This window comes from Notolabrus celidotus, chromosome 20 (assembly GCF_009762535.1).
Source record: "Notolabrus celidotus isolate fNotCel1 chromosome 20, fNotCel1.pri, whole genome shotgun sequence".
Classification (NCBI taxonomy): domain Eukaryota; kingdom Metazoa; phylum Chordata; class Actinopteri; order Labriformes; family Labridae; genus Notolabrus; species Notolabrus celidotus.
The window spans coordinates 28219812-28343628 of record NC_048291.1 but is presented as its reverse complement, the minus strand read 5'-3'; the positions used below and the strand labels follow the sequence as shown (position 1 = coordinate 28343628).

Here is a 123817-nt window from a genome sequence, read left to right as displayed (position 1 = left end):
TGTGTCTCTTATCTTCCTTCACAGTTTCTGTCATTTCCTCCTCTCTTTCTTTCGTCTTTGTGAGTGGTCAGAGAAAACTAAAAATGCTCTCCATGTTGTTTCCTGATGCCATCAGGAATTACTGTTTTTGCCACAGTGCCAACAGGAAGTGGTGGAATGTGCCAGTTGGGATCAGGTTGTTAAATTTCTGATGAGATTCAATCACCCTTATTACAAAGTGCTGACCAATCAGAATCAAGTATTTGACACAGCTGGGAGACAGACGTTAGACATTTAACTTATTAACAAAATTAAAGTCATAATACAAAATCAACTTCCTTATATTTTGTGTGTGTGTGTGTGTGTGTCCTCGTGTGTACTTTGCCACACACTCATAGTTCCTACAGGGTTCACTAGAAAACACATGTGAAACTGCATCTGCATCCTGCTGGCAGACAAACAACGGCACCCACGCCAGGCGACGGTTTGCTCTCTCATGTATAACACTGAAGGTTCCACATGTTTATTTAAAGATGGCTGAAGTGTGTTGGTGTGTGATGGTGTAACATGTACCAGACTGCAGGAACAGAGTCTGTGTTTAGATGCAAATACAGCCAAGTCCAAAGACCTTAATGAGTATAGTGGGTGCTATGATCATTGATGGCAGAGAGCCTCATTCATATTGGGATCACAACATTTTTATGCTGCTTTAATTTTCTCTCCTAACCTCAATTTGTTTGTTTCCACCTTTAACTCTGCTGATAACCGGCGCTGTAGTGATGCTAAGCGAGTGCATCATTGTAAGTATGAAGGTCAGTTAGATGCACAATGTTTGCAGAACCATTTCAATCCTCAAGATGTTTTTGTGTAACACAATAAACCCATCCATCTATCATCCTCTGCTTATCCGGGTGCAGCAGTCTCAGCAGACTCAGCAGACAAGCCCAGACACTCCTCAGTCACTTCCACCAGCTCCTCTGGGAGGATACTGAGGCGTTCCCAGGCCCAGCTGAGAGATATAATCTCTCCAGCGTGTCCTGGGTCTCCCCCGTGGCCTGCTCCCAGACGGACATGCCTGAAACACCTCCCAGGGAGACGTCCAGGAGGCATCCTGACCAGATACCCGAACCACTTCTTCTGGCTCCTCTGGATGAGGAGGAGCAGCGGCTCTACTTTGAGTCTGAGCTCCTGACCCTCTCTCTAAGACTGAGCCCAGACACCCTGCAGAGGAAGCTCATTTCAGCCGCTTGTATTCTCAATCTTGTTCTTTCGGTCACTACCCACAGCTCGTGACCACAGGTGAGGGTTGGAACATAGATTGACCAGTACATTGAGAGCTTTGCCTTCTGGTTCAGCTCTCTCTTCACCAAGACAGACCAGTACAGCGTCCCCATCACTGCAGACGCCGCCCAGATCCATCTGCCAATCTTGCGCTCCCTCTTCCCTTCACTCGTGAACAAGACCCTGAGATACTTAAACTCCTCCCCTTGGAGTGAAGACTCTCCTCCGATTCAAATTGGGCAAGCCACCCTTTTCCAACACAACAAACATACTTAAGGTTTTAGGTATGAGAAGGCAGTTTTTAAAGCTACTTATTTCTTTGTTGTTTTAAAAAGAATTTGAGTTACGACTGACCGACTAGTCTAAAGGTTAGAAAGCACCCAGTAAAGAGTCAGAACTGGGTGATATCCATTTAACACAGCTGAGTCCATGATCACAGAGTCTGTGGTCAGACAATGTCACAGTGGTTTGCAGAGTGTGGCTAACACTTGCAGAGCTAGCACCACCATCAGGTTAGCGTCCTCATGCCTGTGCTGGTTCCTCATCGCTCTGGTGGAGTGGTTACATGTCAGTTTAACCAGACACAGCCTACATATCAACATGCTGACAAACCACGCCATGCTACCAGATGACATCATCACCTGTGCTCTTTTACATCCAGGTAGTAGAGCTTTAGAGCGTTATGGCAGCAGACATTCACTGGAGCTGCATCCTCGGCTTGTGGTATCACGCTCACATCCTAACAAGGACTATTTTGAAGTGAAAGGACTGACTTTATGTCAGACATTCACTGATTTTGTGTACTCTGATCATCCAGAATGTGTCTTAAAACAGGAGATCTGCAATCAGCATGTACTGTGGGGAACAGTGCTTTTCATTTGGTCATCTTTTTTTCTATGAAAACGTAAGAAACGCCAAATTTTCCATCAAAGAGAGAGAGAAAAGTCAGCAAACTCTTCATGATGGAGAATGTTATCTAAGGTCTTCTAATGAAGTCAAATCACAGGTCATGTCAGGCATGTTTTAATCTTCTTAATGAGGCCTAGCTGCAGATATTACACCATAGTTCATACCTTTAGCTTTTTGAACACAGACTGTGTGCTGGGTTTGATCTTGGGTATAAAACCTAAACCTCTCCTCCTCCTGTGTTGTTTGTGTTTCACAGAAAAAGCCTCATTCAGCCTGTTTTTGTCACATTCACACGCGATCAAATAAAAACTGATGAGCAAGCAGCAGCAGAGACTTTTAGGAATATTGATGTAAGAAATCAGCCACTTCTTAGAAATAATAAAAAAAAATGCATTCAGTCTTGTCGTCTTGCGTAAGCATTGTTCATGCATCCTCACTTCCTAATAATGACATCCCTGCAAAACCAGTCCGCCTCACATCCATCCCACATGAACAACTGAAACACCTATTTGATACAGAACTCCCCTCCAATGATACAAACACCTCCCTCTTCACATGAGAACTCCTCCTTAATACAAAACAATCATGTGAGTGTCAGGAGACAGCCATCAGAGAGTCAGTCATCTCAACAGGGGGTCGTCTCAGCAGCATCGATGCCCAGGATCAGCAGCGGTCACCATGGCCCGGTTTGAGAAGGTATTAGACCGAGTGCAGCTGGCTCTGTCATGGGCGTCTCCTGCAGAGATCACAGCTCTGATCGACGGTCTGGTGAAGGAGCAGATCCTCTCAGAGGGCTACGCCAAGAGCTTAAGTCTGAACCAGCTTACAGCGAACATCGCAAACATGCAGATCCACAGCAGACCAGGATCTGATTATTACGCCCAAGGATGTACGGCCCACTACCAGAACCAAGGTCAACCCAACCAGGGGAGGACATATGGGTCATCACGGTGTGGAGGAGCTGGTTACAACCAAACAAGATCAGAGTCATGGATCATGGATGGACCAGACTGCATCACCTCTGAGTCAAGACTTCATCCACTGAACGATGAAGTCCACTTCAATCACACGCTCTTTTCTGCACAAGACTTCCAATACAGCTCGAATGATGAAGTGACAGAACTGCTGAGAAGTGCACAATCAGAGCAGGATAGAGAGAGTGATAGTGAAAGAATGATGGAGGGGAATTCTGCAGATGAAAAGGAGTGGTCAGAGCAGGTAGAGCAGGCCGCCCGGAGGATAGCCATGCCTCTGTGGCAGCACTGGGAACGAGGACAGAGCATGTTGCTGCCGCTGGTTCCTCATACGACTACTGACTCTGAAACAAGAGAGGACACAGACAGCGGAGCACCGTATCCTTTCATGACTACTGAAGAGGAAACAGAGCTCGCAGTAGCATGCAGGACACTGGACGAGTATGGTGCTGAGTCTTTCAGCACAGAGACAGACATCACAAAGTTTGTGGAAGACTTATCTTTGCACGAAACAGTTGGATTTTACACGGATCAGTCTGACATCTCTGGGACAATGAGACATGCATCACCTGTGGAAACACCTGCAAACACAAACTACATCACACACAGGCCAGAGGAGGTCCTGGATGTGTGGATGGGAGCTGACAGGACCACAGAAGACCTGCTTTGTTCGGCAGCACACGGACAATGTGCCGTTGCACGACTGTTTTCTCTGTGTGCAGGCGAGGAGACATGTACTGACACACCAAACAGAAACACAAGCGGGACATTAGATGCTGCTTATAATGCAGGATATGTTTCTATGAGTCCTTACAGTTCAGACATGTGCAGCACTGATGGAAGAACAGATGAGGATGAGAATATAGGAGACACAGATCTGTTGGAGTCAAGCTGGGGTAAGTTTGCACTCGTCACATCATGCCCACTTTTGCTTTCAGTTCTTTAAATGTATTTACTGTTGTGTGTGTTTTCCTTAACGTGCTCCGTCAGGAGGGGGTGCTTGAATGTCAGCCGAATGCTTGATGTCTTGGCAGCATCACTGCGGCTCTGAATGAAACTGTTCTTCCATCTAGAACCCTGAGGTGCTTCTCATTCCCCCTTCCTTCTCCCCCCCAGAAAGGCAGAAAGGCAGCTCTGTCACCTGTACCAATCAAAATAAAAAGACTGGCCTATCCTGTGATTATTTTGGACAGGTTTTGGTGGGTAGGGTGTGCCATGCTTTCAGTTTCATTTTGAGTTGTGGCTCCAGGATACAGAGGGAAACAAAGCGGGCACAACAGGATACTGTTCACTCTTTGTCTGCCTAGCTGAAGCCTAAAATGTTTGAGCTGTGAACTAAAAGCACAGAACCTTTGAATAGCTGGCACTGGTTAGGTCAGTTGTAGGCGTTGGCCTTGGTGTTACACACACAGTTTGAGCTGTGCACAGAAAGAATGAACACTGGGGGGGGGGGGGGGGGGGGGGGTGCAAAATCAGCTCCCTTATCTCTCCAGGATCGGGAGTTTAAAGCTCCTGTGAGGAACTCTTGGACACTCCACCTCTTTGCTCAGCGTATTTTTTATTCCAAATATTTATGCACCGATCAGCTTTCCTTAATCTTGAGCTTCACATTTTTTGAAAAGCTGTTTTTTGTTCCCAATGCTGAAAGAGCTATCCTTACATTCACACTGCTTTTGGGATATTTTGGCTGTGTTTCCATTAGCTGGTCTAGCTCAGTTTGGTTAGGTGCCTTTGGATGGTTAAAAATCAGAAAAGGTGCCGAAATAATTGATCCGTACCCTCCTACTTTTTAGCACCCTCCTGTTGAGGTACAAGCGCGCCTATCCGACCTTAATGGGTGGAGCTTAAGACACACAGGTTGCTAGGGAAGGACAGATCATACTCAATTGTATCTCTCCTTACCTTGTGTGCCTGAAAGATTTATGGCTCAATTGTATGTACGTTTCAGGGGATGCTTTCAGGTGTCGGGGGTTTGGGGTTAGGTTTGATCAGGAAACGGTCACAGTTTGCAGAAAACAAAAGAGGAGGCCCCAACATGCAGACTAAAAGAAAGGTTCAATTAACAAAAGTCAAGAGATAAGACTAAACTTACTCAGAGGACCCAGGGAAGACTCGAAGGTACGATGCAATAATGATCTGACACGGGAAAGAGGAAACGGTGGGACTGAACCCACACAGGGTGATCAACACAGAGTGATCAACACAGGGTGATCAACACAGGGTGATCCCCACAGGGCGATCAACCCAGGGTGATCCCCACAGGGTGATCAACCCAGGGTGATCAACCCAGGGTGATCAACACAGGGTGATCCCCACAGGGTGATCAACCCAGGGTGATCAACACAGGGTGATCCCCACAGGGTGATCAACCCAGGGTGATCAACACAGGTGTGACACAAGACACAGGTGAAACTAATGAGTGCAATCAGAACTGGAGGGAAACACAAGGGCAGGAAGTAGAACTGAAGCGGACACAGAAGGAGCAAGTAATCCAAAACAGGAGACTGAACTGAGAAGCACACGAGAGAAAACATCCACAGGGAACACAATATGAAACACAGGATAAAGATGACAAATAACACAGGAAGGATAATAAACTCATCTTAACAAAGGCAGCTCATGGCAGAAACGATGATGTTTAAAAATGAGTGTTTAATTTCACACACAGACACCAGCTGAGCAGAGAGAGGGCACAGAGGTGGATGCAAAGGGAGAGGGAGATTACAGAAGAAGACAATGTCACACAATGACATTGTAACACAAAGTGCTGCACATAAAAACAACTTAATATAGAATAAATTAAGAAAAAATATATATATATAAAAATAAAAAAGACCCCCCCATCCTAATCCTAACCCCAGCCCGGACTCCAAACCCACCTCACAATCCTAAGGTTAAGAACAAAATATATGCAACAATAATAATAAAATAAATAAATAAATGAAAAATAAAAAAGAAGTTTAAAAAGAGGAAACGCTCTCATGATATCTTAATGAGGAAACACTGGAGGTAAAATAAAATGTTTAAACTCAACACAGGAAATTAAAATCACCAAAATAAAATACCTTTCTTTTTTTTTGAAATTCTTTTTTTTTTATTATTATGCATATCCAGGTCCGTACAAACAATGAAAGTACATATCGTATTTCTCATTTAGCCGTCTGTAATTGTACAATTGTAGCCCAGACTTAGTAAGCAGTACCAAATTGTACAAGGACCCATTATGTATTCACACATCCAGTAATATTTACATATAACTATTTTTTAAATGTAATAAAATAAGAACAAGAACTTAAGAAAATAAAACATGTTGGGGTAAACCACAATGACACATAAAGCCTTCTACAGAGAGAATATAAAAGAAAACAAGAAAATGGACACCCAAATTCCCTTCAGATAAAAGATGGTCGTATTGGCGTGACATACGTTAACCATCTTTCCCATCTTCTCGAAAAAGTTCCTTGTTGCAGTCTTAAAGCAAAGGTAATCCTTTCCATCTTAAACATATCATAGATTATGTCAATCCATTCCTCCACAGTAGGTTTTCCTGGTTTTGACCACCTTCTAGTTATAGCTTTTCTACTAGCAGCGCTTAGGATCCGAAATAAGTATTTGACATCAGAAGAAACAGTTACTGATGTAATGGCACCCAAATATAATGTCTCAAATTTAAATTGAATGTCTGTCTCAAAAACACTTTGCAAAACTTTATATACCTCCTGCCAAAAAGGGATCAATGCTGCACAGGACCAAAATATGTGAAAATGGTTTGCCTCGAGGCACCCACACTGTCGCCAACATGCAGAAGAATTTGTATAGTGCCTCTTTTGAGCTGGAGTGATGAAATAAAATACCTTTCTAAGATAATAAAACACTAAAATATTAAACCAGTGAAATAAAATAAAATAAATTAATTAAAATTAAAAAATAAAGAATAAATAAAAAGTGTCTAAAATTTGAACTAAATAAATAAAGTAAGTAAGGTGAAATAAAACTGTTATAAGAATAAAACTCAGTTAAAAGAGTATATAACTGTCCTGGACACAACTTCAGAATAAAAGCATTGTGTGAAAACAGGGGGAGTCTCTCCTCAGATAAACAAACCAGGCTTTTACTTTGAAAAGCTTTCTGGAATCATTACTGTTTTATATTATTCTTGCTTGGGACAGAAACCTAGCTGATACAGATCAAACACAGCCCTCAGTTTAACATTTTTCTGTGTGCCAAAATTAAAATCAATCATTTCTAAAGGCTTCAATCAGCCGACACACTTCCTGGTTGAAGAGCCAGGGTACAGTTGGCTGAATTCCACAGACTGATTTGACAACTTTGATCATTTTATCCCTAACAACATCTGTCATTGAGAACTAATAACCTTTGTTATGTCGTTTTGACCAATCAGAAACAAGTATTAAGAAATCTAAAGGGTATAATAACTCTGACTAAGACCCATAAATGGGCACAGCCTTGGTTTGAGGTTGTTATTTGTTGCGTTGTGAACTGGACTTTAAACAGCTGTGTTGAACTTGGCTGTGGGAAACTTTTTGTCACTGTGAATTAATTGATGTTTTGGCAGAAGGCAAGAATGTTTCAGAGAAAAAGATAAGTGGTGAGGAGGAAACTGCTGTTGTTATTGATTGTCCTCCCACTCAAAGCATGTCAATTACACACAGAATCAGAAACACACCTGTTTCTTCAGACAGTTCTTCAGTAGTGTCGTCTGAGAAGTGAACCAACAGGTATCGGTGGTTCATGAGCGTGTGATGTAAGTTTCTGGCACAAGTTATCTGATTGGCAACGGCGAACAGGTAGAACAGGTACTTTCCACCGCTGCCAAAACTCCCCTAGCTTCCGCGTCCTTGGCGAGTTTGTGTCATTAATCCTTACCAAGTCTTCTTGATTAAAGACGCTGTGCTGGGAAAATGTGCTCAAAAAGAAGAAGATGAACACAGGGCAGAGAAAGCTTGGATAAAGGATAAAATGATGGAAAAGAACCACTTATCATAAACTCATCAGATAGCTGAACTTCAACCCTGCATTAAACAAAAGCACTAAAAAATGAAGATAAGGAGCTGATTACCAGAAGGGTTATGAGAAAGATTAATGAACAGGTGATAATAGAAAGGTGTTGGCCGTTCTCGGACAGAGAGGAGGATGTTTTCAAGGTTCCAGGTTCTTTTTGTTGTATTTCAATCATGTTAAAAACAGGAAGGAATGAAAAGTGTTACTCAGGTTCAGCAGCGTATAAGATAAATAACAAGCTAAAAACAAAATAGAGCCTATAAAGAAATAGAATACATAAATACATAACCTAAAAGCCTACAGTGAATGAGTCAGTCCATGTAGAGTCCTCGTGTTCAGAGGTGAGAGTTAAATAGAAAATGCCCCCCAGCATTCTGGAAGCCTCCTTCACTGTTGCCATGCAACAAATCTGTATTATGAGCTCTTTCAAGTAGATTCATCAACCAGTGATGTCACGACTTTCTCAAATCTCGTGTTGATCTCGCTGAACTCTCGCTTGACTTTTTGAACAAGCTGCTCGGAGCAGACTGCGGTCTCATCCTGAGGTCTCATCCTGAGGTCTCATCCTGAGGTCTCATCCTAAGGTCTCATCCTGAGGTCTCATCCTGAGGTCTCATCCTGAGGTCTCATCCTGAGGTCTCATCATGAGGTCTCATCATGAGGTCTCATCCTGCAGTCTCATCATGAGGTTTCACCCTGAGGTCTCATCCTGAGGTCTCATCCTGAGGTCTCATCATGAGGTCTCATCCTGAGGTCTCATCATGAGGTCTCATCCTGCAGTCTCATCATGAGGTTTCACCCTGAGGTCTCATCCTGAGGTCTCATCCTGAGGTCTCATCCTGAGGTCTCATCCTGAGGTCTCATCATAAGGTCTCATCCTGAGGTCTCATCCTGAGGTCTCATCCTGAGGTCTCATCATGAGGTCTCATCCTGAGGTCTTATCATGAGGTTTCACCCTGAGGTCTCATCCTGAGGTCTCATCCTGAGGTCTCATCCTGCAGTCTCATCCTGAGGTCTCATCCTGAGGTCTCATCATGAGGTCTCATCCTGCGGTCTCATCCTGAGGCCTCATCCTGAGGTCTCATACTGAGGTCTCATCCTGAGGTCTCATCCTGAGGTCTCATCATGAGGTCTCATCATGAGGCCTCATCCTGCAGTCTCATCATGAGGTTTCACCCTGAGGTCTCATCCTGAGGTCTCATCCTGAGGTCTCACCCTGAGGTCTCATCCTGAGGTCTCATCCTGAGGTCTCATCATGAGGTCTCATCCTGCGGTCTCATCCTGAGGCCTCATCCTGAGGCCTCATCCTGAGGTCTCATACTGAGGTCTCATCCTGAGGTCTCATCCTGAGGTCTCATCATGAGGTCTCATCCTGCAGTCTCATCATGAGGTTTCACCCTGAGGTCTCATCCTGAGGTCTCATCCTGAGGTCTCATCCTGAGGTCTCATCCTGAGGTCTCATCCTGAGGTCTCATCATGAGGTCTCATCCTGCAGTCTCATCATGAGGTTTCACCCTGAGGTCTCATCCTGAGGTCTCATCCTGAGGTCTCATCATAAGGTCTCATCCTGAGGTCTCATCCTGAGGTCTCATCATGAGGTCTCATCCTGAGGTCTCATCATGAGGTCTCATCCTGAGGTTTCATCCTGAGGCCTCATCCTGAAGTCTCATCCTGAGGTCTCATCCTGAGGTCTCATCCTGAGGTCTCATCCTGAGGTCTCATCCTGAGGTCTCATCCTGAGGTCCAACACACGTTTACCTCACAATCTGAAACTCTGCCCAGGTTTAGTTCTGACATCCAACATTTAAACAACACAATCTTTGTTTTTAAACTATGAAATAATAATACCACCTCTGTGAGATCTTCCGTTCCAGTCAGACACACTTTCATAAACAGCTTTGGGTTTCTTTTATTCTGATATGTGATGTTTTAACAGATGCTCCTTCTATCCCTGACTGGTGTGTGATCAGCTGTACCTGTAGAGCTCACATACATCATTTTATTTTATTTGTTTAATACTCGTTTATTGAGGTTGTACGGTTGTTTTATGGAAAGAACTCTGTAAACTTTGACTCATAGAATAGAATAGATCTTTATTGTAAAAGCAGTTCAGCACCTCTTCACATAGCAGCACATAATTTAACATTTAAAATACCACAATATGACAATAGAAATAAAAACAAGGCATCTTAAAATGATGAAATAGTTTAGAGAATAAAATAGAATAAGTTAAATTGCACTGTTTATAGTACTGATTGCCTTGTTTATATGCCAGTCATATCAAAGGTTACCTTTCCAAAGTGCAAATACTGCTGTGAAAGGGATTGAGGTTGATGTTGATTTTAGGGGGCACACTATCTTAACAGCTTGTGGGAAGAAGCTGTTTTTCAGTCTGTTTGTGTGTGCTGTGAGTCTCCGGTATCTCTTTCCAGAGGGGAGGGGGGAAAAAAGGTAATGACCAGAGTGTGTGGGGTCCTAGCTGATGCTGCTGGCTTTCCTGAGTAGTCAGCCAGCATAAATGTCATTGAGGTTAGGTAGTGTGGTCCCGACGACGCACTCTGCAGCCCTCGCCACCCTTTGGAGGTCTCTCCTGGTCTCTGCCGTGCTGCTGCTGAACCACACCGTGCAGCAGGAGGTCAGGAGGCTCTCTACTGTTGACCAATAGGGAGTTGGGCCTGCTTTAAAGATGCTATCAATATAAAATATATCTTTATTATCATAACCAGAGATACATGAGGAATGGGAGGTCTAGAAAAGACACATTTTAGCTTTTCATAAAGACATGAAAACATCATTTACTACAGGTGAATTATATGCAGGGGTGTCCAAATCCTGAGCTATGATTGGCTGTTTGCCTTGTCAGAGGACTTTTGTTAAACCAACTAATTGGGACATGCAAACAGGTCTGCAGTGGCTTCTTTAGCATGTTTTCTTTTGTTAGTGTCTGGACACACCCTGATGATCAGCATGAAGACCTCTGAGGATGAAGAACAGACTGTTGAGACTCTGACAGAAAGGTTATCTGACACAGAGCATGTAAATCATGATGTGAAATATGAAGATAAGAACATTTATGGATTAAACTTTGGTTGATGAGAGTCCAAATATCCCTGAGTAATCCAGCTCGAGCTCTTATTTGTAGGAGTGATGATGAGGCATTTTCAAAACTTTTCAGTGTTTGATATGTTGACTGAAACTTACTCTGTGGTTCAGATTTGAGTTTCTGCCGTTGCCCCGACTCGCTCTTCATCAAACAGTTTGGTACAGCCGCTGTGGCAAAGTGAAAGTAAAAGATGCGGTTATGTAAGCTGCAGGTTTGTTCTCAGAGTGGAGGCAGACTGCAGGTCATTTCAGGACGCAGTGGCTGATGCTCACAGTGGGTTTAACGCGCAGGGACACCTGATACCTGATAAAGGGGGTTCTTCTTCTCCTGGACTTCTTTCAGTGAGGCAGGCCCGGCAGGTAATGTGGATCTGATTTTGATGGGAGTAATGATGGGCAGGTTTTTCCAAAGCGCGGACATGGGTACAGGGAATGATGTCGGGGTTTTCCCTTTTGTTTACATTTGTTTTCTTTATTGGAGCAGGTTTGGGATTATTCCACATTGATGAGGAGAAGTGATGAGCTTTTATTTATTTGTTTTTATGATCTACATAATCCTGCGTAATCTGTAAAACTTCACTTTAACTCCTAAAACATCTTTTTGCTTTTTAATTTATGATTAGACTTTACTTTTTAAAATAAAACACTTTATTCCAAACAGAAATGAAAAAGAATTTAAAGATTTCAGGCTTTTTTTTTTTGTCTGAACGACTATGCGCTCCAGAACTGCGACAACAGCCCCCACGCACATGTCCAAGGTTGCTAATGCGGGTGTAACCATCAACATAACCTTTCTGTTTATGATTGTGCATGACAACTTGAGACTTGAGGGCGTTGTGAGGGGTGAGTGTTAAGTGAAAGTGGGGATTTGAGGGGACTTCCAGCCAGAGAATGAAAAGAAAAGTGATTATTTCTGTGCGCGCTTTGCTGCTCCAGGCGCGCACAATCAGGGGTGTGTCAGATCCTAGGAGCACATGTAGCAGCAACAAAGAGATTCAATCATGGAGCTAAACCTTTGTGTTTTCACCTCTTTCTGATCGTGTTGATGCATCATACATGAATATATGTGTGTGTGCAACAAAGGGGCTGCATCAGGCTACATGTCCTGAGTCCTCCTCCTTTTGTTTTGCATGTTTTCTAATGATCATCTGAAGGATAAAACTATGAGAAATTGGTTCATTATCTTCAAAAATATTGATTGGTTGTCATATCTTGGAGGGAAAACTGTCCTGAGTGGATCTTTGGTTTTGTTTTTTCCTTGTGTTTCATGCTTTGGTTCCTCCCCTTGTTTATTCTGTTGTGTTAGTCTCTCTTCCTTGTGTGTAGTGATCCATGTCTCCTGTTGTAGTCATTTGTGTGGTTCTTAGTTTAGTCCTGTTTTATTTTGTAGTTCTTGATCCTTGTGTTTACAGTTTGGTTTTCCTGACCTTGTGTTGTTCCCTCCTTTTGATTAACCTGATAGTTTCACCTGTGTTGATTTCTCTGTATCTAGTTGCTCTGTTTTGGATCTGTGTCTGTCTTTCCTGTGTTTTCTCTGTGTCAGTCTTCCTTGTGTTATTTGGGACTCTTTGGATTTAGTATATTCATCATTTCAGTAGATTTGTTTGCACCTTTTGTTTATTAGAACCTTTTATTTTAAAATCTGCACTTGGGTCCTCCCTCAGATTGTACATCAAAGAAAACACAGAGCCCAACATGTGCCTCAAATCCTTCCCTCTTGAATCTTCACAAGTACAGACGTTAGTTTTGGTGTGAAGAAACATGGCGTAACGTCTTCGGGTGAGGCGCACTGTGTGAGTAATTACACGTTTAGATCTGAGTTGAAAGTCCACGGTCGACAGCAGGTCTTTGTTCTGTCTGTTATCGCTCTGACTCTTCTTCGGTGAGGGTACGTGGTGTTTGTTTGGCATGTGGTATAGTATGGGCATAGTGTTATTTTAGGCTCCTCCATCTGAGCAACTGCTGGGCTAACCACAAAACCATGCCGCCGTAATGAGAGACCAAATACATCCTACCTGACTGGATTCTTTCTGTAATGTTTTGTCTTGAATGAATTATGTCAACAGACAAATTAGTGTTTTATTGTCCCAAAAGCAGTGAGTCATCTGGACAATGGGGCGTTGGTAGCAGATTGAATTCAGTTTGTACTGGTATAGTAATGTGGGTGTATTATACAGAACAATAACAGAGCTACCTCTTCAGGGGTTTTAAGGTGTTCAAGTCTCAATCTCTACCTCGGATTCACTATTCATCCTGTAAAGGGAGCTAACAATTAGCCTTAGCACTATAATTTCACAGCTGCTTGATGAATACATATTTAAAGAACAAACAGCTCTAGTTTAAAACTCATTATACTCATAATTAGCTTCATTGTATCCAACATATCTCCGGGTCGGAGGGGAGTCTTTGCCCCAGGCGGAGGAGTTCAAGTATCTCGGGGTCTTGTTCACGAGTGAGGGGAAAAGGGAGCGGGAGATTGACAGACGGATCGGGGCGGCGTCTGCAGTGATGCGGGCGCTGTACCGGTCTGTCGTGGTGAAGAGAGAGCTGAGCCAGGAGGCAAGGCTCTCAATTTACCGGTCAATCTACGTTCCGACCCTCACCTATGGTCACGAGCTGTGGGTAGTGACCGAAAGAACAAGATCGCGAATACAAGCGGCCGAAATGAGCTTTCTCCGCAGGGTGGCTGGGCTCAGCCTCAGAGATAGGGTCAGGAGCTCAGACATCCGGGAGAGGCTCAAAGTAGAGCCGATGCTCCTCCGGATCGAGAGGAGCCAGATGAGGTGGTTCGGGCATCTGGTTAGGATGCCTCCCGGGCGTCTCCCTGGGGAGGTGTTTCGGGCATGTCCGACTGGGAGGAGGCCACGGGGAAGGCCCAAGACACGCTGGCGAGACTATGTCTCTCAGCTGGCCTGGGAGCGCCTCGGTATCCTCCCAGAAGAGCTGGTGGAAGTGGCCGGGGAGAGGAGTGTCTGGGCTTCCCTGCTGAGACTGCTGCCCCCGCGACCCGGACCCGGATAAGCGGAAGAAGATGGATGGATGGATGGTATCTAACATATCATAAAACCCACCTTTAGACAAAAGCTAATAGCAACCACCGTCCCTCTAAAGCAGGGGTTCCCTAAGTGTGGGTCGGGACCATAGACTGTGTGAAATATGGACGTAGTATCCGTGGCGTCACCCATCTGTTTCTGAAGAGCTGTTTTGAGACCAATCGGCTGCGGCAGCCATATTGCTTCTGTCGAGCCAGTAAAGAGGCGGGCTTTGAGCCTCCTAGCCAACAGCTGCAGTGTTCCCACAGTCAGCTGTGCCTCTCATTGGAAGACTGGTAATCTCAATATCTTCGAAATTGCCGAATTAGAAAAAAATGCACCCCCCTCACAGTGAGAGGACATCAAGAAATGAGCTATCCAGACTACACTCATCTTTTGAACCAGGCTGTAAACATGTTTATTAATGCTGCAAAGATCGTCTTTTCCCAATTCATGTGTATGTGACTTCCTGTACTTCTGGAGCCGGCCTCAAGTGGATCCTCCATGAACTGCAGCTTTTAACACTTCTGCATTGACTCGGATTTTTAGACCGGAGGTTGCCGCTTGGTCGGGACCCCCTGAGGGGTTGCGAGACACAAATGGTGGCTCTTGAGATGTCTTCCAGAATTATTTTTTTTAAAGTTATCTTAAAATAGTACAATTTACCAATTATACACTGCAAAAACTCAAAACAAAGTGTCTTATTTCTAGTATAAAATGTCTTTTTAGACTTAATAAGCCACATTTGTGGTGGGAAAAATACAGACATGATAGTATGTTGTTCTTGCTTTGATCAGAAGCTAGAAACATTCACACATACCAAACCTCCTGTGATTTGCTTATTGTTATCTGTTCCCATGGCTGAGGAGCAGACCATAAGGTGAGAAGTCAGGAAGGTGACCAGGAAGCAAGAGGTGATAAGAAACTCTCTTGTTTGTCTCACAGTTCTTTGAAGATGCTCAATGATGTGTTAATATTATTCTCTGAAGAGGATAAGTAACGTGTTGTATCTTCACTCTGGGTCAGTTGAGCAGACCTTGTCTCGGTTGTTAGATCACTCTGCCATCTGACCGCTTTGCAAAGCTTACTGAAGGCCGGAATAAAGCTCACAAAGACAAACCGTTGTTGTTTGAGTCTATCATTTCCAGAGTTCCACCACACATTCTCCAAACAAGTCCAGAAAAATGTCTTATTTTAAGATACTAAAAGCCATAAATAAGACCTGAATTGCTTGTAATGAGCAAATAAATCTGCCAATGGAATCAGAAAAATGTACCATTAAAGTTTCTTGAAATAAGGATAAAGTGTTAATTCAAGACACTTCACATGTACACTTGTCTTATTCCATTGGCAGAATTCTTTTTACCCATTAGATGCAATTCAGGCCTTAATTATGGCTTGTGTCATCTTCAAATAAGACATTTCTCTTGACTTCTCAGATGAATGTGGCTTAAGAAGGTATTTTTTTACCTGAAATGAGACAAAAACACTTGCTTGGTTTTGAGTTCTTCAGAATCAGAATCAGCTTTATTCGCCCAGTATGCTTGAACACACAAGGAATTTGACTTTAGTAAACTGTGCTCTCTTTGTACAAGGCATAAGAATAGGAATAAGAATAAGAACTACAATAAAAAATTAAATAAAAATATAATAACAATAACCTTAGCTATAAATACAAAGAAACAACAAATAGGCATGACTAATATGTACAGGCTGAAATAATATGAAAAGTGCAGTGGTGAGTTGCAGAGGTAGTTTTACATTATAAAATAGAAGTTAAATAATACAAAAAATAGAAATATGGAATTCTGCTTGAGAATTGTTGCATTGTGTATCTACATGTATATTTACAGAGAGTATTTATCTGACAGGTATGACACTGTTATGGTTTAGTGTTCATCAGAGTGACAGCCTGGGGGAAGAAACTGTTCTTATGGCGGGTTGTTTTGGCGCACAGTGATCTGTAGAGGGGAGGAGTTTGAAGAATTTGTGTCCAGGGTGTGAGGGGTCAGCGGTGATGCTACCTGCCCGTTTCCTGGCCCGGGACCGGTACAAGTCCTGGATGGGGGGCAGGTTGACACCGATGATTTTTTCTGCAGTCCTTATAGTCCGTTGCAGTCTGTGTTTGTCTAGTTTGGTTGCAGAGCCAAACCAGACAGTGATGGAGGTGCACAGAACAGACTGGATGATGGAGGTGTAGAACATGATCAGCAGCTCCTGGGGCAGGTTGAACTTCCTGAGCTGACGCAGGAAGTACATCCTCTGCTGGGCCTTTTTTCTGATTGTGTCTATGTGGGAGGTCCACCTCAGGTCCCGGGAAATAGTGGATCCCAGGAACCTGAAAGAGTCCACAGAAGACACAGTGCTGTTCAGGATGGTGAGGGGGGGGAGTGGGGGGTGGGGGGGGGCTTCTCCTGAAGTCCACTGTCATCTCTACCGTCTTGAGCGGGTTCAGCTCCAGATGGTTCTGACTACACCAGAGAGCCAGCTGTTCCCTGCAGTGTAGTACAAAATATGGACAAAAATAGAAGCTAAACTAGAAATAAAACCTTGAAAATAGAACATGTAATGAGTTTTCTGCCTTTCTTTTTGTCAGATGACTCCTAAGTTTAGTGAACAGTTAATTAACTAAAGCATCAGTAGCAGCAGGTTCATTCATAACAGCACAGGAAACACAGACACATGCTCATATAGGGAGGGTCATTACCTGCAGACCAGCTAAATGAAGACACATTTGAGGGACAGTGGGGGTCGTGAGTCTTTGGCACCTTTATTTTTGGGGTCACCGGCTGAAATGTTTGTGAACCCCTTCTCTAAAGGATCCTGTATCCTTTTTATTACCTGTACTAAATGTGAAGAGTTAATGTTTGTTGTTTACTTCTATCTGATGCTGTGTGTTTGTATTCAAGTACAAGTCTACCGATCTGTCTCTTGTTTTGCAGCCTCTCATGTGCGTGCTTGATTTGCAAACCAAATTTAGCCTTTAGTATCTTGATGCTCCTCTGTATGACGCGTCAGTTCCACTTTTAAACAGAACTCTATTGTGATAAGTGTGTAAATAAATATATAAAGAGTTATAAAAAATAATAACAGCAGCCAAACAGAAAGTAACACAGAGAGCACTCAACTGAGGTGCTAAAAATATGTCACGTACACCAAGGCGATATAAAAGTGCACACAGAAACAAGGCAAAGTAAATTCAGGTCATGCACAGAACAGAAAGCAGTGCTGCAGATTTGGGTTAGTGAGCACACATGCTTCAAACTGTTTGTTGTGACTCTCTATCCAGAGCTCATTCTGAAAGTTTTGACCCCTTAAGCAGGATTCTGTTTGTGTCCTATGACTAATTAATATCTGTGTCATTGATCAGCTCAGTCTGCTGTGATTGCTGCTGATCTAGGAGATATTATAATGTTTGCAACCATTTTCTTACAACACAAACATTCAGCAACTCAGCAACTTAATTGCATTGCAGGCAGCACAGAATAGTATCACCACTTTGAGCACCATCTGTGATATGTAAACAGTGGGATTGAAGAATGAGGAAATTCAGAAAGCCAGTGTGAGAACATGCAAAGTTTGATAGCAGGAAACCAATAACTCTCTGTATGCAGCTTGACACTTGCAGCCCTCACGAGTCAGTGTGCTGAATTCTCTTTCACTCTCTATGTTTGCTCTCAGGTGTCATGATGCAGGAGGGGGAGCACGACCCGTTCTTTGGTCTCAACCCGGAGGATCTCCCAGGTAAGAGGTTGTCTTTCTTTCTGTGTCAGAGCTACAGGAGCTCTATGAGATGCTCTCCTCTGAAAAACCTCTGGATGTTAAATACAGTAGCTGAGGATGACTGCTGGTACAGATGTGTTTATATGTTCACTGTTTGAGCTCAGGGAAAAGTAAAAGGAGATAATTTGGGTGAGGACATTTGTTATTAAAGAAAAGATGACAAGCCTACAACTCTGTTACCACTCCTCCCCTGATGAAGAAATTCTTCCTCTTTATAACAATGGGTCACAACAGTAAGCTGTGGCAAGTCAAGGTTGAATAATAGACCAGATATCCTGTATAACTGAAGGCTGGTGCAGATGTTGCTTCATAAGATAACATGCACTGTAGTGTCAGTTGCAGCTTTGTCATATCTGATGAATACTTCTTTTTAAAGCTCCTGTCAGGAGTTTTTGGTGATTATGAATCAGGCTAAGAATTAACAATGATGCTTCTCTGTGACCTTCATAACAAACAACACCATCAGTGTCATGACTTATGATTTGTATAGAGTTATTTTTAATGCAGGAAGATGTTGGCTGTGGTTGGTGTCAGACAGAGAGGTTATCTTCACACTGCAATGAAAGATTTGTTTTCAACAGAGGCTGTTAATAAGCCAGGGAGATATTGAGACCTTCAAAAGTAAATTATAAACTTATATTTTCAGTCTGGATTTTATGAAAAGTTTCATTATTTTACCTTTAATGTTGTTTTATTATTTAGTTTATTTTTAACTATTTGTTTTTTTTATTATTTGCCTAATCAGTTTTATTGCATTTATTTCATCTTCAACTTTTATCCTTACCCACTATTTATATTCTTATTGTTATTTTGATGCTTCAACTTATTTTAATTATATATATTTTATTGTTATTGATGTTTATTAGTCTCTTCTTAAAAATCTATTTTTGTTTTTTTAATTTGGAGTATGTTTTGGCAACATTTTATTTCTGCTTTTGTCATGTTTTCAATCATAGTTAAATTAAGCTTGATGGATGGATGGATGGGTGGATGGATGGATGGATGGATGGATGGATGGATGGATGGATGGATGGATGAGTGGATGGATGGATGGATGGATGGATGGATGGATGGATGGATGGATGGATGGATGGATGGATGGATGGATGGATGGATGAGTGGATGGATGGATGAGTGGATGGATGGATGGATGGATGGATGGATGGATGGATGGATGGATGGATGATTGAGTGGATGGATGGATGGATGGATGGATGGATGGATGGATGGATGGATGGATGGATGGATGGATGGATGGATGGATGGATGGATGGATGGATGGATGAGTGGATGGATGGATGAGTGGATGGATGGATGAGTGGATGGATGGATGAGTGGATGGATGGATGTATGGATGATTGAGTGGATGGATGGATGGATGGATGGATGGATGGATGGATGGATGGATGGATGGATGGATGGGTGGGTGGATGGATGGATGGATGGATGGATGGATGGATGGATGGATGGATGGATGGATGGATGAGTGGATGGATGGATGGATGGATGGATGGATGGATGGATGGATGGATGGATGGATGGATGGATGGGTGGGCGGGTGGATGTATGGACAGATTGATTGATTGATTGATTGATTGATTGATTGATTGATTGATTGATTGATTGATTGATTGATTGATTGATTGATTGATTGATACATTTGACTTTTAAAAGAAAGCAAGATGAGATTTCTGTTTTGAAACTCCTACATGTGTACAGGACAAGAGATTAGAGATACTTCTTTATCCACAGGGGGCTGAAAGTTACTGACTGAAGCTTTAAAGCTCCTGTTCAGAGTTTTTTTACTTGTTATGACACAGATTGTTATTGACATTAATGCCTCATCCATGACAGGATTGAGAACTTCTTCACTGTCATTTTTAATGCCTGTAACCACTATGAGAAAACATAACTATCAGAAAAGCAGCAAAAAGAGGCACCGCCTTGTCCACAGGGGGCGCTAAACTGGATACAAACCAAAACTCACTTACAGCTTTAAGAAAAGAAAAAACATTCAGATAAATGTGAACATTTATGTCTCCTTTTCATGGTAAGAGAATATTAGTGACAGGAAAAGAAGCTGTTGTGTGATCACGCTCTTCTTCTTTGTTTTAGATGATTTATCTGAGTTCTTGAACGAGGATTACTTGAGGACGATAGGTAAGATACAACAAACCTCATAGTCCATGAAACTTCACCTCAGAACACTTGATTAGGTTTTACAGTGTCTGTATGTGATCACACTGTATGCTTCCTCTTCCACAGACACTGATGACTTCTTTGGGGGTCCGTGGCTGAGCTGTGGGGATGAACTTAACAGCTTCAGTAAGGATTTCTTCTTTTCAGTATCAAGAGAAGAGTTATGATTTAATCCTCACATGTTTGGAGAAACATACATCACTGTCAGGATTTTCACTTCAGTGCTTAAAGTCACGAGAATACCGGTGACATTTTAAGAAGCTGTGTTTGCTGATCGCTTCACTGACTCTTTGTTTCCTCTTTCTTACTTTTCAGGTGACGCAGGAAAGCCAACAGAGCCGCCCAACCAGGACCGACCCCAGCAGAGACAGAGTGATGAACTGAAAGACAAAACAAATCAAAGGAGGAAAAGACCGAGAGGTAGATAACATACTCAAACCTCAAACTAAACACAATCCCTCAACATCCTGCAGGTCTGAACACATGCACAGATTTATTTGCAGCTGCAGCAGGTTCATGTTTACTTTATATCGTTCTTTTATAGCTCCCAGGTCACAGCGATGCTCTGATGAAAACACTCCATCCAGGCCCAAACGACAGAGAGCAGCAGGTGACTAAACACACACCATCATGGGAAATCATTAAGCAAGATACGGCTGTAAAATCCACCACAGTGAAAATGAAGTTTGAGTTAAATATCCGCCTGTATGATATGGGAAAGATATGCAATGTGGGGTTAACGTCAGGTTTTCATGTTACTAACTGAGGACCAGGATCTAATAATGGTTCTTCGGTTCTTGCAGGACGACAGAAAACCAAAGAGGCACAGGCTGAGGCCCCTGTGAGGACAGGTACGTTCTGTGATCTCTGCAGCACATTAGCCAAATCATGAGGTGGACAATGTTGTTTACCAGGGACAAACTATAGCCACAGTTTGGAGGGTTACTGTAGGTCATGTGTGAATTCACGTCATACTTAAAATCAGTGGGGAACTACAACATCGCCTTAAATATGCAAAATAAAACAGGAAGTACGTAAAGTTTAATTTAACACCGTGCTTCACCGTCAGACTGAAACAGCTCACTTTATAAATATCTGAACACCACAGTAACGGTGGACTCAGGGGTTGAATGGATGTTTGGTTGAAAATGACTGATTGTATCGAGGACTTGAATACGGAGCTTGAAACAGGAAGTTGATTTCTAAATTTGTCTGATAAAAAGGTCAGATTGATGAATCGAAAGAAGAACTCTCACCTTAACCGACTTCCTCAGATCAGTTTGCTGCTTTTAGACATTTTCTGCTGATGAAAACTTGTGACAGAGGAGGTGTGACACGTATGAAGAGTCAGTGATAACACAAAGAGAACCTTATGACCCTGAAGACTCTTTCCAAACAGAGTCTATGTTCTACTATTAACAAAAACCCAACATCAAGACCGGATCAGATCCAGTCCCATCTTCCAGACAGGACTCAGTCTGATCTCATCTTAATCCACCATGAGCAGAGCACTTTGCAGCATTTAGCAAGTTACAGTGGCAAGGACAAACTTCCTTTAACAGGCAGAAACCTCCAGCAGGACCAGACTCATGTTAGACACACATCTGCAGAGACCGTGTTGGAGAGAGGGATAGAGGGAGATGAAGAGAGAGAGATGATAGTGGGGAGACGGATAGTAGTAGTTGTATAGATCCAGAGGAACCTACGGGACAAGGGAGCTCAGGGACTATGGTTAGTAACTTTAATGGGACAGGAAGAGTTAAAGGAAGAGACAGGCAGAGAGAGGAGAGAGAGGGAAAAACAAGACCCCAGTGTGTCAGTCTAAGCCTAGAGCAGCATAACTAAGAGCCAGTTCAGCAGCAAGGACAAACTTCCTTTAACAGGCAGAAACCTCCAGCAGGACCAGACTCAATTTAGACACGCATCTGCTGAGACCGAGTTGGAGAGAGGGATAGAGGGAGATGAAGAGAGAGAGATGATAGTGGGGAGACGGATAGTAGTAGTTGTAGATATCCTACGGGACAAGGGAGCTCAGGGACTCCAGAAAGGTCTATGGTTAGTAACTTTAATGGGACAGGAAGAGTTAAAGGAAGAGACACTCAGAGAGAGGAGAGAGAGGGAAAGACAGGACCCCAGTGTGTCAGTCTAAGCCTAGAGCAGCATAACTAAGAGCCAGTTCAGCAGCAAGGACAAACTTCCTTTAACAGGCAGAAACCTCCAGCAGGACCAGACTCATGTCAGACACACCATCAATATCTTGTTCCTGTTCTCTTCCAGGCACTGATGCAGGATCAGAGCAAAGTCCTACAGAGGTGTCCGGCCTCGCCACCACTCCACCAAGAATCCTTCACCTCCATCCCTCCATCAAGTTCATCACAATCCCAGAGGCTGGGGGTTATCACGTGGTTCAGGCGCTGAGACTCTCTCCTCCGGTTATACGGCTTCCTCTCCCTAACACAGCTGCTGCTCCTACGTACATCCTCGGTGAGTGAACACATGAAGTGAGTCTCTGGTTTTATAAGGTATCATGTCCACTCTGCTCAAAGTATCTGATCCTTGTTTCCATGCAGTGCCTGCTTCATCGCCGCCACCTTGCAGACGCCAACTGCCCCCCCTCTCACCAGGTGAGTGGTAGTTTTGTAGATTTTGGTTCCATATTTGAATCAAAATAAGGAAACATCTCTTCACGCTCAAACCTCTTCTTCTTTTGTGTGGTAGTTGGCGGTGCAGTAGCGCCCGTCCAGATGAGCTCATCCCCGCCTGGATCTCAGTCAGACACGGCGAGCAGAGCCATGTGTCCCCCTGCTGCTCCCCCCCTCTCTCCCAGCATTGGTGTGTATCAGTATCAGCTCTTTATCTCTTAGTTTGTAAACTAAGTTGATGCTGTGTCACTCATATCATGACGTGTTGCATTTCAGAGTCGTCCCCCTGCAAGGAGCCGGTTCTCCCTCAGTCCCCCCCAGTCCTCGATGTCCCAGGTAAGTCCCCCCTCCTTTGTTGTGATCTGTCTCAGAGCACAAACTGTGAAGACAGTTTTTCAGTGTGTGGTTGTTTTTCATTCCAGGCGTTGTAAAGGACTACATCCAGGAAGCCAAAGCCCACATGAGTCAGGCCTGCCAGGATATGGAGGCGGGGCTTAACCTGACCTCTCATTATGTGGAGGTGAGAGTGAGTCAGAGAGAGAGTGCCTGCTCTGGAAAAAACACAAACAAGTTCCTGGACAAGGAGATGCTCGCCATGGGGAGCACGGCGCGTGAGAAGAGCCTGATGAAGAGGGATCAGGTGAGAGTTCTGCCTTTCAGGGTCTCCTGGTGCTGGTCTTACTGAGCAGTAAAGGTTTCTAGAGTCTCTGATGTGTTCTCTTTCCCTCTCAGATCTTCGGAGGCTTGAACGGAAACAAACCCAGACGCTACATCTTGCTGCTCGGCAGTGCCGGCATTGGAAAAACCACCCTGATCAAGAAGCTGTGCCTGGACTGGTCCAGAGACCGCATCCCTCAGTTTGACTTTGTCTTCTTGTTGGACGGCAAAGCTCTTACTTCAAGGGAACCGAACCTCAGCCTTCAAACTCTCTTATTGAATGACTCCTCGTTCGCCTCTCCCTGCACGGACCCGGAGGAAGTCTACGCTCAGATCCTTGCTGCTCCTAAGAGAGTCCTCGTCGTGTTTGACGGGTTCGACGAGGTACGGGACTACGAAAGTCTGCTCCAGACTCAGGAAAGAGACTTGGTAACATCACTGCAGAAAGACAGCAAAGCGCAGATCTTCACTGTGAGACAATTGTACTCTGCGGTCCTGCAGAGGGTCCTCCTTCCAGACTGCACCCTCCTGCTGTCCACCAGACCACGAGGAAGTGCAAACCAGCTACTGCGACGGACAGACAGCCTCCTGGAGATGAGTGGCTTCACCCCTGGGGATGTGGAAACGTATTTGTCTCAGTACTTCACTGACGCTGCTCTCAGAGACTCTGTGTTGGACTACTTAAAAGACTGCAGCTATCTACGTCTCCTCTGCTGGATCCCCGGACTCTGTCGGCTGGTCTGCTTGGTGTTAGAACAGGCCAAATGTTTGGAGGATCTACCCAAGACCTTCACAGGACTCTGCCATCAGGTGCTTCATCTAAAACTGGAAAAGGACAGGAGGAGCTCGCACTCAGAGGACGAGGATCAAACAGAAGAACCACAGGCACACATCACCCAACAAAGAAGTACCCACACAAAGTCTGGATCCAAAGCCTGCGTTCCGTCTCGCCCCCAACGAGCAAGAAGAACAAAGAAACAAGAGAAAAGAAGTGAGAGGGAGGAGGGAGAGGAGGGGAAGAATGTTGATGGAGAAGAAGATAGAACAAAGGAGAGAGAGCTGCTGACTCAGCTGAGCTCTTTAGCTTGGGAGGGAGTCAAAGCGAGTTCCTCCATCCTCCCTGCAGGACGCATAGCCAAGAAACTGAGGGCGTTCGGCCAGAGGACCGGGCTCTTCCTCTCCTCCCACCTGAGGAGAAAGGAAGTGATCTCAAGTGAAGGAATAGAGGGAGGAGAAGAAACTGGAAATGGGGAAAAGACTGCAAACAAAGGGAGTCCTGAATCCAATGGTGACCTCTTTCTGTCGTGGGCGAACCCTTTCCTTCAGAGTTACCTGGCGGGGGTCCACCTGTCTCTGTCCAGGTAAACACATCCAACATATCCTCAATACACATAGATAAACTCGTTGCCTCCTCCTCCCTCACCTCTCTCTCCCTCTCTCTGTTCCAGGACTGTATCAGACCGGTCTTTTCTCCAGACCCTCCCGTTCCAATCCGGTCCAAAGGGGCGCCGACGACCTCAGAGAGAGGAGCTTGAGCTCACTCAGCGTTTCGCCGTCGGGCTCTTGTTCCACCAACGCACAGAGCTGCAGAGACTTCACTCCTACACGCAGCCGGCTTTCAGAGACATGCTGGACAACAAGCAGGCTCTGCTACGTAAACACCTCGAGGGTCTCTCTCACGCGGACCTGACCCCTGCTCAGGTCCTGGAGGCCTGTCACTGTGTGTACGAAGCGAGTAACGGCAGCACGGACAGCGGCGGCTCGGCGTTAGTCTCTCACCTCGCTGCGAATCTTCCAGAAGTCCTGACTTTTCACGGGGTTCCTCTGACGCCCCCCGACGTGTTCACCATGCAGAGCGTTCTGGAGAGGGGACGGTCTGAGGGGAGACGGTTCTGTTTGGATCTGGAGAACTCTGGGATTCAGATCTCGGGGCTGAGAGCTCTGGTGGGGCTGGACAACATCAACACATACAGGTACAGGTCACAACAGAGCTCCTTAGAATCATGAGTCAGGGTTTCAACATGGACCTGAGTGTCCGGGTTATGATCCTTATCCAGGTTTTGATCAGACATACATGATGGAGATTTGTTTCCTGGTGTTTGATCTCTGCATCTTATTGATGCAGGCTCCTGTCATGTTTATTTTTACATCACAAACCTGAGAAAAATGAGATCCCTGTGACTTACTGCAGGCTTGGTGTTTTAAAAACATGTGCACCATGTAGGACGAGGGACCACAGGTCAACATCTGCAGCCGTGACTGGTGGCTTTCCCTCGTCTAAGCTCTCAGTTACACTCTTTCCTCCAGCAAAAAACAAACTCAACTCCTTCCTCACTCCAGAGAAAGACTCTCTTGTTGCCACCATGTTTGTTTTGCTGACACATCACTTGGTGAGGCCGTGCATGCTCAGGTAGTCCGCAGAGAAACAGAGAGGGAGGTGTATGCATGCCACAGTTTCCTGTTTTCTGTCAGAGTTCTCCAGGCAGCAAAATCAGGTCTCTCAAAACCAGAATGAGGGCTTATTACGGTCTCTGATATTGGGATATGATGTTTACATTCACAACCATAAAAACAGGATGCTTATCAAACCAACATGATGATGATGTTGACGAATATGATGTTAAGTCGGTGAGTCAGGCTGCAAATTCTTCCTCAAGTTTCTGAGGTGTTGTTCCAACTTGAGCAGACGTTCACGTGCGTTTTCCACCTTGGAAACTCATTTTTCCGATGTGTCCGACTGCACTTGAATGCAGCAAAACATACGATATTAGGCTTAGCTGGCTCTAGCCAGTGGTGGACTTTACTTGAGTACATTTTTTGGTGGTACTTATTACTTTTACTCCATTTAAAGACAAACATCATCCTTCTGACTCCTCTACATTTCTATCAGTGCTCTAGTTACTCTCTACTTTATCTTTGAAGTCAGCTGATGAATCTTCTTTTCTGAAATCAGATCCAAAGACTGTAAACTGTTCCTGTCCTTGTGTTTGGTTTGTCTCAGTGGTGTAGCCGTACCTGGGTTGAGCGTAGATCAGACGTTCTTCAGATCAGTGCGTTCATTTAGTCGTGGTGATGATGGCTATGACTGAGAAGGATGATGATTCTCTACCTGAGCACCACGGCCATATTTCAAACCCACGTTTGAGGTTTTTGAAATAAAGAATGATTGTAAATCTTCATCACAGCCTCCAAAACATCAGCGTCTAACCTGAGAGAGCATGAGGAGGTCTGGAGCTCACACACTGCTTTGATTCCAGAGGAACATTATAAACTTGTCTGTGCTTGTAGTAACTTAGTTTAGATTTCATGGTAGACTTTGTAGAGATGAAATCATGTTTTCTAGCAGAATGTTCACCCATGCATTCTTGACTGACCTCATGCTTTGTGAAAATACGTTTAGAGATATTTTAAAAAGTACTTTGAATACTTCAGTATTTTTAAAATCAAGTACTCCAGGATTTTAACTCAAGTCAGAATCTGAAGGAACAACTTTCTCTTGTATTGGAGGAATGTTTGACCAGGAGGATCTATACTCTGACTTAAGTCATGAAGACGTCTACTTTGTACCACTTAGTCTAGCCAATCACCTGCTAGAAATGAGCCGTACACCTGCTTACTGTTTTGACCAGTTGTTTAAAAATTAGTAGGAACTTGTGGTGCTTGCTCTGCTCTCAGTAACACGATAACTTGAGTATAAGTTAGTGTGATGTGATGTTTTATTCATGCAAACCTTCCTGTCTCGTAGAGCGTGCATCGCTGATGTCATCACGTTTTGGGAGCAGCTGGCGCAGAGCGGCGAAGAGGAGCTCCTACGAGGGGCCGTCTCCAGATTCAAGATCCATCCTCTGAAAGCCACCCAGGTGTGCCACATAGAGCAGCTGGCTTCTCTGGTGAACATACACAGGCATGGGAGGCTGTCAGACAGGTAACACACCTCACACACACACACTGGCACACACACATGTGGAAACACAGAGTTATACTTTACAACTGTATGTATATTTTCTGGATGCTGAAGGGAATGTTTGTCTGTAGTTTCAGCCAATCAGATTCCATCTTAGCCGAGGGAGTTCCAGCCGTCAAAGAGCTGCACAAGCTGGAGTTTGAGTGAGTAGCTCCTCAGAGGAACTTTTGATGATGACTATGATGATGATGATGATGATTATGATGATGATGATGTCTCTTTATTCAGTCTTGGCCCTGAAAACGGTCCGCTGGCTCTCCCCAAGCTGTGGGAGCTCCTGCCCGGTCTAGAGAACCTGCAGCACTTGGAGTAAATACACACTTCCTGTTCTCTCTCTGTTACAGCGTCTGTATCTCTGTGTTTAAACATCATCTGACTGTTTCCTCTCTGTCACTCTTCAGTCTAGAGAACAGTAAAGTGGGGGACAAAGGAGCAGAGAAGCTGGCTGATGCTTTAGTCTCACTCAGTCACCTGGAGAAACTCAAGTGAGTACATGTTGTCCAACAATAAGTCTGGTTCTGCCCGAGCTCTCTGCCTGTTGCTTGCTTAGTAGTGGATCAATGTTTTGTCAGTCTGCATTGTAATCTAAAGAGAACGATCTTCACTGACCTGATGTTATCAAACATTTTAATTGAACCCACAATCGATCGTAAATGCATTGTCTGTTCTTTGCGGCAGACGGCTGTTCAGCAATGCATCAGGTTCTGCTCAAGCTCTCTGCCTGTCTAAATTCAGTTTTACCTCTGCACTTTTTCACATGCTTGCTCATTAGCTTAGCTTGGTCTTGGCTGGCTCCAACATAAGAGGTGTTGTACTTGAACACACCGTCCAAAATGAGTCACATTATCTAGATTCTGGTCCTGCTGAAACTCTCTGTCTGTAAATGTTACCCTGGCCACTCTTCCAAGCACTTCCTCGTTTGTGAGATAGTGTTTGGCCGCTGTAAATGATAGTACATAGTTTGGTCTTGACTGGGTCTATATGTGTCATAAAGAAGTGTAACATTTGAACTCAGAATCACTTTTCTTCCTCATGACAGTTGACTGTCCATCAATGAGTCTGGTTCTGCCCGAGCTCTCTGCCTGTTTTTAAAGGACGCTTTTCCTCACCTGTGTTCCAAATGCTTCCTCACTGGTGGATCAATGTTTTGTCAGTCTGCATCTTTAATCTAAAGATAACTGCTTTTTTTGGGCAGACGGCTGTTTGGCAATGCATCAGGTTCTGCTCGAGCTCTCTGCCTGTCTAAATTCAGTTTTACCTCTGCACTTTTTCACATGCTTGCTCATTAGCTTAGCTTGGTCTTGGCTGGCTCCAACATAAGAGGTGTTGTACTTGAACACACCGTCCAAAATGAGTCACATTATCTAGATTCTGGTCCTGCTGAAACTCTCTGTCTGTAAATGTTACCCTCGCCACTCTTCCAAGCACTTCCTCGTTTGTGAGATAGTGTTTGACCGCTGTAAATGATAATACATAGTTTGGTCTTGCAGGGTCTATATGTGTCATAAAGAAGTTTAACATTTGAACTCACTTTTCTTCCTCATAACAGTTGACTGTCCATCAATGAGTCTGGTTCTGCCCGAGCTCTCTGCCTGTTTTTAAAGGACGCTTTTCCTCACCTGTGCTCCAAATGCTTCCTCACTGGTGGATCAATGTTTTGTCAGTCTGCATCTTTTGGGCAGACGGCTGTTTGGCGATGCGTCAGGTTCTGCTCGAGCTCTCTGCCTTTTTAAATTCAGTTTTAACTCAACACTTTTTCCACTTGCTTGCTTGTTGGCTTGTTTTGGTCTTGGCTGGCTCCGACATAAGAGGTGTTGTACTTGAACACAGCGTCAAAAATGAGTCACATTATCTAGATTCTGGTCCTGCTCAGACTCTCTGTCTGTAAATGTTACCCTGGCCACTCTTCCAAGCACTTCTTCATTAGTGGAATAATGTTTGGCCTCTGTAAATGGTAATACATAGTTTGGTCTTGACTGGGTTTGTGTCATAACAAAGTGTAATATTTGAACTCAGAATCACTTTTCTTCCTCATGGCAGCTGACTGTCCACCAATGAGTCTGGTCTTGCTTGAGCTATCTTCCGGTTAAAGAGAGATTTTCCTTGTTGCTCTTCCAAATTCAAGATTCAACGGTTTTTATTGTCAACTTTCACTATATATATGAAGACATACAGGAAAAACGAGATGCTGTTTCTCTCTTCCAGCTCTGATATAGCAAAAATTTAAATATAAAATACAGTTAAAAAACAGCCTATGTGCAAATGATATTAAGGTGCAGACAGTATTTGTGATAAGTAAATGGTTTAATGTGCAAAAGCAGCTGAGGTAGAGTCCTTGTATGTAGTGGGTATGTTACAGTCCAGGGGGCAGAGGGGGGAGGTAGTGAGTGGAGTTCAGCATCCTGACAGTCTGGTGGAGCGGGCCAGAAGGCTCTGGTACCTTTTCCCTGAAGGCAGGAGAGTGGTAGGGGTGGGAGGTATCACCAGCGATGCTGATGGCCCTGCTGGTGTGGAAAATGTCTGTGAGGGGGGGCAGAGGAGCACCAATGATCTTGCTGGCTGTGTTCACTATGCGCTGCAGAGTCTTTTGGCAGGAGGCAGTGCAGCCACCATACATGTGTCAGATAACTGATTGATAGATGTTTAACACTGTAAGATGTCTGAGTAATGACCTCTGTCATGTGTTCTCTTATTTTCTTGATTCCAGTCTTTCACAAAACTGCATAGGGGACCACGGAGTGACTAAACTAGCGACCGCTCTGAGGGACCTGCCCAAGCTGCACTGTTTAAGGTATATAATGGAAACATCCGCTCACAGAGACATAAATATCTACCCTACAACACCCAACATGTCACTTTTAAACTGCTCATTCTCACTTCCCTCTTCCTTCCTCTTGTTGTTTTCCAGCCTCTACAGTAATGTGATCTCTGATGAAGGGGCAGAGAGTTTAGCGTCCGTCCTCCCACACATGGCCTCCCTCACAGAGCTCGAGTAAGAACATATATATAGTTAGACTTTCTTGATTCACAAGTTCCTCGTGTGAATGAGAGCACTGGTGTGACGTGGATGTGTGATGAGCAGTCGATACAGCAGGACATTAAAGAGACATTAAAGTGTGATCTGTTTGTTTTGACAGTGTGAAGTACAACAAGCTCACAGATGTCGGAGCTCAGAGTCTTGCGGCGCGTCTGAAGAGCTGTAAGAACATGAAAACCTTAAGGTGAGAAAACACCATTTGTGCATCTATGTTTGCTTCAATCATTGCGAAAGTAACTCACTCTGAATCTCAATCTTCAGACAAATAACTTTATCTCTCCTCACTTCTTGTTTTCTCTTCCTGTAAACCCAGGATGTGGAACCAGTGCATTCCATACGGGGTGTTTGAGCGGCTCCAGCAGCAGGACAGCAGAATCGAATGGCATTAGAGCCGCGTGAACATCACCTGCATCCTCTCCTGCTGATCACACTACATGATGTAGAGTTACCAGAGCATGCATGCTTATGACTCAAACACCACAAAACAAACACCAAACACTCCTCTGCTGCTACATTCATCAATCGTCTCACCTGATTCCTGTACATATTGCTCTCAGTGCTGCAGGACCAAACTACGTCTGTGCTCCCAGGAGGACACAGAGATAATTACAGATGTGTATGAATTTACTTTACTGGTTGGTACATATTCAAAAGCAACATTTGCACTATAAGATTTGACCCAATGTTGTCTCTTTGCGCCATTTACAGATCTGTGCACTCCTGTCTGAACTTACATGTCTTTTGATTTGCACCTTTTTAGACATCTTAACAAAGACGGCACTTTAATATAATAAATATGTTTTACTTTCTTACGACGCACTCTTTTATTTCAGTGTTAATTCAACATGTTTAATGTCTCATCAGTTTATTAATAACGTCTTTTCACTTCCTTCTGAAGAGGTTTCTGTTCTCTGTTTAGATTACATTTGACCTTTGATAGTTAAAAAGCGTCTGCACCTCTTTATTATTCAAACATTTTAACACTATGTCGAGTACAGGAAGACTTTACTCAGTTTGTATATAAGGTACACTACTGTGTTTGTCTTATTTCTAGTAAAAATGTCTAAATTTCAATCAGTCAATCTTTATTTGTACAGCACAAAATCACAACAAACGTTTTCTCAAGACGCTTTTACAAACAGAGCAGGTCTAGACCACTCTATGTCAAATTAAGAACAGTAACACAACACCAAGACAGGATCAATCTGACCCCACCTTAATCCACCATGAGCATTGCACCTTGCAGTATTTAGCTAGTTACAGTGGAGAGGACAAACTTCCTTTAACAGGCAGAAACCTCCAGCAGGACCAGACTCATGTTAGACACACATCTGCTGAGACCGTGTTGGGTCAGGGAAGAGGGATAGAGAGAGATGAAAAGAGACAGGGAGCGGTGATAGTGATGAGACAAGTAGTAGAAGCTGTTGCTGCTGGAGTCTGGAACGTCCACAGCAGGAGGACGTCTACGGCAGCTCAGAGGAACCAACGAGACAAAGGAGCTCAGGGACTCCAGAAAGGTCTATGGTTAGTAACTTTAATGGGACAGGAAGAGTTAAAGTGAGAGACAGGCAGAGAGAGGAGAGAGAGGGAAAGACAGGATCCCAGTGTGTCAGTCTAAGCCTATAGCAGCATAACTAAGACCTGGTCCAAGCCTGATCCAGCTCTAACTATAAGCTTTATCAAAAAGGAAAGTTTGAAGCCTACTCTTAAAAGTAGAGAGGGTGTCTGCCTCCCGGACCCTGACTGGTAGATGATTCCAAAGCATAACTGGAGGCTCTACCTCCCATACTACTTTTAGAGACTTTAGGTGCGAGGAGCAGGCCTGCATGTTGGGAGCCTAGCATTCTATAACCTCATTCACCTGAACAGAGAAAAATAAGGCCTGAATTGCCCAAAAGTAGAAACAAAAATCTGCAAACCTTTAAGAAAAATTCAAGACATTATTTCTCTTTCAAGAAAGCAGACGGGTAAGTTTGTTTTTTATTCCATTGGCAGATATTTTTTAAGTCTGCTTCATTTATTCTGCAGGTCCTATAAATCTGACCTTCACAAGATCAGCATCTGCAGCAACATCAGCATCAGTGTTTCATTTAGCTACTATCTGATGCACTGGCGCCCTCTAGTGGACAAAGTGTAGAACGACAGCAAAGAAAGTGCAAATCTAAAAGTCACAAACCACAAAGAGTAAGACAGACAGAAGAGTTGCGTTGGCTAAAAGTTTATTAAGTACATGTTTGAAAATAAAACTCTGTTGGATCCAAAGCTTATTGCAGCAGGTCTGCAGTGAAGCAGGGGTGGAGGGATGACACAAGCAGTCAGTCGATAACCGTCACAGTCTCCTCCAGTCTCATTAGGTACTTCTGAGCGTGGCGTCGCGCCTGGAGAACGGCACAAATACAAAAACCAGCATCCCTTCTCATCACAGCTGATTCATAATACAATCACGGCCTCCGGTCATACATCAGATAGCACCCTGAACCCCGTCCTGACTCTGATTCACCTCCACACCAAAATGTTTGACGTACTTTTTGTATACAAGGATCCTGAGCGTCAGTGTCGTGATCTAAATGCTGTTTTAGATTTTTCAATGCCAAAAATAGATTTCTTGAAGAACACTGATTCACACAAATGCAAAAACTATCAAAACATTGCAAGTGTCCTCAGATATTATTGCTTCCTGGAAAAAGAAATCATAAAATTTGGTTTCAGCCATCATTACACGTCGAACTCTTTGAAACAGTCGTGGTCTCGTAGTTCTAACTCTCCTCACATCCCTGCTCTCCAGTTAGCCTCTCCTCTTGAACCCTGACCCTGACCTCCAGCGTGCAGAAGGCGTTACTTTGTTCCATACGACATCTGAAGTGAGTGCAGCACCGCAGATCCCTCTCTGTGGAAGGATGTCACGCAGGATGTGATTTTAAATACTGTCAGGCAAAGAAACCCTGGACTGATGCTTGTTTGGAGTTTCAAACGTGCAAGTGCAAAATGTTTCAGGATGGTTTTAGTCTCTACAGCTTCTAGGATGCGATGAATACGATGCACAGTGTGTGTGTTCAGATACTAAAAGTCTGCTATAAGAAAATATCCCTCCTCTGTGCTGCTTCTGAAAATGAACATCTCTGAAACCAGCTGGGCTCTGAATGCTCCCCAAACCTGGAACAGTACTTTCAATGCTAAGAGAACCTTCACTTTAATCAGGCTCATCTAAACCAGACCTGACACATGGATGGAAGACGTGTTCAGTGGCTCTCACACTCTCATTCATTTAAATCCACATCGTTAAAGTCCGCTCGTTATTGCTGTCAAGAATAAAAATATAAGAGTGTTTAAAAGTGGACTGATTGTTTTTAAACACACACACAAAGGATGAGTCTCTGCTTTAACTCCAACAATGAAATTAAAATAAAATGCAACAAATAAAAGTAAAAAAGTTAAATATTTTCAGCATTTCTTCATCTTCTGTGAGTCTTCAGTCTTTGTAACTACACAGACTGTTAAGTTTGACACACGTGCTGCTCAACAAACTGTTACTGTTGATTTGGCGCCCCCTGTGGACAGAGCTGTGCCTTGATCATCAACAGAGGCTTCATAATACAGCAGCGTCTGTTGAATAATGAAGCTACAGATGGTTCAAAAATAATTTAGGGTTATTCCTTCAGACTGTGCAGGAGTGATTTCTTTACAATGCATCCTTTAAGACAATTTAAAGGGTAAGAGTTGAACTTAAATTTGCATGACTGGGGGCACAGCTGAGTCGACAGGCAGGTCAACCTATAGAATAACTTTAAAGGAGCATTCTGTCTTTGTGTGGTTCACTTTTGCAGATCATAAAGAGTCGTTATTATTATTTCAGTCTGTTTCTAACCAGCTAAAGTGTCCGGCAGAAACTTTCTGCAGAGAAAAAGTAAATGTGCATGAAACTACAAAACTTCTACTTTCATATTTCTACTCCTCTAAATACTTCAATACTGTTTGATAAGAGTGCAGCGTGTAGCATGGTGATCCTGATTTAAAGGAGAGCTTGTAAGTCCTACAGTTTTCGGCCTGTCCAGCGTTAGTGTCAAGTCTCGTAACAGTACTCCTGAGAGTGTGTACATCCCTGAAGCAGACATAAACATCAGCCAGCCTCAAAGGACACATTTTAAATTCAGTCCACTCAGGTGACTTCGTCTGCAAAGACAGCTTCAGAAGGAGCAGCTGTTTGAAATGTGGCATTATTTTCCTTCTCTTTAACAGTTCGTCTGAGATGTCACACTGCGTAGGACTCAAGTGTGAGAGTTTGGGTCACTTCATTCAGCAGCCAGCTCTGCACAGCCTCAGTTCAGTCCCATCAGATGCACCGAGCCTGACCCGGCCTGAGTCATGCTCCTCATCTATCGCAGCGTTCACTTGACATCCGCAGGAACCAGCTGTCTCTTTCTGTTTGCATCACACCGTTGCTTCCTTTTTCATCTGTCATTGTGTCTAAAGCGAGGGTGCACTGGATGCCGTTATTGATTGCTTTTTAGAGAGGCGGCAGACTGACAGCTTATCCAGTGCAGAGTGCTCTTCCCGGGGGGCCGTCGCTGAACATTTGGCTGCTGAATCTCCTCCGTGGGTTACCTCGTTTTCAGCCGGGACAACCTAGAGATGAGCGAGACAGAATGCAATCAACAAAACATTTTTATAACTTCATCTGTTGTTACAAAAAAAGTTGGATTTAAGAGCAGAAATTGCTTTGAATCAAGTATTAATTGGTTGAAACTGTTGCACTGTGCTGCAGGATAAGAAGGTAACCACTGAGTGTTATCAAACACAATCTAGTGTGTGTCATGCTTACTTTTTTGCTGATTTGTCCGCTCTATAAAAAGGCAGCATCCACTTCTGGGCACTTTCCATCACTGCCCAAGGAAGGCTCATTCTCCCCCAGGCCACCACCTCTTCATCCCCCTCTTCCTCCTCTAGGACCGTCCTGTCACTCGAGATACCCCTCAAACACATCCAGCTCCGTGTCAGTGTCATAAGGGACAGAGGCTGGGTCGGACAACACCCCGAGGTCCACCAGCGCCTGGTCCATGTCCTCAGGCAGGAACACTATCCCCACATTCAGGACGATGTACTCCATGAGGAAGGCATAGTAGAGGATCAGGACGTTCACAAAGAACAGGCCCAAATAAAACATATATGGTAGTTCGTCCAACAGCGATTCCACCGAATCCAGCTGGGCATAGATTGGGAGTGTCATAGAAAAGAAAGAGAGCCACGGTTTGGGTTGTTAAAGCTGCTGTGAGGAACTTTTGTTTTGTATCGATTCTGGCGCCCCCTTGTGGACAAAGTGATACCTCTTATCTCTTGTCCTATACATGAAAAAATAGTGTTGTCAACAAAAATCTCATCCTGTTGTCTTTTAACAGTCAATGTGATTATTTTCCATGAAAACAGTCAAATAAAGTCTGTTTCTGAAGATGTCCATCAGCTGGTCTGACACCTACCCCCTCAGGGCAGTTTCAGGCATTAAAAATGACAACAGAGAAGGCGTCAGTGTTGTTGCTGATGGTCTTGTTTGCTAATGAAGTTCATAAAGAGGCATCAGTATCATTTTCAGTCTGTTTCTCAGCCACTTCAAAACTCCTCACAGGGCCTTTAAAAGGCTGCTGGGGCTCCCATGCTGTCTCGACCCGTCCTGCAAACAAAGACTGAGAGGGTCTCTACCTTATCTGGAGGGTCCAGTAGAGAACGACACAGGTGGGCTGGAAGGAGTAGCATTCATATCTAATAATAACCTGCGGGCAGGATCAGAATCCAGCCTTAGCTAGCTCGACGCGGTCCTGACATTGGTTCTTTGAGGTTGCAGAATCCTCTCCATGCCAGCTGGCCGAGGCTAAAAACAGTAGCATGCTATGCTAGCAGAAACAAAGGGTCACTTCGAAGATAAAAACAGTCAGAAGTTTCTTTAAAAGAAGGTCCTGCAGTGGTTACAGGAGGGTTAAAGTACACGTGTCGACAGATGTCTCAATCTAAACGTCCCTGCTGAAATCTTAATCGACTGCATCAAAACAGTCCCGACGTCACAAAGCGACACATGAAGCCTCGGCGTTTGATTGGCTCACAGCTCAACAGGCTGTGATGTGATTGGTCAACAGGATGTCGATCATCATAACGGACCTAACGGACCCGCTGCTCGTGCGTGTCTCATGGTTTAAACGTCACTGCGTTCATTGAAGGGGAGAGTTTTTGTAGTTTTTAAAAGACATATTTGTAGGCTTTACTATGAGGCTTGATCAACTGTTTACAGCAAAAGAACTGCATCTCCCAACCTTTTAACAAACACTGTTATGTTTACTATTTACTTCACTTCTATCATAATAATAATAATAATAATAATAATAATAATAATAATAATAATAATAATGATATAGCACAAAAATAATAACAATAATATAATAACATAAATAGTAATACAATAATAATAACCATGATGATAATAACAATAATAATAATACTAATAATAATAATAATAATGATAATAATAATAACAACTATAACTATGTAAATATATAATAACATAAATAGTTAGAAAATTATGATAACCACGATAATAACAATGATACCTATAATGATAATAATAATAAAAAAATATATAATATAAAATAAATAGTTATACCATCATAATAACCAAGATGATAATAACAATAATAACAATAATTATATTAATATCTAATAACATAGTTAGAAAATTCTGCTAACCATGATAATATAAATAATAATAATAATAATAATAATAATAATAATAATAATAATAACTACGATACTTATGATTATAATAATAATAATTAATATAATATATATATATATATTTTATTATTATTATTATTCATTTATCTGTCAATGTACTGTAACTTTGTCGTAGCATAAATCAGGATCTAACTTATCTCTTTTCCAGTTAAACACATGAAATAAATTATTTTAAACAATCTTTAAAATTATTGAAAAATTGACTTTATTCAATCATAAACTTGTCAAAATAACACGAAATTGATTGTAGGCTTGTTATTACTATGTAGTCAATTTTATATTAAAATAACAATAATAAACTCTTTAATGTAGAGGCTTAAGTGAAGCATGTATATTAGATTATAATGTGCAGGGAATAATGGAGGATATATTACATTATGTATCGACCATCAACCAACCTGCTCTGTGATTATTGGCAATGAAAACGGCTGCTTGATAAATAAATACATATTTTTGTATTTAAGTTTATATGTTTTGTTTAATATGAGGTAACATTATGATTTTATTATTCTCTGTATTTTTATGCTGCTGTTCAGCACACTGTGTTTTTGTTCACTGTGATTTTGTTCAATAAAGTTCCATACAAAAAATTCTCCTCACCTTCTGTTTGCTAAGTAGCTCTCTGCTCGGGAAAGTGGGTGTAATGGATGGATAGGGACCCTAACCTGAGCTGAATAACCCGCCTGGTGGATCACAGACCCCCCTCAAAACCTGAACCATGTTCGGCCGGTCGCGGAGCTGGGTTGGAGGCCAGGGGAAAACGAAAAACATCCACTCCTTGGATCATCTGAAGTGAGTAGCTAGCAGTTCATATGCTAACGTTTGCCTGTATGCTAACCGGTGGAGAACGACTGCCAGCCTGATCATTAGCTTAATTATAAGAAGCTAACATGACATGAGTTGACAAACTGTGCACTGAAATGCTCTTTAAAGTCAATAAACAGAGACATAATGTGACTTTATATGTGCTGCTTCATATGGATGATACAACATGTGAGCTAGCTTGTAAGTGCTAGCTTTAAGGGGAAAATACTGAAGCAGATTTAACGTCTAGCTGCTTTAATGACTCGTGACTATTTAATCAGTAACTCTCTTTATACACTGACTTCACACACTTTGGGACTTAAAGAGTCTGCACAGATGCTCTCAGTTATTTTAGCTAATTAGCTTTTAGTGAACGAAAGTAAAAGAACCAATCAGGGTGGCAAAATTCAGAGTTGTCCTCCAACAACAGGTGCATCTAAATAACAAGAGAGAGGTCAGTGTAAACACGCCAACAGAGTCATTAGAGGAAAATATGTGATCACGTGAAATTAGGATTAACACCTGTGTGAGTGTAAAGAGCACGAGCTTCAATACGTTTGTAATGGCTGACATTTCTAACATCAGATATTAGATTAATGGATTAGTTGTGAGTCATGTGATTATTATGTCATCTTAAAAATGTGTTTTTCTATTGTTTTTAACAGCCCCTGGTTGGAAAGTGGCACAGCTGTCAAACAGTGATTGCAGGGGGTGTGGAAAGTTGTTCCCTTTTTCTATTAAATCACAAAAATCTTCCAAATAACATAAGAATGCATAAGTGCCAATTAAAAGCCGGTTTAATTGGGTGCAGCTCTGTGAGAGTCAGACTTCTGCAGCACCATAGAGTTCTCGGTCATGAGGCCACAACAACTTTGCACATTCATAATTATTACACATTCATTACACTGTTAGATTAAAGCTGCTGTTGGTAGGGATGGTGTAAAAAAAACGTTACTTATTTTCTGCTGGGTTTGGAGAAAAGGTCCATCGGTACTCAGTATTTAAGACTATTGCGAAATCTCTGCGTTTTCCAATGCCTTTGTATCAAGCAATGTTATTATTCCCCTCGTTCCAGTTATCACGGACCAATCACAGCTAATCTCCAATACGCTGTCCTGATTGGTTAAGGGGTGGCCCCTACTACGTCCTCTGATTGGTTATGAGTCCGGCACGATCGTGACACTCTTTAACTTTTATTCCACTACCTTAGTTAAGTTTATTTTCCCTATTCTTTGTTATTCTTTTTCTTTCTCACTACTTTACTTTACTCTATCTTCATTTATGTACCTCTTTATTTCTTTACTTCTCTACTCGTCTCTACTTTTCTCTCCTTTTTTTTTTTTGGTGCCTTGGTCCACAGTATCCTGTAACCTCTTGAGTCCTTTGCCTCCCTCCTCCTCCCGCCACACAGATAACCATGGACAGAAAAGGGTTACAACACCCTGAGCTGTCCCACCAGGCTCAAGAAATCACCTAACCTAACAACGATCTGTGTTAGGGGCTAAGAGGAAATCTGGTTGGGAGGGATAGTGTTGACATTGGAAGTCCCTCTCTCTGAACAGATATTTACTCTGTGACTACCAACAGCAGCTTTAATCAGGGAATAGTTGGCAGTGACTACAGAATAGTGGATTTGCTTGTAATGCACATCCCTAGCTATCTTTTAGATTATTATTATGACTTTTTAAATCAATCAACCTTTATTTAAACTCAAGAGATCATTGAGGGGCAACCTCGTTTACAATGATATCAATCAGTTACAGTGACATTTAGAAAAAAAACATTAAGAGTTTCAAAGTCATCAAATAGGATATTTTTTTGATTAAAAACAATTAGAAGATCAAATAAAATACTACAAATAAAAGGAGGTGTATGGGATTGACTATAAAACCACTAAAATATGAAGGGACTGTTGATTAAAATGATACAATAGATATACACAGGTAAACCCAGCTAAAACAGTTGCAGAGCGGGGTTGAAAGGATGAAAATCAAGTTTCTAAATTGTCAAAAATGTAAAAGTGCATTGAGTTTAAGACGCTGCTGCAACTTGTTCCAGGAGTCAGGAGCAGAGAAACAAAAAGCAGTCTCTCCCAGTTCTGACCGAACTCCAGGAACATGCAAAAGCAGCACAAATAGATTAGGTCCTGATAAAACAGTTAAACTAAGCTTTAATGACCCAGATTCATCTAATTATTCACACCTGTGCAGTGGGATTTGTCTCTACATCCTTTGAGTCAATACTGTCCTCTGTTAGGTTGAAAGGAAGAGTTTGCTGCTTTCTCTAACATTATGTTCCTCCATCAGGTACATGTACCATGTCCTGACCAAAAACACCACAGTGACGGACCACAACCGGAACCTTCTGGTGGAAACCATCCGCTCCATAACAGAGATCCTGATCTGGGGGGACCAGAATGACAGCTCTGTGTTTGAGTAAGTACCCGTCAGTGTTGTGATAGTGACGGACGTGCAGATGTGACTTAAAGGGACAGCTTTGTGTGTCCTCCTCTTAGTCTCTTCTCATTAATGCCTTTAACTAGATTGATGTTTTTTCTGTTCATGCTTTGGGATCCTTAAACAGACAAATCAGGGATGAGGCCCGCCCAACTTCTTCCTAGATGGAAACATATCAACAGGGCTCAAATACAGCATTTTCAGTTTCGACTTTAAACCAGTCTGTGTTCATGTATCAGGCACATTTCTGTCATGCTTCTTGTTTACAAAGTTGTTAACCTTCTCTTTGTTTTGCAAAAACTTAAAGACACTTTATGGCAGCATTTCTGTGATCTCAGGATCTCACACTTCACCTCCTGTGTTCTGTCGTTCATCTGCAGAGGATTTACATGTCATCATTCTGCCAACCCATTTCATGACTTGTAGCTTTTTATGTGACACAGGAAATGACTTTGAAGAGCTCGGAAGCCACAGAGTGTGTTGAAAGAGTGCGTGCTGCCAACAGGAAACCATTGAAATCAACACAAGCTTCATCTATCGCACATAACTGCATTCTTTTTTAGGCTTTGGAAACGTGCAGTTTTTTGTTTTTGTCATTATTATGATAATATTCTTCACAACAAAAATAATATCTCTGGAAAAAGTGCAAAAAAAAAAGGTCCCTTTCTTGTCTTTTGATCTTAGACCTGGAAAGATGGAAAGTGTAAGGTTTTTAAAGTGGAAAGGAAAATGTTTGAGTCCAGAAATTCAGTAAATTGCAGCACATAGATGACGGTTGAGTGTAAATGATCCTGCATGCAAACAATATTTATACTGTTAGGGGGGCTATAATTGCAAATCAGGAGTGTTGTGGGTATATGGCTTGCATCTGCACCATCAGTCCCCCAGGACTCTGCAAACAACTCACAGTTCCCCCTTTTCGATATCTGTATTTTAAGATGAAGTCATCATGAACTAAATCCTGCATATGTTTGCTTTTACACGCATGTGTGCAGCTTCTTCCTGGAGAAGAACATGTTTGCCTTCTTCCTGAACATCCTGCGCCAGAAGTCTGGACGCTACGTGTGTGTTCAGCTCCTGCAGACCCTGAACATACTGTTTGAGAACATCAGCCATGAGACGTCTCTGTGTGAGTATTTGTATGAAGAAGGCCGTATGTGTGATGAAATGCATTCCAATGAACCATTCAGGGTTTATTTTAAACTCTGCTTCTTTATTATTATAATTATGACTATTCCCATCTGTTGCTGTAACAAACAGATCTTTACTGCATCTTATTTTTTATGATTTTTAGGTGTTAAATCACTTAAAATATTTGAGTGACATTAAAAGTGAGCAGTGGAATCTGCCAGTAGCACTCTGTTAGGAGCGTTGTCCCAGCCTGTCCCGTAGTACGGTTGGATGTTCATGTTTTGTTGGCTGAACAATGCTCGGCATGTTGCTCTGCCTGTCTCTGCTGTGAAGTCCACTGCATAGCGGCCTGCTGTTGTTACTAGGCAACCATAGACTCAGCAGATTATGTGATGCAATTTATACAGGAAGCAGATATCTTACATAAAGTCAGACTGTGTGTATTTTAGTGAGTGAAGGTGCTGAAAGGTCACAGCAGTCTTTTCTAGTCAACATTACGTGACTGTCGTTTTGACACCTGCTGCTCACCTGTTGATCGTAGAACAAACATGACAGAGATGCAGTGATGCTTTAACACGTCTAATCCTTCTCTCCTCAGATTATCTCCTGTCCAACAACCACGTCAACTCCATCATCGTGCACAAGTTTGACTTCTCCGACGAGGAGATCATGGCCTACTACATCTCCTTCCTCAAGACCCTGTCCCTCAAACTCAACAACCACACCGTGCACTTCTTCTACAACGAGGTGAGGTCATAGACGGAGAGATAGAGAGAGGATCTTTCACTCGTTCATAGTTCGTATCCGACAAAAAGGGAGGAAGATGTGAAATAAGTGAGCGATAAACAGGATGATTAACCAGCTATAGCAGCTTCAGAATCACCAGGAGATCTTTTTTTGTCTTGTGAAGGTCCGCCAATCTTTTGTGCATCAATCTCCTGCAGCGTCCTGTCACACATGTCTCCTACATGTCTGTCTCTTCAGTAGCTGATTCCTTCATATGAGTGAATTCATTACAGTTGAGTTACAGAGTGACCACGATGTTCTGAAAACGATGTCATGTCCGTGACTTTAAAACCTGCTTTTGTTCTTCAGCTCAATGTTGTCTCTGTGTGTGTTGTAACTGAGTCTGACCTCCTGAATAATCACTCATGATGATGATGATGATATGACTCTTGATTCTTGCAGCAGTATCTTGTCCTGTCATTGGCCTGTGTGTGCTGGGGAAAGTTATTGGTGTACTGTTGATGGAAGCTTTTGCCCTGAAGCCAAAACCAGACCTCGTGTGTAAATCTGGGGTGGAAAAAACATACAACATATTCATTTATTTTCCTTTACTACATTTAAACGTTGAAAATAGAAGAAAAACACTCAGTAGAGCAAAATGGTACTTACTGTTTTAGCTATTGTCCACTAGAGGGTGCTATTGGACTGCTAATCCCCCCTCTGTCTCCCTCAAGTAACTTTGGAAGACCAGAGGACCCACCTGGTTTGGGTTTGGTGTCAGGGTCAAGTTTCTTCAGTCGCTGTGACCTCTGGAGGATTGGCTGAAGGTCGCAGCGACTGAGGAATGTTTGGGAACAGGATCAGGCACTGGCACAGAGAGAGAGGACGGTTAAAGTCAGAGCAGTGAGTCTACCACGCAAGTTTTTACAAGTGCATCAAGCTGAACTGTGTCTTGTGTGGATTGTGTTATTGTGTTAGATTAGAGTGTATGTCTCAGGATGGTGAGGTGGATCAGGAGGTCAGCTGCACAAACATTTCATGATGCACAACACAGATCACTGAGCGTCCAAAGCAGGACTTCGTGAAATGTTTTTGCATTTCATAAAATGTTTATTACAGTCCTTAAATGTTTGTGCAGCTGATCTTCAAAGCCAACGCAGAACCAAAAAACATCCAAATCAAATAGTCAAGTGTGCATCTCCTGCAAGTCAGCTACAAAAACAAGCTTATCCATCCTTGTTTTTAATAAAGAATTCTTATTTTCAGGACTTTTAAAGGCAGTTATTTGATTCTTAGGAGTGTTAGTCGATGCAAAAGGTTTGATTGTTGACTTTTACTATCATGCAGTTACACCCACAGTCCCAAATATCAGGTGTGGTTTCTGCTCAGTCAGTGTTTTTTAAAAACAAAGACAGCTCAGACTTTTAATTTTTATTTAGTTTTTGTTTTATTAGCTTTTATTTTCAGTTGTCTTAGTTTCATTGTAGAAACGCTGTTACTGTCTCTTCGTCTTAAAAGAATGTTTCTGCCCCGAGTGGCTTTGTCTCTCTCTCCTCTCTCTGTGGTCGCGTGTGGCCTGAGCGCGGCCCTTGCAGTTCTGTGCCTTGCTCACTGGCGCCCCCTTTCTGTCTCCCACACACAGCACACTAATGACTTTGCCCTGTACACCGAGGCCATTAAGTTTTTCAACCATCCTGAAAGTATGGTCCGCATCGCAGTCCGCACCATCACACTCAACGTCTACAAAGGTGAGTTCAGATAACACGCATGCGCACATGCTAAGCACACACACACACACACACATGCGTGCGCAGACATGAGCTCACACACACTGATGGGATGCTGGGACTGCCGACCGCTTCTCTCTCTCTTCTCCTGCCCTCTTCTCGCTGCTGCTGCTGCTGCTTCTGGTGCATGAGCATGACTAACAGGTAACGCTGCAACAAACACAGGAGCTCTAACTGTGGCTGTAACTGACTCTTCTTTTCCTGCTGTGAGCCGGGTCGTGTTTCAGACTCTTACCTGTCACCAGTGGCACACATCCTCTTTGGTGATGTTGCAGACGGATGGTCTGACAACAACAGAGTCATATTAGTGCTAACCAAAGCTAACATTTTCCATTAACATGTGCATTAATACACCCTGCTGTCAGACGGCGTACGCTGTTACTCAAACAAGCCACCGTGAGAAACTGAGGACACACTAGAAGGTTTATTTCTTATTGTCAAACAACCTTACCATTTATCAGTAATGTGGACACTTGATTTTATTCAACAAGATAACTCTGATGCATCCCACTGACTCCATTTAGTAAGACATGTAGCCATCATTCAACAGCTGCAGTCCATTAATCAGTCTCACCAGGAAGTTGGGATGCTGCAATTACACCTACACCTTTCTCACGACTAAGATCGAGTGTGTTTAGTCGACTAAATCATCAGAAATGGCAACAGAATCACTGGTCTGTTAAATTAGTAATTTATATTTTTGTAATTGTAGACACAAAATGCTAGTCATATGCAAGCAGCAACCTCAGTCTCAAGAAATGAAGATGTGTAAGTGCTAAAACTGCAGTTCCTCAAGTGTTCACTTGAGGCTAGCTGCAGAAGCACCAGAAGTAAAACCCTCACCTATTCAAAAAAGATGATCCTGTCAACAAAAAGAAAGTTATGTCAATAATACAGTTACACATTTTGCATCATTAAGGGCATGGCTATGTTGACTGACAGGCGGGCACACTGAAGCTAAAAGCCTGCATCAGCTCCACCTCTTTGCCTCTCCTTAGGTCGACCAAAAGTTAGGGTGAGTCAGCATTTCCAATTTGTTGTGTCATGCACAGGAAAGGTGCCCAGCCTAAATGGACTTACAAGACACTCCAAAATACAAAAAACTAGGAGCAACAGCATGAGAAGAAAAAGAAAAAGAAGAGAGCGGTTACAATACTGCACATGTCCAGCATTGACCTAAAGCAATTACAGCATTTAACACAAACTGAGGTACTGAAACACTTAGTGTGTAAACAGATACTCAACTCAACTTTATTTATACATCACCTTTCATACATATAAAAATGCAGCCCAAAGTGCTTCACAAAATAACAGAGAGGCAACAAACAACAGCAATTGTAAAATGTAAAAAGGCATGATTTTAAGTAAAATAAAATAAAATCAACAGTAAATTTAATAAAATAAGTAAGAGTGGAAAGAAACGATCAAAATAAGAAAGCATTAACAAGATCAGATGAATACAAGCAATAAATAGATAAATAAATGTTGAAGCAATGATTAAAATAATAATGCAGTCCAGGGCTAAAAATAAATGACTCCAAATTAAAAGCTAGATTAAAAAGGTAAGTTTTAAGTACTGAAGTCCATCTTCATGAGACATGGAAAACAAATCAGGACAATGTTCTGACGTTTTGTTGATAAGAAGACACCTGAGCTCATGATATGATGGACAGTAGAACAGAAGATGCATTTCATTTTCAGCTTCCCCCAGATCACACAGGGAGCACTTTCTCTCCTCCTGAATAAATCTACAGCTCATAACAGCGACAGGTTTTCCTCTGAGTCCTCTGAGCTCAGCCGTGATGCTGTCGCTCTTCTGCTCTTCTGCTGCCTCAGCTGCTGCTTCTCTTTCCTGCCGTCTCTCAGAGCCGACCACTCCTGGGTGGTGCTTGAAGTGGGTCTCCTCACATCATGCTTCTCTCCCCTTAAATAAATAACATCAACATACAACACATACTGTACACTCTGATGTCCTGTCTGTCTATTTAAATGTGCGTCCAGTCCAGCATGAACACTTTGCATCATACAACTGTGCAGCCACCAACAGTGACACCAGTGCAGCAAGCAGAACCCTGGTGAATAGACATGAGCCACATATGAAGAGACCTGTAGGTGTTGGGGATGTGTCATAACAGGGCTGGCTATAGGCTGTGTTAAAGTAAGGAATCTACCGTCTTAGACCCGTCATTTTTTTTAACAACCAAAGATGTTGAGACTTGCAGAGTGTGTTGCAAAGAAACCCATAAAGTTAAAAGGGTAGCTTCCTGCTGATTCCTTGGTTCATGCACTGCAAGAAATGACAACCTGGAGAAGGATTAACCCCTCCTGCAAGTCTCTGTAACATACCATTTATACACTTTATCATATCCTGCTATGACACAAGCCTTTCTGCTGCCACTCTCCTCATGTCACGCCGTAAAAAGCAACATATCCTGCAAAGTGTCCGTTCTTTAAGCAACTCATTCCCCAGATGTGCCGTTGTTTGCAGTATGTTTGTAAAGAAACCAGCGGGGTCCTTCCAAGCCTCCACCCCTCCACAGCCGCCCCCTTTACTCACATTAACCCTGTGTCTGTTTCCCCCCCCTCTCCTCCTTCCTCCTCCTCCTCCTCCTCTTCTTCAACAACCACTCCTTCCTCTCTTTGTCTCTCTCCCTCCTCCTCCTCCTCCTCCTCCCTCTGCGCGCCCCATCTGCCTAACTCCAGTTTCATGTAAGTTGGTTCCATTCATTCAGTCTTAATCTTAGCGCTGGGTATCCACCACACAAACTGGTGTCATGTTTTTAACTTTAAACTCTGTGCACACACTGTCGATGCACATGTGGGGCTGGTCTGATTCCAAAGCCTCAGATTCGTGATCATTGGTGTTTGAATCATTACACTGGAGCTGTCGTTGATACCCAGCTCTATCTGTTCTTATGGTGTACTTGTTTAAATGTTCGGGTGTGATTATCTTTGCAGTTCTTGTTCTTGTGATCCATTCTGTTCCCCCTCCCTCATACATGCAGAGAAACCTGCATGCTTTTATTGAACCTTTCTTTCTCGGGTTAATTTGACCACAGACTTCATTTAAACCGATCCCCCACGTACTGGATCTTATTTTGGTGATGGGTCACTGGACTTTCTTTCTCAGTATCTCCTTCAGTTCTGAATTCTGAACGGCCGATACGACGCTCTGACTCTGTGCGGTGGCAGCTTGTGATTTGTCTGTCTTGTGTTTAACACTCTTGATTTTGCTGCTTAATCCCTTCTTACCTCAGTTCTTGGATCCTCACAGTGAAACTACTCTCTGCTTTTATTTGGATAATGACATTTAGAGTCAGTGAGGCTTTTATTTATGGAGCAGATAATGTCTGTGTTTAACTCTAACACTCTTATCTGTCTTCTCTGGCCTGTAGTCATGAATTTAAGGACACATATATCATCCCCTTTGAAGGCCAGGTCTCACTTAAAACTCTTTATACTTTTAGAAAGAACAGGAAGTCCTTAATGCTTCCACGGCATCTGATTCATATCAGCCTGAACATTTATCGAGTTAAAGTTTAGACGAGGTGAACGGGACTTCTTCAGGAATATTGATGTTGACATTTCTGTCCTCATCCAGCTCTCCTTCTTCTCAGAGCTTTGACTTTGACTCACCTTTAAACATAAATGTCTCGGCTCTGAACCTTGTTGCTGTTATCTCTGCCTCTTCTGGTTTCAGTGACTTTGTAGAGATCAGCTGCTTAGAGATGCTCTCACCAGCTCTGGATTGCAGAGATGGTTCAGTGGCTTCTCAGGCTGCTCTCACAGATGTACCCGCTAAAGGCTGATTTATACTTCGGCTATTTCCTCACTCTCAAGACCAGCCTGAGAGACCACACACACGTCTTTACCACAGTGTGAACAGGCAGAGGGGAACATGACAGACTGTCTGTGGAGTGATCAGGTCATGCATGGTGTTACCTTCCTGGTGCTTTGGTCCGATCTGTTCCCCTTCCTGTAGATTGATTTGATAGGACGTACGGTCAGGTCGTCCCCAGCTCCACTTTTGTTGTTGAGAAGTAATCACCATTGTTATGGTGGCTTGACCAATCAGAATCAAGTATTTAACTCAGAGTGGGAGTAAAACTTTTCATGCTTTAGATCAGCATCCAGTTTTAATAACATGCTACTCCAATTCTTGTACACTTCTAGAACACTGACGGAAGAATGCTATGAAAGGTTAAAACTTTAAGAACAAACTTTGATGTTTTGAAGTTTCTCTGTGGAGTTCCTTTTTAACCTTTGAGCTCACATGAATGTCCAAAATTAGCTGAGATCTCGTGTATAACCTCTCCTGAGCATGAGTGGGTGTGAGACAGTTGTTATCCCCGGCTCCCGTCACAGGATTGGATTTAATAGACAGAAATCTTGCGCTGTTATTGTAAGTTTTAACTGAACTGTCCTTCCTCTTCTTCCCCTCCTAAGAATGACAGACCGACTAACTCCACTTCTTAATTTGGCTTAATGTGGTTAATTTTCTTAATTTGCCTCTTATTTTAAATGTGTTGTCGTATCTAACTGTCACATTTTGGTGCACACAGTGAATGTAACGAGCGTTCTTGATACTGGTGTTAACAACCCTAATCCAGCTCTTGACCCTGACCCTCCTCTCTCCAGTGGACAACCAGCACATGCTGCACTACATCCGAGATAAGACCGCAGTCCCTTATTTCAGCAACTTGGTGTGGTTCATCGGCAGCCATGTCATTGAACTGGATAAGTGTGTGCAGACGGATGAAGAGTGAGTGCAGCGTCTTAATGTTTCTCATAGTAATCCTCTCTGTGACCATTAGGGGTCAGGCCTGTCTGTACTCTGACATTCTGGCTGTCTTTAGGTGATAGTTCATGTTCAGGGCACGATGCATGTTTGACATTTAAAGCAGCCTTTAGAATGAATATTTGAGGTTAGACTTAAGTGTGATGTCTTGTCTGTGTTCACATCTTAGTCATTCTCCCGTTGTTGTTCTTCAGACATAAGAACAGAGGGAAGTTAAGTGACCTGGTAGCCGAGCACCTGGACCACCTTCACTACCTGAATGACATCCTCATCATCAACTGTGAATTCCTCAATGACGTTCTGACCGACCACCTCCTCAACCGCCTCTTCCTGCCTCTCTATGTCTACTCTTTGGTCAGCCCAGAGATGGTATGTCGCCCACACCCATGTGCCTGAGTCTGCGTCTGCTTTCACATGTGGTGGTATGAGCCTCACAGGGGAGAGCGTGGGCTGATTCTCAGAGCTGCTTCAGTTCTAAAAGACGTTAGCACACGATTAAAGAGAATCTGGAGAAATCTCTGTATAAAGGGGGCAAAGCCAGAAACTTATACTGCAATAAAAACCGACATGACTCTGCAGTGGAAGTCACTGCATGGGCTCAAAATCACTTCCAAAAACCATACAGTATTTGGCATATACAAATGCCACCATGCAAAGAGGAAACCATACAAACATGATCTAGGATTACTGATATTTTCAAAGCACCATCCGATACGATGTCTTTGCACCAGGGGTGTAATGATTCTTTTTAACAACGATTCGATTCGTATCATGATTCGTGGTTGCCGATACGATTAAAGGACGATATTGGTTCATTTAGAACAGTGGTGTCCAAACTTTTTTCAAAGAGGGCCACATTTGATGTTGTCAGATTACCTCAGGGGCCAGTGGCTCCAACTGAGACTTAGGCATCATAAAAGCTATAAATGAAATGAAATCTATTTAATAACAATTATTTTACATTTTTTCTCATTTAAACAGTAACTAGGTAGTCCTCAGTCCTCCACAAGCCACTTAAACATTAGAAAACTTTATGTCCTTCTGGAGGAAAATGTTTTTCAGGTCGGGCAATGTGGGAGTATAATATTGTATTATTATTTTCCTATGGCAGGATCACGATCTGGATTTCATCACACTTCTTTTTCATGTTGTTTTTAAGACTGCTCTGACCAGCAAACATTTTAAGAACAAAATCATTCCTTTCCTGTGTTCTGAACATTTTTAATGCATCAAATTTGGCCTTTTCTGCACCATTTCATAATTTTGATCTTGTCTTGTGTCTTCTGAACTTTTAGTGTTCATCAAGAACATTTTCAAATCATGATAAAAACATTAATTTGAAAACCTGTCAGCTTTAAGAGTTCTTGTGTTTCTTCTTTATTGCTGTCTTGCAGAATTCCCAGAGCTTTGGCTTTAGACAGGGAGTCCATATGAAGCTTTTTGAGACCTTTCTGGATTGACTTAAGTTTTGTTTGTGCGCTTAAAAGAAACTGCAGATGATTCAGAATGAGATTAATTTCTGTCCTATAATTAATACGTTTTAAGATGCAAGCTTGGGGCCATAAATAAATGGACCTTGGGCCGCAATTGGCCCCCGGGCCGTACTTTGGACATGCCTGATTTAGAACGATACGATCTGAAGTGATTCAGTGACTTTTTAGCCAAAAATTCAACCAGTCTAACTGTGAAATAAATCCCTTGATACCGGACAGTCCTAGATTCCTGTTGTTTCTTGTAAGGGAATCAGGTATAAATTAATTATGGATATAAGCAAACAAGTAAACAACAACAGCAGCTGGAACGCTGCAAGAGGCGCCTGGACGGTCGGCGTTGTGTGAAATCCCATGGCGCCTTAGTAGGTGGTGGGATAGATCTGTGGTGTTGCCGTGGTAACTTTACTTGACCTTTACATATCCTACAATCAGCGAGCGACTTATTTAAAGCATCTCTGTCTTTGCAGAAGCTCAAAGTGTTTCCACACGCTGGACCGCAATGGTGGATTGATCATTTCTCGCTCGCCGGCTTCTCCTTTACCGTCCTCCATGCTATGTTTTGTTGCCTGCTGGCGTTATTAAAAGTGTAAAAAAAACACATCCATATAAAGTCTGCCGTGCTTAAATCCAATGAGTTATTTCCTAGTATGGATACAATCCATTTATTACCTTTTAAAACGATGTTAGATCCATATATGGCGACCGGAAGGCCAACTTGCCGAGCACAGATTGATGTAGTCGGATCATAGGAATATAAATCCATACATGGATGTAGTAGATGAATCTTTACACCCCTACTTTGCACTACTTTCAATTAAATATTAAATATATGATCAAACTGTTTGCAGATTCATCCTTTTTTCTTTCCTCTGTTTCTCCAGTCTGACGACCGAAGGATCAACCCTCAGGTGTCCCTCTACCTGCTGTCTCAAGTAAGCATCCAGCCGCCATCAAAGCACATGAATAGTGTAACTGAGTAGCTGCTGGACACTCTTATTATTCATCACATGGGCTCAGGGTGTAACATCAAATATAGTTCCTGCAACTTTTGTACACTTTCAGTCATTTTAGTTCAGTCCTGAAACTCAGAAAAGCTCCTGAATTTGATGTTTTTGCAAGATGACACTTATTCTTTACCTTTGCTTCAACCTGAGCCAGTGACATTTAGAGATGCACGTACCTCTGATCTACTCTCCTAACATTCCTCTACTAATTGGTTACGTTCTGCAGGTATTTCTGATCATCCACTATCAGCCGATGGTCCACGCCCTCGCTGATGTCATCCTCAACGGAGACCTGTCCGTCTTCACCCCGCCGACAGAAACCCACAGCACACACAAGAACACGGTAACACTCAAAGCTCTCACACACACTCTCACACACTCAAACACACACTGGGAGTACAGTACTCGAGTCCACCTACGCCGGCGACCACATGGACACTCACACACAGACATGTACAGTACAGGCTGTAGCTCCAGAAGTGTGTGTTGGTGGTTGTGACATTGCAGGGTCATGGTTTTCTCCATGATTCGCCCACATTAAGGCAGAAACATGTACCTGGTTTGTGCTCTCCTCTCTCTTCGAGCTCCATCCTGCTCTTGTGTTCTGGTTTTTGTCCTTTGATTTAAATCTCTTCCTTTAAGTTATTTCCTTCTTTCTCTTTCTCTTACCCCCCCTTTGTCTCCCCCTCATCTTCCCCATCTGATTCCCCGCACCTTTCACTTCTTCAGTCCCGTTTCCGTCTTCCGTTTCACTCTGTCCTCCCCCGTTTCTTCACTTTTAGACCATCTGTTGATGAAGCAGGTGGGTGTGCTTGAGGTAGAGAGCATTTCTGAGAACCCCTGTGGTTATTCTCTGCGCTGCGTGTGAGTGTGTGCGTGTGAGTGTGAGTGTGTGTGCACTAGACCTGTGGCTGTTGTGAGAAGCGTCCTACCTTTTCAGTGAATGTGAGTCGAGGTGTGATGTTTGAACAATAACAGTCTACCACAACAAGAAGCAACCAGACTTACCTGCAGGCTAACCGTCAAGCAGTGTTCTTTTGCATTTGCAGATATCTTTAAAGTCCTACATCGAGGACTTTTAAACTTTAATATCAAAGATTTTTATATATATATAAGAAGGAGTGTTCTGTGTGTTTGGTATGGGGAACATCTCAGGTCTTAAATCTATCAAACGAAGAGTTTAAGACATGCATGAGATTTCTCCTTTAACTCATTTTGTTAACCTTTTGTTTCTGCTGTTTGAGCAAGCTGGAGCTTTACAACATTAGAGCCACAACAGGAGCTGACAGGACCCTTCATTTGAAAGATTTTTCTCTATAAATAAGGTTTTTCTTTGCAGTATTTACTAATGATACCTCTCTGTATTCATTGAGCTCTTTTAAAACCCAGTGAAATCAGTGAAAGCTCTCTGATAGAAGTCAAGACGAACTCCAGTAACCTGAGGGGGGAACTACTAGCAGGTTTTGAGGTTATTGAGGTAACTTCAGGGTTAAAGATGTACACCAAACCAGCTCCGGAGCACGAGATCAATCTATAGAAAACCCCGCCTCCTGACCAATCAATTGTCTTGATCTTGGATGGTGAAGGGAGGACGAAGAGAGACCAGCAGGACACTTTGTCTACCTTTCTGAAAAACACTAATGAAAGTTATTGATTGTTCTTTCCCGACATTACCTCCTCAGAGGAGGAAACGGGCCGACATCAGAGCCTCATTCTTATTGGATGATCACCACACGGCTCCGTTTGATGCTCAGGGCTGCGGCTGAAATATTTCCTCTGAAACTTTCGGACGCACACAAGAACAAATGAGAGCACAGGATGATTCCCAGGGAACGAACTGGAGTTATTTCAGTCAGATGTAATGATGAGGAAGTGATAGAAATGTTATCAGTAATACTTCTAGGCCAGTTTCCTCATCGTGTCTGCCTCAGGTTCCTTAGGTGCACTTCATCCCTTCTCTGTTTCCTGTCTCCCTTCAGCTGTGCTCAGTTTGGATTCTGCAGTGTGTCTTACATTAAGGAGAACTAGTTTTGTTGTGTGATGCTCTATTCTTGAGTTGCTAACTCTTGGATTCTTTGCAGCACACACTTAAAAACAGCCGTAATGATGAGCGTGATTGAAGGCAAACATGACGCCTGCATTTTTCCTGTAAATAAAAAAAAAAGGTGCCATGACAGTCGAGACGACCTGATAGATAACCGTCTTTACTGGATTTTTTAATGCAAATCGCGTGTGCCACATCAGATGGAACAGCTGCTGTGTTTGGGTTTGATTTATTGTAGATGAAACACAGACTGACGGGGCATGGGATCAGTTTCTGCGCAGGTGGTCACATACTACTTCCTGTTTGTCTGTGATGTGGCAGGAAAAGAGGTCACATGATGGAACATTGACAGAGCTCACCTAACCCCAAACCTGTTTCCTGGAAGATGTGAAGAAGTGTGTTTTTTTTTCTCTCTCCTTTCTCTCTTTTGAACACGTGTTTGCTTGCAAGTGCACCAGTTATGTGCATGAAGATGGAATATGCATATCAGTGCAGACATTTCTCTTTAATGTGAAGCACTTGCAGCTGTTTTAGTCCTTTAATTTACCTGTAGATGGTTCCTTTTATTATGCAATGCTGGGTGTATTTCTGTGTGTGTGTGTGTGTGTGTGTGTGTGTGTAAGTTTGTAACTCCAATGATTTCTCAGCATATGCTCAGAATGTGAGCGGTTTACCAGAACATAGTCAGCTAGCAGGTACAACACACACACACACACACACACACACACACACACACACACACACACACACACACACACACACACGTACACACAGATACTAGTCTGTGGTTTCAGTCTGAGAGCATGCACGGTGTGTTTTTATCACACACTTCAGTATGATCCTGAAGGCTCTGCCGCTGCGTGTGTTTCAGGTGCTGGTTCTGTAAGTGTGTCGGTGCACAGGAACAGTTACAGAGACATGATTTAATAACTCTGTGGAAGTCACCAAAGTATGCAGCTTTAAAATAAGGATGCACAGTTTCATCTCTTTGAGCTGATACCTATAATTGAAGATAACCTGCTCCCAGTGGCCGATACAGAAACAGTTTATGCAAACCTGGTGGTCAGAAAGGCTCCGGTGTGGTGAGCAAAGATGGATATGAGTTTCCAGTAAAAGTAAAAGTTAATGCATGCATCGGCACAAAATAGAAGCCATCAGCATTAACCCCAGGCGCCCTACTGCTCATCCCCTGACCTGGGAATTACAATCCCACTCCTGAACAAAAGACCCGGTACCTGTAAAGTGTGTGTGCTGAATATGCGGGTGGATGTGTTTCTATCATAGACTGTATAAATAATGGACGTAGTATCCGGGACGTCACCCATGTGTTTCTGAAGCCCTGTTTTGAGGCCAATCGGTGGCAGCAGCCATATTGGAAATGTTGAACTCAACATAACTGCTGTCCGGCGAGTGTGACTTAAAGAGGCGGGGTTTGAGCCTCCTCGCCAACAGCTGCAGTGCTCCTGCCTGTCAATCAAGTCAGCTGTGCCTCTCATTGGAAGACTTGTAATCTGGATCGAGAAAAGAGCTATCCAAACTACACTCATTTTTTGTAACATGTTTATTTCTGCTGTAAAGATCGTCTCTGTTGAATTGGTGTGTATGTGGTTTCCAGCACTTCTGGAGCCAGCCTCTAGTGGACACTCAATGAACTGCAGTTTTTAACCCTTCTGCACTGGCTTCAATTCTCGCAGCCGGAGGTTGCAGCTTGGTTTCTATGGCTGTACGCTCTGCACAGACTGGAGTTACAAACATCCTTGTAAGAGCACAGTAACCGATCTATCCATCAATCTATATTTGAGTCTTGAGTCCTGCCGTCAAATCCTACTCATGGGCGCGGACTTGGCTTGCCGGTTAAGTTGCGTGCCCATGTAGTGGCCAGGTTCAATCCATCCTGCAGCTTCTTTCCTGCATGTCAGTCCTCCACTCTCTCCCAGTGTCCTACACTATCCTGTGTCCTCTCCCCTATCAATAAAGGTGTAAAAGCTCAAAAATCTATATTTAAAACTCATGTGACTGGTGTTACAAGTCCAGTGAATGTGTGCAGAGATCACATCATGCAAAGTAGTGGCGACTCAGGACACTGTTATAAGGTTTCACCTTGTAAGGCTGTTCTCAAACTCCTGTTGAATCTACACTACATCCTTTTCTGCTGATACTAGCTGTGGCTGCTGCTGCTTCGTATTCCCTCAATACATCTCTGTTGCAATAATGATTTATTAGATTTGTTGTGCTAAAATATGAGACCTTTTCCCACCCTCAGGTTGTTTGTTCTTCAAGTTGTAATCGTGTTATCTTCTTCTGATCCAAACCGTTGATGCCATTTTGAGTTATTCTTCTTCTCCTTCTTCTGCTTTTTCTCCTTTTTCTTCTTCTCCTTCTTCTCCTCCTCCTTCTCCTCCTCCTTCTCCTCCTCCTTCTTCTCCTTCTCCTCATCCTTCTCCTTCTCCTTCTTCTCCTTCTCCTTCTCCTCCTTTTCCTTCTCCTCCTCCTTCTCCTCCTCCTTTGTCTTCTTCTCCTCCTCCTTCTCCTCCTTCTTCTCCTCCTCCTTCTCCTCTTTCTTCTCCTCATCCTTCTCCTCCTCCTTCTCCTCCTCCTTCTTCTCTTCATCCTTCTCCTCATCCTTCTCCTCCTCCTTTTTCTCCTTCTCCTTCTCCTCCTCCTTTGTCTCCTTCTCCTCCTCCTTCTTCTCCTCCTCCTTCTCCTCCTTCTCCTCTTTCTTCTCCTCCTCCTTCTCCTCCTCCTTCTTCTCCTCCTCCTTCTCCTCCTCCTTCTTCTCCTCATCCTTCTCCTCATCCTTCTCCTCCTCCTTTTTCTCCTTCTCCTTCTCCTTCTCCTCCTTCTCCTCCTCCTTCTTATCCTCCCTCCTTCTTCTCCTCCTCCTTCTCCTCCTTCTTCTCCTCATCCTTCTTATCCTCCCTCCTTCTTCTCCTCCTCCTTCTCCTCCTTCTTCTCCTCATCCTTCACCTCCTCCTTCTTCTTCTCCTCCTTCTTCTCCTCCTTCTCCTCCTCCTTCTTCTCCTTCTCCTCATCCTTCTCTGTCTCCTTCTCTTTCTCCTTCTCCTTCTCCTTATCCTTCTACTCTTCCTTCTCCTCATCCTTCTCCTCTTCCTTCTCCTTCTCCTTCTCCTCATCCTTCTCCTTCTTCTCCTCCTCCTTCTTCTCTGTAAATAATCCTACATCCATGTCAGAAGGTGACTGCTTGTTAATGTGTAAGTGAAAGCAGTTATAATTGGATACAATGGAATTATCAGAATAAATATCAGGAACAAAACATTCCCATAATCAGCTGATCGTTAATCCAGCTGACATAAATGATGTGTCCCTTCTCTACAGAGTCTCAGGGTGATGGTTCTAAACTAAAAGTGACCTCATCTGAAACTCAAACCATGAAATAAAAACAGTTTAACTCTTTGAGGAACTCTTCAGTGTTCAGTTGTATATCATGATGATTTGAAGTGCAGAGGTTTGGAGATGCACAGAGCACGGTTTCGTTTCTGTGTTTATGTTAACGCTGCAGGCCTTTTTGGGCACATTGTGAGAATAGTGAGAATAAGGTGACGTCAAAGAAACAAAAGAATGTACATTTCTTGGTATTGTGATAACTGAGTTTTACTGTAAGTCCCTGTTTCTATCTCGGCTCTGCTCAGCGTGTTATCATCCTCCAGCTGTTTCCTGTCTGCACCTTCGTTTTGGTTTGAGATATTCTGAAGATTGGTTTCTTGTAGTTCCAGCACGGCTACAACCGAAGTCGCCTCAAAACCAATATAAGACTGTCTCTGTGTGAGTGTGTGTGTGTGTGTGTGTGTGAGTGTGTGTGTGTGTGTGTGTGTTTGTGTGTGTGTCAGGCGGTCTTTTTCTGCTCTTCTCTGATAAATTTTATCAGTGAGGAAATGGCTTCTGTGTTTTTGGGGACTTTGATCAGATGATAGGATTTACTGTAAGACTGTGTTTGTGTGAGAAGATGAAGAAGCTGGAGTTACGTAATGATGTTCTTCTGCATGCAATTTCTTAGTGTTTGCACATTTTCGTGTCTCCCTTTGCACGCACATCTTCCAGTGACGGGGTGCGGTGATGTTTATTTTTATTTTCATGTATTTTTTTATTGAGCAATAACGTTTCACATACATTTCACTTCAAAATGTCACTTTACAGTCATGCTTTTACTTTGAAGGGACAAAAAAATACAGATAAAGACACATCCAGAGAAATAAACAATGTGCCCTTTATCATGCTGCACATTTTCTTCTCCTTAACAACACATCCTCCCTCCTCCTCCCTCAGGTGAGTGCAGGAGGTGTGCGCAGGTTCACCAAACCCCCAGAGACTCTGGAGCGCTCCCTCGAGCTGTCCCGCCACCGTGGCCGCAAGAGAACCCAAAAGAGGCCGAACTACAAGAACCTGGGCGAGGAGGAGGATGACGACAGAGCCGGGGGAGGGGGAGGGGGCAGCGGAGGAGGAGGAGGAGGAGGAGGAGAGGAAGGCTGGGACGAGGATGGCCGAGGAGGAGAGAGGGAGGGAGGCCGAGAGAGGGAGAAGGGAAAAGGTACAGAGGGAGTAGGAGGGAGTTCTAAGGGAAGCAGAGCGAGTGGGGAGACGGCGGAAGGTGAGTGTGTGTCTCGTTGGACACAGCAGTTCAGGACTGTGTTTTTGAGTGTTTCTTTACTCCCATCAATCAGACACAGTCTGCCATGATGCACCCTGGGTGCTAAAGAGCCGCCACAGCAGCAGCCCTCATCTCAAAACACAGAGAGAAACACGACCGCTGAACAGATGTAACAGACGATCATCGCTGAGCTGTGAAGGTTCATAGTGCTTAATTCAACACACACACATCACTGCAGCTGATCATGCATCAACCATTCAGTGCCACACCGAGATATGAACACACAGCCTCTTGATTATCAGCATGTCATCTTTGGAGTGACAGAGATGCACGGGTTCTTGAGTCTGAGGTTTTGAGATGAGGCCTTCCTGTCGTCGCTGCTCCCCCACCTGTTTTTATTCCCCCGTGGTTATCATGGCTACCACTGATCACATGTCCAACCCAATCTCCATGGCAGCTGACTGTCCATTTCCACGGTGACACACCATCCATCCCGTGCTCCTCACCTCTCCGCCTGTCTCTCAACCCTGCTCTGTGTGTGTGTGCGTGTGTGTGTAAACATTAAACGTGTGACCATTCCACTCATCTGAAATGATTCCTTCTCTCTACTCTGAATAAAGAGGCTTCCTTTGAAGAGTCTTCAGCAGCTTCATGGTTTTCAACACTTCTGAAAGCCGTATCAGTTTGACTCTGGGGTTTAAACCATCGACTGTTTAAAGATGGACGACATCTCCTCATCCTCTCGATGTACAAAAGTGAAGCCACAACAGGCGTTGACATCTCGCACTGGTGTCTGTGCAGCCGTGATTGACTCTCAGAGCCTCGTCTTTGACTTTCGCTTGTAGAAGAAACTCACCGTTATGAGAAATCCTGTGACTCTTGAGTTTCTGTTTCTCCTCTACTCTACGAATACGCTGCATACAGAGCCAAAGAAGCCACATTTGTAAACACAGTTGCCAGTCATGGCATTATTGTATAAATCCTGCATGTAAAATACAAACTTTAACAACAAGAGACATGCTTTAGAAGTATTTACAACCTGAGCTTTGATTTTAAAGTTTGACCTATGGAGGAGGCTTTGCTGCAGCCGGTCAATAGAGAGACCTCTGAATGCTTTGGCTTCACTTTTGAGAAGCCTTTATGTCATTCATCTTTTATGCAGAATATGGTTTTCACACAAAATTCATCACAGGCTGCAGAGGACTTTTAAAAATAAGACTTTAAACAGACAATACCAGCTAGTGAAGATGGTAGCATCTGTAACATTTTGCAAACTCAAACATGTGCAATGAAACATTATTGTGCACCATGTTTTGCCCTAAAATGCAAAGCAGCAACACTCAGTAACTCATGGTGTGTGTTGTCCCTTTTTGAAGTGATCAGGAGTGAGAAGGAAGCATTTCAGATCGTATTTCATAACCAGCAGTGACAGGATTTTTATTTCCTCATGTGTTTTTGATCAGAAGTGTGTGATGTGAAAAGCTTTAACTTCACGTGTGTGGACATTTATGCACATAAGTACAAATGTGTGTGATCTTTTGTGTGTTGGGGCGCTCACAGAGATAGAGATGGTGGTGATGGAGAAGTGTAAGGTGTCCGAGCTGACGGAGCAGAACATCACCGACGAGGAGAAGACGGCTGCAGCCACACGCACACACATGCAGAGGAGCAGGTACGTAACGCACACGCCTGGACTGTTTGATGAGTTTAAAGTAGAACAATGATTTAAAGGTTTGATGACGTCTCCTCTCTCTTTGCAGACCGTTCTTAGACATGGTGTACAGCGCTCTCGACTGCACAGACGATGACTACCACGCCCTGTTTGTCCTCTGTCTGCTTTACGCCGTGTCACACAGCAAAGGTGTGCCTTTCTTTGCATCCATGCATCCATACATCAATCATGTTAGTCATTTAGGGGTAGAATCATGAAGTCAGAAACATGCTGCACACAGGAGGAGGTGAATGTGACAATAGCATGATCAAGAGTCTTAAATTGAGCACATCTTCAGGATGAAATGTTCCCTTACGCAGGTTCCTAGCTGATTGGATTTTTGTAAACGCAGGGCTGAAATCAAAACAGTGCTACAGTATTTATTCTTCCAATTAATAACATGTCCTTACCCGGTCTGCATGCTCGCTGTCTGTCTGCAGGAATAAACCGAGATCTGCTGGAGCGTCTGCAGCTGCCGGTTCCTGACCAGGAGAAGACATCCTACAGCCTGGTGCTGGCAGAGAGACTGATCCGGATTATGAACCAGGCAGCACAGCCAGGTAACACATGCACGCACACACACATGGAAAACACATCCTCACCTGCCTTTCAGTTCATGCAAGTTTTTGTATCTTGAGATATTTAAATAGAAGACTATCTTGTATGAATTCCAGTGTCCTGTTGTGTTCATTTTTTACATCTGAAGCTCTATTCACACGGGACTTATTTATGAATCACCTCCTGACCTCAGTGTTTGTTGTCGCGCATCCACACAGGATAAACAAAGTCTGTAATTTACTCTAATTTGCTGACGTTCTGATTGGAAACACTGAAGCGCTGCACAACATCCACCTCGTCTCTAGGGGCAGCATCACACTCTGCAGCGTGCAGCCTGCAGGGAACTCATTAAAAGAAGAGGACGTCCAGATTCATTGACCTACTTCTAAAGAACGTGCATTAAAACTTTATCACAGGTCGTATAAAGTTTATAACTTTATATCTTATAAAGTTTATAAGCTATCATGCAATAAAGCAGTGTGTACTGAGCCCAACCCTCAACAGCCGGAGACATTGATTTGAAAGTGTCTGCGAGGATGATTCAGTGGTTGCCGCGTACATTTTGCAGGCGATGTTGATCTAATGCAGGGGTTCCCAAAGTGTGGGTCGGGACCCCCTGAGGGGTCGTGAGATGTCTTTCAGAATTTTTTTTTTAAGTGATCTAAAATTAGTACATTTTACTCATTACAGTAAAACATATCAACAAAAGTAGTAGCGAAACTTGAAATAAAACCTTGAAAATATTAAATGTAATGAGTTTTCTGCCTTTCTTTGTTTCCACATGACTCCTAAGTTTAGGGTTAGAGAACAGTTAATTATCTAAAGCATCAGTAGCAGCAGGTTCATTCATAACGGCACAGGAAACACAGACACATGCTCATACATGTAGGCTAACTTTCTGCAGACCAGCTGAATGAAGCCACATTAAATCACTTTGAGGGACAGTGGGGGTCACGAGTCTTTGGCGTCTATATTCTGGGGGTCGCAGGCTGAAAAGATTGGAAACCCCTGCTCTAATGCTCAAACTGTTAGCACTACAAAGACAATGAGCCTGTCTGAAAGATAGAAAATGTTCCTTACTACAAGCTGCAAAGCATCTCATCCTCTGATCACTCTTCATCTGGATCTGATGGATTTCAGATTGCTCTTCCTGTGCAAGACAGTCCAGTCATATTTAATCAGAAACAGCTGCAGAGACCTTCTTAAAAATGTACCACCCGACATTTCTGAGATGCAGATTCAGAGTGGATTCATTTTCTAGTGTGTCCTGAAATGTTGCAGGTGATTTGCCGTGGAGTTTCTCCTTTACTAATTACAGACGTGGTCGATTCCTGCAGGATTAAAATACACAGACATCCTCCGCTATTATTACAAATCATCAGAGGTTCCTGGCTGGTTCTGATCCTGTGTGAATAGTGCTTTAGACTGTGATATTTGACCCATGGTGTCCTGTTTCACATATCATATATTTCTGTCTTGTGTGTAGACGGTAAAGTGCGTCTTGCTACCTTGGAGCTGAGCTGCCTCCTGTTGAAGCAGTCCGTCCTGTCAGGAAACGACTGCATAATCAAAGATGTTCATCTGGCCTGCCTGGAGGTAAAGCATGATCAGACACGCACATGCTTCTCTCTCTGCTCTTTGTTGACAAACCTTACCCTGTAAAGAGTACCACACACGCACAGGCACACACGCACACACACACTCAGAGTTTAAAGGGCTCAGCTGGTTGTTGGGAAGATGTGTCAGTCATGACTTTATGAGGAACTTACTGTTCCTCTGAATCAGGGTTTCTCAGTGCATGCTCATTTATGGTCACAACCCAGGGAAATGTTTCTCCTCCTCTCCCCTGATACTTTCACGTGAAATCTCACCTCCTCTTCTCACTCACTCCCTCACACTCTCCTCCTTCTGCTCTCTGACCAGCCTTACATTCATCTCCTCCCTCCTCTTGAGAACTTTCAAAACATTCCTCTTCTTTCTCTTTTTCTTTCTTATTATTTTATTTCCTCAGTCTAGATTTGCTGGAATTAGTTGTTTTCCTGGACCTGTGTTTCTTCTTCTGGTTTCACTTAGTTGAAGCATCATAAAGTGAAGCATTACACAAGTTTCTATTTGAAGACTTACCCTGTACTGACACAGTTAAACTCAAAGGAAGAGGTCTTTCTGCTGAAACAGCGTTCCCGCTATGACCCGGTTATTCTCAAGGATTTTTTGGGAATCATGATCATTATTTTTAGTCAAAGTTTGTTTTGTGTTCTTGCACCTCTGGCCTTTTGCTTTCCGTCCCACAAAGACAGAATGCCAAAAAGCGGACCCGACAAATGATTAACTTATTATGTTTGTGTAAAATCCACCCTGGCTTTCTTTTCCTCTCCATCCTGCTGCGAGGAAACCGCTGACTCGTCACGTCATTACTCTCAGACAGGAAAAAAACTGGCACTTCCTGGTTTAATGTATTCAGTGTTCATCTGATAAGGCGTGTTGGTGGATTACTGAGTAAAGGCTCTTTCATTGGGACATCCCCGCCTGCAGGAAAAACATCCTCCAGCTCTCGGCTCGTGGTGTGACGGACTAACGGACTACCAGGGAAGCAGATACTGTAGCTCCGCCTGTTAGAGGCTTTGCATATGAAAGGGCAGGGTTCCATTAAATGAACAGTAGTAGCTAATTATATCCTGTTCTGTTTCCGTGTTAGACTCATTGACTACTGTAACATGTGTCACCACTTCTCATGAACAGCTGTCAGAGATGCAGTTTGTTCCTTTTATATGAGGCTCCAGGATGTCTGATGTGTTTACTTTACTCCTTTCTTCACACTTCTTTGAATCATGAACACTCCCTATTCCAACCAAGTTTGGACGCTGCGTGAACCAGCGTGAGAATTTCATGGTTTTCAAATCATATATTAAATTGAAATTAGTTCAAAGACTCATGCTCAGTTTAAATTTGATGCCAGATATTTCATTATATTACTTTTGATAGGACAGCTGAAGAGAGACAGGAAACATGGGGGGGAAGAGAGTCGGGGGGGAAGACATGCAGCAAAGGTTTTACAGCCAGGAGTCGAACCAGCGACCTCCGCGACGAGGAGGGAGCTTGTTCAGCCCAAAGACTGTATAAAATACAACTCAACCCCTCCTCCGTTTTTCATTCCCTGCACACATGTGTGCTAACAAGGAGCTTAGGAGGGAGGCATGCTAGTTGTAGGCTCTTAATAAACACAAAGGTCGGTTTGACAGCACCATAGCCTCTGTCCATGGGGCGCACTTAGACCGCTAGGCCACCTGCGCCCTCGTTGATGCCAGTCGTCTGCATCAGCTTCCTTCATTTACACCAGAGGTTTCCCTTTGGTTTGGGGAACAATAGCTAAAGGTGGATTTTCCAGTTTCAGGGTGACTCAGCAGGACTTAAGACTGATTTATACTTCTGCGTGGAATCGATGGCGTAGTCTACACAGGAGGTCTGCGTAGCTCCCATACCTAGACCAGACCGCAAGCCCTGTGATTGGTCCGCTCGGTGGCTTGTATTTCCTGCATTTACAGCACTTCCTGGATCCCCGCTCATCGTCCGTGTATTTCATCTCCTCCTCTCTATTCTTGATGTAATCACGTCTGTATGATAAACAGCAACATGTATCAGATGTAGATTAACAGAGACCGTAGCGGGGCCGGAAGCAGGCTCCCAGCTATCAGAGAGACCAGGGACACGGCACATCAACGCACAAGTATGTGGTGCTCATGTCCGAGTCGCCCCTGCTGGGGAGGGGTGACGCAGAAGTGTAAATCAGCTCGTAGACGTCTATGCCACCTGCGCCCCGTTGATGCCAGGCATCAGCATCAGCTTCCTTTATTTACACCAGAGGTTTCCCCTTAGTTTGGAGCACAATAGCCAAAGGCGGATTTTCCAGTTTCAGGGTGACTCAGCCGGACATAAAGCAGCAGACAGTAAAGGGCTTTATGTTGATTTCTGCAGAGGGTTGTGGAATATTTTTAGAAACATCTGTTTGATGGAGTTCAGGCTGTGGTTTCTGTGCCGTGTTAAAAACAGCTCTGACTGCATTTGAGAACGTTTGCAACATCTCTTCCTTCATGTTTGTGTTCGCAGGGCGCTCGAGAAGAAAGCCTGCATCTACTGCGGAGATTCTACAAGGTGAGTGTTCACAATCACACACAGCCTGAAGACACACAGGCGTCAGTGTTCCCCTCCCGTCTTACCTCCACATTCACAGAACTGCCTCTTTGAGTTTAGTGAAGTTCTCATCATGCACCGCAGAGCAGAGCACCTGTTGCCTCTGATTCAGAGCCGGTGTGAGGAGCTTGTGTTTACTCTGTGACTCCTGTGCTCTGTGCTGACTCATCAGCTCCCCTTCTGTAGAGAGAGAGGATGTGTTGTGGTGTTTGCTTCAGCTGTACAGAACCTGCTCTGTGCTCTTTGCTCTTTGCTTCTCGTCTCTGTTAGAGAACAGTTTTCTTAAAGGTGACCTATCATGCAAAATAGAAGACTTTTTAATGGTTCTCTTCCTGAAATCTGTGTCCCTGTCTACAAACCCCCTGAAAAGTAAAAGAATCCATTCTGCCCCTGTTCTGATTTCTCCACCTTTCTGTAAATGTGTGCTGAAACCAGCCGTTTCAGTTTTCAGTGTTTTTCATACGTCACATCGCCATCCGGTCTGTAACAGGAAGTCAGAGCTCGGAGCTTGTTCAGCCCATAGACTGTATAAAATACAACTCAACCCCTCCTCCGTTTTTCATTACCTGCACACATGTGTGCTAACAAGGAGCTTAGGAGGGAGGCATGCTAGTTGTAGGCTGACTTGATAAACACAAAGGTCGGTTTGACTCCCCACGTCTGCAGATTTGAAGATCTAGTGGATGATTTTTAGTTTTCATGGATAAGTGCTAGCGCTAGTTAGCATAGCCACATAGCTACATGTTGGTAGCTGTGTACCAAGACACACGTCGACATGCTGACAAATAAAACAACAAGAAACACTAAATCTGTGACCAATGGTTCAGAAAGGTCCTGCTGCAGGCGCCTCTCCGTCAGGATCAGATTCTGGATCAGATTCAGAGGGTTGAAGTAACGCGGGTCTGTGAGCAGCCGTGTATATTCAGCCAACATGTAAACATTAGATCAACGTGCCGGACAGCCGAGGCCACACCCACTTCCTGAGGGGGCGTGGTCAGAGAGCTCATTCTCATTTAAAGGCACAGACACAGAAAACAGCCTGTTCTGAGCAGGGCTGAAAAAGAGGGGTTTACAGGCAGACCAGAATCTGATTTCAAAGTGTTTTTATGAGCATAAACTTTAAAGACATGTTTTGGGGACCTCTTAGACCAATATATGTTGATGAAAAAAGCGTGATATGTCACCTTTAAAGCTCTCTTGTAAGGCGTCTCTGAGCTGTACAGAGCTTTTGTTGAGGAGTTTTCTGGATCTTCCAGATACTTTGGTGTCCTGTCAGTCGCTCTGTAGCAGCAGTTTAGTTTCTTTCTCATCTGTGTGAAGCTCTGTTCAGTTAAATGAGTAAATGTTTGTGTTTTTTATTTTGGTTTCTCTCTCTCTTCATTTGATCCCTTTCGTTATTCGTGCTTGTTCCTTTTGGAATAACTTTTCAAGCCCCCGTGTTCAGCTTTCAGGACCCACACCCTCTCACCCTGGCCCAGGATACAAACATGTAAAAGTACAAAGATGTTAAAGTGGATACCTAAACCACAAACTCAATCACTCTGACATTGTTTGTCGGGGGATTCAGTTTCAGTTTATTTAGTTTAGCTTCTGATTCTGCAGCTCAGTGGGATTTCAGTTAAATTCCAGGACGAACATTTAGAGGAAACAGTAACTGGAAACGACTAACGGACTCAAAAACAATCATTTAGGAAGATAAACAAAGGAAACAACCGGCTGAACTGGAGTCAGGACCAGATTATAAAGTGAGCTGTACCAAGAAACAAAAACTGAATCACAATCACGTGTTGGATCCTTTTTTTCTGACATGTTTCCGTGTGTGTGTGTCAGAGTGTGTCCACTTATTACAACTTATAGTGTTTCCCTTAAAGAGCTGTAGGTAAAACTGAAAGTGTTCCCATGTTTACGTCACTGTTATTAATTTATGAGTGCTTTTGGTTTCATTTTGAGTATCTCTGGATGACCGTTTTGGAATCAGTCGCAAGAGTTCAGGACCTGTTGGCTGACTCTTCTTCACGGTTCAAACACACGGAGGCGAAGGGAGGAGAAGTGTCGAAGTGTCACTCAGAATAACTATTAAACTGAGAGGCGTTCAGAATACCTCACTCCAGATCTGCTAGTTTATTTATCTTCATCAGCAGGGTGTTCACTTCAGATGAAGATAATATTTGTTACGTCTCTCTGCCGTCACGTCGATGACAGGTGGGATGTTTGATGTGTCAGGGTGGTTAGACGGACAAGATGAACTCGTGATGAGCTTCTGCAGCCTCACAGATACTCTCCTGTGCTTTGGCAGCCGTGCGTGTCCAAACAACTCGTCTCATCAGCTCAGCTTTAACAACATTCAGTTTTAAAATGTTGAAACATCTTTTTAGAAACCCCCTCTCCCCCTTCCTTTTATCATTCGTCAAGTGACGTGCTGGAACACAGCAGCAGAAGAGCAGGAGTCCTAATAAGATAAGATCAGATAAGATATTACTTTATTGATCCCCCGGGGGGGAATTCATCTCAACTCAACTCAACTCAACTCAACTCAACTCAACTCAACTCAGCTTTATTTATAAAGCACCTTCCATACATAAAAACATGTAGCCCAAAGAGCTTCACAGAGTAACAGACTGTAAGAAAACAACAGTAATGGTAAAATTCTAGAAGGCATGATTTAAAAAAAAAGAAAAGAAAATCAACACAGTAAAATTAATAAAATAAGGAAGAGTGGAATTAAAAGTTAAAAATAAGGTAGAGTTAACAAGATCAGATGAACACAATAAATAAATAAGATAAATAAATACATGTTAAAACAATGCTTTAGATCAGGGGTGTCCAAAGTACGGCCCGGGGGCCAATCGCGGCCCAAGGTCCATTTATTTATGGCCCCAAGCTTCCATCTTAAAGGTGACATATCATGCAAAATTGACTTTTTAATGGTTCTCTACCTGGAATATGTGTCCCTGTCTACAAACCCCCCGAGAATGAAAATAATCCATTCTGCCCCTGTTCTGATTTCTCCACCTTTCTGTAAATGTGTGCTGAAACCAGCCGTTTCAGTTTTCAGTGTTTTTGTTACGTAACAACAATATCCGGTCTGTAACAGGAAGTCAGAGCTCGGAGCTTGTTCAGCCCATAGACTGTATAAAATACAACTCAACCCCTCCTCCGTTTTTCATTCCCTGCACACGTGTGCTAACAAGGAGCTTAGGAGGGAGGCATGCTAGTTGTAGGCTGTCTTAATAAACACAAAGGTCGGTTTTACTCCCCACGTCTGCAGATTTGAAGATCTAGTGGATGATTTTTATTTTCCATAGAAAAGTGCTAGCGCTAGTTAGCATAGCCACATAGCTACATGTTGGTAGCTGTGTACCAAGACACACGTCGACATGCTGACAAATAAAACAACAAGAAACACTAAATCTGTGACCAATGGTTCAGAAAGGTCCTGCTGCAGGCGCCTCTCCGTCAGGATCAGATTCTGGATCAGATTCAGAGGGTTGAAGTAACGCGGGTCTGTGAGCAGCCGTGTATATTCAGCCAACATGTAAACATTAGATCAACGTGCTGGACAGACGAGGCCACGCCCACGTCCTGAGGGGGCGTGGTCAGAGGGAAAACAGAGTGTTCTGAGGAAGAAGAGGGCTTTTCAGGCATGCCAGAATCTGATTTCAAAATGTTTTTTTGAGCATAAACTTTAAAGACATTTTTTGGGGACCTCTTAGACCAATATATGTTGATGAAAAAAGCGTGATATGTCACCTTTAAAGCCAAAGCACTGGGAATTCTGCAAGACGGCAATAAAGAAGAAACACAAGAACTCTTAAAGCTGACAGGTTTTCAAATTAATGTTTTTATCATGATGTGAAAATGTTCTTGATGAACACTTAAAGTTCAGAAGACACAAAAGAGGACACAAGACAAAATCAAAATTATGAAATTGTGCAGAAAAAGCCAAATTTGGTGAATAAAAAATAGTTCAGAACTCAGGAAAATAATTATTTAGTTCTTAAAATGTTGTCTGCTGGTCAGAAAAGTCTTAAAAAACAACATGAAAAAGAAGTGTGATGAAATCCAGATCGTGATCCTGCCATAGAAAAATAATGAGGCTATATTTTTCCCACATTGCCCGACCTGAAAAACATTTTCCTCCAGAAGAAGATAAAGTTTACGTGGCTTGAAGAGACCTGAGGACTACCTAGTTACTGTTTTATTGAGAAAATGTTTAATATAATTGTTATTAAATAGAGATTTCATATATAACTTTTATGATTACTCAGTCTCAGTAGGAGCCACTGGCCCTGAGGTATTCTGACAACATCAAATGTGGCCCTCTTTGAAAAAAGTTTGGACACCCCTGCTTTAGATAATAATGATGAAAATAATAATAAAAAATAAAAATGAATTGGGTTGTTACAGCAACCCAGACATAAGTACAATCAAGAAGAAGTTTCAATAAGTAAAATCAAATCAAATAAATAAGTTAAAATACAATTTAGATATATACAATGTTACAATTGAATATAGATTAAATAGCAGTAATTACAGTATTAAAAAGGATTCAGTAGTGACAGGTTGACATGGTGTGATTATAGTTAGTCATGACAGATTAAGGGGGGGTGTCAGTGGTCAGCATGGTGCAGTCTGTGGCCTCCATTACTGTTCAACAGTCTGATGGCGGTGGGCACAAAGGAGCGCCTGAAGCGTTCAGTCTTGCACCGTGGTGGGATGATGCATTGACTGAACGAGCTCCCCATCAGCCACAGCTCATCATGGAGAAGGTGAGAGGGGTTATCCAGGATGGCTCGCAGTTTGTCCATCAACCTCCTCTCAGCCACTGACTCCAGACTGTCCAGTTCTAGTCCAACCACAGAGCGGGGCCTTCTTTACCAGCTTAAATGTTCAGAAGAAGTTTGCAGGATTTTAAAAACAGGGGATAAGGATCTTGAGTTTTTGTGCTGCTCTGTGAGAGAGTGAAGGAATGTGGTTACACCGAGAAGCTGTGACGGGCAAAGATACATGCAAAGATCACACACAGCATGATGTCACTCACCAGAGAGCGATCCTCAACACGGAGCTTTGTAAGAGCGTTTATTTCCACTCCTCTCTGCAGGCATGGGTTGCATGAGGATGCAGAATGTAACGTGTAAATGTGAATTATCACTGTGCAGATGACAACAGCTGAAACAACTAATAAGTTAGCAGCGTGTGTGATACTAACATGAGATATAAGCATGCAGCAAAGAGGAGGGAATGCATGTTATTGCTCATTGTGTGTCAGCGTGCATCAAAGAGAGAGACTCCTCACTTTTCTGTTGTTTTTGTTTCGTAGCGCTCGCTTTCGCACCGTTCCAGAGCGATACTGCATTAAGAGAAAAGAGCAGATAGTGGGCGTTCATGGATGTTGAGTAAGATGTGTTGATTATTCAGAGGAGTGTGCACACAGGGCTGCACAACTTGTTGCATCTGCTTGAATGGAAACAAACAGTCTCACCGTGGGAATATGAGGCCGTGCAGAGTTATGCAAGACGCTGTCTTTCCACCGTCAACTTAGACTGCTAACGTTGAAGTATGATAAAGATGTTAAATCACTGTTTACTGAAAACACAACAGGCAACATGTACAACTTTGAAGCTAAACTCTCAGAGGAAATTGTGCTTAAATGAAATGCAAAGACAGCCACTGGTAGCATGTTGCAACACGGTCCAAAGAGGAGAGTTGTACATGAAGTCCCTCCTCTGAAACAGCCAATTAAAGGTTGAGGATTTTGAGATGTAGCCATCTTGGACAGAAAAGTGCTCATAATGTCAATATTTTAACCCCTAATGTCCTCACAGGGCGAGGAGATCTTCCTGGACATGTTTGAAGATGAATACCGGAGCATGACGGTGAGTGATCCTGATTTTAAGTCACATTTTGTTTCCTGTTTTTTTTTCTTTTTCTGGAATGAATCATGATAACCTGAGCTCACTCTCTCTTTCTTGTTTCGTGTGCATGTTGCAGAGTAAACCTCTGAATGTGGAGTATCTCATGATGGACGCCTCAGTTCTGCTGCCGCCCACCGGGACCCCTCTGACGGGCATCGACTTTGTCAAGAGGCTGCCGTGTGGGGACGTGGAGAAGACGCGCAGGGTGTGTTCAGAAATAGAAACACATATTCCCTAAAGACTGAATGCATCTGGTTTCTTGCATGTTAAGTTTTTCTGTTGTCATCACTTTGTTGTACCTGCTTGCAGAAGAACTGTCTCAGATCTTTGAGCTGGACCACATGAAATCCTTCTAATCGTTTTTATCAAAGCAATCATTGACTCTGTACAACACCTTTCTGATTTCTCCGTTACGCTCGAGGCAGGTGTGTGCTACATTCTCTGTGGTTTGGTGCTCTGCCAGGAACAACAGTGCTGCAAAGAATTGAGAACAATGGCCAAACACCAAGACTGATCAGAGAGATATAAATTATGAGGCCGACTCTCACCGTGATTAAACCGTTCTGTTTTGGAGCCGTAGTTATTCTCTGTATTTCATGGTCTGGTTGTCTCTATCAGTTTCACACAGGAAGGTTAGTTTAGTGTAACTTATCAGTTTGTGTGTTTGTGTGTGTTTGTGTGTGCGCAGGCTATCCGTGTGTTCTTCATGCTGCGGTCCTTATCGCTCCAGCTTCAGGGAGAACCTGAAACACAGCTGCCTCTGACCAGACCTGAAGACCTCATCAAGACGGATGATGTGTTAGACCTCAGTAAGACCACACTGACTCACACTCACACTGTTTCATTTAATAATAAAAACACAACAAAGGTTGGAGGAGAGCTAACCTGCTTATTTATGGCTCAGATTAAACGTTCTGGATCCCCAGAGGTGAAATTAAGGAAATGTTCTCTTTCAGCCAAGACCACTTTCTCTGTGAGCTTTATTGTTTATTGTGCAGACGCTGAATCAGCCCTGCAGACATGTCTGCAAATTAATTCCATCATTTCCCGGCTTATTACATCCCTCATAGGATTTCTTGATCATCTGTTTCCAGCAGGTTTCAGTTTGACTGTAAATGTTTATTTAAACAGAAGCTTTACTCCAGTTTACTTTGTGGGGGTGAACTTGTAGATAACAGGTATTAAGTTTGCAGAACATCATGGTATAGAATTGTGAGCTGTCTTATTGCACTTGCATGTAGATATCAGTTTCAGAGATAAGTTAACTGTCATCGTATTACCGCCAATGAGAGCCAGGATGTCATTTTGTCAGATTGCATTCTGCCTGCTTTTGCTCTCCAGGTTTTCCTGCACACACCAAAGTAAATACTCATCTACAGTCATGGCCAAAAGTTTTGAGAATGACACAAATATTACATTTCCACAAAGTCTGCTGCTTCAGGGTTTTTAGGTGTTTTTGTCAGATGTTTCTATGGTATAATGAAATACAATTAGAAGCATTTCATAAGTATCAAAAGCTTTTATTGAGAATTACACAGAATTCATGCAATAAGTCAATATTTGCAGTGTTGAACCTTCTTTTTCAAGACCTCTGCAATTCTCCCTGACATGCTGTCAATCAACTTCTGGACCAAATCCTGACTGATGGCAGTCCATTCTTGCAGAATCAATGCTTTGAGTTTGTCAGAATTTGTGGGTTTTTGATTGTCCACCCGCCTCTTGAGGATTGACCACAAGTTGGGATTAAGATCTGGGGAGTTTCCTGGCCAAGGGCCCAAAATCTTAATGTTTTGTTCCCCGAGCCATTTTGTTATGACTTTTGCTTTATGGCAAGGTGCTCCATCATGCTGGAAAAGGCATTCTTCATCACCAAACTGCCCTTGGATGGTTGTGAGAAGTTGCTCTGGGAGGACGTTCTGGTACCATTCTTTATTCATGGCTGTGTTTTTAGGCAAGATTGTGAGAGAGCCCACTCCCTTGACCGAAAAGCAACCCCACACATGAATGGTCTCAGGATGCTTCACTGTTGGCAAGAGACAGGACTGATGGTAGCGCTCCCCTCGTCTTCTCCGAACAAGCCTTCCTCCAGATGCCCCAAACAATCGGAAAGGAGATTCATCAGAGAAAATGACTTTACCCCAGTCCTCAGCAGTCCAGTCCCTGTACCTTCTGCAGAATATCAGTCTGTCCCTGATGTTTTTACTGGAGAGAAGTGGCTTCTTTGCTGCCCTCCTTGACACCAGGCCTTCCTCCAAAAGTCTTCGCCTCACTGTGCGTGCAGATGCACTCACACCTGCCTGCTGCCATTCCTGAGCAAGCTCTGCACTGGTGGTGGCCCGATCCCGCAGCTGTAACACCTTCAGGAGACGGTCCTGGCGCTTGCTGGACTTTCTTGGGCGCCCTGGAGCCTGTTTGGCAACAATTGAACCTCTCTCCTTGAAGTTCTTGATAATTGGATAGACGGTTGACTGAGGTGCAATCTTACTCGCTGCTATAAACTTCCCTGTTAGGCCCTTTTTGTGCAATGCAATGATGGCTGCACGTGTTTCCTTGCAGGTAACCATGGCTAACAGATGAGGAACAATGGTGTCATGTACCATCTTCCTTTTAAAGTGTCCAGTCACTCAATCATGACAGATTGATCGCCAGCCTTGTTCTCATCAACACCCACACCTGTGTTAATGTGTGTGACACCTGTGTGTCATTGAAATGATGTTAGCTGGTCCTTTTGTGGCAGGGCTGAAATGCAGTGGAAATGTGTTTTTGGTGATAAAGTTCATTTTCAAGGTAAAGAGGGACTTTGCAATTAATTGCAGTTGAGCTGATCACTCCTCATAACATATATGCAAATTGCCATTATAAAAACTGAAACAGCAGACTTTGTGAAAATTAATAGTTGTGTCATTCTCAAAACTTTTGGCCATGACTGTACACTACCAGTCACACGTTTGGACACACCTTCTCATTCAATGGTTTATATCTATTTTAATTATTTCCAACATTGTAGATTAATACTGAAGACATCAAAACTATGAAATAATCTGGTTTTACCATAATCTGGATTACAACAGTAGTCAAATAGAGCTATCCATTGTGTACTAACCCTACCTCTGAACAACACAGCTGATGGTCTCAAACACATTAAGAAGGAAAGTCATTCTACAAATGAACTCTTGACAAGGCTCATGTTCATTAGAAACCATTCCAGGAGACCACTTCATGAAGCAGACTGAGAGAATACCAAGAGTGTGCAAAGCTGTCATGAAGGAAAAAGGGGGCTACTTTACAGAATCTAAAATATAAAACATTCTGCTTTGTTTAACACTTTTTAAAAATTTGATAATTCCATATATGTTCTTTCATAGTTTTGATGTCTTCAGTATTAATCTACAGTGTTCACAATAATTAAAATAAATACAAACCCTTGAATGAGAAGGTGTTTCCAAACTTTTGGCTGGTAGTGTAGCTTCAAATATACTTTTGCATACTTCAAACCAGACCCTAGTGGGAGAAAAAACTACACCAACCCCCCAGCAGTGCACGCTTTCCCCAAAACGCATCAGTATATTACTTCTATGCAAAAACACTATTCATGAGTCGTCTGAACAATATGTAGAGTGAGGAGCATGCAAGCAGACGAACACCAACACACTGATATATCTGCTGTACGCAGGTGTGCCGATGATGTAACAGAAACTTGCATGTGGTTAGCTCTACATTGCAGGATATCACAAGTTCATTTGCACAGTAATGTGAACATGAGTGAGGATTTTTCACACATGCAACACATAAACTCATCATACAGAGAAGTTCTGTTAAAGTTAAAATACAGATTTAAATATGACACATTAAACTGTCACATCCACACATTGTTAGCTAAAAGGTGATCTGCAGCTTAGCGACATGTTACAGCCTCAATACCAAATTTGGGACACCGTGTAAAATGTTGATAAAGACATGTTGTTTTTCTGCTATATTCAATTAAAGAAGGGGTTTCAATTATTTGCATACCATCACAATCTATCAGATGTTGAAACTAAACTGTATTTTTATTTTATACTTAAAATATAAGATTATTTTGGGGCGCTGGTGGTATAGCGGTCTAAGCGCCCCACCTACAGATGCCACAGCCCTCGTTGCAGGGGTCGCCGGTTCAATTCCCGGCCGCAACCATTACCTGCATGTCTTCCCCCGCTCTCTACTCTCCACATTTCCTGTCTCTCTTAATATATGTATAAGATTATTTTAAATTTAATGCTAGCAAAACTGCAAAAAAGTTGTGACAAGGGCAGCAAAAAACAGAAAAAAACACCTGAAACACCTTAAGTTAATGATCAACAGATCAGGGACATGACTGGGTATAAAAAAGGACCCTCCAGAGAGAATGACTCTGTAGTGGAAGTCACTGCATGGGCTCAAAATCACACAAAAACCATTATCAGTGAACCCAGTCCACCATAAAGTCAGGTTAAAACTGAACCATGCAAAGAGGAAACCAGATATAATCATAATCCAGAAACAGGAAGGCCCCCTCTTTCTGTAAATGAGCTCAACAAGTTTTAATTTTAAGTTTATTTCTCAGAAATAAAAAAAATACACAGAAAATTCTCTACAGCAGATTTTTTTCCACATATCTATATAAAGTGCATCTTGTAATGTAAGCACAGAAAAGCCCTTTTCCTCTATCTCTCCCCTTCTCTGGTCTCTTTGCACCGTCTCTTATCTGTTTTCTTTTTCTGTACTGGAGAGAAGACGGTGGAAAATGTCACATCACTCTGATAGATCAGAGAATAAGAGTCAGCTTTACGAAGTTCAGTGTTTTATTTTTATCAAGTTTGTGATTTAAGTTGATAAGAATGGTCTCTGATATCACTTCTTGGAATTAAAGAGAAGATGAAAGTTCTGTTGGGTTGTTTCGGTAGCAGTGATGACTGTACTGTCTGTGGTGTAAGTAGGCAGCTGTGACTTTTTACAGTTATCATAACATCTATGATGACTGAGCTGCAGGTTCGGTGCTTTTTGAGGACACATTTGCCGACCATCAATGATGTGAAAATGCCAAAAGCGGCCTGGTGATGCTTCATGGAGATGTGCTGTGGTTGTGGTGACATTTGTTTTTACACTGAAGCACTGCCCATTTCTTTTTTTAAACCCTTTAATGGAAAAGTCATGATTGGCTGTGAACGATAACTGACTGACTTTTGAATCTGGAACAGAATCTTTTTTTGTTGACCTTATTTGTTTGAAAGCTCTACCGATCATTTTTCCTGAATCATGGTCATGGAAACAATAAATTCTCATGTCTCTCATTAATGTCTTTTATGACTGGTCGGTGGTTAGTCAGTCAGGTGGTTGGTTTGATGTTTGGTCGGTTGGTTAGTTAGTTGGTCGGTCGTCGGTTGGTTAGTTAGTTAGTTGGTTCGATGGTTGGTTAGTTGGTTGGTTGGTTGGTTGGTTGGTTGGTTGGTTGGTTGGTTGGTTAGTCGGTCGGTTAGTTAGTTAGTAAGTTAGTTAGTTAGTTGGTTAGTTGGTCGGTCGGTTGGTTAGTTGGTTAGTAAGACGGTTGGTTGGTTGGTTGGTTAGTTGGTTAGTAAGACGGTTGGTTGGTTGGTTGGTTGGTTAGTTGGTTAGTAAGACGGTTGGTTGGTTGGTTGGTTGGTTGGTTGGTTAGTTGGTTAGTAAGACGGTTGGTTGGTTGGTTGGTTGGTTGGTTGGTTGTTTGGTTGGTTGGTTGGTTGGTTGGTTGGTTGGTTGGTTGGTTAGTTGGTTAGTAAGACGGTTGGTCGGTTGGTTGGTTGGTTGGTTGGTTAATATGACGGTTGGTTGGTTAGTTGGTTAGTACGACGGTTGGGTGGTTGGTTGGTTGGTTGGTCTGTTGGTTGTTTAGTAAGACGTTTGGTTGGTTGGTTGGTTGGTCTGTTGGTTGTTTAGTAAGACGTTTGGTTAGTTGGTTGGTTAGTTGATTAGTAAGACGGTTGGTTGGTTGGTTGGTTGGTTGGTTGGTTGGTTGGTTAGTTTGTTAATATGACGGTTGGTTGGTTAGTTGGTTAGTACGACGGTTGGGTAGTTGGTTGGTTGGTTGGTTGGTTGGTTGGTTAGTTTGTTAATATGACGGTTGGTTGGTTGGTTGGTTGGTTGGTTGGTTGGTTGGTTGGTTGGTTGGTTGGTTGGTCTGTTGGTTGTTTAGTAAGACGGTTGGTTGGTTGGTCTGTTGGTTGGTTAGTTGATTAGTAAGACTGTTGGTTGGTTGGTTGGTTGGTTGGTTGGTTGGTTGGTTGGTTGGTTGGTTGGTTGGTTGGTTGGTTGGTTGGTTGGTTAGTTGGTTAGTAAGACTGTTGGTTGGTTGGTTGGTTGGTTGGTTGGTTGGTTGGTTGGTTAGTTGGTTAGTAAGACAGTTGACGGTTGGGTAGTTGGTTGGTTGGTTGGTTGGTTGGTTGGTTGGTTAGTTGGTTAGTAAGACGGTTGGTTGGTTGGTTGGTTGGTTGGTTGGTTGGTTGGTTGGTTGGTTGGTTGGTTGGTTGGTTGGTTGGTTGGTTGGTTGGTTGGTTAGTTGGTTGGTTGGTTGGTTGGTTAGTTGGTTAGTTGGTTAGTAAGACTGTTGGTCTGTTGCGTTGCTGTTTTTGTCATTGGTTTGTCAGTTGGTTGGTTTAAGGTTCACTTGTTTGATGTTTGGTTGGTTTTGATGGTTAGTCAGTAGGTCGGTTGGTGGTTTGTTGGTCGATTGGTTGGTTGGTCATTAGGTCAGTCTCTTGGTTGGTTTGATAGTCGGTCTTTTGGTTAGTTAGTCAGTCAGTTTGTTAGTTTGTTTGATGGTTGATGACTGCTTCTTTTCCTTATGTTTAACCTTTACTAATTAATCTTAACAATGTGATTTATTTGCCGTCTGATAACATTTTTATTCAATCTTTTTTTAGTTGTCTCTCTGTTTCACTCAGAACATAAATAATACTCAGAAATTTGACCACAACTAAACCACAATGACGTGTCATTTTCCCTCTGTCTGGGCCAAATGATCAGAATATAATTACTCAAAATGTCTGTCCATGAATGCGCGATGACACCTCCTGAGATCTGATTCCGTGGTTGAAACTGTGACTGTTTTTTCTGACTCCAAACACTTGTCTGATTCTGCATCAGATTTAGGAGACAACGTTTTTTAAGAGCTCTCATATCAGAGGTGACTTAGCTTCCAGTAAGTTTCTGTCACTTCAAATGATAAACTATCAAAATCTTAATATGCTTTAATCTGATAACTCCCTTCCTGGGTTCCCTCAGGTTTCTGTTTTCTGTTTTCTGCTCAGTCAGTGTCACTTTCATTTAAACCAGGTGTCTGACTAAGAACAAACATCGCAGAGTCATTGTGGGTAGAGGGAGGGGTTTTTCCTCAGATTTTGGGGGAATTGAACCTGCAACCTCTCACCCACAAACTTTTTTTCTGACCATCAAGCTGCCACAGTCTCCTTTTCACTACATCCTGTGGTTAAAGTTAGCTCGCTGAACATTCACTCATGTCTGTACCTGGATATTGTGTTAGTGGAGCTGTTGTTATGATGGTTTAGAATTGAGTTTTGGGTTGAGTAAGGTTCTTTACATTTGGGAAGCTGGTGGCCTAGAGGTCTAAGCGCCCCACATACAGAGACTACAGTCCTCGTAGCAGGGGTCGCCGGTTCGATTCCCAACTGGTCGACCATTTCCTGCATGTCTTCCCCCGCTCTCTACTCCTCATATTTCCTGTCTCTCTTCGGCTGTCCTATGGAATAAAGGCAAAAAGCCCCAAAAATATAACTTTAAAAAAAAAAGTTTCTTTACATTCGGCACTTACATCTCATTGGACTCACAGATTAAAAGATCAGATGTTAGTGGCAAAATAGGAAAGGTGATTTTGGCCTCACATGTCCAAGTCCTGGAGAAAAGCAGCACTGACCTCTTTGTCCACAGGGGGCGCCAAAATCCACTCAAAGAATCAGAATCAGAATCAGAATCAGCTTTATTCGCCAAGTATGCTTGAACACACAAGGAATTTGACTTTAGTAAACTGTGCTCTCTTTGTACAAGACATAAGAATAGGAATAAGAAAAAGAACTACAATAAAAAATAAAATAAAAATATAATAACAATAACCTTAGCTATAAATACAAAGAAACAACAAATAGGCTTGACTAATATGTACAGGCTAAAATAATATGATAAAGTGCAGTGGTGAGTTGCAGAGGTAGTTTTACATTATAAAATAAAGTTAAATAATACAAAAAATAGAAATATGGAATTCTGCTTTGAGAATTGTTGCATTGTGTATCTACATGTATATGTACAGAGAGTATTTATCTGACAGGTATGACACTGTTATGGTTTAGTGTTCATCAGAGTGACAGCCTGGGGGAAGAAACTGTTCTTATGGCGGGTTGTTTTGGCGCACAGTGATCTGTAGCGCCTGCCGGAGGGGAGGAGTTTGAAGAATTTGTGTCCAGGGTGTGAGGGGTCAGCGGTGATGCTACCTGCCCGTTTCCTGGCAAAGTGAAAGTAACCCCCAGGAGCATCAAATTTGACCTATCTCCTGAAGATTTACTGCACAAGAACAATGAGACTCTGATTTAAACTGAGCTCACGTGGTTAGTCTGTTGTTTTAACTTTTCACAAGAGAGTACAATCGCTCCACTGTGTGCATCCAGCTGTGTCTGTGCGGTCCAGCAGGTTGGTTAAGTAAGCTTGATAGCTTAAAGGAATATTTGAAAGCGTAGGAAGAGTTCAAAACTGTGTTTGGAAAACGTAGGAGTTATTTTCAGAAGTAAAGTTTGTTAGAAATCTTTCAACTTCAGCGATAACTAATCACATTTCCTCGATGATTAATAATGGTGCCAAAAGTATCCTGAAATAGGGAAACTCCTGACATCTCATTGTACTCTCAGAAACGGTCTATTTTAGTTTCTTATAAGTCTATATTCCCTCTGTTCACTTCCTTCTGATTGGGTGGAAGTGAATCTAAAAAAACTCCTTGACTAATACGCAGAAACATAATGAAACTAACTCTTTTAAAGCATGTGCTTCTCTGCAGCTCGTCTCTTTCATAGAAGAACTTTCTGAACAAACTCAGCAGTTTGAAAACATCTTTTCCCAAAAACATATGGAACATCAATAATTTAACATCCAAGTTCCCGCTCGGTATCCACGGTAAGCCAAGAGCTTCCTCTGTAGCTGCAGGTGCTTTTCACTGTTTCACTTGGCACTCTCAAGTCGTTGGAAACTCCTGATTATCTTTTCATATTGAGCAATTCACAAAACAAAGAGGCCACATTATTCGCACCACAAGTTACAAAAGCTGCCTGACCGAAAACGAATGATTGATAAACCCCCAAAAAGTACTGAAAGAAGTTTTCCCACAGCAGAAATTAAGACTGTGTTCTTAAGAAACTGGAACAGACCAATACAAACACAGGATTCAAGAGAAAGGAAATCAAGGAACCAGATATTACCGATATTATTCAGTGGAAAGGGCATGAGTGAGACTGATAAAGAGAAGTCTGTCGGGGGTTGTACGTCAGTGTGAAGTTCATGGTTCACATTTAGAGCCAACAAGGGTGGGGAATATTTCAACCAAAGCTAGAAGTTTCAAATCAAGTCGTCACCGGTTCCATATTTTTAGATTTCTCTGCAGAAGGTGAGCTGCAGTGAAGCTGCTGAGATGTGGGCTCACTGCTTTTTCATTCTCGTAGACGTGTGGGGGGGGGAGAGCTTTGATCTGTTTGACTGAGAGTTTTGATATGTCTGTGAAGTAAAGTCCGACGCAGCTCACCAGAGAAGCAAATAAGTAAGAGATACCAGGTAGTTATGGGAAATACAACTCCTTCAGGGTGGACAAGACCCTGACGAGAGATAATTTTATTGATTTAAATGATTTAAAGTTTTAAAAACAGTCCCAGTGATTCCACGTCAGTGATCGTTCCATGGTGATGGATTCTTCTCTTCCTGTTGCGTCGGATTGAACATGAAACTGTCCTCATTCAGCTCTCCTCCTTCTCTGAGCTCTGCGGTTCACACACCTTTAAAAAGAAACTAATGTCACAACTTTGAACCCTGCTGCTATCATCACCAACTTTCTTTGTAGAGATCACTAACCTAAAGTTTCTCTCACCTGCTCCACTCCTTCATCATATTGATGGACAGGATCCAATATGGCGTTGCTCATGTTAGTGAAAGTGAATAACCGTCATGAAGGGGTTTTGACCAATCAGAATCAAGCATCTTACACAGCCAGAAGACCAATAAGAATGCTGATAATAACCATGCTTAATGAAGAAGTTTGACCTTCAATGGGTCAGAACTTTGACCTAAGTGAGATCGTCGTCCCTAACTTGTCCTCCATGTTGTCTCTTACAGATAACAGTGACCTCATCGCCTGCATGGTGGTAAGCAAGGATGGCGGCCAGGCTCAGAGGTTCCTCGCCGTGGATGTGTACCAGATGAGTCTGGTGGAACCTGAAACCAAACGCCTCGGATGGGGGGTGGTCAAGTTTGCCGGCCTTCTGCAGGTAAGAGAGAAGTGGAGTGATAACAGGGAAGTTTATCTAGATTTTTGAACTTGTCTCCTCCCCTCGTTTCTCCTTTTCCTTGGACGCCGTCACATAAATTAAGCATCACTAAAATGTTGTAAATGTAACTTGGCTTATGTTTAATTAATCTCTTCATTTGTGATTCAACCCTCCATCCTTTTATTTTTATGATCATCTTTGTTGTTTTCTTTCCTCCTCCTCCTGCAGATTGTCCGTATTCTTTCTAACCTCCTCTTGTCTTTGTGTCTTTGAACAGGACATGCAGGTGTCCGGCGTTGAGGATGACAGCAGAGCGTTGAACATCGTCATCCATAAGCCCAGCTCCAACCCGCACGCCAAGCCCCTCCCCATCCTGCAGGCCAACTTCATCTTCGCCGACCACATCCGCTGCATCATCGCCAAGCAGAGGCTCGCCAAGGGTCGCATCCAGGCCCGACGCATGAAGATGCAGAGGATCGCAGGTGAAGAGACACGTGTTGTTTTGGATCTGAATTTGGTCTCTCCTCCTCTGTCTCCGTTCAGCTGATTAAGCTGGACGGGCATGAATGCAGCAGCAGAAACATCCAGTATTAATTAAACAAGCAAAGCACAGTGTTCTGACTCTCTCTCTCTCTCTCTCTTTGTGAGTGCAGCTCTGTTGGACCTGCCTGTGCAGCCAAGTGCGTCAGAGGTGTTGGGTTTCGGCCAGACAGCCAACGCTTCACCGAGCGCTCTCCCTTTCCGCTTCTACGAGCAGTCGAGACGAGCGCCCAACGACCCCACGGCCAACAGATCGGTGTTTGCCACCGTGGATAAAGTACCAGGTGACGTACAGACATCCATGCTTCACTACATGCTCTAATGTAGCCTCCACACTTCTGCAGAGTCGACACTTTAAAGAGGAGGTGCAATAATCAAACATTAATAAAACAAGAGAGGAATGTTCAAAGGTGAAGTCCCAGGAACAGCTTCATGTGTAGAAGCATGATCCTGGCATGCAGGGTGAATTAGCAACACAGAAATGATTGATCACTCAGGAAAGTCCTCCTCCAGACGGACTGGAGCATCAGGAGCCGTTTATTGTAATTATATCAAAAGTTAATAGAGTTTGTGGGTTCATCAAGATCAAGTGAGAGAGAGTGCAGCCTCTGTGTGACTTCTACAGTGAAACTGAGACTCACTGGAAACACGGGTATTAGTTTCAGAGAATCGTCCTTCTGAGAATGTTATGAATCAAGAAAAGAGGGCATAACTTCTGCTGTCATATCTAGAAGGGCAAACATCGCTTTTGATCTGAAGAGACTTCAAACATGAGCTGAGACGTGACTCAGAGGATTTCTTCCATTTGGTCTGAAGTCACCTTTACTCGAAGTGAACGTCTTCATGTAAGATCATTGATTACCTGCTCTGTTCCTGATCTTTGAGGGATGAACGGGTTAAATGTCCTGCTGGATCAGCGTCCTGAAATCCAGTCTGAAACACTGAGAGACTGAGAGACAGCTTTCATTTTATCCAAACAGAGTGAAGAGGTGTCTCGGAGTGTAAGTCACCCCACCTTCAGATATTTAGCATCAGAAAACACGTGCTCTTATTTAAAACAGTAGGCAAAAAGAAATAAAGGTCATCGTTCATTTTCAAAATGCAGACTTGATCTAACTGAGCCACCCTGATAACACGTGTGTGTGTGTGTGTGTGTGTGTGTCTATGTTCCTGTGCTCCTTCTCCAGGGTTTGCAGTGGCTCACTGTGTGTCGCAGCACAGTCCCTCACCCCTCTCCTCCCCCTCGCCTCCCTCCAGTGGGAGTGGGAGCACAGGAAGATGTGACTCTGTTACCGCGAGCACAATATCGGCTCAGAGCCCCACAGGTAGCTCGCACACAAAGACACACACACACAGCAGAGAGGAACATGAGCTGCAGGCTTTGAAAGGTGAAACTGGGAAAGTAGAGTAAAGGTTGAGTCAGTGTGTGCGGAGCAGAGGTGGAGCTGACACAGAAAACCTGCACAGGTAACACCGAGGAGAGAGACTGTTGAGACTCTGTTGCATTAAGTTCAGCAGCTTTGCTCCTGTTTGCATCCAACTCTGATCCACTGAGGAGCTTAGTTCTTATACATGTGGATGATGCATGAGAGGAGGCAGCAGCAGTTTGATGTGACATCTCTTTCTTTGTGTGTAACTCAGCTCCCATCCTGCAGCTCCAGCCTGACTAACCTGCACTTATATCACAGACAGATTGACGTCCCAGAGTGTTTAAATAATGAGCTGCAGTGACGTTAAACCCTCTAAACATCATGTCTCTGACTCTGTGAAGGCTGTGAACGCTGTGGGCGTCTTTTTGCATTGAGGCTTATTTGCATGGAGGCTGTGTTTTCCCCGTATGTCTGCATAGCTTCATAAATATGTGCAAACTGCACAGCACAACCTGTTCTTCTGTTCTCTGCACAGACCTCAGGGATGTTTGCCGTGGGGGGGAAGTGGAGCGGTGTTGTCTGTTGTCTTGTAGTTGGTGGTTATGACACACAGAGGTTTTTAGGGTTTTGAGAATCCAGCTCTCTGCTCGGTGAACTCTCCTGGTTTCAGTGAAAGTCCTGAGATTCTCTTTCTGCTGACTCACTCCCGTCACAGTGAGAATCTTAAAACCTGTTCTCTGTCCTCTGCTCTCTCCTAGACGACGGCACATTTCTGGAGCACACTCCTCCGTCCTCCTCGGGCGGAGAAGGAGGAGGTGGAGAAGTAACGCCTGTGCCCTCTACTCCCTCTGCCCTTATTGCAGCTCCTAACCTGGCCCCGAGCCTGACCCCGGCCTCCCAGCCCACCATCTCCCTGCTGACCGACAGCAGCACGGACACCCTCAGCGTGGAGTCCCTCACCCTGCTGCCCCCCACGGACATGCCGCACCTGCACCCCATCGCCAGCCTGGTCTCAGCGACGCTGCCCCTGCAGAGACTGGACGCCTTCATCGCAGAGGAGGAGGAGGAAATAGATGGAGGAGGGGAGGAAGAGGGGTCGCCGCTGGATGAGACGGAAACTGATGCTACGATACAAGAGGAAACCACGACGACAGAGCTGGTCACGCCCACCGACGAGGCCCCCGAGGACACAGCAGAGGGAGAGGAGTCCTTAGAGGACGCAGAGAGAGACACTGAGACACCAGAGTCCCCTGAGCTGGACTAAGACACACTGACACACACGCACATTCATGGTCATGGCACTGAGTCTGCTCTCACACACAGAGAGGAACTATCCAGCCTGCAGGAGGTGTGTGGCGTCTCAGTCTCAGGCTCTCCTGGAGGCGTCTCATGGTTTGTGTTTGCACACGAAAGAAAGACTCAATGAGGGCGAGACGACGGCTGAAAGCACATTTCTGTTCTCTGCACTTGAGTTTGAGTTTTGAAGCATGTGTGAGGACACACAACCAGCAACGTTTTCTACTCATCCTGATTGTTCAGACACACACACACACACACACACACACACACACACACACACACACACTCTCTCTCTCTCTCTCTCCACATGCTGCTGCTTCTGGTGCTGTGAGCTGTTTGTCTGTTTGTGAGGTTTTAAAGAGATCAGATCTATTTTTGTGTCAGGTGTTCAGAGAGAAAGTCACCGCCCTGCTGGTACACACGCAGGTAGCTGCACTCGCCTCTCGACACCCGAGTCTCAGACCTGTTAGCAGGCTGTCACCAGGTGGGTGTGTGTGAGTATGGGATCGAATGACTCAGCTCCCTCGGTTGTGTGTGTGTTCTGCTTTTTGTCCCTTTCTCTGATTTGTTCCAATGATAGAAAATACCTGAATGATCTGCAGCGTCCCGCCTGCACACGGAGAAGGTCTCACAGGTGACAGTGTGGCGTCCGGCTCCTGAACATCTGGATGAATCCAGGGGTGCAAACTGAGGTGTGTGTGCGTGTGTGTGTGTGTGTGAAAGCAGCTTTCTGATTGTTTCCCTTACGCAGCTCTCCTGGGCCGATCGTTTTCAGGTTGTTTGAGGTGCACAAAGCTTTCTTCATATATGCAACATTCAACAAACTCACTGGATTGGCTTTTATTCTGACCCACTGAATCAATGATGCAAAAGACGTGAGCAGCTGCTGAGTAAGTGATACCTCAGTCCTGCATAATGCAGAGCTGCTCAGTGTGCAGCAGGTCTCATCCAGCGTTCACAGAAACACAGACACAGAGAGGTCAAATCAGAGTCATCTCAGATTGTTGTCCTGCTTGATTCAAATATCTGACAGAGTGAATCTGTGTCTTTAGATCTGAACTTCACCACAACACGTCTGGGTTGAATGTATCTGCTTTAGCCCGTCATGCACTGACCTGAGATCAGCTTTAGTCCCTGTGTCTGTCGGGGAAATATTAGAGATGATCGTTTTAGAGTTTGAAGCACCCTCTCTGCCGTTTAAAACATACAACATGTGAGGTCTGACATCACTCGTTGGTGCTGGCAGGCGCCATATTGGGAACGCTGACCCAACCCAAGATGATCTAAAAGAGGCGGAGTCAAAGAAAGCTCAGCAAACAGCTACAAGGCGGCCAATCAGCTGTGCCCCTGATTATGCAAATGTATGATTTATAATCTTAACGCTGATCAAATCAGAACTTACAGTGTGTACGAGTAACGAGGAATCATGTTTTGATCCAGACTCTAATCTTGATTATTTCTGCTGTTAAAACAGGAGTTACTTTTGCAGCCTGCCTCTAGTGGACGCTCGAGGAACTGCAGTTTATTGCAGTTCCACAAAGGTCACCTTCTTTATCATTCAAGGCTGCTGCTTGCCCAACGATCGCGACATCGTACTGGAAATATTGACTCCGACTGATTTCCCACTAACTTGTAAACAAACAGGTGGAGTTGAGGCCGTAGTCACCTGTCAATCAAATCAGCCAGGCCCCTCATTATGCTTGATTATACATAACACTGTTTCTGCACCAGGCTGTGAAAATGGGCATTTAAAACAGCTGTTCATGAGTCTTCTTTGCTTTTGGAGCCAGCCCCAAGTGGGTACTTTAGGAACTGCAGCTTTTTGCAGTTCCACCAAGGTCACAATCTTGACATCATACTAGAAATGTTGACTTTGACTGATTTCTGACAAACTTGGAAGAGTTGAGGCCAAAGTCACCTTTCAATTAAACCAGCCAGGCCCCTCATTATGCATAACTCTTAGCCTTCATCCCCCACACTGTTTCTTTAAAAACGGGCATTTAAAACAGCTGTTCATGAGTCTTCTTTGCTTTTGGAGCCAGCCCCAAGTGGAAACTTTAGGAACTGCAGCTTCTTGCAGTTTCACATAGGCCACATTTCAAAACATTCAAGCCTGCTGCTTGCCCAACGATCGCAACATCGTACTAGAAATGTTGACTTCAACTGATTTCTGAGAAGCTTGGCAGAGTTGAGGCGTCGTCTCCTGTCAATGAAACCAGCCAGGCCCCTCATTATGCATTGCTCTTAGCCTTCATCCCCACACTGTTTCTTTAAAAATGGGCATTTAAAACAGCTGTTCATGAGTCTTCTTTGCTTTAGAAGCCAGCCCCAAGTGGACACTTTAGGAACTGCAGCTTTTTGCAGTTCCACCAAGGTCACAATCTCGACATTGTACTAGAAATGTTGACTTTGACTGATTTCTGACAAACTTGGCAGAGTTGAGGCCAAAGTCACCTTTTAATTAAACCAGCCAGGCCCCTGATTATGCATTGCTCTTAGCCTTCATCCCCCACTCTGTTTCTGTAAAAACGGGCATTTAAAACAGCTGTTCATGAGTCTTCTTTGCTTTTGGAGCCTGCCCCAAGTGGACACTTTAGGAACTGCAGCTTTTTGCAGTTTCACATAGGCCACATTTCAAAACATTCAAGCCTGCTGCTTGCCCAACGATCGCAACATCGTACTAGAAATGTTGACTTCAGCTTATTTCTGAGAAGCTTGGCAGAGTTGAGGCGTCGTCTCCTGTCAATGAAACCAGCCAGGCCCCTAATTAAGCAGACCCTTAGCCTTCATCCCCACACTGTTTCTTTAAAAACGGGCATTTAAAACAGCTGTTCATGAGTCTTCTTTGCTTTTGGAGCCAGCCCCAAGTGGACACTTTAGGAAATGCAGCTTTTTGCAGTTCCACCAAGGTCACAATCTCGACATTGTACTAGAAATGTTGACTTTGACTGATTTCTGACAAGCTTGGAAGAGTTGAAGCCAAAGTCACCTTTCAATTAAACCAGCCAGGTCCCTCATTATGCATTGCTCTTAGCCTTCATCCCCCACTCTGTTTCTGTAAAAACGGGCATATAAAACAGCTGTTCATGAGTCTTCTTTGCTTTTGGAGCCAGCCCCAAGTGGACACTTTAGGAACTGCAGCTTTTTGCAGTTTCACATAGGCCACATTTCAAAACATTCAAGCCTGCTGCTTGCCCAACGATCACAACATCGTACTAGAAATGTTGACTTCAACTGATTTCTGAGAAGCTTGGCAGAGTTGAGGCCGTCGTCTCCTGTCAATCATATCAGCCAGGCCCCTAATTAAGCATAACTTCATCCCCCACACTGTTTCTTGAAAAACGGGCATTTAAAACAGCTGTTCATGAGTCCTCTTGGCTTTAGAAGCTAGCCCCAAGTGGACACTTTAGGAACTGCAGCTTTTTGAAGTTCCACCTAGGTCATGATCTCGACACTTTACTGGAAATGTTGACTTCAACTGATGTCCAACAAACAGGCAGAGTTGAAGCCATACTCAATCATATCAGCCAGGCCCCTCATTAAGCATAACTTCATCCCCCACACTGTTTCTGTAAAAATGGGCATTTAAAACAGCTGTTCATGAGTCTTCTTTGCTTTTGGAGCCTGCCCCAAGTGGACACTTTAGGAACTGCAGATTTTTGCAGTTCCACCAAGGTCAAAATCTCGACATCGTACTAGAAATGTTGACTTTGACTGATTTCTGGCAAACTTGGCAGAGTTGAAGCCAAAGTCACCTTTCAATTAAACCAGCCAGGCCCCTCATTATGCATTGCTTTTAGCCTTCATCCCCCACACTGTTTCTGTAAAAACGGGCATTTAAAACAGCTGTTCATGAGTCTTCTTTGCTTTTGGAGCCAGCCCCAAGTGGACACTTTAGGAACTGCAGCTTTTTGCAGTTTCACATAGGCCACATTTCAAAACATTCAAGCCTGCTGCTTGCCCAACGATCGCAATATCGTACTAGAAATGTTGACTTCAACTGATTTCTGACAAACTTGGCAGAGTTGAGGCCGTCGTCTCCTGTCAATGAAACCAGCCAGGCCCCTAATTAAGCACAACTCTTAGCCTTCATCCCCCACACTGTTTCTTAAAAAATGGGCATTTAAAACAGCTGTTCATGAGTCTTCTTTGCTTTTGGAGCCAGCCCCAAGTGGACACTTTAGGAACTGCAGCTTTTTGCAGTTCCTCCTAGGTCATGATCTCGACATTGTACTGGATATGTTGACTTCAACTGATGTCCAACAAGCAGGCAGAGTTGAGGCCGTAGTCACCTTTCAATTAAATCAGATGGGCCCCTAATTAAGCATAACTCTTAGCCTTCATCCCCCACACTGTTTCTGTAAAAACGGGCATTTAAAACAGCTGTTCATGAGTCTTCTTTGCTTTAGTAGCCAGCCCCAAGTGGACACTTTAGGAACTGCGGCTTTTTGAAGTTCCACCTAGGTCATGATCTCGACACTGTACTGGAAATGTTGACTTCAACTGATGTCCAACAAACAGGCAGAGTTGAGGCCGTACTCAATCATATCAGTCAGGCCCCTAATTAAGCATAACTTCATCCCCCACACTGTTTCTGTAAAAACAGGCATTTAAAACAGCTGTTCATGAGTCTTCTTTGCTTTAGGAGCCAGCCCCAAGTGGACACTTTAGGAACTGCAGTTATTTTTCACTTCATTTTTCACCCTCCTCATTAACGACCCTAAAACCTCAAACCCGGCGTCCGGATCATCAAAATTGTAATCAAGGCACAAAAGCACTCCTGAGGCGTGAAGAGTGAGTCTGCTGCAGGAGCTGCTCTGAGGTCAGTGTCTCCATCCTCCTTTATCAGCTGAATAAAGCTTTACTACCGCAATAATCTAAAGAGCTAACCAATGAGGGGAGAGAGGAATGTAACGGTCAACTTATCTCTCCAAACAGCGGTGTTGATTGAGCGTCTGAGCGGCGTCCGTGTGTTTTGGTTCTTGATTTGTAACTTTGGATCAGATTCTTTCCTCCTCTTTAGTCCTGAATGAATCCACTTCTTCTCTCTGTCTCTTTGCTTTCCTGCTCACACTCTTCTTTCTGTGCCATGATCCTACAGCTGAAGTCTTAACGCTTGGTCCTTCTCATTTTTTAACACTGTACAGTCATGAACACGTTGAGAAAGGAGAAATTCAGAGCAATACACTTTTTCGTTTTTGGTCTCTCTCTTAGTATTTTCATCCCGCTGCTGTAAATTGCAGAAGAATGATAGCGATGATCACTGAAGAGGCTCGGCGCGCGTTGCAGAGCGGGCGCCGATGGTTTGAGGAAAGATGGCGACTCGTCTTTCCTTCACACTGTCGTCCACCTCTCTCCGAACGTGCCACGACGAGCTTCCATTACTAAGTCTGCGATTGTAGTGTGTGTGTGTAACGTTCTATGTTTGTACGCTTTGTAAATGCTTTTGGCTTTTAAACCTGTAATTATTGTTAATGAACTGGAACAGAGGATTAAATAAAGAACTGCAATAAATTATTCTACCTAACAGGAGACCACGTCATCAGTCTTTGTTTCTGCAGGCGGACAAACATGGAGGGAGCTCCTTCTCTCTCTCTTAACTTCTGTTTTCTTCTCAGGATCTCTCCTGCTGGAGAAACAGAAGGTTCTCCTCGGTGCTTGTGCAAGAGAGCCAAGAACGGCCAACCTCAGGAAAACACACCCACAACATCAACGTACGCTCTGTTCCCAAAGCTGCTTTCACACAAAAACTCCACTCTGGAAAATTCTCTTGAAATCACAAAGTTAGCTTAACCTGTGGACCGACACACCCAGACTTCACCCAGACTTCTTCCTGCTGCTCTGTTGCAAAATTCTGCAAGAAGTTGAATCAGCTGGTGAGATTAATCCACCCTGAGTGAGAGGACAGAGGTCCATCAATCAATCTTTATTTAGAAAGCACCAAATCCCAACAAACGTTATCCTCAGACTCTTTCCAAACAGAGCAGGTCTAGACCGTTTTCTATTATGAACAAAGACCCAACATCAAGACCGGATCAGACCCAGTCCCATCTTACAGACAGGACTCAGTCTGATCTCATCTTAATCCACCATGAGCAGAGCACTTTGCAGCATTTAGCAAGTTACAGTGGCAAGGACAAAGTTCCTTTAACAGGCAGAAACCTCCAGCAGGACCAGACTCATGTTAGACACACATCTGCTGAGACCGTGTTGGAGAGAGGGATAGAGGGAGATGAAGAGAGAGAGAGAGATGATAGTGGGGAGATGGATAGTAGTACGTCTGGCACGTCCACAGCAGCAGAGATCCAGAGGAACCTACGAGACAAGGGAGCTCAGGGACTCCAGAAAGGTCTAAGAAAAGAGAGAAGAGAGGGAGACCAGAAGAGAGAAAAAGAGGAGAATAAATGGGGAAGGAAAGGATAGAAGGAAAGGAGACATAAAGGATGAAGAAAGAGGAAAGGGAATGAAAGAAAGAAAGGAAGAAAGATGGACATCAGGAAGGAAGGGATGAAAGAAGAAAAAAGAAGAGATGAAATAAAGAAGGAAAGACGAAAAGAAAGAATGACAGACCCAAAAAAGGAATCTACAGCAGAGATCCAGAGGAACCTACGAGACAAGGGAGCTCAGGGACTCCAGAAAGGTCTATGGTTAGTAACTTTAATGGGACAGGAAGAGTTAAAGTGAGAGACAGGCAGAGAGAGGAGAGAGAGGGAAAGACAGGATCCCAGTGTGTCAGTCTAAGCCTATAGCAGCATAACTAAGACCTGGTCCAAGCCTGATCCAGCTCTAACTATAAGCTTTATCAAAAAGGAAAGTTTGAAGCCTACTCTTAAAAGTAGAGAGGGTGTCTGCCTCCCGGACCCCGACTTGTGATATGGATAGTAGTAGTTGCAGGAGGAACCTACGGGACAAGGGAGCTCAGGGACTCCAGAGAGGTCTATGGTTAGTAACTTTAACAGGACAGGAAGAGTTAAAGAGACGGGGGTGATGACATGAAGATGCTTTGTGCTCTTTGCACTGCACAAAAAGTATTAATACCCTGCTGCTGCTTTGCTCGCCATATTGGATACGTTGAAAAATGAAGCTTCCATTTTCATGTCACGCCCGCCTCCTGAGACCCTTCTGAGTTTCTGTCTCAGCCCTCCTGGAGACTCTTTCACAGCCTCCTCTGCTCAGATCTCTTTCTCTGTACAGCGTTGATCAGTAGAAAGCAGCGAAACGTTCGTCTGAGCTTCCACTCTTTGTAGGAAATGTGTCAAACTTCAACCTAAAGCTTCCGTTTTACACCGTAAAGCTGCAGTACGCGCTGCCTGATGATTGTCATAAGGAGACTGTGACGTTGCTTTTGCACTTTCTACCTCTCTGATGTTCTCCCTGCGGCCGCTGCAGGTGCCCTCAGTCATCTTGTGGCTGCTCTGTGTTACTTTTATCGCAGTTCCCCTCTTCAGGGAAGTCTGCTTGTGTGAAGAGTTTCCTGGTATTGCAACCATACTGAAAGGCGTTAGTGCGTGTTTGAGAGTGAGTGTGTGTGTGTGTGTCTTTTCTCTGTACTCGACCCAAGTCAGTGCTTCAAATTCAAGTCTCGACTGTAGAGATTGTCTCTGAAGATGTGAGCGTGCTGCTCTGATGGAGATTGGAAGGAGGATTGGAGCTGGCAGATGAATGACTTAAAGCATCATTATAACACATTAAAGTGCTTCAAATGACATAAAATATAACATGTGGGTTGTATTAGTTTGATACTTAATGAACAAATATAAGACAATTAAACCACTTAGAAAAAAAGCAGATAAGCAGATGAGGCCACACAGAGCATTCATATCAGACAAACCAAAGTCTCCTGAGACTCATTTGTTTATGTGAAATCATAGAAACCAGACTTACAAGAAGTGGTGGGAGGATAAATCCCTGGAGGACCTGAGGAACTAAAATAATCTGGTGACTAATAACAGCTTTTCTTGGAGTTGCTTTATTATTACAACGAGAGGCGAAGGTCACAGGAGGAGCTGTGAATGGAAATAATACAGACAGGTGATCAGACCCAGTCCCAGTCTTACAGACAGGACTCAGTCTGATCTCATCTTAATCCACCATGAGCAGAGCACTTTGCAGCATTTAGCAAGTTACAGTGGCAAGGACAAACTTCCTTTAACAGGCAGAAACCTCCAGCAGGACCAGACTCATGTTAGACACACATCTGCTGAGACCGTGTTGGAGAGAGGGATAGAGGGAGATGAAGAGAGAGAGAGAGATGATAGTGGGGAGACGGATAGTAGTAGTTGTAGCAGCTGGAGTCTGGAACGTCCACAGCAGCAGAGATCCAGAGGAACCTACGAGACAAGGGAGCTCAGGGACTCCAGAAAGGTCTAAGAAAAGAGAGAAGAGAGGGAGACCAGAAGAAAGAAAAAGAGGAGAATAAATGGTGAAAGATATGACAGAAGGAAAGGAGACATAAAGGATGAAGAAACATGGAAAGAAGAAAGGAAGGAAGGAAGAAATTAAAGGAAAAAGGAATACAAGAGGGAAAGAAAGAAATAAAAAAGGAAGGAAAGAAAGAAAGAAAGGATGAATAACAGACCCCAAAAAAGGAATCTACAGCAGAGATTCAGAGGAACCTACGAGACAAGGGAGCTCAGGGACTCCAGAAAGGACTATGGTTAGTAACTTTAATGGGACAGGAAGAGTTAAAGTGAGAGACAGGCAGAGAGAGGAGAGAGAGGGAAAGACAGGATCCCAGTGTGTCAGTTCCCCCTGGCAGTCTAAGCCTAGAGCAGCATAACTAAGAACGGCAAGGACAGGCAGAAACCTCCAGCAGGACCAGACTCATGTTAGACACACATCTGCTGAGACCGTGTTGGAGAGAGGGATAGAGGGAGATGAAGAGAGAGAGAGATGATAGTGGGGAGACGGATAGTAGTAGTTGTAGCAGCTGGAGTCTGGACCACGTCCACAGCAGCAGGCCGTCTACAGCAGGGGTTCCCAAAGTAGGGGTCGGGACCCCCTGGGGGATCGTGAGATGCCTTCCAGAATGTTATTATTTTAATATAATCTAAAATTGCATATTTGACCCTTTATTGTAAAAATTATAGACACAAAAAGAAGTTAAAGACAACTCACATTGAGGAACAGTGGGGGTTGTGAGTCTATGGCATCAATATTTTGGGGGTCGTGGGCTGAAAAGTTTGGGAACACCTGGTCTAAGGCAGAGATCCAGAGGAACCTACGAGACAAGGGAGCTCAGGGACTCCAGAAAGGTCTATGGTTAGTAACTTTAATGGGACAGGAAGAGTTAAAGTGAGAGACAGGCAGAGAGAGGAGAGAGAGGGAAAGACAGGATCCCAGTGTGTCAGTCTAAGCCTATAGCAGCATAACTAAGACCTGGTCCAAGCCTGATCCAGCTCTAACTATAAGCTTTATCAAAAAGGAAAGTTTGAAGCCTACTCTTAAACGTAGAGAGGGTGTCTGCCTCCCGGACCCTGACTGGTAGATGATTCCAAAGGAGAGGGGCCTGATAACTGAAGGCTCTACCTACCATACTACTTTTAGAGACTTGAGCAGGCCTGCATGTTGGAGTGTAGTGGTTGTCAGAGTGTTATCAGGTGTATTTGTGTAGTTAGACCAACAGAAGTGTGAAGTATATATTTGACCCCGTTACAGTCTCTGCACACCGGCCTGTTACAGGAAAACTTGACCACAGCGACTAAAGCAACCATGGAGGTTGCCAGATATGTAAGTGGCAGATGTAACCGCCCTAACCCCAGAGAGGTGTCTGACCTTAAAGCTGTCACGATGAACACCTTGGACTTCTTTCTTAAAGGACAGAAAACTCCAGAGCAGAGTATTCCACAGAAATCAGCTGGCAGCACTCAGACACTGAAAACCTCACTTTACTGTATTTCACTTCTCAAAACAGTTCTGAAAAATGAGAAGCTGTAAGTGAAACTGAGCCATGACAGCGTGTGATTCACGCATCATCACCATCATGAGCACCACACACAGACACACACACACACACACACACACACACCCCGCACTCTTCAAATATCTGCCTCCAGTTTTTAAGAAGAGATATATCTCACTGTGCCTTTAAACATGAAGACATTCTAATCATTGTGTAAATCACTGACTCATCTTCCACTGAGGTCATCACATCCTTCACCTACTCCAGCTTAATAATCTAGTTGTGATTATTGTACACGGTATGACTCAGCGTTGTGTGTTTATTTGTAGCTGTGTGGGTCTGAGTTTGTCTAGAATCAAAAGTGCAATCACAGAAATCCCCCAAACATCACACGGCCTTCTGGTGAGGTTTGGTCTTTAGCATTAGAGTTATGGTGAGCCAGGAGAGGAGGGCGAGGTTAGCTAGAATTAAAAACCTCAATTTACACAAGAAAACACCAATAAGCTGTCTGAGCAGTGACGCAACACTTTCATATATGTGATGAAACTGATCGTTCCACCCAATCTTTGTGTTTTCAGAAGTCTGACGAGTCACACGGACTGTATTTATTTATGGTTTTATTTGACATGTTAGTGTCTTTTTAAGAGTTTTCATAAGTATTTGTGTAATTCTAACTTTTGGGGGTTTTTTTATACCTTATGTTTATTTATTTTCATTTTAGAAAACAGTTATAGTACATTACATGAACATACATAAACATTTTCAGGGGCATTTAACTTGTTTGATTTGACACCGGGAGAACACTTATCATCTTTGCTGCTGCTCTCCCTGCCTTCGCTTTTCCCATTATCATAATAATGTTTATTTTTATAACACTTTTCAAAACAGGGTTACAAAGTGCTTTACTAATAAGAAAGAAGCTGAAAGACAGTAAAAGAGAAATGTGAGAAAAGTTTAAAAACAGAAGAAGTGACAGAGATATAAAGGAAGATAAAAAACAACAAATAAAAGGAAATAAAAAACAATGTTTGAAGAATTAAAACAGTAAAACACAAAAGATTAGAACAACCACAAGAGCAGACATATGAATATAAAAATATAGAAAATATTTTTATATTAATATATGCACATAAAAAAGAGGGGGAGGTGTGCTCTCCCTACCTCAGGCTTTGCCCTTCCACGTAGGCACATGGAAGGGCAGGGAGCTCCTAGAACAGATCTATACCACCAAATATAACTCCTGCTTACACTTGAATTCATCATTGTGATTAAAGTGGTCCTGACTGATTTACAATCATTGCATCTTGTGATACTTTAAATGAGCTAGCTTGAAATGTGTGCTAACTTTGCAGCTGTCTAATGATAGATAGTGTGATGTAATGTAGCCTTTGTTTCTTCCACATACTCACTGTGTGGCTCACAGGAACAAGTTTCAAAACACAGTATGAAATAGGCAGGGGTAAAAGATCTATGCATAGAAACATGCTTCCTCAAAAAGGATAAGTTCACACCGCTAACTTCAAAAAGGGCAGAAGCTGCACTGACAAGCTACATATCAAATGGGTTAGACTCAACAAGTGGGGGAAACGATCCACATGTACCTTACTGATGAATTAAAACTGAAGCGTCAGACTGCCTCTGTTTCATCACCCAAAGGATCAAGTGCACAGCAGAGGCATAAGGGACTAGCATAAGTGTACCACCTGAAGCATGATGTCCAAGGATAATGGCCGCCATGTGAGTCGGGTGTTAATGGAGACTTTTGGACACTGAGGTGAAAGCATGTATCGTTCTTACTCTGACTGTCATGTATGAAGACACCACTGTTCATGTAGATTGTAAACAATAACTATCTTAAAATGTTCTGGTTGAAAAATGAGATGTTTGACTTTGATTTGTTGTCGGCTCCTCAGTGAAGTTCTAAGTTTTAACCTCTTTCTGTCTCTCCTTATAATAATAATAAAGTTTATTTATAAAGCACTTATCAAAACAGACGTTACAAAGTGCTTAACATCATAAAAACCCACAATAAAGAGAACAAAGCAAAGGGGGGGGTGTATATGGGCTGGCAAGACAATTTAAGCAGAAAAACCAAAAGAGAAACTACTAAAAGCAGTTAAAACAATAAAACAATTAAAATCAGTAAAACAATAAAACGATGAGTGAATAAAAAATAGATTAAAAATAAATGTAGCATCTTGGATAAAACAATATTACAGGAAGGCCTTTCGATAAAAATGTGTTTTCAGCTGTGATTCCTTCAACGTTACACGTCTCTCCTGCAGCGTCCATTACAATCAAATGATGCAACTTAGTCAATGACATCATTTAGAGACCTCTAGGACAGCCAATAGCTGCTTTCCTCACTGAGGAGTTGGCAACACTGACTGCATGTCTGATGTCAGTTAAAGGTTTGGTGCAGAAACAAAGATGAAGTAAGCTAATGCTTGTTGAGTACCTGCCTCTATAGAATGACTTTAAACATAAACTTCTATTTAAAAAGATATATCACTATCATCGGGTTAGAACACCACTGAGGGGTTCAGATTATTTTGAACCTCTTGAATAGGGGTTCCCAAAGTGGTGGGTCAGGACTCCCTGGGTGGTCGAGAGATGTCTTCCAGAAAAAATATAAAAATATAGACACAAATCTGACTTACATTTGAAATAAGACCTTGAAAGAAATACATTGAATTAGTTTTCTGCCTTTCTTTGTTGCCAGATGACTCCTGAAGTCAGGGTCAGGGTCAGCTAACAGTTACTTAACAAAAGGATCAGCAGCAAAGGAAAGACAGCCACATGTGCATGTAGGTAAACTCCTTCTGAAGTATGAAGCAACATTTAACCACTTTGACGGACAGTGGGGGTCACAAGTCTTTGGTCCTTTATTTTGGGGGTCTGCAGGCTGAAAGGTTTATAAACCCCTCTCTGGACTGCTCTTCAATGCTTATTCACATCCCTCAAACATGTCAGCAAGACGAGCCAGAGGGTTACGTCCCAAACTCTGGATCTGATGTACAGAAGTGAGTGAGGTGACACTTTGAGGGAAACTGCTGGGAGTGTCAGGAACTCAAAGAGTGTTCAGATGTGAGTATGTGAACATACGATGTAAGGACAGCAGTGTTGTGTTTGTTAGGAAACAGCCGGGCCTCCTCCTTTGTGTCTGAGTGTCTGATAACAGGTTCAGCAGCTGATCCGTCACATTAATGAATGTTCCTCAGGTATCTGTGGAGCTCTGCTCTAGTCCTGCTGTGACCTTACATCTGTCTGGATCACTGAGTCAGCTCAGTGTGAAACAAAGAACACGGTCAAAGGTTCCTGTTTCAATCTACACATCATTAACATGTCCATCCCTTTTCTAAAGGCCTGCCCTTAAAGACCTGTCCTTCAGCTTAGCTGTGCAGAAAATATACTAAACATGAGTCACTGCTTCAAACCAGGTATTCCCACCGAGTGCGGCGCCACCACACCCTTCACAGGAAGGTAATTTATCCTCTGTCAGGAACAAAAGAAAGCTTTATATCAAAGCTCAGCCTCAGTGTTAACGACCGATCAGACACTTTTATCTATTTTTAAAAACATTAAAGTTGAACTATTTTATTTTTATACCTCTGAACTCTAACATGAAGTCAAACTGAGACTTTAAACCTGATCTAATACCTTCATCTAATATCTCAGTCAAACCACTAAACCCCAAAAATTTCCCACTTCCTCCTGAGGAAATTTTTTATCTGCAATGAGTCGTCATGACAAGAACTACACACACACACACACACACACACACACACTCATTATGTCTCACCTCTCCCCCTGTTTCTGGTAAGTGCGTGTGTGTGTGTGTGTGTGTGCGCGTGTGCTTAACAGTCCATTTACTATCAAAGAAATCCGCCCACCTGTCACTTTAGCCTACAGACATGACTCACTGTGGTGACAGTACTGTATGCCATACCCCATCACATGTCTGTCAGGCTGTCTGTAGACTTTAATGTGTGTGTGTGTGTGTGTGTGTGTGTGTGTGTGTGTGTGTGTGTGCGCGCGCGTGTGTGTGTGTGTGTAAGTTGTGGCGTCCAGCACATGGCCTGATTAGAAAGCAAAGAACAAACCCAGTAAAAATAAAACCAAACAGCTTCCAGAAGTTATTTTAAATAAGTTTTATTTCAAATATTATGTTGAAAATGTAGAATAAAATATATAAACACAGTTAATAAACTCTCTGCATGGTAGAGATGTTGAACAAGAGCACGTTAGCTGCCTCCAGTTACAGTACATTTTAACAACACTTCAACACCTCCTGAGGAAGACGTCAGTCGAGTGGTTTCTCCTTCCACGAGTGAGGTAAACATTCAACATCATTTAGAGTATTCAAAGTCTGCTACAAGAGTCCTGCTGGTACCTGTGATAGTTTCAACCGGGCCCCCCAACAGGACCAGGTGTGTCTACGAGTCCTCTCAGTTGATACTTCAGTCTCTTTAAAATCCACTTTTAAAAAAGGCGTCACACAGACCGTCCTCTGCTCGGCCGTCAGGTCAGTCTCTTCTGTAAAAGCTCCGTCGTGTTTGTAGTTTCCTCTTAATGCAGCGGTTTGTGAGAGTGTCTCAGTTTGTGTGCAAGCTGGATCAGAGTCTGTGGAGGTACTGAGTGTTGAAATGTCATACGTGGACCCGGTCCAGCTGAGGCGCTTGTGTCTCTTTTGAAACATATTGCAACTTCTCATCCCAACACCCGGAGCTGTGATCGTCTGAGCGTCCCACACACGGGGAAGAAGCTCCACTGAAGACTCGGGGTCACTCAGTGGAAGCTCAGTACCTGAGAGTAAGAACAAGACCACCAGAACTCTGGCAGGTGAGCTAGTCACAGATTGTAAGGGAACTCCAGCAGCAAGTCCTGGACCACTCGTGTCAGAGGCAGTTCTTGTACGTGGCTTCCTCCACCACAGAGCCCGATGATGCGTTTCCTGCACAGCTCCTGCAGCGTCGGCTCCCATTTCCTGTACGGGTCGCTCAGGCTCTTCTTGGGAGAATGGATGTAATGCTCCAAGAGGGCGAAGAGCGTCGGGAAGGAGCGCTCGTTCCCCGCTAGTGAGAACTTCTGCCGCTTGTAGTCGATGCGGATGCTGACGGGGCCGCTCTTGGCGTGGTAGGAGAGCGTGAAGAGGACGTCTTTCTGGCGGCTGTCTCGGATCAGGAAGCTTCCTAGCGGAGCCTCCCTCAGCATGCGGTGAGCGTCTTCCACTCCCAGCGGGCCCCAGTAGAAACCGCAGCACTCCAGCTTGGACGCCGTGTCCGTGACGATCTTGCAGTCCTCCGCGGAGAAGGTGCGGAAGTGCGTCTGGTAGATGGAGGGGATGGAGGGAGACCTCTGGCTCAGGTCTGGAGCAGCCTGACGCTGGAACTGCTGGGACTCGATAAGCTGAGGGCTCGGAGCGAGGTCGCTGCGCCGGGCCAGAGAGGGCGACGAAGAGAAGGAAGACGAGGAGGAGGAGGCAGAGGAGGAAGACGAGGAGGAGGATGAGGAGGAGGATGATGATGATGAGGAGGTTGATAGATGCTTCTTATTAAGGCCTTCCACAGCGCTGTTGGCTACCATCCTACAGGGGAGAGAGACCCCAGACTCTCTCCCATCTCTGACCACCAGACTGACATCCTGAAAGAGAACACAGGAAACATGAGTGACTTGTCTTCAAACAGGTCTCAGCTTCAAATCCATCACAGAAAACAACCTGATGGAACTTTCAATCATCAGATAGAGAGCAGCACAGTGCTTATCATCCTGAAGAACAACTCTACAGACTTCTGTGTGTCCCTGTCACTGTATCTGAAGTCACCTGCAGCAGCTGACTGTCCTCAAACTCTCAGGAAGGATCAATATTCTTATTCATGTGGCTTCAATCAATAAAAAGTCACAGACTCTTGACTCTTTTTATTATAAAAAATTGAATAAAACTTAAAATGTGATTTTTTTCTGCAGAGTTTCAGTGAAATGAACATTTTAATATTAACATATTTGATTTGTTTTCCTCTCTGTGCACAAACATCAAACATCCACAGCTCTTCCATCTTCTTGTATTCCCCCCTGATGTCTGATAAGAGATTAAAATCTAATCTGTCAGGCTAATCATTCATGAAGGTGGTTTCTGCTCTCTCTGACTCCAGGAGGGTCAAAGGCTGGAGGTGGAGGTGCTGCCCCTGCTGGTCACTGTGAGTACTGCAGCTGTTCCCTGAAACAGTCCCCTCTTTATAGTAATCTTCTTCTGAAACATCTCTCTCTCCACATCCACAGCAGACATGTCTGAACATTAATAACCCTCTCTGACTGAGGACTGGATCAGGGTCTTATTTAAGGTGGATTATCTGAAACTTTCCTCCATGCAGGTTCGAAGCTGTCTTGGATTCCAGGAACAGAGACAGATTTCCAGGAGGTGACGTGTTGAAATGTGAATTTGAATGTGGAGTCAGATTCAATCTCTTTATGATTTTTAACATATTTTAAAGTGTTAATCTGTTTGAATCCTTCCATGACTTAGACTGTTTATGATCCTGAGAGAGAGAGAGACCAGGTCCAGGAGCAGTCTAGACCTCCCTCTTTATCCATCCTCACACCCTGCAGAGACCCTTCAGCGCTAAAAACCCCCACAGACCAGTAACATCCAGTCTTACCGTTTTGTTCTGAGACCAGCAGCGGGTTGAAGCTCGGTTTTGTTGTAGACCCAAAGTGTAAAATCCTGATCCGAGTCCTGTAAGATCCTGCAGGTAATCCGGTCTGCAGCGGGTCTGTCGGGTCTGTTAGAGCTGAGGAGCTGCTCGTGATGGTCTGAGTCTCAGACTAGGTTTGTCATGTGTGACTTAAAGTACACAGCCTGGAGTCTTTATACCGGATCCTGGACTCCTCCTCCTCCGAACTAACAGAAGCTGGAGGAGGGCTCCAGCTTCTGCGAAAGTGAAACTAGTTCTGAGCCTCTGGTCGGAGATCCCTCCCCCTCCTCCCCCTCCTCCTCCTCGCGAGCTGTTTCAATTCTATTGAAGCAGAAACCCGCAGCACCACGTGACCCCGGGTTTACTGAAACAGCAGGGATTCAAGTAAAGGTGAGGTGAGTGGTTACAGGATGACAAAGTTCTGCTGCTTCAGTTTAACATATGAGACAGGCTCAATGTTAAACTAACAGAGCTCTGCAGTTTGACCCTTTTATATAAAAGTATATAAGAAAGAAAATATATAAACATATAAATATAATATATGAATAACAATTTATAATAAGCACAATTTATTATTATTATTATTATTATTATTATTATTATTATTGTTGTAATATTAACAAAAATAACAATAATAAAAAATAATACTAAAAATAATAATTTAATTTAGCTTTTCAAAATATTTACAGATGACTACAGATTATTTACAGAAATACAAAATAAAAATATAAAGATCTCTCTCTGTTTCTCTTGTTTGTAAATACATTTTAAAATGTACAGTTCATACTTTTCATAGGATATTAACATTTTTAATTGCTTATAATTAAAGTTTTACCATTTTTTTTAAATATAGAATAAGTAAAATATATAAATTCTAATAATAATAATAATTATTATTATTATAAAAAATAATAATAATACAAATAATTACAAAAATAATACTAAAAATAAATTAATTTAGCTTTTCAAAATATTTACAGATGACTACAGATTATTTACAGCAATACAAAATAGAAATATAAAGATCTCTCTCTAGTTTTTAAATTAAATTGTAAAATTGACAGTGCATACTTTTCTTACTTTTTAATAGCTTATAATTTTCAGTAACACTTAACAATAATGGAATTCATTTTGAAGTAATGGATGACTCATGATGAACTTCTGTATAAATTCATAATTATTTCCTGTTGTTAACCATGAACTTCTGATCCTGTCACTATGACTTCATGTAATGACAGAGTGTTTAATACATCATTAGTTAAGGTACGGTAATTAACAGTTACTTCATACATCAGTTCATGTATGACCAAATTTGCTGGATATACAAGGTCTTCTATTTTTGGGATAATTGCATATGAACAGGCTGAATTTTAAAACCACATATTTCTGAGAACAAACTGAGTGGTGTGTGTGTGTGTATAAGATAAGAGATAAGATAAGATAGTCCTTTACACATCCCACAACGGGGAAATTTCAAGTGTCACAGTAACAGAGGAGACTGTAAAAAAAAATATATATATATAAAGCAAACAAGAGCCTATAAAGTAACAAGTATTAAAATTAAAGAGGTAAAAAATAAGCAGATCTTACACACATATACATATATATATATATTATTAGTTATATGGGAATATATATATATATATATATATATGTGTGTGTGTGTTAATTAATCATCATTATTTCAAGGTTCTATCTTTTATTTGCTTGTCATGCATTTTAATGTTTCTTTAAGCTCTAAACACACATGTGTGTAAATACTGTATATATATATGTATGTATACACACACCATACAGTTTGTTAATTCATACAGAAGTTCATCATGAGTCATGCATCACTTCAACATGAATGAAGCATTATTTCATTAAGACCACTGTTCCATTATCATAAAGTGTTCCCTCATTTTCTACTCATTCTCTTTGTATCTCTTGTTTACGTTGTGCTGCTGTAACACTTTGAATTCCCCCGCTGTGGGACGAATAAAGAAATATCTTATCTGATCTTAAATCTGTCAGAGGATGTTCTCTGTAAATCATGTGCTTGTTTCAAACATTTAGCTTCCTCTGTGTTTGTGTTTTTAATGGATGCAGATTTGAAAAGCTCCTGTTAAAAACACCCTGACCCTTAAATCCACATTGTAGGCCCCATTTAAACCAAACGTGTGTCAGTCAGACGGCCTTCATGTTTTTTGGGTTTTTTTTTTATCAAAGATCTTTTTATTTAGATTTTGACACATTACAAGAAAAAGATCAATGCAAACAATTCAAGAAGGTGACGTTTTTGTATAAGAAACACAACAGGTAAATGAATATATATATTTTTTAAAAAGAGCCAATAATATGTGATAATAACTTAAAATAAAAGATTGACAAGTACTCAAACAGAAAAATGAAGAATAGTGAAATTACAATACAATGAGTGGGTGAATATCAAAAAATAAATAATTGAAAAAGATAAAAAAGCACGAAGTATAAAAACACATATACATCCATATATATCCAGGTACACCTACATATATACATACATACATGCACATACACACACATGGAAATAATAATATAATCGTACAAGAAAAAACAAAACAGATAAATTAATTAATAGACAAACAAATAATAATAAAAGGAATGAAAGTACCAAAAACAAGTTAAGAAGTAGATTCACTAGCAAGGACCACGCCACACAAGGATATAAGTTGAACATTTAATGAATTAGTTGTGCGTGGTGTGCCCAGCAGAAGGAGACTCAGGATGGGGGTTCCGTCTCAGCGTTATCCTGCCGGAGCTGATCTTGACCCAGGTTGTACCTGGAAGTAGACAGGGCATAGAAGGAGCGAGCACGAGTTGAGTAGGAGAGGACAAGGAAATAGGTTAAGTGCAGTAGAGTAAGGTGAGGGAGGGTGGGTTGAAGAATCACGGACAAGCAGTTGGAGTAGGCTGGCTACGTTTAAGAAGGCTTGTCAGGTGATTGAGGGTGTGGTTTAGGCGTGGTCCTGCTCCCGAACCTAAGTTAACACCTTAACTTCATATAAACCAAACAAACAAACAAACAGGCAAACAAATAAAAAAAACACCACATATGGTAATGTCAAATAGGAACAACAGAACATGTTCTTCATTGAGTATAGTTGTTGTGCTCTCGAAGGGACTCAAGGCCTCAAAGTATCAAATAAAGAAAGAGTCTATGAGGAAGGAAAATTAAGAAAAGATCTCAAGAATTACAACCGGCTTCATTGCGGTGCGTCCTTGAACTGCAGGGTTTTTACTCGGTCAAAGAAAGGCTGCCATACTTTTAAAAAATGACTTGTGGATCCGCGCAGAGTATGTCTGATCTTTTCAAGGCTGCTAAAATGAAGGGCATCCCTGACCCAACCCTCATAGGATGGAGGAGAGGCAGATTTCCAAGACGGCCTTCATGTTTAATATCAAACATCAGAATCCTTCTGTTTACAGGAAATACTCAAAGAGAGCTGAAACCAGGAGTGAAATCTCTGTATGTCTTCTTCTTCTTCTTCTGCAGAAACTCAGACTGAGTCATCCCAGCTCTCATTGTGACACCTCACACATTCATCCTCTTTTTAAAAGTGGAGTCTGGCCTCGTGGTTAAATCTCATGCCCAGGGTCAGAGGCTGTTGTCCTCTGAGCGGGTGGGCTGGGTTGGATTCCGGCCTCATGTCACCCCGCTCTGTATCTGTTTCCTGCTCCATCCATCCAGTGTCCTCGCCTTTAAATAAAAGCAGAGAAGTTTAAACTTAGCCTGCCTTATATGTTCTAATGAAGCCCTGAGCGAACACACATCCATACTTTTTGTTTTACTTCATGTTTCCTGATAATTTCATTTCAGTTTTCACCTGAAAGCAGATGCAAACTTCACTGAATCTAAAACAAAAGTTCAAAATCAACTTTTATTAATATTTAATGTGAGTTATGTGATTTACGATCATTTAATCAACTGTATCTCCACTAATTTAACTCCTTATCTCAGGAGCTTGTTTTCCCATAACACCGGCTCAGTTTCTCTTTATATCCTGAGATAAGAAACCGTTCCCTTCAGGTCCTGGTTCAGCTCAGTCCTCCAGCTGTCCAGAAAATAAAACCATGACATGCAAACACTAAAGAGCCAAGTTAGGACAATTTCAACATCTGTTTTGTGCTTTTGCAACTCTGAGAATACGACTTCTGATCATCTGAATCTTTGTTGCTCAATCATGAAAAGGTAGAGTAAATATAATGTTTGCATGCATGTCTGCTGCAGATATTCATCATGCATGATGTTATAGAAACATATAAAACTGCAGCTGGAGATAAGAGTAGTCGGCAGTTGAATGCTAAGAATAGAGTGAGAGGAGAACGACAGATGATTTGATTGCTTGTTTTGTTTCTTGAGAAACAGAGTTGGCTCTCGATGCGAGGAATCAGAAAATCGAGTTTAATGTGATCTAATTTAGTCCAGTGTAAAATCTGCACAGACTCGTCTCTGGCTGCTTTGTGTCTGCTCTGATCTCTGGCTCTCTGTGTGAATGACTGAATCTGTGTGTGTGCCAAGTGATTCATGCTTTTGGCAGGTATGTGCAAAGCAGGCAGGATAATAATGTACACACTGCATGCTGTCACAGCTGAGTTCAATGTATCAGAGGAATGTGGTTGCATGTAGATGCTCTACCCATAAAGTGAAGTACTGTGCCGCCTCTTCTCCTAACGCTGCTTCAGTTTGTAACAGGACCTGGTCAGGAGCAGCTTTACACCAGGCCGAGAAACGAAAGCTAAGAAAAGATGCTGAGTGTAAACACGGATCCAAAACAGAGTAAATAAAGCTGATTGGAGGGAGAGGCAGATGAGGTGTTGTGTGTGTTGGGTTACAGAAGAGCGAGAAACAGAAAGCTAACTCTGGAGCAGCCTGTAGCTTTAAGAGAGACAGACAGTCTGCAGACAGACGCACAGATGATTGTGTCATCATGCTTATTTTCATTTTATCAGACTCAACTTGCTCCTCCATCAGCTGCATGTTCTGCTGAAACATCCACTGTTGATCATCGTGTCCTGCAAAAACTTTATCTTTGTCTTATTCTCCTTCTGCACCTCCTCAGGCCTGCACATCACTCAGTCTAGTGTGTTGGAGACAAACAGATGCATCAGTAAGTGTTTTCATGTGTTAGGAAATATTCAGCGTCTGTGCAAGAAGTAACATGTGAGGAATCCTCAATGAGTCGTATTCACAGATATTTTAACATCCTGCAGAAGTCCTTGTTGGCTTTCAGTGTCTCTGCATGAAGTCTCTGTTCCCTTGGAGGGATGCCACATGAGCAAACTAAAGCCGTGTGTGTGTGTGTGTGTGGAGCTAGAGAGATGTGAGCCAATCAGATCTCTTGTGCAGAGTCTTGTGCATATGCACGGGTGAAACTGCAGGATCACATCGCCTCTTTTTAACACTGAATACAGAATTCACTCTTGCACATTAGTCAGTGTGATAAGAACTAACAAAGTCTATTTGAACTTCCATGTTTCATCTGTTATGATGGAGGCTTTGTGACATACAAGTTGTGGCTTCACTTCAGAGCTGATGTGCAGTCCATGTTTTATACTCTGTGCTCCAGCTAGAGATACAAAGCTCCATACAGTTTGTATTCCACATTCGCTCTCAAAACTTTCCAACACTGTCTCATTTTTGCACGACTTCTTTGACACAAGTTTCCTGCAGGACGTCTGAGTATTCTTAAATCCTCCAACGAGACTCGCTTAGAGGCTTTATTTGTGTCTAAAGTTGGTATATGCTGTTGAGTCAGTAATGGGTTAAACTCTGAGCTTAATCAGAAACACACACTGACTGAAACACTGGACCTATGCCACTGCTGCCTCTGCTGCCTCTGCGTGTGTGTGCCCTCTCTATCTTTCATTTCTTTGTGCATTAAAGAGTTTTGTATATAATCTCCCTCTGGACTGTGCCGTGTGAATCATGCTTCTATGTTTGCGTGTGTTTTACATGCATGTGGATTGTTCCCATGATTGTGGTGTGTCTTTGTTTACTCGTGCGTCCGTGCTCCATAAGTTTCATTTCTGTGAAACGGGGAGAGAGGCAGGAGACTGAAACATAAGCAGCTGCACAGAGTGTGTGTGTGTGTGTGTGTGTGTGTAGAAGCAGATTTACACAGGCTGCTGGCTGCAGGAACATCAGAACACACATTTAGACATGCATGAGCTTATATGCATTGTTTTATTCCTATAGACAAACACATCTGGAACAAAACTCCTCCATTACGTCATCCTTCTTGTTTTGAAAATAACATGTTTTGTGATTTTCTTTCATTTCCCCCTCTCTAGGAAAGTTACAAAGTGGAGATGAGACACCAAACAATGATGTTTGTATGTCTGTCAATCTGGAGATAGTCTTTGTTGGAAGCGTGTGCCTGCAGGGAGACTCAAAGTTTGGAATACTTACATATTTTTATTGCATTTATTAAATGATGATGCTGTAAACGTTTGTTTTCGTGGTCACTGTGGACTGCAGACTAACTAGCTTCAAACTCTGACACAATGCATGAGTTTTTAACATTTATGTGCACATTAAACATCTCCCCTTCTCAAATAAGATCAATTTCAATGATGGTAAAATGTGGAACAGTCGTCTTTAAGAGTAGATTGTATTCTTGGAACAGTACTCTGTATCTAAAATGTTAGAATTAGACACTCAGAGGCCTTAAGGCAGCATTCAGAGAGCTTTTGTTTGAGAGCAGGGAGGGGTCACTGATGGATTACAGATGTAGGATATCAGAGCTCTGTTTTAGTCATCATTCAGGCCTTTAGGAGTCGTCTGTATTAAAACACGTGCGTGCTTTTGTTGCCTTTTCTTAAAGAGCATCAGCAGATTATCAACGATCACATGACCCTGCAGAGGAAAGTGATCTTTCCTGTTTTCTTGTAAAAGATCATGTTTCAGGCGTTTCTGCAGCACACCCTGCCGTGATGGTAAACAGAGCCTGTGTGTCTTTGTTAAAGGAAAGTGATGTTTTTTAATCCATCAGGTGTTAACTCCACCCTCTTTCTCGTAAGTGTGCACCACCTGAACAGGGAAAGAGGAACTCTTCTCTCTTCAGAGTCTGAATTCTGGTTCTCCTTCCTGCTGGTTGTGGTCTCGCTCTCACGTTAGCCAGAGTGAGTAAGAGTCACTGATAGGAAACTGAGGTGGGTCTGTTTGTGTTAGATTTGTGTCGTATCTCAGCGCTTCCTCTCGTACAGTAAATCATGTCTCACTGGGTGAGGTCACCATTCTTCATCTTTCCTGAGCTAACAATGCTAACACATATACCGTTACATGAACATGTTAGCATGTTGGCTTTCAAGTGGGATAAATACTTGAAGGTATCAAAGATTATCAGACATGTTTCATCATTTCACCGCCTCTGATTGAACAGTGAGGGTAACTTCTGTTTTTATATAATATATTCAGCAAAAAGAAGCAACTACTGCAATATTAGTTGTTCTGCTTTAGTCTGTGTGTGTCTGCATCAAGCGGCAACCTCCAGTCTTAAAATATGAAACCCATGCAGAAGTGTTTAAAACTGCAGTTCCAAGAGCGTCCACTTGAGGCTGGCTGCAGAAACACAGGAAACCACATACACACCCATTCAAAGAAGACGATCTTTACAGCAGAATCAAACATGTTTACAGTCTGGTTCAGAAAACTGTTTTTCTCGAAGATATTAAACTTACAAGTTTTGCCCAAATAAGGGCGTGGCTGACTTGATTGACAGGCGTGAACACTGTAGCTGTTAGTGAGCAGGCTAAAGGCCCGCCTCTTTAACTCACACTAGATTGACAGAAGTTAGGTTCAACATTTCCAATATGTCACCCGCTGATGATTAGATTCAAAACAGGGCTTCAGACAGACGGGTGACGTCATGGAGAGTACGTCCATTTATCATACAGTCTATAGTCTGCACATGAGGGGTGGCGGGGGGACATTTCCCCCTCAGTGTGGGCCGTGAATATTCTTCTGCAGAATTTTGCCTTTAGTTTCGAGGTCTTTTGGGGATTCATTGAAAGACTCATTCCCCCCTAAGTGCACAACAGAACGCCACAGGAAGTCAGTCCTGCCTGTGATCATCAGACTGTACAACTCCTCCCCCGGATCTCTGAACAATAACCCTGCCACTTTAACATCCTGTATATATATCACCTACATTCCTAGTGCTTCTGTACAATTTGAACTATTCTGCGCTTCTGTATTTACTTTATTTTATTTTATCTTTATTTTATATTATATTATATTTTATTTCTTTACTTTTATTATATTTTATTTTATCTTTATTTTATTTATTCTATTTCATTTTATTTTATTTTATCTTTATTTTATTTTTTCTATTTTATTTTATTTTATCTTTATTTTATTTTATCTTTATTTTATATTATATTATATTATATTATATTATATTATATTATATTATATTATATTATATTATATTATATTATATTTTATTGTAGTCATATTTATATCTTATTTTATTCCTTCTTCTATTCATATTTTGACTTTCTTACATCCTGTGTATAAGAGCTCTGTAATGACTGAATTTCCCTCCCCAGGAGAAATAAAGTATTTCTGATTCTTTGTCCTCAGAAACTCCAGAAGCTGTAGTTTTTGTCCTTCCTGAATGCCGCTCTGAAAAATATCAAGTGTAGTAACTTCTTTCTGGTCGTTTTCCCAGTCTTTGTGTTGTGTTAATGTTTTATCCAGACTTTCTGAAACCCTGGCAGGAAGTTGATGCTTTACAGGAATCATAGTGCCAGTGTCCGGCCTCCTCATGTGATCATCGGGCCTTACTACACATCAAAATGTACTTTCAGTATGAGGACTATCTGAAAATGATGCAACAAGATTACTTTATTACTTCTCATCTTAGCTGCACTTCAGTTTATGAGCTTTCATTTCTATGTTCTGTTTAAACTGTGAATGTGTGATACGTTGAATATTTCAGGTTTATCTCAAGGGAACACAACATCATTATCTCTGTGTGTGTGTGTGTGTGTGTGTGTGTGTGTGTGAGTGTGTGTGTGTGTGTGTGTGTGTGTGTGTGTGTGTAAAGTTTCATTTTGTAGGGATTAGCTATCAGCAGCTTCTCACACACTTTTATGATGTTTTACAAGAAGCCATAAAGCAAAGGTTGTACAAACTGACAAACTGAAAACGAAACCAAATGAGAAATAATGAGACACATGAATTAAAGATTTATTATAATTAGAAATAATTTTACATTAAAAACAAGACTTTTGTGTATTTATGTTACAATTTATTTATTTGTTTTTATTATTTTTTTTATGTTATTTTTATTTTTATTTTTTTATGTTATTTTTATTTTATTTTTATTTTCTATTTATCAAATTATTTTTAATTTATTTTTATTTGTATCTTTATTTTTGTATTTATTTATGTTATTTTTATTTTTATTTTATTTTCTATTTATTACATTTTTGTTTAATTTATTTTATTTTATTTTTGCATTTATTTATGTTATTTTTATTTTATTTTTTATTTAATTTTTATTACATTTTTGTTGAATTTATTTTATTTTATTTTTGCATTTATTTATGTTATTTTTATTTTATTTCTTATTTTATTTTTATTACATTTTTGTTTAATTTATTTTATTTTATTTTTGCATTTATTTATGTTATTTTTATTTAATTTTTATTTTCTATTTATAATTTTTTTATTTCATTTATTTTTGTTTTATTTTTTTTAATTTATGTTATTTTTATGTTATTTTTATTTTCTATTTATTGAACTATTTTAATTTATTTTATTTTATTTTTGTATTTATTAATTTATTTGTAATATATATATATATATATTTATATATATATATATATATATATATATATATATATATATATATATATATATATATATATTATTTTTCTCTTTTCCCCAGTCAGGATCAGACAGTTGATAGAGCAGGAAATTTAACCACTAGGCTAAATCTGCGTGTATTTAGCTGCATTTCACACAACACTGGGTGGAAATGGATTATAATATTTATAGGTATATTCATATTTTTGCATAAACACCTGAATATAAAAACTGTTTGGTTTCAGAGTCTTATATCTTGCTGCCATCTTGCACCGCCATGTTTCTGCAGGAGCACAGAGCGGGTGAACTGGTAACATGCATGGTTCTATATTCAGTGAGCGGCTGTTTGAAGGAGCAGACAGAGAGAAAGTAACGTTTCTTTGTGTTGCACTTTTCTAAAGCAGGCGTCAGAAAGTGTTTCACAATAACAAATAAGAAGAGAGGGGTTATTGTGCACAAACAAACAGGCCTGGTCATCCTCCTGTCAGATTTTGGAACAACAGCGCTTTGTTTGTGAACGAACAACAGAAAGTTATTGTTTGATCGGCTCATAACAAAAAGTCAGCAGAAGAAAAACTCGGGGATGAATTCCTGACTCGCTCAGATTCTTCGGAGCTGCTCTGCAGAATCCAGAAGTCCAAACCTCTCCCTGACCACTGATTCACTTCCCTTCTGAGGAGACACAGCACTCATACAGCGAGTGAAACAGAGTACACTAATACAAGCTCAACAACAGGTTTACATGAAAAGCAGCGGGGACTCTGAGAAACCAGTTGGACAGCTCTTCACAGAAAGTCTCTCAGGAGCTTCTGCTGAAACGTCTGAGCTCAGAGGAAGAGCTCCTTTTCTTGGAAACCTGGTTCCCGGTTTGTTCCAGAAAAACTGATGTGGTGACGAGATCCTGGATCGGCAACTACCTTATAAAAGGACAATCAAACACAACTTCCTCCTCTCACTATGATTTATTATGTACAGTACAATCTGTTTATCCTAATTCAACAGTGTTTCCTGGATGCTGATCCCTGAGGGCCAGGACTCAAACCGGACTCAGATCCAGTCAGCAGGGTTTCATTCATATGTGAAAGAAAAAGCAGAAGCTGATTTATTTTAAAGTAATATGAGTTCCTCGAAGCGATGAACAAAGTGCAAAGTTCATCCTTTGGGGTCAAAGTACAGATATCAACAGTAACACATTCATCAAAACACAAGTGAAAGTAGCTTCGTCCAACTGTTACTGGAGGAAAGTGCCAGCGATCCAAATATCTCAGTTCAGTGTGAGTGCACAGGCTCTTCTTCCTCTGTGAACTCAGAAAGATGTGGTCATGTCTTCGTCCCCGTCAGATTCACACCTTGATAGTCTGGTTGTATTTTCTGTCTCATTTGAATCCTGCAGATCCAAACAGCTGATCTGTGCTCTCCCTCTGCAGATGGTGCACAAACAAAATGAGCTTCAGCGTATGTACATTCACACCAACTTTAATATTTGGGCTGAACTTTCTAACATCAGACTTCCACCAGATCCGTGTCCAGTCCGTCTCCGATCTGCTGCAGCCCAGAGCAGGACCTCCAGACAGCTGGAGTCATGTGACCGAGGTTTTCCCTGTGGTAATCCCTGAATCAGGGATTCTCCTCCTCCTCCTCCTCTCCTCATCCATGTTGTCTTTCTGGTCCTCTGAAAACCTCTGACCTGTTGACTCCAGGCCTGGCTCCGCTCATCATGACTTTGGTTTGTTGTGTGTTGAGTGTTTTATTCTGAAAATTAACCGGATGTTTTCATTTTGTTTTGGTGAAACCTGACTTCCTGTCCCGCTCCATCTGCTCTGTTGAGATTGATGCGTTGTGCTCCAGCATCCGGATCAGAAATAGAGGTCTTGTGAATCTGATCTGGAAGGCTCCGACCTGCCGGATCAGAGACACAGCTGGAACGCAACGGAGTGGATCCAGTGGAAGTTAACACATTGACTAGAATAGAAACCTATCAGATCTGGAGCTGTGACGGATCGGAGACGGATCTGGTGGAATTTGGCTCTCCCTGACTTCCCCTCTAAACTGAGATGTTCTGATATAATCTAATCATCTACAATAATCTGACACAGATTATCTGGTAAAGGTGGAGATACTTCTGTCAGTCAAAGGAGCAGGGAAACCTGTCGCCCCGGTCCTGAAGGATCCAGTCTAAGTTCATCTTCAGAATCAACATTACCACGACTTGTTTTGACATTCAAAATAAAAACATCTTTAAAGAACTCTTCAGCTGAGTGGGTGTGACCTCACGCTTCAAACAGACCGGTACATTGGAGCTCACCTCAGGGTGACAGTTGGAGTTATGGATCTATTATCTGTTGCTAGATGTGACAAAGTGCTTTAGAAAAAGAACAACAACGCAATTTATGACTCTGAAAATCTGGTTCAGCCACAGACCTTCGTTATTTGGCTTCCAGTGAGGTGTAATTCAGGCGAGATGTTTTTGGGCACGCCCTTTCACACGGTCAAGTTTCCTAAAGGACTATTCCTGTGAGCTATTCATGCAGAGGCAGAGGATCGTCTGTCCCCTCGGTCTGTTTGCCAACAAGTCCCCGACACCTCACACCAGGCAGCAGGGCGGGACACAAGACCTCTTGACCTGATTCTTCTGCAGGAAGAGTTCAAGTAAAAGGTCTGAGAAATCAAATCAGATTTATTGATCCAACCTTAGTTTGAATCAGATTACGATAACACCTGAGAGCTTTGATATCTGACGTTAAATATTTCATCAATACTCAGAATATTTCAGGACAACTAAATCTAAACTCAGTGTCGTCTAAATCTCCTTACAGTCTGACTTCCTCCTAATCACTTTGTCCACAAGGGGCGCCAATACTTCAGATTAACTTCAACCAAGTCCAGTGACCTCTCCAGTGAAGATCTGGACTTCTTACTACACAGTTTGTCCACAGGGGGCGCCAAAGTCTGCACAAACTTCAACTAAGCTTGGTTACTTTTGAAACCTGGACTTGAGCTGCTTAAGAAATACTCCAGTTACCTTTTGGATCAAGACTCTGACTCCTCTTTTTTATTCTTTGCATCAGGATTAGAGCTTCTTACCAACATGCCTTCTCCACAGGGGGCGCCAAAACCCTCACAAACTACAACCAACTTAAGCTTCCTGTTGGATCCAGATTCAGACTACTTTCTACACACTTCAACCAAGTCCAGTTTCCTGTTTGATCAAGATTCAGATAGTGGTGACCTGGATCTGGATCTGTATTAATCGGATGAAGGCGGATCCTCTCCGCTCGTCTTTGAAAACCAGAAAAACAACAAAGCTGGAGTCTGATTCTGGGTTACCAATTCTTGGTTAATCTTTTTCCAGATCCACCCTCTGAGACTTCCCGGGCCCTCGCGTCACGCTGACATTTGGAAATATTCCACAGAACTATGCAACAACAATTAAAAACAAACAACAATGGCTACTGAGGAAACATGAGACGCAGCATTGAGCAAACTCACCAAGCATGTGAACAATGTGAATGACCGCCCAGTTACAACTCTGCTATCAGTGACGGCGCTTCTCTAGAAGGACAGTCTGCACATTCAGATTCAGGGATTTTCCACTGCATGGCTGCCTCTGTTTATCAGTGAATCATGAACGCATGAAGACATGATGTGATTCATAGATTCAGCAGGAAGGGATGTGATGAATTCAGAGGCCATCAATGCAGCTGTCAGGACCCTTCGCTGCATGTCTTCCCTCACCCTTTTGGGGCTCTTTGTATTTTGATCAGTGACTGTAGATATAGCTGAGAGTACAGGTGACAGTGGTGAGTGGTGAATGGGGCTCCACTCACCACTGTCACCTGTACTCTCAGCTGAACTGGCCCTCACTCCACTCATGTCAGGCAGGGGTGTGCCTGCAAACCTGCTGCACACCTTCACAATAACCTGAGGTCTCTTTTTATTTTTCAGACTAGTCGACCCGTACCAGCACAACATTGAAAAAGTTAAAAGTGACATTAAAACCCCTGAGCTCATGATAAAAACACATTCTCTGATGAGACTTTTAGCAGACAGCGTCGACCTGATCTCCACGACTTGGTTATCAGTGAAAACAGGGGAGAAGGCAGTGAGGGTCTTCTTTGTCTTTCTAGAGTTAATCATCAGAGAAGAGTTTTTACACCGCTGTAGAAATCCTGCCACCACAGAGCAACGGTTCGGGCTGTTACTGTCCAGCAGGGAGACAATCACAGAAGCATCAGCAAACTTGACAATGTGGTGTCCTGCATGTTTGCTCTGACAGTTATTTGTACATAAAACAAATAAAAGCAGAAGTAAAACACAACCCTGAGGTGAACCAGTGGATGATAAAAAGAACATCTGATAAAACCATAGACTGTATAAATATGAACGTAGTATCCATGACGTCACCCGTCTGTTTCTGAAGCGCTGTTTTGAGGCCAGGCGGCGGCAGCAGCCATATTGTGACGATTGAGCCTCCTAGCCAATAGCTACAGTGTTCCTGCCTGTCAATCAAGTCAGCTGTGCCTCTCATTGGAAGACTCCTAATCTCAATATCTTCAAAATTGCAGCGTTAGAAAATAAGTCACCCCCCGTGCAGTGTGTGCCGATCCAGAAATGAGCTATCCAGACTACACTGGTCTTTATAACCAGGCTGTAAACATGTTTATTTCTGCTGTAAAGATCGGCTTCTTTGAATTGATGTGTATGTGGTTTCCGGTACTTCCTGAGCCAGCCTCAAGTGGAGACTCGATGAACTGCAGTTTTTAACACTTCCACATTGGACTCCAGAGATTTTTAGACTGGAGGCTGCCGCTTGGATAAAACTCCATTGACCCTGACCCGTTGTGGTCTGGCAATTAAAAAATCCAGTAGCCAACAAATGAAATGGGTTGATCTTGTGAGTTCTCTGCAGTCTCTGTGCTAAGACATGTGGCTTGATAAAGTTAAAAGCAGATGAAAAATCAATAAAAAGAAGACGTACAAAAGAGTTCTCCCCCTTTAAAGTGCTCCGTGCATTTCTCCAGCTGATGAAGGGAACATGCCCTTAAACAATAACTTTGAATAATACAGAGGGATCCTGAGTTCTGCTGATGTTGGCCTGGCTAGTTGCTGCACTCATTCAAGCATTGTTCACTTGCTTACTTCTATGAAGCATTCATTCGAGACCACGTCACCCCAAAACTCTTCAGTGATAGATCAGCTATCAGGGTCGAAGAGCAGTCAGTCAGAGTGAAACTGAAATCAGCTCCTCGATCTGATTCAAAGACATAAGATCTTAACTTTGTTTGGAGGAGGATTGGATCCAACTGAGCTGGTTTCTTTTCTTCCTCCTGTTTCTGGGAAATGTAGTAACGGTCTGAGGACTCAGGGCCAGACTCAGGAGGACTGCAGAGTGAGGCTCTCTGCACAGTAAGACTTGTAACCATTGTAATTACACAAACATGCATCTCTGTGAGAAGGACAAACATGTATGATTTGTAAATAGCTGCAGGCTCTGACACACAGACACAGACACACACACACACACACACACACGTCTCTGCTGTGTGTGCATGAGTGCTGTGTCAGTGTGTAAAACATAAAAAGCTGCCACATGCAGAGTCGTGTGTGTGTGTGTGTGTGTGTGTGTGTGTGTGTGTGTGTGTGTGTGTGTGTGTGTGTGTGCGGCTCTGTGGTCGCGTGTCCTCATACTGTGGTCTGAGTTATTTCAGCTGCGCGCTGTGAGAGAAACGCTTCATCTTACAGGAACACGAAAGTGAAAGTAAACTGCAGATTGGCTGCCTGGCTGCTGCTGCTTTCAGAGGCTGCGCAGAAGAGTAGAAATGTTGGGATTTGAAAGCTTCTACAGACTGGATCATGAGCTGGAAGTACAAACCTTAATCCTGATTTTATTCTGCACATTAAAAAAGTTAATGAAGGTGAAAAACTCAAAGAAACAACATGCAGTGTGTGTCTTTTTGCAGCTGCAGCATGATGAGTCTTCTTTCTGGAATCATAAAGTCACAGACCAGATGTTAATCATGCATTTAATACAATATCATCATGCAGGTTTCAACTTCTCAGACATATGAGTGATGCTGATGTAGTTCCATGGACATCTTCTGTGGAGTAAACTGGATTCAACTTCCTTTGAACAGATTTGATGGAGTTACACTTCTGCAGAAGCACTCATTGAGAGGATGTTGTGGTTCTTGTCCAGAACAATGAGTGCTTTCAATCCTCAAAGCATCCTGAACAAAATGCACTTTATCCACAGGCCTGTTTCATTTCACTGCTCATCTCCTTGGTGAAGGCATAAAAATGCTCGGATCAAAGCAGTGGCGTGCTCTGGCTGCATGAGGGGCGAGGGCGAGAGAAGAATGAGGGCACCTGCAAGTCCTGAGCGCAGCAGTGGATCTTTATGAGTGAATATCTTCCTCCTAGACTCTTGTGCATTTCACAAACCAACTGCAGTGGCGGTGCTAGACCAGTTTTGCTTGGGGGGCCAGGCTGGGGCCAAGGGTGTTGTCAGAGGGACACATTCAACCCTGACAAAAGAGACTGAGAAGGGCGAGGACCGGCTGAGAACAAACTGGCAAAACATCAGTGAACCCCTTTATACTAGACATATATACTACTGTGCTCTAGATCAACATGCAGACTGACAGCAGCTGTTTGGGGGGCACAGGGGGGTCCAGGTTCAGTTTTGCAGGGGCACTGGCCCCTGTTGGCCCCTCCCCAGAACCGCCACTGACCAACTGTGGTGTTATCTTCCATAACTTGTCCTTTGAATGCATCACAATACAGTCAGAGAGTATCCTCTCATTTATCAACAACAGATTGATTGTAGATATTCTGATTCCATCGTCTGCTGGCTGCACAGATTCCTGCACACCTTTTGCCCCTTATGATTTATCAGTAGAGAGATAACGTCTGAAGAAGAGAAACCAAAACACATGATTGAATAACAACGTCGAGGGAAAGGTCTGACTCCACTTGGGAACATCGCAGACGTCATGTGTGTCTCAGACGGCCTCAGAATAAACATCTCTACACTCAGGGTCGTTTTATCGTCGCTTGGCGTCAGTGTGGCGTCATGTGTGTTCTAAACAGTCTGTCTCGTGCTGATAAACATGCTGAACACAAACACAGGAGCTCACAGACCGTCCTTGATTTAGAGGCTCACAGGACGTAACTCAGCAGATGTGTGTCTAACATGAGTCTGGTCCTGCTGGAGGTTTCTGCCTGTTAAAGGAAGTTTGTCCTTGCTGCTGTAACTTGCTAAATGCTGCAAAGTGCTCTGCTCATGGTGGATTAAGATGAGATCAGACTGAGTACTGTCTGGAAGATGGGACTGGATCTGATCCGGTCTTGATGTTGGGTCTTTGTTAATAATAGAACATAGAGTACGGTCTAGACCTGCTCTGTTTGGAAAGAGTCTGAGGAGAACATTTTGTTGGGATTTGGTGCTTTATAAATAAAGATTGATTGATACTGACGCAAAGCAATATTAAAACGACCCTGAGTGCAGAAATGTTTATTCTCAGGCCGTCTGAGACACACAGGACGTCTCCTTGACATTAATCAGTCATGTCTTTTGTTTTCTCTTCTTAAGACGTTATCCCGCTAAAGATAAATCAAAGAGGTCAACAGATGTCGTGCAGGAATCAGAATATCTGCAATCACACTCTGTCTTAGATAAATGAGATGATACTCTGATCTTATTGCGATGCATTCAAGACACAATAAGTCACTGCACTTGAGACCAAAGCTGGTTTGTGAAATGCACAACTTCTTCACTCCTGCAGCATCCATGAGCTAACATGAGTCTGGTCCTGCTGGAGGTTTCTGCCTTTTAAAGGAACTTTGTCCTTGCCACTGTAACTTGCTAAATGCTGCAAAGTGCTCTGCTCATGGTGGATTAAGATGAGATCAGACTGAGTCCTGTCTGGAAGAGGGGACTGGATCTGATCCGGTCTTGATGTTGGGTCTTTGTTGCATTTTGATTCTCAGCACTTTTTTTTTAACATGCAAAGAGAGATCAGAATATGAGTGAGGTGTGTTCCTCCTGTCATACCTCTCCTGGTGGTGTTTAAAAGACTCTTCTTCTGTTTGAATAAACATGTTTACAGCCTGGTACAAAAGATGAGTGTAGTCTGGATAGCTCATGTCTCGATCAGGGGTGAATTTTTTCATAACGCTGTGATTTTGAAGATATTGAGATTACAAGTCTTCCAATGAGAGGCACAGCTGACTTGATTGACAGGCGGGAGCACTCTAGCTGTTGGCTAGGAGGCTCAAAGCCCGCCTCTTTACGTCACACTCGCTCAACAGCAGTTAGGTTGAGTTCAACATTTCCAATATGGCTGCCGCCGCCAATTGGCTTCAAAACAGCCCCCAAAAAAGGGGACTGATGGAAAGGTTAAGGGCCCTGATTATGAAAAGCGTCTGATTTGGTGGGCCTTTATTATCTACTCTTCTTCTACTGTATCTAATATAAGTAGTGAACATCAATAACACACTGACTCCTCTCTGGTTGAAAGAAAAGCTTTAAAAAGTTTTTGTTTTTGAACCGTTTGTTTCTCTTTTCTCTGTTCCTGATTATGTAACTGCTGAGAAACGTAAACGTTCTTGGAACAGTTTTACCACAACTTCTCTCTTCGGCTTGTTTTCCTGAAGTTGCTGCGTTTGCACTTAAGTTTCTCTGTGACACATCTTATACGGTGAAATGTGTACCATATAAAGTCTCATTGCATAAGATGTTGAAACTGTTTTGTAATAAAGAGGAGTTCATTCAGCTTTTTTGATGACTGTCCACTGACTGAGATGTCACATCTGTTGCTTTCTATTATAATTACACAGTAACTGCTGATGGTCAGCTTTAACTCATCAACCTGATAACACGCCACAGTTACTACAGCAGAGAGAGCTGAGGACATCACATCCAGGCCTTAGAAACACACCAGGTAGCTAAAGAAATATTTAACATTCATTAGTATTCAACCCTTAAAAAAGTCAGGTAGCTTTCCCATTGAAAGAACATGAACACAAGTCAGAGGAATAACTTCCAGACTAGGAGACAGGGAGCATCAGAGGAGCTCATGGATGCTGCAGGAGTGAAGAAGTTCTGCATTTCACAAACCAGCTTTGGTCTCAAGTGCAGTGACTTATTGTGTCTTGAATGCATCGCAATAAGATCAGAGTATCATCTCATTTATCTAAGACAGAGTGTGATTGCAGATATTCTGATTCCTGCACGACATCTGTTGACCTCTTTGATTTATCTTTGGCAGGATAACGTCTGAAGAAGAGAAACCAAAAGACATGACTGATTAATGTCAAGGAGACGTCATGTGTGTCTCAGACGGCCTGAGAATAAACATTTCTACACTCAGGGTCGTTTTAATGTTGCTTTACATCAGAATCAATTAATCTTTATTTATAAAGCACCAAATCCCAACAAACGTTCTCCTCAGACTCTTTCCAAAAAGAGCCGGTCTACACCGTACTCTATGTTCTATTATTAACAAAGACCCAACATCAAGACCGGGATCAGATCCAGTCCCATCTTCCAGACAGGACTCAGTCTGATCTCATCTTAATCCACCATGAGCAGAGCACTTTGCAGCATTTAGCAAGTTACAGTGGCAAGGACAAACTTCCTTTAACAGGCAGAAACCTCCAGCAGGACCAGACTCATGTTAGACACACATCTGCTGAGACCGTGTTGGAGAGAGGGATAGAGGGAGATGAAGAGAGAGAGAGAGAGATGATAGTGGGGAGACGGATAGGAGTAGTTGTAGCAGCTGGAGTCTGGACCACGTCCACAGCAGCAGAGATCCAGAGGAACCTACGAAACAAGGGAGCTCAGGGACTCCAGAAAGGTCTATGGTTAGTAACTTTAATGGGACAGGAAGAGTTAAAGTGAGATACAGGCAGAGAGAGGAGAGAGAGGGAAAGACAGGATCCCAGTGTATCAGTCTAAGCCTATAGCAGCATAACTAAGAACGGCAAGGACAGGCAGATACCTCAAGCAGGACCAGACTCATGTTAGACACACATCTGCTGAGACCGTGTTGGAGAGAGGGATAGAGGGAGATGAAGAGAGAGAGAGAGATGATAGTGGGGAGACGGATAGTAGTAGTTGTAGCAGCTGGAGTCTGGACCATGTCCACAGCAGCAGAGATCCAGAGGAACCTACGAGACAAGGGAGCTCAGGGACTCCAGAAAGGTCTATGGTTAGTAACTTTAATGGGACAGGAAGAGTTAAAGTAAGAGACAGGCAGAGAGCATTTAGCAGGATACAGTTGCAAGGACAAACTTCCTTTAACAGGCAGAAACCTCCAGCAGGACCACACTCATGTTAGACACACTATTGAGGCCGTGTTGGAGAGAGGAGATAGAGGGTCTCACAGAGAGTGTGAAATACAAGATAAAAACAGGAAACACTCTGAGGATGAAATACAAGACTAACTAATGATGGACAGGAAGTAGAATACATGGAACTACAAAATAAAACCAGAAATCACAACTACAATAGAAAATATGAACATTATACTAAAGCTACTCATGACAGAAAGACTCATTGGATGTGACCACACGCAATAATCACTGACAGTACTTCGAGGGATGCTGCTGCTGCTGCTGCTGCTGCTGCTGCTGCTGCTGCTGCTGCTGCTGCTGCTGCTGCTGTCGTTATCTCTGCACACTATCATCTGTCACATCTTTGGCACACTGGCTCCGCCTCCTTATCATCTCAAATGATCGACTTACTGGAAAAACACACAAACACATTCTTCTTTTTCCAGTAAACTCAGAGTCAGTCAAATGTTAACCTACAATAAACACACACTAATACATACAGAAACACCCACACACACTCAGACACACACACACACACACACACATGCCAACCACAGCCATGGTCTTGCGGTTGTCCTTCTTTCACACTGACTCAGTCTTCAGACGTATCTTCAGCTTGGTCGTACATCTTTTCTTTACGTTGGGTGACACACACGTCCCTGTGCAGGGTGACTTAAAGGAGTCACGTGTCTAAAGAGGAAGTAATGCATGGGTGTGTACATTTAAAAGTGCTGTATATCTAGGTCAAGGAGATGTTAGCATGCTATCATCCGCTTTTACAAAATAAAATGTCATTTCCCGACAAGAAAATTGTGGCTAGTGAAAATTCTAAGTGGCTAGTGAGCAAATTTGTCAAACCGGGTTTATAAGAGGTCAAATGTAATCACCTGAGTGCTTCAACATTTATTAAAATGTGGATTTCCCTGTTTGGTTTGAAACAGCAGATAGTCACTTCGCCCCTCATCGTTTCGGTTTAAGTGACTCTGCTCTATTTTGATATCAGTGTGAAGTCTGGCGCCCACTCAGGGACTCGTCATGCTGGCCTTTACTCCTGTTCTAAAAACAAAGCACCTAAAAGTCAGCGTGATGCTCTGGAAAGATTGAAAACTTCTTCACTTTCAAAGAAGTGAAATCATGAAATGAAAGTGATGTCAGCCTCTTCTGAAGTCACTAAATACAGAATGAGCTTTTCTTGTAACTAACACAATGACTGCATGCAGGAGGTAACGTCTCAGCTGCCCATGCTGGAACACATGTTGGGCTTTGTTTGGGTGCTTGAAACCATAAAAACAGGGAAATGGTACTTCTCTTAAATAATTTAGCATTTCACAAGAAGAGGATGTATAAAAAGCGTTTACAGTAAGCCGACAGAAACACATAAACGTACATAAACAGAAACCCTCAGGTTAAATTTAAAGGCTGTTTCTGGTTTCAGTGGTAGATAATACGTCCAAGGGAAACACGGTTGTTCTTCAGAAGCTGTTATAAAACATTTGGAGAAACTTGGTGACGTTTTCTAAGTAGTGAAGATTTTAATGGGACTTTTAGACTTCTAGAGCATGAGTGCAACATTTCTGGGGAAGTAAGGAAGTAAACTTTATTCAATATAGCACCTTTCACAGAGCGTAGTCACAAAGTGCTTCACAGAGAATCAATATAGACAATACGTCCATCCATTCATTATCTGGACTGCTTGAACACGGGGGGCTGGAGCCTATCCCAGCTGGCTTCGGGCGGAAGGCAGGGTACACCCTGGACAGGTTGACAACCAATCACAGGGCTAACACAGAGAGACAGACAACCATTCACACACACACTCACACCTACGGGCAATTTAGGGTGATCAATCAACCTGGTGAGCATGTGTTTGGACTGTGGGAGGAAGAGAGAACCCCTGCATGCACGGAGAGAACATGCAAACTCCACACAGAAAGGCCGGGGATTCGAACCAGGAACCTTCTACCACTGCACCACCTTGCAGCCATCAATACAATGTGCATTAAATAAGACAATAATGAAAGCAGACAACATAACAATAAATCACAGAAGATGATCAAAAGCCAAACAAATGTGTCTTAAGATGCTTTTTAAAAGCTTCAGTGGAATCAGCACAGCTCACTTGGGGCAGAAGATTGTTCCACAGAGTCTGAGCCACGAGCTCAGAGGCACGGTCACCTTTAGTTTTCAGCCTCACATGAGGCACAGCAAGCAGACTCTGGTCTGAGGATCTGAGGGGTCTACTGGGGATGGAGCAGGTCTGAGATATATGAGGGTGCTGGATGATGGATAGCTGTATATGTTAATATGAGGATCTTAAACTGTACTCTGTGGGTTGTTTTGCTGGACCTGGTTAACAGTCTTGCAGCAGTGACACTGTAGACACTGTAGACACTGAAGCTGTTGTTTTAATGTTTTGTTCATCTATTCTGAAAATCTGTCCGGCTCCGTCCAAAGACGATCTCAGGACTCGTGAGCTTTCGTCTGATATCACACTCTCTGGGAGCAACATCCAACTTTTTTTTAACTTTACTTTTCCCTGAGTTGCCATTGTTTACAGATTTTATGCAGATTTGTATTCATGGATTTTGTTTTGGGGATCATCCAGAGACGGTTCTGCAGTTTCACCCTTCTTACAGCCTCCACTACAGTCAAGAAACCATCCCTATTTTTCTGCATGTAGTCAAAGCTCACTGATATATACAACTCAGACTACAGCATGTATCACAAAGGAAACCCA

The 123817-nt window shown here is 42.8% G+C and overlaps 4 protein-coding genes across 7 annotated transcripts; 2 read left to right on the top strand and 2 right to left on the bottom strand.

Moving 5' to 3' along the window:
• The first annotated feature begins 2778 nt into the window (after window positions 1-2778).
• Window positions 2779-31393, top strand: ciita (class II, major histocompatibility complex, transactivator). 2 transcript variants are annotated; one of them, XM_034710586.1, is made up of 22 exons: window positions 2779-4039; window positions 17981-18043; window positions 20198-20242; window positions 20348-20407; window positions 20597-20701; window positions 20826-20891; window positions 21085-21132; window positions 22559-22765; window positions 22852-22905; window positions 23000-23113; window positions 23200-23259; window positions 23346-23563; window positions 23656-24941; window positions 25029-25553; window positions 27326-27505; window positions 27616-27687; window positions 27773-27853; window positions 27946-28029; window positions 30252-30335; window positions 30453-30536; window positions 30682-30765; window positions 30895-31393. In XM_034710586.1, exons 1-22 carry the CDS (start codon window positions 2848-2850, stop codon window positions 30968-30970), a joined length of 4788 nt encoding a protein of 1595 aa, XP_034566477.1. In that variant the 5' UTR covers window positions 2779-2847; the 3' UTR covers window positions 30971-31393. The 2 variants fall into 2 exon arrangements, with proteins under 2 accessions (XP_034566477.1, XP_034566478.1); XM_034710587.1 differs by lacking the exon at window positions 2779-4039 and adding an exon at window positions 11522-11627.
• Window positions 31394-32783: 1390 nt separating this feature from the next.
• On the bottom strand, window positions 32784-35905 carry dexi (Dexi homolog (mouse)). Its single transcript, XM_034712267.1, has 2 exons — window positions 35401-35905; window positions 32784-35204 (listed from the first exon to the last, which is right to left on the bottom strand). Exon 1 carries the CDS (start codon window positions 35803-35805, stop codon window positions 35536-35538), a length of 270 nt encoding a protein of 89 aa, XP_034568158.1. The 5' UTR covers window positions 35806-35905; the 3' UTR covers window positions 32784-35204; window positions 35401-35535.
• A 2019-nt stretch (window positions 35906-37924) lies between these two features.
• Window positions 37925-86307, top strand: clec16a (C-type lectin domain containing 16A). 3 transcript variants are annotated; one of them, XM_034711170.1, is made up of 24 exons: window positions 37925-38147; window positions 40466-40594; window positions 41611-41744; window positions 42345-42493; window positions 44115-44220; window positions 46963-46968; window positions 48898-49021; window positions 49252-49426; window positions 51432-51482; window positions 51781-51897; window positions 57883-58144; window positions 59765-59876; window positions 59965-60065; window positions 60356-60475; window positions 61960-62069; window positions 64578-64622; window positions 70487-70537; window positions 70653-70781; window positions 71265-71385; window positions 80951-81102; window positions 81380-81584; window positions 81756-81926; window positions 82830-82967; window positions 83771-86307. In XM_034711170.1, the coding sequence occupies exons 1-24, from the start codon at window positions 38074-38076 to the stop codon at window positions 84274-84276; spliced, it is 3288 nt and encodes a 1095-aa protein (XP_034567061.1). In that variant the 5' UTR covers window positions 37925-38073; the 3' UTR covers window positions 84277-86307. The 3 variants fall into 3 exon arrangements, with proteins under 3 accessions (XP_034567061.1, XP_034567060.1, XP_034567059.1); XM_034711168.1 differs by having other exon boundaries at window positions 38074-38147; window positions 57883-58204; XM_034711169.1 differs by lacking the exon at window positions 46963-46968 and having other exon boundaries at window positions 57883-58204.
• A 12648-nt stretch (window positions 86308-98955) lies between these two features.
• Window positions 98956-101166, bottom strand: socs1a (suppressor of cytokine signaling 1a). The gene is made up of 2 exons (XM_034710539.1): window positions 100869-101166; window positions 98956-99855 (listed from the first exon to the last, which is right to left on the bottom strand). Exon 2 carries the CDS (start codon window positions 99796-99798, stop codon window positions 99064-99066), a length of 735 nt encoding a protein of 244 aa, XP_034566430.1. The 5' UTR covers window positions 99799-99855; window positions 100869-101166; the 3' UTR covers window positions 98956-99063.
• Between the last annotated feature and the right edge of the window lie 22651 nt (window positions 101167-123817).

Excerpts from the sequence above, each read along its gene's own strand:
- socs1a (XM_034710539.1), bottom strand. The coding sequence starts at position 99,798 with ATGGTAGCCAACAGCGCTGTGGAAGGCCTTAATAAGAAGCATCTATCA.
- clec16a (XM_034711168.1), top strand. The coding sequence starts at position 38,074 with ATGTTCGGCCGGTCGCGGAGCTGGGTTGGAGGCCAGGGGAAAACGAAA. Across the intron at positions 42,494-44,114 it reads TGCACTTCTTCTACAACGAG|CACACTAATGACTTTGCCCT; the intron begins GTGAGGTCATAG and ends TCCCACACACAG. Across the intron at positions 60,476-61,959 it reads GAACCAGGCAGCACAGCCAG|ACGGTAAAGTGCGTCTTGCT; the intron begins GTAACACATGCA and ends TCTTGTGTGTAG.
- ciita (XM_034710586.1), top strand. The coding sequence starts at position 2,848 with ATGGCCCGGTTTGAGAAGGTATTAGACCGAGTGCAGCTGGCTCTGTCA. Across the intron at positions 18,044-20,197 it reads CAACCCGGAGGATCTCCCAG|ATGATTTATCTGAGTTCTTG; the intron begins GTAAGAGGTTGT and ends TCTTTGTTTTAG. Across the intron at positions 22,906-22,999 it reads ACTGCCCCCCCTCTCACCAG|TTGGCGGTGCAGTAGCGCCC; the intron begins GTGAGTGGTAGT and ends TTTGTGTGGTAG.
- dexi (XM_034712267.1), bottom strand. The coding sequence starts at position 35,805 with ATGACACTCCCAATCTATGCCCAGCTGGATTCGGTGGAATCGCTGTTG.